Raw genomic sequence first — 144,179 nt, 5'->3', positions numbered from 1 at the left:
TGAGGTCATCAGCCCGCTAAAACTTAGAACTACTTAAACCTAACTAACCTAAGAACATCACACACATCCATGCCCGAGGCAGGATTCGAACATGCGACCGTAGCGGTCGCGCGGTTCCAGACTGTAGCGCCTAGAACCGCTCGGCCACTCCGGCCGGCTGCAAATGTAGAGTTTCAATTACGTTATTAAAACACAACAGAACAGGAAAGCGTGCATACTTGACGAGGGCGACATGTGGACATGCTACACCATTTCCAGTGGGCCCACTCTGCAATAGCCCCAACATCGAAACAACATTTCAATCGTTTGGTTCCAAGTAACTCAGCAATTTGGGTGCCATATTATATTTATCTGGATTTATTTAAATTTTTTAGTGTTTTATGCTATTTTTGCCAACTTCCTTAGTACAAACTTTGGGGAATTTTGTGTAAATAAATTCCGCCCAGATTCATAAACACTGCTCTGTAAAACTTAAGGACGTGCTAGATAAAGTAATGCAACATACGTATTAATGAATGAAGAAACAATCAGTCTTGTTTTCAGGGATGTACTTATTATTTATCAATGACGCGTTTCGCTTGATTCAAGCATCTTCACATTGGCTGAGTAGTAGTAGTGTTAGGTACACTCTATACTGAGCATACAGAACGTGCCAGCAAATAATTTCCCACGTCAAATATCCGGAATCCATGCGCAGTGTCCTTGTTGAGGCACGTGCCGAAGTCCAATGAATGCAAAACAAGATCAGGCCATCATAGATCAGTCACCATGCAAACATGTCGGAGGTATAGTTGCTCATGTCTGGGCTATGCACATGTGCACATATCATTGGTATATAAATAATAAATACATCCCCGCGAACAAGACTGACTGTTTCTTCATTGTATATTACTCGTTGCTGTACAATCGTTTTACAACTTATTAACTACTATCTCTGTTAATCCATCAAGGACAGGAGAATTCCTCTGAGTAAGTAATGGTCAATATCAATGAAATTCACAAACAGCCGTGTAAGTAAGACGTTATTTGATTTTACTGTATTTTGATGAGAACCAGTTTCGCAATTCCACTACGCCATAGTCAAGCCCCATAAGCATCTCTCAAAATAAACGATAATAACGTACAGTGTCATATATCTCTTGATTTTGTGAATTCAAATCGTTTCGCAAGTGCTCCATTCGAAGACTCTGTAGCTACCAAGTTGTAAAGTGCTTCATTCAAAGTCTTGGTAGCTACCAAGTCTTCGAATGAAGCACTTGTGAAGCGGTTTGAATTCACGAAATTCAGGGATATATGGCACTGTATGGCATTATCGTTTATTCTGAGAGATGCTTGTGGGGCTTGAACATGGCATAGTGGAATACCGAGACCGGTTGTTATCAAAATAAAATAAAATAACATCTTAGTCACACGGCTGTTGGAGTATTTCGTTGATACTGACAGTTATTAACTACTATGTGGAAATGAATGAAAGTGCAGGAGCATGTTGATAGACGTCTCCCAGTCATGCACAGAAAGTTGGATGGAGTGAGGCCAGTGTAACTACAGTAGCAAATGTGGCTGGGCCCGCTACTCGCGAAAAGGGAAAAAGACAGTGTGTGTGTCCATCAGCGAGCAGTTGTGGTACACTGTGGCTGTGTTCTTTATTACGACATGGCCTGGAGACAACATCTGGATGACTTCACACACGGGAGACGAATAGTGACCAGTGTATCCCAGGAACACGATATTGCTCACAGCACTGCTTTACGTATACGGGGAGCGTTCCGAAAAATATGCACTGCTGCCTGAAGGTGGTAGTAGGCCATGGTCAGATACAGCAGCAGACGGCCGCTACATAGAGCAACGGGCTAGAATGGACCAACGTCAAACAGCGTGTGCCACTGTGACCGTATGTAACAGCACTGCAAGGCATTCAGTGTCACCCTCTACAGTGTCACAGAGACTACATGGCGTGGTCTTTTTTGCTCGATGACCAGCACATTGTCTTCCGTTCATACCCGCTCTCTTTGGATTGGACCAAGGAGGAGTCCGGTCGCGTGTTCTTCTCTAATGAGAGCACATTCAACAAGAATAGTGACTCTGAACGTACCCCCACATGGCGACAAGAGTGAACACGTAATATATCAAGGAAAACTGTAGAACACGATAGCTTTGACGGTCCAAATGTTACGGTATTGGGTGGGCTTTATAACTCCAATCCTTTGAGCAAGGTACACTCAACCGGTCATTGTTATTATGATACTGCATTCCTACCCCACGTGCGTCTTGTCAACGCTGCTTTTGGTCCTGACTTAATTTTTAGGAGGATGACAGCGCGACTGTATCCAACTTAGCAGGTAGAGCACCTATTAGAACGAGACGATATTCGGTGAATAGACTGGCCTGCCCGTTACACCGACTTCTATCGCGCCAAGAATTCCGAAATCATATAGCAGCTGTCAACCGCGTTGGTGGAGGAATGGAACGCCCTACCACAAGAGCTCCTCACCAACCCTGTGACCAACGTGGAATCACACTGCAGAGCATGTAATAGCGTCACAGGTAATAATATACCCTATTAAGAAACAAGTCCAGCGTTTTAAAGTGACCAGAAGACGTCACAAATCGCGGTGACTTCAGCGTAACTACCGTCTTTCAATGAAAGTAGCGTTGCTCTTCGTCTCATTATATATTCCGTACTATCATGTAGCAGTTCTTTCTACATATGGTCTATGTTTCAAAGAGCAATATTACTAGGCAGTGATACTGTATGTAGGCTATTTAGGTTTTATGTTGGTAACGCCACGTAGCGCTCTGCATGAAAATCACTGGCTGTGGTTTGTGCAGTCTGTGGCTGGTTGGCATTGTTGGAATATTCGCTATTGTAGTGGTGGGCAGTTGGATGTGAACAGCGCGTAGCGTTGCGCAGTTGGAGGTGAACCGCCAACAGTGGTGGATGTGGGGAGAGAGATGGCGGAGTTTTGAGAGCGGATGATCTGGACGTGTGTCCATCAGAAAGAGTAAATTTGTAAGACTGGATGTAATGAACGACTTTTGAACACTATTAAGGTAAATACATTGTTTGTTCTCTATCAAAATCTTTCATTTGCTAACTATGCCTATCAGTCAGTAGTTAGTGCCTTCAGTAGTTAGAATCTTTTATTTAGCTGGTAGTATTGGCGCTCGCTGTATTGCAGTAGTTCAATTAACGAAGATTTTTGTGAGGTAAGTGATTCATGAAACGTATAGGTTATTGTTAGTCAGGGCCATTCTTTTGTAGGGATTATTGAAAGTCAGATGGCGTTGCGCTAAATATATTGTGTGTGAGTTTAGTGATGATCAGAATAAGTAAAGAGAGATATGTCTGAGTACGTTCAGTTTTGCTCAGCTGTTTGAAAATCAAATAACGTAAGGGGTTTACCAGCGCAGTAATTCAATAAGTTTCCAAATGGGAGGTTACGTAATACACCATTCGGAACTCACTTTCGCCCTTATGTTCAGCACATCAGTGTATTTTCAGCATTTACTCCTCCGTGACGAGGTCGTTAATAAGAGACAATATACAGTAAAATCTGCGATAAGTGCGCTTCCTGTGCCCGTAACCATAATTTATTCTGAAGGACGGTAGTTGTGTGCGTAATCTGTCAAGTAAACTTTATTCGGTGTGTACGCTCACTCGCGTGTGTACGTGCTTGTGACTGTGGACGTGTGTGTGTGTGTGTGTGTGTGTGTGTGTGTGTGGATGCGTGTGCGTGCGTGTGTGTGTGCGTGTGTGTGTGTGAATGCGCGCGCTCACAAACCTGCGTCTGTGTATAGGATGTTTCGAACAGATTAATGCGATTTCACAATACCATACTTTTAAACGAATGAAGATGGAAACGTGGGATGAATTTCAATTCATACTTCAAAACTAAATGTACCCTCTGCACACCGGTTGTAAGATGTCAGCCCAGGTGGTCACCTTTAAGGTTTTCCCTACTGCAGTTAGCTCGTTCTTTCATTATTGAATGTCTCTCGAGACGGCCATCAAACAGTAACAAAATGCATTATGCGTTCTCTGCTTCAATAAGTGCAATTCAGATACATATTTTTTTGAAAATTATCGTTTATTTTCAGGCTCAGATGCACCTTTTTAAGTAAATGGCATGTTTAGATCTTCCTGGACCATCTTCGGGTCTATGTAATTACGTCAACAACCTGTCGTGTCTGTGTCAGAACATCATAGCAGAGTACTGTACGCTGATATGTGGTTCCGACATAGACACGACGGGTTACTGACGCAAGTACACGGATCCGAAGATGATCTGGAGACATCGAAAGACGTCATGTACTTAATAATTTGCTACTAAGGCCTAAATTTAAATCAGAATTCTTTTAAAAGTCAATAATGTTGCTGTTCTATCGCAACGAATATGACAGTCAGTTGCAAATGTGCTGCTTAATTTTCATCTAGAGTACGGGACTACAACTCGTGCAGCGCAAAGCATTCGACGATGGCGCCATCACTTTCTATACTTTACATTGGCCTGATGTCTCGGTAGTTTTTATGAAGACCCTACCTGTGTACATCCTGTACCTATAGCTTAGGAATAGCTGACATGCTCGCAAAGGTATGGAACGAGTTTCACTGACGTCTGGAGGTTTGTCATGGGTTGCGAAGGTAAATGACAACTTCGGCCTTAAACGGAATTGTAAAAAGTGCGCTAATGTTGTAAGTAAAGCTAAGGAAAGTGGTACGTTCTGGCCCTGATGATAAAATCAAGACCGGCCGACCGTCATTTGAGTGTTTGAGCCATTGCCAATGGCGTCGTTGGATGCGGTATGGATCGGCGTGGATCAGCGCAACGCTCTCCCTGTCATTATCCGGCGCCACTACTTCTCACTTATGAGGATAATCCCAAAAGTAAGGTCACCTATTTTTTATAAGTACATAGACCTTTTTATTTCTACAATGGTTTACATCATTTTACAGGTTGAACATTTAGCTATTTTTCAAAATAGTCACCATTTCTGTCGATGCATTTTTGTAGAGCTGTGGCAGTTTTTGTATGCTCATGTCATACCAGGTCGCCGCCATGTTGTTCAGAAAGTTATGAACCTCTTCTCTCACCTCAACGGTTTGCCGAGCGATGTGTGGGCGAGCATTGTCATGGAGAATGTGTACGCCCTTGTTCAACATTCCTCTTCTCCGGTTCTGAATTGCCCGTCTGAGTTTTTTCAGAGTCTCACAGTACCTGTCAGCGTTAATTTTGGTCCCAGCGATTCACCTCCGACGACGAGGTGGTTCATAAATTTCTGATCAGCACGGCGGCGAGTTGGTATGACATGGGCATAAAAAAACTGCCACAGCGTCTTCAAAAATGCATCGACAGAAATGGTGATTATGTCGAAAAAGAGCTGAATGTCCAAGCTGTAGACTGATGTAAACCATTGTAGAAATAAACAGGTCTATGTTCAAATGCTTCAAATTGTTCTGAGCACTATGGGACTTAACATCTGAGGTCATCAGTCCCCTAGAACTTAGAACTACTTAAACCTAGCTAACCTAAGGACATTACACACATCCATGCCCGAGGCAGAATTCGAACCTGCGACCGCACTGAAGCGCCTAGAACCGCTCGGTCAAAACAGGTCTATGTACTTAAAAAACAGGAGACCTTACTTTTGGGATTACCCTCGTAAGTAACTCATCCATTGGCCTCAAGAACCTGATCGGACCCCGGGTCCAGCCCACCCACCAAGGAAAAATCTCTGACAGTAACAGGAATCGAATCCCTGGTCTTCCACATAGCAGCCAGACACGCTAACCACCGAAGAGGAGAACTCGCCAAGTGCCATAACTCGACTCCTCAGAAACTTCACTCAGTAGAAGAGTGGTCAAAATACGCAAGCACATGTCTCTACTTATCCATAGATACTCCGCCGTCTCTGAGAAAACAACTGTCGAAGTTTTAGAGGTATTTTATGTGCCTTAGAGCAAGTAAGAAGCGGGACACAGTGGCTAGCATCGCTGCAAAATAAATGTACGAATAAAATACGAGAATAGAAGAACTGGTGTGGGAATGAGAATGACATATAAGAAAAATTCTACCCTCTGAAAATAGCATGGGTGTTACAAAAAGGTACGGCCAAACTTTCAGGAAACATTCCTCACACAAATAAAGAAAAGATGTTATGTGGACATGTGTCCGGAAACGCTTAATTTCCATGTTAGAGCTCATTTTAGTTTCGTCAGTATGTACTGTACTTACTCGATTCACCGCCAGTTGGCCCAATTGAAGGAAGGTAATGTTGACTTCGGTGCTTGTGTTGACATGCGACTCATTGCTCTACAGTACTAGTATCAAGCTCAGTACGTAGCATCAACAGGTTAGTGTTCATCACGAACGTGGTTTTGCAGTCAGTGCAATGTTTACAAATGCGGAGTTGGCAGATGCCCATTTGATGTATGGATTAGCACGGGGCAATAGCCGTGGCGCGGTACGTTTGTATCGAGACAGATTTCCAGAACGAAGGTGTCCCGTCAGGAAAACGTTCGAAGCAATTGATCGGCGTCTTAGGGAGCACGGAACATTCCAGCCTATGACTCGCGAATGGGGAAGACCTAGAACGACGAGGACACCTGCAATGGACGAGGCAATTCTTCATGCAGTTGACGATAACCCTAATGTCAGCGTCAGAGAAGTTGCTGCTGTACAAGGTAACGTTGACCACGTCACTGTATGGAGAGTGCTACGGGAGAACCAGTTGTTTCCGTACCATGTACAGCGTGTGCAGGCACTATCAGCAGCTGATTGGCCTCCACGGGTACACTTCTGCGAATGGTTCATCCAACAATATGTCAATCCTCATTTCAGTGCAAATTTTCTCTTTATGGATGAAGCTTCATTCCAACGTGATCAAATTGTAAATTTTCACAATCAACATGTGTGGACTGACGAGATTCCGCACGCAATTGTGCAATCACGTCATCAACACAGATTTTCTGTGAACATTTGGGCAGGCATTGTTGGTGACGTCTTGATTGGGCCACAAGTTCTTCCACCTACGCTCAATGGAGCACATTATAATGATTTCATACGGGATGCTCTACCTGTGCTGCTAGAACATGTGCCTTTACAAGTACGACACAACATGTGGTTCACGCGCGATGGAGCTTCTGCACATTTCAGTCGAAGTGTTCGTACGCTTCTCAACAACAGATTCGGTGACCGATGGATTGGTAGAGGCGGACCAATTCCATGGCCTCCACGCTCTCCTGACCTCAACCCTCTTGACTTTCATTTATGGGGGCATTTGAAAGCTCTTGTCTACACAACCCCGGTACCAAATGTAGAGACTCTTCGTGCTCGTATTGTGGACGGCTGTGATACAATACGCCATTCTCCAGGGCTGCATCAGGCATCAGAGATTCCATGCAACGGAGGGTGGATGCATGTATCCTCGCTAACGGAGGACATTTTGAACATTTCCTGTAACAAAGTGTTTGAAGTCACGCTGGTACGTTCTGTTGCTGTGTGTTTCCATTCCATGATTAATGTGATTTGAAGAGAAGTAATAAAATGAGCTCTAACATGGAAAGTAAGCGTTTCTGGACACATGTCCACATGACATATTTTCTTTCTTTGTGTGTGAGGAATGCTTCCTGAAAGTTTGGCCGTACCTTTTTATAACACCCTGTATATATATAAGAAATGTATGACACTTATTGTAATTTTACAACTAATATAACGCGCTTGTATCCCCTAACGTTATAAGGAACATTCGTGTAGTAACCTTGTACGGACAAGGGTAGATAAACGAAAATAAAATAAAATAAAATAATTGAAAACAATAGCCGGGTTTCGAACATGGGGCGTAAAAGTGAGAGACGTGGTGCTACGTACTGTCCCATCACTTCTGCTGACCATTTCGAGGGCCAAAAAGCGTACTTTAACGTTAGTTTCTCAGAAACGTTCCGTTATCTACGGATAAGCGAGACACATGTTCATTTCTTCAGGCTCCTCTTCCACTGAGCGAATTTTCTGGGAAATTGTGTAGTGACACTTCCCGTGTTCTCCTCGTGAGCTGCGGAGGCAAAGTTTGCAAGTGCATGGTTGTAAAAGATTTACCCTTATGAAATTGGTTGATTTCTTCGTAGGTATATTACTGTGCCTCACCAATTTCACCTTCATTTAGTACCAATTGACTGTTTAGAACCAAGATCAGGTTTTCATGTGCAACCGTGTAGTCGGTCTTTAGATCTGCGCATGGATGGATCCTGTTCTGTTCACCAACCAGTCACTAAAGCTAACGCGATATGTTAAAGTCGGATCTAGGAGACTTTAAGAAAATTAAAAACACTGTCGTTAATTACTTGTCTCGAAAGACTGGTGTCTGATACGTTCCTTTTGCACGATTGTGGAAAACATTGGAGCAGCATTGTGGAAAGTATTGGCTTTAAGAAGTGACCGAGAGAAAAGCAGAGCAGTCTAGCGAGAGGTTGAGTAATTTCATCAAGTAGGGTCTCGAATGGTAACTGCAAGGTCAGCTGAATGGATTGTGTGCTTCTATCATGAAGCTGCCGTCCGCGTTTCAATGCATTATCCCCTGGACAGGGCATTCTTTTCTCGCGGCCCTTGGTGACGCTGACAAATTACTGCGGTTCGCTTTTCGGCCGCTAGGCAGCGGTCAATAACGAGACGAGGGCTCGCCACCGATGGCGTGTTGCATACACAACCCATCCATCCGTGCCGGCGGCCGCGGTGCGGGTCCGAGAGGGGCTGAAGTGGAACATTGACAGCAGTGAGCGCCGCATGTGCTTCAATGGGGCGGCAGTAATTGTGTCTGGAATAGTCGCCATTACGGCGTCCTACTCACCTACGAGTACTACCATGCATTTCTTTCCACGAACAGCGCAATACTGCAAATACCATTAACGCTCAGGCTGCGAGAGGAAATTCCCAACCTACTCCTATTATGATTCCAGTAATACGGTGGTTCACTGTGAGAAAAAATGTGCCACAAATTACAGCACAAAATGCAGCTGCAACATTCGGAATTCAATAAATAAAAATGTTGTACAGGAGAAGATAGACAGTGTCCAATCATATTGCCGGCCGATGTGGCCGAGCGGTTCTAGGCGCTACAGTCTGGAACCGCGCGACCGGTACGGTCGGAGGTTCGAATCATGCCTCGGGCTTGGATGTGTGTGATGTCCATAGGTTAGTTAGGTTTAAGTAGTTCTAAGTTCTATGGGACTGATGACCTTAGATGTTAAGTTCCATAGTGCTCAGAGCCATTTGAACGAATCATATCAATGTGACCAGCTGTCAAAAGCCTGAATAACCGCCATTTGCAGCGCGGGACGCGCAAGAAGAGAGTCGATGAGGTCCTGAAATATACGGACAGGGACGTGGAGCCACGCCGACTCCAGTCTCCAATGAGGTTGAGAGCTGCTCTAGGTTTCTCGGTTGAGGATCTATAGCACAAACAGCGCGATCGAGGCGGTCCCACAGATTCTCGATATGCTTTGAATTCTGGGAATTTGATGGCCAGGGGAGTGCAGTAACTCATCCTGGTGTTCGAACACGCACGAACACTGCGAGTTGTCTGACACGATGCATGTCCTGCTGGTAGATGCCATCGTGCCAGGGAGAAACATACTCCATGTGAGGGTGGACATGGTGCGCAATGGTAAACGGGTCTCTTTGTTGACCCACTGTGTCTTGCAGAATGACGAAATCACACAGGGAATACGACGAAAACATTCTCCGGACCATAACTCTCTGTTCTGGTTGTAGGGTGTTTGCTTTCAGACATTTCATGCGGTACACGTCAACGGCCACGGCCCGATGGAGAACAAAATAGGATTCATCTGAAAAGGTCAGATGTCGCCACTCACTGGACGTCAGCATTGGTGTATGAATCAGGTGTCTGCTGCAGAGCCGCGCGTGTGCGCGCGCGCTCGCACACACACACACACACACACACACACACACACACACATACACACACAACAAGAAAATTTGCTACATAGTCGTTAGGAGACGCTGTTGGTAGTCCCTCGTTTCTTCTGGGCGGTCAGTTCCTTGATAGTTCCACATGTATTCACCCTTATACATCTTCGCAGCCATGGGGGAACACAGTTGCCTCGGTGCCGGTTTTGGACAGTGGCGTTTCTCCCTACACGGTATACTTTAGCCCCGGCGGCATGTGCCCAGTTTACAAACTTAGCCATTTCGAAAATGCTTCCACCCTTGACCCAAAACCTAATTATCATCCCCTTCAGGGAGTCCGATAAATTGCTCCGTTTCCGTATTACGAAAACGGCCGAACTGTTTTCGCATACCCCGGCAGGCTGTATACACGCTCCACTGCTAGTGCTGCCAGTGTCCGCCTGTTAGTGGTTGCTGCACGTTGACGCGGAACGTATACGGCGGTCACATGACTGTGACTGGACGGTGTAGATGTATTACATCAGATGAAGGTCGGAACAACGTACGGTTGTTCAGAAACTTCTGTTTTTGAGTAATACTACTCTGTAAGCACTGAATGTGTTAAGGTACACTGATAAGCGAAGCCCACCGTGAGATTGAATGCCACCTGTTGGCACTGCGGACACGTAATCTAGTAAGGAAAGGATGCAGCCAGAGAAGAGACCAATAGTTCTAGCGACGGGTCACAAATGGGGAAATACTTTGTCATAAGCAACTTTGACAAAGCAAAGACCATTATGGCCTGGCGCCTGGAGACGATCATCTCGAAAACAGTGAAGGTGATCGATCGCCTGCTAGCGCGCTACTGTCTTGAAAATCTATGGAAAGTAGTTGAAGGACTGTGAAACCACGAGTGGCCGAGTATTCTTTACGTAGCAAGGAACGGTACCAGGCCATAAATTACCAACTTTTTTTTCTCCCTGCACTCCATTACAGAATGGCACTTGCAACCTACGTCCTCAGTTATTTTCTGGGTGTACTCCAATCTCTGCCTTCTTCTACAGTTTTTACCCTCAATTTTTACCCTCTACAGCTCCCTCTAGTAAAATGAAAGTTATTCCCTGATGAATTAAAAGGTGTCCTACGATTTAGTGCATTCTTATTGTCAGTGTTTTCCATATATTCCAATCCTCTCCGATTCTTCGCAGAACATCCTCATTCCTTACCTTATCAGTCCATCTAATTTTTAACATTAGTCTGCAGCATCACGTCTCAAATGCTTCGATTCTCTTCTGTTCTGGTTTTCCCACCATCCATAATTCATTACCGTACAATGCTCTGCTCTAGACGTACATTTTCAGAAATTTCATGCTTAAATTAAGGCCAGTGTTTGATATTAGTTGACTTCTATTTATCACTAATGTCCTTTTTGCCAATGCTACTTTGCTTTTGATGTCCTTCTTGCTCATGGGTTGGTTATTTTACTGCCCAGGTAGCAGAAGTCCTTAACTTTGTCTACTTCGTGACCATCAATCCTAATCTTAAGTTCTTCCTTCTCTCATTTCTGTTACTTCTAATTATTTTCATCTTTCTTCGAATATTTACTCTCAGTCCATATTCTGTACTCATTAGACTGTTCTCTATATTCAGCAGATCCTGTAACCTTTCCCCACTTTCAATGAGGATAGCATTGTCATTACCGAATCTTATCACTGATGTCCTTTCACCTTGAATTTTAATTCCACTCCTGAACGTTTCTTTATTTCTGTCATTGCTTCTTCGATGGACAGAGTGAACAATAGGGGCTTAAGAGTACATCCATGTCTTCCTCCCTTTTCAATCCAAGCACTTAGTTCTTGATCTTCTACTCGTATTATTCACTCTTTGCTCTTGAACATGTTGTATACTACCCGTCTCTTCCCACAGCTTACCCCTATTTTCCTCAGAATCTCGAATATATGGCACCATTTACCACCGTCGAACGCTTTCTCCAGGTCGACATATCCTATGAATGTGTCTTGATATATCTTTAGCCTCGTTTCCACTATCAACCGGAACGTCAGAATTGCCCCTCTGGTGCCTTTCCTAGAGCGAAGCTGATCGTCTTCTAACAGATTCTCAATTTTCTTTTCCACTCTTCTGTGCATTATTCTTTTCAGGAACTTTGATGCATGAGCTGTTAAGCTGATTGTGTGACAAGTCTCGAACTGGTCAGCTCTTGCAGTCTTCGGAATTGTGTGGATGATATTTTTCCGAAAATCGGATCTTGTATCGCCAGACTCACACTTTTTACACACTAACGTGAATAGTCCTTTAGTTACCACTTTCCCCAGTGACTTTAGAAATTCTGATGGAATGTTATCTATCTGTTCTGCCTTATTTCAATTTAAGTCTTTTAACGCTCTTTTAAATTCTGACTGTAATACTGTATCAATTCCTGTCTCTTTGTCAATGACATCAGACAAGCCTTCCCCCTCATAGAGGCCACTTATCCACTCTTTCCCCTGCTTTTAATAGTGCAATTCCCATAGTACTTTTACTGCAACCACCCTTGCTTTAAACGTCACGAACGGTTGAGTTGATTTTTTTATGTGCTATCCGTCCTTCCGATAGTCATTTCTTCTTAGATTTCTTCATATTTTCGATGCTGCCATTTCGCATAAGCTTGCCCGCACTTCCTGTTTATTTCAGTCCTAAGCGGCTGGTATTTCTGTAATCCTGCATTTCTATGAGCATTTTTGTACCTCCTTGTTTCAGCGATCAACTAAAGTACTTCTTGTGTAACCCATGGTTCCTTCGCAATTAGCATCTTTACCTACGTTTTTCTTTCCAACTTCTGTGCCTTCTCTTTTTAGAGATCTTCACTCCTCTCCAACTGCACTGCCTACTGAGCTGTTAGAGTATCTACACTACTGGCCATTAAAATTGCTACACCAAGAAGAATTGCAGACGTTAAACGGGTATTCATTAGACAAATATATTTTACTAGTACTGACATGTGATTACATTTTCGTGCAGTTTGGGTGCATAGATCCTGAGAAATAAGTACCCAGAAAAACCACCTCTGGCCGTAATAACGGCCTTGATGCACCTGGGCATTGAGCCAAACAGAGCTTGGATGGCGTGTACAGGTACAGCTGCCCATGCAGCTTCAACACGATACCACAGTTCATCAAGAGTAGTGACTGGCGTGTTGTGACGTGCCAGTTGCTCGGCCACCATTGACCAGACGTTTTCAATTGGTGAGAGATCTCGAGAATGTGCTGGCCAGGGCAACAGTCGAACATTTTCTGTATCCAGAAAGGCCCGTACAGGACCTGAAACATGCGGTCGTTCATTATCCTGCTGAAATGTAGGGTTTCGCAGGGATCGAATGAAGGGTAGAGCCACGTGTCGTAAAACATCTGAAATGTAACGTCCACTGTTCAAAGTGCCGTCAATGCCAACAACAGGTGACCGAGACGTATAACCAATGGCACCCCATACCATTACGCCGGGTGATACGCCAGTATGGCGATGACGAATACACGCTTCCATTGTGCGTTCACCGCGATGTCGCCAAACACGGATGCGACCTTCATGATGCTGTAAACAGAACCTGTATTCATCCGAAAAAACCGAGCGAGGTGGCGCAGTGGTTAGCACACTGGACTCGCATTCGGGAGGACGACGGTTCAATCCCGTCTCCAGCCATCCTGATTTAGGTTTTCCGTGATTTTCCTAAATCGTTTCAGGCAAATGCCGGGATGGTTCCTTTGAAAGGGCACGGCCGATTTCCTTCCCCATCCTTCCCTAACCCGAGCTTGCGCTCCGTCTCTAATGACCTCGTTGTCGACGGGACGTTAAACAACACTAACCTAACCTAACCATCCGAAAAAATGACGTTTTGCCATTCGTGCACCCAGGTTCGTCGTTGAGTACACCATTGCATGCGTTCCTGTCTCTGATGCAGCGTCAAGGGTAACCGCAGCCGTAGTCTCCGAGCTGATAGTCCATGCTGCTGCAAAAGTCGTCGAACTGTTCGCGCAGATGGTTGTTGTCTTGCAAACGTCCCCATCTGTTGACTCACGGATCGAGACGTGGCTGCACGATCCGTTACAGCCATGTGGATAAGATGCCTGTCATCTTGACAGCTAGTGATTCGAGGCCGTTTGGATACAGCACGGCGTTCCGTATTACCCTCCTGAACCCAACGATTCCATATTCTGTTAACAGTCCCGCTTAGCAATGCTCTTGCGGAGATCCGGATGGAGGGTTGTTCCGGAATCTTTTGCCAATGGAGAGATCATTACATTAAATGTCTGAAATGCAGTGGTTTCCATTGCCTTCTGCATCCTCATGCCGTTGCACATTGCTGGTTCTTCCGCCTTTAGGAGGAGTTTCCCACCTCAAGTTTTCGTTCCTGCGCCCTCTTTGCCAAGCAATTGGCAGAATGAGGGTGACTTCTTTTGCCAGAAGTTTGAGCCAAGGAAGCTGATGATTTTAATTCAGAATCTATGCGGGGGCAGGGTTCGAATCCAGGACTAAGAACGCTTTGACTACTAAACGAAGACGCTAACTTTTTTCTTTTTTTCCCTAGACCTTTCCAGGGTGTATACGCGGACAAGGGAAAAAAATTCCCGGAATTTTCCCGGATTTCCCGGTTAAAAATACACTTTCTCCCGGGTGAAAACAGGCGTTTTCCGTGTTAAGTGACAGTATATTTTTCCTTACCAAACCTTTGAATGGTTATGGTTTTATACACACGGATAGAATTTCCCGGCACTTAATAAAACGAAACTCAGGGAAAAAGACACGTTTTGCAAACATCTTTGATGTGCAGCAACATGTACGCTGCGTATTACGAAAGTATACATTGGAATTCCACCAAACACCGCATGTTACTTTCCGAATCATTGAAGCCGAGATTGCAAAGTCACAGATCATGTCACGTGATTTCACCAGCCGATGGCAGCGGATATTCAGAGCAGAGGACACGTGATGTAGTCAGCCAAGAGCAACATCACTGTTAAGTAGCACGAACACACAAACAGGGAAAGTTAATCGTTTAAATTAATATACATAGTGTTGCTACAAGAAAAGAAAAGATTTCAGATATAATATTGGTGTCTAAGGTTAATAAGCTGCAATGGGAAGCTAAGCTTTCGCATGTAATGTTGATTTCTTTCCCGCGTGATTCTCTTGGGATATATCACACAAATGTACTAGTAAAATTTTTAATGATGACATAAATGTCTGATCTTCAGGCTTCTAAATTCTTCTAAATGGCTCGTCATCAAATAGTTGATTTTTAAATGAGAGTCAAACGCTCTGTGATTTAATAAATTCTTGATACATTCTCGCACATGGTTCAACTTACGTAAAAGTGTATTTACTCTGAAAATAACGCTTTTCAAACCACCATTCGCAATATTTTCCCGCGACCTGTTAGAAATAGGTTCGTTTCATCAGTTGCTAAAGAGCGCAAATAACAGGCGACACCGCGCTTGCGCAGCTATCATGACGTACGAAGCCCGTATGTACGTACGTGTAAAATATTAAAAGGTCATGCATTATGGCATATAAGAAACAAGACATCAGAGGATACTCCAGGAGCATCGGAATTTCGTGAACCATACTAAAGTGTGCACATTTAAAGTGCACACTTAAAGTACATACTTCAAGTGCGCATTCGTATGTCCAGTTTCTCAATGAAGTGTACCTTGACCTGATATTAAGCTTTTCAGTGTGGTTTTCGGGATGTAAATTTTCTTGCAGCACCATGTTTGGTTCTTTATTATGGCAAAATGACATATGTGCTAGAGGATGAAAACGTGCATTTGAAATGCAGCGAACAGTTGAAACTAGCGAGTACTATGGAATTAAACATTTCGTTTCAAATACATTGTCTGCCTCTGCGGAAAAAGCTTATAAAAATCAAATTTCTGAAACTAATGACATATTTAGCCTTCCGTAATTATACAATACATTTTAATTCACTTGATAGGTCCCGGCCACAGATATCCGCTTTGTTTTCATTTGACGTGACAGTAAATGAGGGGGGAACAGCAAAATCACTAAATGTAAACACGGGTCACTCAGACTGCACTGCGCATCAACCCCGGATCTACGATATTTGCGAACCGGGTCGATACTACAAAAATCGAATTTTCAAAAATATGTTCATCTTGAAGCGCATATCTTTAGGAAAAGTCTGAAACATAAAACATATGTGTTCGAGAAAATGTTAAGACATATTATTTGGTCTTAAGTGTGCCAAAGTGCAGTGCCACGCCTCTTCATAAAGCATTCTTCTACCGCACGTCCCTGTGGAATTGTAACGTGTATATTTTGTAATGGATGCCATCAAACTATATTCCGAACAGTGGAAACTGAATGTCCTGTGGTGCCTCTCCTGCTCCCAGTCGGCCGGTTTGACAGCCTGCCCCACTTTAATTATTTGTAATCGGGAGAACAAGAGCTCTTCAGAAAATTTGCACCCTTTATTGCCTATTAGCTAATAACTTGCTGTTTTGTGTGATATAAAATTAAATACAGGATACATAAAACCAATAAAGACAAGAGATATTCAAGAAATTACACATTTCTTCAATCCTTAGCTCCAAGAATTTTTTTTTTCTATCTAATCTTGCTATAGCTTTACATGGCGTACTTTCCTCTCTGCGAAAGGATCTATTACCTCACCAACGTTCGGCAAACGTTTTGCTACGTGAAAAATCGAAATGTCTTTATCTAATACTGAAAAAGCTGTTAACACAAATAATACCCTAGACTGGTGTGGTTTCTCGATCTGATTACATCTATTTTGTCACTGTCTGCTAGATAACAGAGAATGGTTCAAATGGCTCTGAGCACTATGTGACTTAACTTCTGAGGTCATCAGTCGCCTAGAACTTAGAACTAATTAAACCTAACCAACCTAAGGACATCACACACATCCATGCCCGAGGTAGGATTCGAACCTGCGTCCGTAGCAGTCGCTCGGCTCCAGACTGTAGCGCCTAGAAACGCACGGCCACTCCGGCCGGCCTAGATAACACAAAATAGACCTTTCTAATATTGCAACAATTTTGTAACACACACCGAATAAACGACACAGTTTTGGCACAAATGGTCATTTTTATAACGCGACAGAATGTAAATCATGAAGTACCAATATCAAATGCCTATTAGGCCTACTACAAGCAAAAAACTTTATGTTAAGAAATAGTTTCACATTTCATTCATACGCACCAGTTTCTGAAGCATGAGGTCGAAAAGTAGTATTACGAAATTTTTATATAAATTTGGGATCGACTTATTCTTCCGTAATTTGTGAGATGTCCCCGTTTCTTCTCCTTCCTCGTTCTAACAAACAATCTTGCCATCACCAACTTTGTAGCTATTCCTGCCATTGTCAAAATTTGTTCGCCGATTAACTTCACTAACCTTGCTAGAATCACAGGTTTAGTTATCCCTCGATTATTTTCCGGTTAGGCGCTATTACGTGTTCGTACAACACGTTTTCCGCGTGACTTCCAAAATAGAACTTAAGCAGCTGCTAGCAGGGGACTGTACAACTGGTCCTTACTAGTATAGCGATCCGGCCCAAAAATTTCTATCAAAATTTCGTTTCCTTGGATACACCGAGAAGATAACTTCTGTTCCTTCTCTTTTTAGAGATCTTCACTCCTCTCCAACTGCACTGCCTACTGAACTGTTAGAGTATCTACACTACTGGCCATTAAAATTGCTACACCAAGAAGAATTGCAGACGTTAAACGGGTATTCATTATACAAATATATTTTACTAGTACTGACATGTGATTACATTTTCGTGCAATTTGGGTGCATAGATCCTGAGAAATAAGTACCCAGAAAAACCACCTCTGGCCGTAATAACAGCCTTGATACACCTGGGCATTGAGCCAAACAGAGCTTGGATGGCGTGTACAGGTACAGCTGCCCATGCAGCTTCAACACGATACCACAGTTCATCAAGAGTAGTGACGGCGTATTGTGACGAGCCAGTTGCTCGGCCACCATTGACCAGACGTTTTCAATTGGTGAGAGATCTGGAGAATGTGCTGGCCAGGGCAGCTGTCGAACATTTTCTGTATCCAGAAAGGCCCGTACAAGACCTGCAACATGCGGTCGTGCATTATCCTGCTGAAATGTAGGGTTTCGCATTGATCGAATGAAGGGTAGAGCCACGTGTCGTAACACATCTGAAATGTAACGTCCACTGTTCAAAGTGCCGTCAATGCGAACAAGAGGCGACCGAGACGTGTAACCACTGGCACCCCATACCATCACGCCGGGTGATACGCCAGTATGGCAATGACGAATACACGCTTCTAATGTGCGTTCACCGCGGTGTCGCCACATACGGATGCGACCATCATGATGCTGTAAACAGAGCCTGGATTCATCCGAATAAATGACGTTTTGCCATTCGTGCACCCAGGTTCGTAGTTGAGTACACCATCGCAGGCGCTCCTGTCGGCGATGCAGCGTCAAGGGTAACCGCAGCCGTAGTCTCCGAGCTGATAGTCCATGCTGCTGCAAACGTTGTCGAACTGTTCGCGCAGATGGTTGTTGTCTTGCAAACGTCCCCATCCTTTGACTCAGGGATCGAGATGTGGCTGCACGATCCGTTACTTCCATGCGGATAAGGCGCCTGTCATCTCGACTTCTAGTGATACGAGGCCGTTGGGATCCAGCACGGCGTTCCGTATTACCCTCCTGGACCCACCGATTCCATATTCTGCTAACAGTCATAGGATCTCGACCAACGCGAGCAGCAGTGTCGCGATACGATAAACTGCAATCATGATAGGCTACAATGCGTCCTTTATCTGTCGGAAACGTGGTAGTACGCATTTCTCCTCATTAGACGAGGCATCACAACAACGTTTCACCAGGCAAAGTCGGTCAGTTGCTGTTTGTGTATAACAAATCGCTTGAAAACTTTCCTCATGTCAGCACGTTGTAGGTGTCGCTGCAGGCGCCAACCTTGTGTGAATGCTCTGAAAAGCTAATCATTTGCATATCACAGCAGCTTCTTCCTGTCGGTTAAATTTCGCGTCTGTAGCACGTCATCTTCGTGGTGTAGCAAATTTTAATGGCTAGTAGTGTACAAGTGATCGTATACATTCAGACATGAACCCCTGATTGTGAACTAATTGTGTTTCATGTCATTTCAGTATTGATATCAAGTAATTGTTGGCTCCTACTGTGGGGCAGTCTCATTAGTCATCCACTCATCATTTCTTGTCCGACAGCAGAGAGAAAGGAAGCTGTAGTTCACTACATCATGGAGCCCAACGTGGGGCGTCCTGATTGGTAATTCTCGTGGTATCTGATGTCACAAAATAATTTCTCGATATCAGTACAATTTATACCTAGTAGTTCCTATGGATCGACGTGCATTATTTCACACAGAAACTGATCGACTTCGTATCCCTGGTGTCGAGCGTGCTGGACTTGGAACGTTAATTTAATCGGGGCCTTTTTGTACGAAAGCACCATCGTCGTTCGAGGTGATCTGTTTACACTGCAATACCACTACCCATACGAGTAAACAACGGCCCGCTTACGGAGCGCCGCACAGAGCCCCGCGCACGTCCGCTTCGCAACACGGCTGGGAGCCGACTGCCCCCTTAAACCATGGATTCAGTTAATTATTAACTTGCTAACCATCAACTTGAAAGCGGATTCAGCATCCCAGACATCGATTTCTACTGGTCTCTATGAGGTATATTTTGATGACGTAATGGAACACCGAAATCGATTGCGATAAAAATAAGACCTATAAATACAACTGAAGGTGTCATCCGCGCAGATAAAGAAGTAGTCCCATCATCTACTTGAACGTAGGTGTACTGAGAAAGTACTGGATGTCCACGACTCACGACTGAACCTAAAAGTGGGTTGCCCACGCTGTTAAGCAGGACAGACCCCTTAGCATAAGATTAAAGCTGTACAAAAAGTAGCTACAGCTGCAGATTTCACAACGTGCATCATGCATAAAATAACTTTAAAAATAGCTGATTACCGTTCAGCCCTTCGCGCATTAGCATGATACCTAACGCTCAATAAACTTTATTCTACTTCATATCATAGCAACGGATTCGCTGGTATCCCATTAGAGGCAGCATAGCCACTCGCCGAGCATATTTAACAGCATTCGCTCTCTCTGCTGGGGGAGTTTTCGTTGCTGCTTGTCATATTAACGAGTATTGGCCACCGAGGACGAAGAGCCGTTCGTCGTGTTATGAATAGTGATCCATACCTGAGGAAAGTGTGCTCACGACGTTATTGCTTCCCATTGCCTTAGTCGTCGTGATCCAGCGTCTTCAGAGTCTGCAGGTTTTACACCTCTACTGCTTTAATTTGTAGGTGCATATCTGCCAGTACTCGCTATACAGCCAAGTACTGACGCAGAAAGGAAGCTGTGAGCACCTTCTGTTACATGTGGCTAAAATACTGGTTGTGACACATTAAAACCTCTGTTTTTCGAGCGAGGCCTTGTTGCAGAAGTTTAATTCAGATTCTCGCATATAACACTATCTAGCTTTGATTAGTGAATTGTATTCGCCTTAGTTCTGAATGTATATCAGCATTCTTTTATTATTTGGTGAAATAATTGTTCGGTATAAGAAAAGTTATTGATTTCAATTTCTGTTATCTTTTTAAAGCAGTGTATGTGAAAACCGCCACGGAAGATTAGTCTTTTGAATTGCTTGTTCCTTTTTAAACGCTTACGTGTGAAATGGCCGCAATTATTTTTTTATTCAAGGTTACTGAGTCGAAATATAAAAAGTTACAGTGTTCAGAATTATGGACTGAAAGGGCTTTATGAGATATTTCAGCGTGCGATCTGTATTCATTTCTGTTGGCTAATGACCTTAGTTTTCACCGTTCGTGCGTTTTAGAGTACCCACTCTGAGCTAAATGAAGGGATAGAGCGACGTCTGGGCTAATCTGAAGCTGGTCCCCTTATGTCAATGCCTAGTCACCAGTCGCTTTTCTCGGGAGAATTCCTCGCTCGGCATGTGTGCGGGTTAAACACTAAAGTGTTATTCCTGCTGAACCTCTCGATGTTGTGTTACGATTGCCTAACACGCTGGATTGGCACCAGGTGATGTAGAAATGGTTGTCCTCAAGCTACTGTAGAGAAATTATCTTCGCAGCAAGAATGGCCTCCAGTGACGTGGAGGTGAGTTGTCCTCAGGCTGCTGCATAGACAATTCCTCTGGCAGCAGGTCAGGCCAACGCGTTGTCGACCTATGTTGTTATTGGTGGCCGCGTTCGACCGAGGATTAAGCACAGGGTACAGGGCGCGGAGATGCCCCACTGTTCTGCTTCTGACGTCACGTGCAGGGTGGGCCTAAGTGAGCTTCTGGTCGAAAATCACCTGGAGGTATTTCGCCATCTTCGTCCAAGGAATTGGGCCTCCCATGAAGCTGACGAAAAGCTGGCCGCAGCAACCTTCGGGTGAAGACTACTGCCTGGTTCTTGGTGGCACAGAATGTAATTCGCCATTTGGTCGCCCATGCTCCTATTGCATTGCACCCGAATTGTAACCGACGTCTAAATGTCTGGAAGTTCATGCTGCGGGTGAACAGTGCTGTATCGTCGGCGCAAAGTACCAATTCTACTCGCAGTGCAGCGACAGTGCACGGGAGAATTTGCCAGTGCGTGATTGTTAACCAAACGTATTTGTTTCCAGCTCTGTGAAGTGAGAATTAATACTGTTAATGCTTTCGTATGAGTTGGGCATTTGGGTAACTCACCTACTGAATGAAGGGAACTCTTTGTAAAACTTACACTGTTAATATTCATTATGTCACTTTCTATAGGCTTTAAAACTCACAAGGACAAAATTTTTAAAAATGTTTAAAAAAATGTCTTGAACTATCATTCTGATTGCGTAATCCATTGATAACTTTATGGTGGCCCTTGCAACGCCTGTTTTGGAAGAAGACAAAATAATTTTCTGTTAATTGAAGTATTATCTTTCCCAGGAATTCACTTGTTCATTATTCCCAATATAGTTAGAATGCGTCTGTGGCGAATAAGTGTAAAAAATCGTTCCTGCTTCTGGGTATTTTGAAATCAGCCCTTTACCATCCCCAGCTCCATGCTGTCTATCATTTCAGCTACATTTTTTCAAGTAACACCGAGGGACGTTCAATACAACACATTTTTCTCATCCAATATCGATTAAAAAAATGCTGAATTCATTGTAGGACGTCACGGAATATTATCTCTTCAGCCCCTATAGTTTCACAAATTTCCGATAGGTGTCACGCTATACGTAGCCTTCAACGGAGGGGCGTCCCAAGCAGAGAGCGGTCACTGAGTTTCTTGTGGCGGAAAACCAGACAATCGCAGTTATTCACTGGCGCTTAAAGAATTCCTACGAAGACTTAGCAGTCAATAAAAGCAAGATGCGTCACTGTCATAATTGCAACACACTAGCGCAAACCTGTCCGGTCTCACACAGCTGCTAACCTGCAATGTTGGAACGTATGGACATTCTCACTGGAGGTGATAGACGGATCACAGTGAAACACCTGGCTGCCCAACTTGACGTCTCTGTTCGTAGTGCTGACAATCATCCACCAGTTAGTATGTGCCGGCCCTGCAGCCTGGATCTTGCACCTTCCGACTTGTGTCTGTTTCGCCCTACGCGGGAAGCAGTACGTCGTCGATGACAAGGTCACTGATGCAGAAAGACCAGCAGTCCAGTAGTATGCTGCCATGTGGGAATACAGGCCGTCCCAGTAAGGTGGTGTAAGGCTGTCTCATGGAACGGGGACATAGACACGAAGCCCACGCCTAGCACAGTAGTACAAGTTTATAAGCCAACTAGTTCCGCAGACGACGAAGAGATTGAAGAAACATATGATGAGATAAAAGAAATTATGCAGATAGTGAAGGGAGACGAAAATTTAAGTCATGGGGGACTGGAATTCGATAGTAGGAACAAGAAGAGAAGGAAAAGTAATAGGTGAATATGGGATGGGGGGAAGGAAGGAGAGAGAAAGCCGCCTGGTAGAATTTTGCACAGAGCATAACTTAATCATAGCTAACACGTGGTTTAAAAATCAAGAAAGAAGGTTGTATACGTGGAAGAGGCCCGGAGACAGTACAAGGTTTCAGATAGATTATGTAAAGGTAAAACACAGATTTAGGAACCAGGTTTTAAATTTTAAGACATTTCCAGTGGCAGATGTGAACTCTGACCACAATCTATTAGTTATGACTGTAGATTAAAAACGGAAGACACTGCGAAAAGGTGGGAATTTAAGGAGAAAGGGATCTGGATAAACTGAAAGAACCAGAGGTTGTAGGGAGTTTCAGAGAGAACATTAGGGAACGATTGACAAGAACAGGAGGAAAATATACAGTAGAAGACGAAAGGGTTGCTTTCAGAGATTGAATAGTAAAGGCAGCAGAGGATCAATTAGGGAAAAAGACGAAGGCTATAAGAAATCCTTGGGTAACGGAAGAGATACTGAATTGATGAAAGGAGAAAATATAAAAATGCAGTAAATGAAGTAGGCAAAAATGAATACAAACGTATCAAAAATGAGATCGACAGCAAGTGCAAGATGGCTAAGCTGGAATGGGTAGAGGTCGAATGTAAGGATGTAGAGGTATATATCACTGTGGGTAAGATAGATACTGAACACAGGAAAATTAAAGAGACCTCTGGAGAAAAGAGAATCACTTGTATGAATATGAAGAACTCAGATGGAAAACCAGTTCTAAGCAATGAAGGCAAAGCAGAAAGGTGGAAGGAGTATATAGAGCGTCTATACAGAGGCGAAGTACTTGAGGGCAATAAATGGAACTGGAAGAGGACGTAGATGAAGATGAAATGTGAGATACGATACTGCGTGAAGAATTTGACTGGGCAGTGAAAGATCTAAGTAAAAAAAAAAAAAAAAAAAAAAACAAGAATGGATAACATTCCATTAGAACTACTGATAGCCTTGGCAGAGCCAGTCCTGACAAAACTCTACCATCTGGTGAGCAAGATGTATGAGACAGGCGAAATATCCTCAGACCTCAAAAAGAATATATTAATTCCAACCTCAAAGAAAGCAGGTGTTGACAGGTTTACCGAACTGCCAGTTTAATAAGTCATGGCTGCAAAATACTAACACAAATTCTTTGCAGACGAATGGAAAAACTTGTAGAATCCGACCTCTTGGAGGATCAATTTGGATTCCGTAGAAATGTTGGAACTCGTGAGGCAATTCTGACCCTACGACTTACCTTAGAAGATAGATTAAGGAAAGGCAAACTTACATTAGAGGAAGGTTTTGACATTGCTGACTGGAATACTCTCAAATTCTGAAGGTGGCAGAGGTAAAATACAGGGAGCGAAAGGCTATTTACAATTTGTACAGAAACCAGATGGCAGTTATAAGAGTCGATGGGCATGAAAGGGAAGCAGTGGTTGGGAAGGGAGTGAGACAGGTTTGTAGCCTATCCCCGATGTTATTCAATCTGTATATTGAGCAAGCAGTGAAGGAAACAAAAGAAAAATTCGGAGTAGGTATTAAAATCCATGGAGAAAAAATAAAAACTTTGAGGTTCGCTGGTATTGTAATCTGTCAGAGACAGCAAAGGACCTGGAACAGCAGTTGAACGCAATGGACAGTCTCTTGAAGAGGGGATATAAGATGAACATCAACAAAAGCAAAACGACAATAATGGAATGTAGTCGAATTAAATCAGGTGATGCTGAGGGAATTAGATTAGGAAATGACACACTTATAGAAATAGATGAGTTTTGCTATTTGGGGAGCATTTAACTGGTGATGGTAGAAATAGAGAGGATATAAAATGTAGACTGGCAGTAGCAAGGATAGCGTTTCTGAAGAAGAGAAATTTGTTAATATAGAGTATAGATTTAAGTGTCATAAAGTCTTTTCTGAAGGTACTTGTACGGATTGTAGCCATGTATGGAAGTGAAACATGGACGATAACTAGACAAGAAGAGAATAGAAGCTTCCGCAATCTGGTGCTGCAGAAGAATGCTGAAGATTAGATGGGTAGATCACGTAACTAATGAGGAGGTACTGAATAGAATTGGGGAGAAGAGGAATTGGTGGCACAACTTGACTAGAAGAAGGGATCGGTTGGTAGGACATGTTCTGAGACATCGAGGGATCACCAATTTAGTGTTGGAGGGCAGCGTCGAAGGTAAAAATCGTAGAGGGAGACCAAGAGATGAATACAGCAAGCAAATTCAAAATGATGTAGGTTGCAGTAGTTACTTGGAGATGAAGAAGCTTGGGTAGAGTAGCATGGAGGGCTGCATCAAACCAGTCTCTGGACTGGAGACCACAACAACAACAAAAACAACAACAACATGCTGTCATAGCCAAAAGAGTGGTAAATAATATGGCATATTGGAATCGTGAATAAAAACAACCTGCTTTCAGAAAACAAATTATGTTACTTATTAAGTGACAGTCTTAAATCTACATCCAAGGATATCAACGGCAATAACATGGATAAATTAGGTTGTCGAGTGTGCTGCTTTGTTTGCTTGTCGTAGTTGCAGTTTCATTTGATGTACGCTACAGACTGAGATGAGACTATTAAACAGGCACGCAGCAAATCATCGATGACAAGAATGAACGGCGCTGATATTCAAAACAATCGCCAAAGTAGATTTAATGTCTTCATTCGTTGTCAGTCCACACCCGAATACCTCCAGAGTTCTCTGTTTTTACGCTTCCAGTACCACTAGGTCAATCAGCCTAACAGCTTGATTCGGTATTCCTCTCGCCGTTGTAACTTCTCCCTCAGTCGTCGAGGAACTGGGTTAATGAATTCGTTACACGTTTATTTCGTTAACGAAATTTCAACTCCAAAATTCGCTGTAGTTTCGTATTCTGTCTCTGCCAATTACATGTAAATTTTGCACCGCGATTTACGTCGTGTCAACTAGTAATTAGGAATTTAGTTTTCATGTTAGTGCTGGAAAGCACTGAATGTTCCTTGCGTTATATGGCAAAGTAGCGTTGATCAGTTTCTCTGTGAGATTCCTGTTCCTACTAATACTTCTTCCATACACTTATTCAGATTAAACAGTTTCTAAATTGCTCACCATAGTGAAAATACTAATCAGTTTTGATCGCAAGGAAGTATTAAAAACTAAAAATCGCACCTCAAAATGGTAAGTGTTTTCGATTTTATCAAACATCGCCTTCAGAACATGTCTCTGCAACGTTAAACATTAATATCTTTTAGAGGGAAACACGCGTCGAAATTGCATATCTCTCCTACGTAATAAATATGGATAGACAAACTTAATAAGTTAAAAAGTTTTGATACCATCAGGTGTTGAGCAGAGACGACGGCATAGCATTGGAAGGTGTCGGAAGACACCAGTGCTGTTAAATATCGTCAAAACACTACTGGTTGTAAATAGAAAGCTCCGCCCTGCTGCATGACGTTATTGAGAGCCACTAGAACTTAACATATGATGGTAACATATGTAAAACATATTAAGGAAGATATAAACTAAGTTGTAGGCAGTAGTAATTATTTTACATTATCAAAAATAATCATATCATCGTAAACAAACAATAGAAATGGAAGTAAGAACGCTAAACCGCCATCTACGGGCGTTGTGTGGAAGTTCAATCTCAAATATTGAATCAAAGATAAGCGCAGCGACGCCAATGATTGCCGTGGAGGGAGTATGGCGAGGAATATGTGCCGCCAGAGAATATTAATGTTTAACGTTTCAGAGACATGATCTGATAATGAATTATGATAAAATTGAAACTGGTTACCATTCCGTCGTGCGGTTTTAGACTTTAATAAATCCTTGCGATCAAGACGGATTAGTATTTTAACTATCTATCAGATCGATGTTAATTTCCAGTAATGTTTTCAAAAGTTATTACTCACCATAAAGTTTCTCACTCTACAGTACTAGCCGGCCGGAGAGGCCGAGCGGTTCTTGGCGCTTCAGTGTGTAACCGCGCGACTGCTACGGTCGCAGGTTCGAATCCTGCCTCGAACATGGATGTGTGTGATGTCCTTAGGTTAGTTATGTTTAAGTAGTTCTAAGTTCTAGGGGACTGATGACCTTAGAAGTTAAGTCCCATAGTGCTCAGAGCCATTTGAGCCATTTCTACAGTACTGAATTATGAGTCCGGCATATTGTGGTTCTCTCTACAGCGAGTAGTATGACGAACTAAGAGAGACATTGTTATTTACGAAATATTGTCTATGGCTACTCGGAAACAGATCGTTCAACACTGCGTGACCATAACAGGCTGTTGCTGTTACTGACGCGGTTTTCAGTCCAAAGACTGGTTTGATGGAGCTGGTCCATCCTGTGCTGGTCACTTCATCTCTGCACAGATACTGCAAATACATACAATCGAACCAGCTTACTACGACTGTCATCAGTCGTTGGTTTCCCTCCGTAATCCCCCCCCCCCCAACATTCCCTATACTAAAAAACTATTTATTGCTCTCCCTTGATGCCTCGGAGCGTCTCCTGTCAAACGATATCTTATACCGAGTGGTTATAATTAAAGTGTAGCTACTCATGAAGGTTCACTGTGGACTGTAATTACCGTATGGCAGCGGAACTTGGTAGATATTCTAATACGTTAATTAGGAACCGATTTACTCTGAAAAAAATAGTTCGAAATTTGGCCCTAAGGTGTAAATCTGGCGCTGTACAGCACCCCGCATACCTCTCCCGTGCTCATATTGAACAAATTGTGTAAGCGGCGGTTTATAACAAAATCAACATTATGCCTCTCTCACTTGTTTGACCTTTCTTCCCCACGTCCCATTCCTAATCCGATACGTATGGAAACATTTCTAGAATTCTTTCTTTCATTCACAGCGCAAGATTTGCAAATTGTATTCACCACTGGAACCAATTTCTTTACAGCTTAATCGGTTCCGCAGTAACGCATGAACACATCTACCACGTTTAACTACCGTACGATAATTACAACCCACACAGGACCTCTGTGCTTAGTTGCGTTGTAACTATAACTGTCTGGTATTACTCAAGTTTTACCATAAATTTCTCTTCTCTCCAATTCGATTCAGCGACCTGTCCATCTAATATTCATCATTTTTGTGTAGTACTGTATTTCAAAAGCTTCTATTCTCTTCTTGCACGTACCGTATATCAACCACGTTTGTCTTTCGTACAACTCGAGGTGAATACCTTACGAAAAGATTCCTAATCAACGTGTACGAGGGGAGTTTGAAAAGTCCGTGCAAAGTCCGAGAGATGGCACCACCGGCGCGTATCAAGGTCATATTTAGTTAGTAGCATTTTTTGAAAGAACATACACCAAATTTCAGCCACATTGGTCTATTTCTTTGTGTTTGGCATTCGAGTGAATCAAGGAAGTCGAGTAAATGTCAAAAAATGGATGAAAAAGAATTTCGTGTGGTGATTAAACAATAATTTATGAAAGGCAAAACGCCTCGGGAGACTAAAGAGAAGCTTGATAAACATTACGGTGACTCTGCACCTTCGATTAGAACAGTTTATAAGTGTTTTCAAAATTTTAGGAGTGGTCATATGGGCACAAGTGATGCTGAACTTTCTGGACACCCTGTGGAGGTTACGACTCCAGAAATCATTGATAAAATCCATGATATGGTGATGGATGACAGAAGAGTTCAGGTGCGTGAGATTGCTAGTGCTGTGGGCATCTCGAATGAACGGGTACATAATATTTTGCATGAACATTTGGACATGAGAAAGCTATCCGCAAGATCGGTTCCGCGATTGCTCATGCTCGACCAAAAACGGAATCGTGTGAAACGTTGCGAGGACTGTTTGCAACTGTTCAGGAAGAATCCGCAGGACTTTACGCATTGTTTCTTTGCTGTGGATGAAACATGGATATACAGGATTACTATACTCCTGAAACCAAACAACAATCTAAATAATGGGAGAATCTGCAACATAAAGCGAAGACCATTCCTTTGGCCGGAAAGGTTATGGCGACTGTCTTCTGGGATTAGCAAGGGATAATCCTCATCGACTATCTGGAAAAAGGGTAAAACTATTACAGGTGCAATTATTCATTGTTATTGGACCTTTTGAAAACCGAGGTGGAAGAAAAAAGCCGGCGATAGGACCGCAAAAAGTCCTTTTCCATCACGACAACACACCAGCACACTCCTCAGCAGCTGTGGTCGCTAAATTAATGGAAATAGAATAACAACTCGTTTCACATCCCCACTACTTTCCAGACTTGGCTCCCTCGGACTACTATTTGTTCTCCAATTTGAAGAAATGGCTGGTGGCACAAAGATTTTCTTCAAACGAGGAGGTGATTGCAGCTACTAATAGCTATTTTGCAGACTTGGACAACTCTTATTATTCGGAAGGAATCAACAAATTAGAACAGTGTTGGACGAAGTGTATAAGTCTAAAAGGTGTCTCTGTCGAAAAATAAAAAAGGTTTCCCCGAAACACAGAAGTAGTTTTTATGTTTGCACAGACTTTTCAAACGCCCCTCGTATGTTAGATGTTAAGAACGAGAACTTTAGTAAGTCCTTACTCCTAGTAAAGCTATCCGTACGCTGCCAGTTCTCTGGGCACTCGGCTGTGCTATATGATTTGGCCGTATTCCTCCTAGGGGATTCGTGTTCCGAAAATGGTATACATTTTTCGCATTGAGATTCTTGGTATTTTGGAATTTCTATTAAGCTTCAACGTACTTAGACGTACTAAAACTCCATAAAGTAATACGGCTTATAACAATTTGTCTTTGACCATTAATGAAAAGTTTTATGAGATTTAATGAACACCAGATATTTATTAGGCAATTTTTCGAATCACAATTTTTGGAAAAATGATACAAGACTAATCATTTATAGATTTTGTTCGCTGGAGCAGATAACACCACCTTTAAAAATTCTGACTGTATTTCATACTCTCCCGTTTAGTGTATGCGTGTTTTATCAAACTGAACTTTTATTACGTAATCACCTACTTCATCCAGATCAATGGCGTAATTCCGAAGTGAAACGGGATACATATTTCTCGTTGTATAGACTTTTAGTGCATTCTGAACTGCCCTTCACCTGCAGTTGATCGATTTTCCAGTTGCATCTCATAAACTGAGATGTAAATTTTTACTTTTCAAACTTACGAGTTGCGACTTTTAGATCATTCAGCTCGTGTAAATTCAAATCCTTGTATCGTATATCTAAAAATTAAAGTGCCTTAATGTTTAGTCAATTAGAAATTTTCCACAGTTGTAATGAAACACAAGCGTAACACACAGATTGTGAAGTTGTGACGTTGTCATAAAGAACAAATATTGAACGAGATACTGTAGTGTTGGCCAACAGTTTCGGTAAATTAACTGGTGGAATATCAAAGTGAAGATTTCACACTGGCATTGTGATCTTGTGTAAGTTTTGTTGAAGTACATTAGAGAGGACTCTTTCACTTAGAATGGCTACTGACCATGTAATTACCTCTCTCAAGAGACGCTGTGATACGGTTTACCAACCGGACTTCGACAGGGATGGAATACGATGTCAGCCGTTACTCATCGTTACAAAGTGTGACCTTCATAAGACCTCGTAGATCTTGCTTTCTACAACTCTTTGCATCCGCTTTATAGCAATCTACTCCCTTGGTAGGCAGCATATGTTTACTAGTGTCCCTGTTTTCGGTTTCTTGGTATCTTATACGCTATTTTTATACTTAGGACAATGAAGCATTTTACTGCTTGCTTCTAATGGAAAATTATGTTACCCATTGTCAGCTACCCCCTTTTAGCCAGTTGTATTTTTAGACCCAAATTGGCACACTGCCCAGTTAACTTGTGGGAATTCGGCACCTCTTGACTACATCTTATGAGTATGATCTGGTTGGCTCAAATGGCTCTGAGCACTATGGGACTTAACATCTGTGGTCATCAGTCCCCTAGAACTTAGAACTACTTAAACCTAACTAACCTAAGGACAGTACACAACACCCAGTCATCACGAGGCAGAGAAAATCCCTGACCCCGCCGGGGATCGAACCCGGGAACCCGGGCAGTATGATCTGGACGCGGTTAGTTTATCAGCATGTCGGTGTTGTCCTTCTTCACAAATCAAGTTATGGAGACCAGTTTTGGGGTTCATGGAGTTACATGATGTTACTCGTTTTATGGGCTTCAACTTTGACGGCATGGTGGTCTTCACACATTCATTTACCTTTTGTTTTTTCCCTATCCACGTTCTCCACCGCGAAACAACTTCAGATGTCTTATTATTTAGATGGTTTTTCATCTATGGATAGGTCGTTAAAATAGTGCCTTATACTACGAGTAAAACTATATGAAGTTGTCAGCTGTGAACTAAGAGGACTCGCCTTGCTTAATTAGGATTTGACATTCTTGTTGGTTTGTTTCATTGTGGTAATGCCCACCTGTTATGTGGTATAATGGAAACCAAATCATATTTTTTTTATTCCGGTTAGCTGCATATCCTAGGCCACCAGGTAATTCTGAATATTCTTAGCGATTGCTATTCATACTGTTTTCTCTTAATACGTCGACTGCCGTTGGATTTTGCGTCAAGTTATTTTTGATGCTGTGATGTTGCCGAGGATGTAAATATGCATACTATTGCACTTAATAGTTAACTATGTGGCATTTTACTTTAAATAAAGATTGGTCCTGATATGCGAGGGTTGTTCGGAAAGTAAGGAACGATCGGTCGCGAAATGGAAATCACAGTGAAAATCAAAACTGTTTTCTTGCACATTTAGCTAAATCTTCCAGGTACATCTCTACATAGTCGCCCTTCCGACTTAAGACATTTGTCGGAGCGTCATATCAAATTTCCAACACCATCGTTATAGAAGGCAGCCGTCTGTGCTTTCTGATAATTCCCAACACTTGTTTATAGCGCTTAACCTGCGCCCAAATGTTGTCTTCGTATCCAGCGTCTCATATGAACAGAAATGACACTCAGGACGAGCCAATGAGGGCTGTGTTGTGGGTGATCGAACACTTCCCATCGAGAAGGCTACAGGAGCGTCTTCACTGTCCCTGCAGAGTGCGGCTGAGAATTGCCGTGAAGAAGGAAGTGCGTGGCAGTTGTGTTAGGTGGGCTGCATTCACAGAGGCGAAGCCTCTCTGCGGGCCCTCCTACTTGGCGGGAGACATCGTTGTTATAGGCACCTTTACTCGCTCACAGTGCGCTCACAACTGAAAAGAGCGTCTTGATGCGATCGACGGGCATACTAGAGACACTGCCCAAAACATCTGTGAAAAGCCTTGTCCGATTTTCACAACGGTTTCCATTTCGCGACCGATCGTTCCTCACTTTCCGAATAGCCCTCGTATACTAGGCGCTTTCTCATCTATAAGAATTTTATACATGTATATGTATATATATATAAAGACGAGCTTAGTTTCAACAGAGCTCTCGACTGTACACTATCCAGTGCTGATCTTTTTTAACGTATTTACACGTTTTTTTGTCAATCTGTGGCGTTAAATAGTTTTATGACTATAACAAATACCCATGCATGTTTTAGTCTGTTGTGCTGGATGTACACAGAGATTTGGTTTAAAGCCACTAACAAATATGCACACAAGTCTTAGTCCATTTAGCTGAATGTACACAAATTTTGATTTAACGCTACTACTTCCATTTTTAAGGTTAAGTGGTATCATGATTACCCGTCACTTACTGTAAGCTTGCTTTGTACACCTTTATATACTACATGAATACTCCTTTATTGTGCAGGTGCCTGAAGATGCCAAAATGAAATACCGAAACTGGTTGCTTTCCGAATAAAATAAAATGTCTCAAAGTATATGGCTGTTGGTGAAGTTTATTGACATTGAAAATTATTCATCTACGTCTACATCAATACTTAGCACACCAATTGACAGCTGATCACTCCATCCTTTTTCCACTTGTGAATGGATCGTTGGAAGAATGTCGGTATGCTTCTATATTAGAATTGCTCGAATTATTTCGCCGTGGCTATTTCGCGAGATGTATGTGGGAGGAAGTAATATGTTGTCCGACTCTTCTATAAAAGTAGTCCCTCTAGATTTCAATAGTAAACCCCTCCGTGGTGCACAACGCCTCTCCTCTCCTGTAACGACTGCCACTGGAGTTTGATGAGCATCTCTCTAACACCATCGCGCCTCCCAAACGATCCTGCGACAAAACGCGCCGCTTTTCGTTGGATCTTCTCTGTCTCTTCTATCTGTCGTACTTGGTACGGGTTGCAGACTGATGAACAGTACTCAAGAATCGGCCGACCAAGTCCCTTGTAAACCACTTCTTCCGTGCATGATTTAGATTTCCTTAAGATTCTTCCTGTGAATCTCAGTGTGGCAACTGTTTTTCCTACAGTTTGTTGTCTGTGGTCATTACACTCCAGGTCGCTTCGAACGGTTACTTATATATGTGTTACGGTGGATACTGTTTACAAAAGATTGACATCAATAGTGTAGTTGCACAGTGATGGATTTCTTTTTCTATGTAACCGCAGTTAGATTTCAACAGGATCAACTGCTAGAGCCTGCCCTATTTATCAGTCCTCTGAAGGTCAGATCGCGGATAGATGCTGTCGGTGGTTAAAATAATAAATCAGGAAGTTGCACAGTGACGTAACGTTATATCAAGAACAATTAGCAGTAGCCGTTTCTCAAGAACGTTGCTGCAGTCGTTTCGTACATAGCATAAATACGAGGGTTGGAACTTTAATAGTTCAAATGGTTCAAATGGCTCTGAGCACTATGGGACTTAACAGCTATGGTCATCAGTCCCCTAGAACTTAGAACTACTTAAACCTAACTAACCTAAGGACATCACACAACACCCACCCATCACGGGGCAGAGAAAATCCCTGACCCCTCCGGGAATCGAACCCGGGAACCCGGGCGTGGGAAGCGAGAACGCTACCGCACGACCACGAGATGCGGGCGAACTTTAATAGTGGCAACTATTTATTTACAGCTCGTACAAAATAGATACATGTTTCAAAGTTTCACTGACCTTCAAAGTAGTCACCAGCATTGTGTAAAACCCATTGTCAGCGATGTGGAAGTCGTAGGATACTCTTAGCAGTGCCAGTTGTGTTGACAGTTCGAGCGGCGCGGACTATTGCCCGACGAATTTGTAGCAGTTCTGAAGCAAATGCCCTGAAATGTTTTCTTCAGTTTCGAAATCGAGTTCAACTTACGAGGGCTTTAGTCAGGGGTGTACAGTAGGTGGAATAGCACTTAGCTGCTCCATCAGTCAAACAAATCAGTAACAGCTTGCACTGTGCGTGCTTGAGCATTGTCCTGCAAAATGATGGTCAGGTCCTGCAGGAGGTGTCATAACTTCTGTCTTTATGCTGTTCATTTTTGGAACACAACCAACGACCAGCTTAGAGACAGAAGTGATGACACTTTCTGCAGGATCTTACCATCATATTGCAGGACAATGCTCAAGCAGGTACAGTTCAAGCTGTTACTGATTTGTTTGACTGGTGGGGCTGATAAGTGCTATACCACCTACTGCACTCCCCTGACTTAAGCCCTAGTGAGTTCTACTCCATTTCAAAACTGAAGGAAACACTTCACTGCTTTTGCTTCAGAATTGCTACAAATTCGTAGGACAATAGACAGCGCCGCTCTAAATGTCAACACAACTGGCACTGCTGAGAATATCCTACGACTTCTACATCGCTGGCAACGTGTTTTACACAATGCTGGTGACTACTCTGAAGGTCAGTAAAACTTTGGAACACTTATCTATTTTGTACGAGCTGTATATAAATAGTTGTCACTATTAAAGTTCCAACCCTCGTACTTACGTATAACGTAGAAGGTTAAGGCACTCATGAACGTCGGAGAACTATGATAAAATCAACGGGAATCGAATTTGAAAAATCGCAATATTATGCTATGGATCCTATTAACTTTAATACGATTCCGACAAGTCAATTACAACACAGTGTGGAAGTTAGTAACAGTTAAAAAACAGTGTAATAATAATACTGTTAGTATAACAAACCCCATAATGCTGGAATTAACTTTAATCGATCTCATTCTAAGGAAAGTGTATAAGAGGCACAAATAAAAATACGAATGTGGCAGCAACACATTACCTGTCACGGCCACGAACTTCAAATTTGAAACTCTAGCTGCTGAACTCGAACGTACCTGCAAAAAGAACAAAATCTTTATACAATAAAATGTTGTATAATAAACTACTCTAAGAAATATAAATCAGGGGATTATTAGTTTTTGTTCTTACAGTTAGTTCTATAAGCATGCTTGGAAGTGTACATTGATTACTCAATAACAAGAAATTTGACGTTTTAAAATTATAAAAACTCTTTCGCCAATTTTTCCCGTGTAAACAGCATCAAACAGAGTGAATATCTAGATAGCAGTCTTCTCAGAGGGGACTTCACTTTTTACAGATAATTCCATGGCAGTGGACGGGGCAGATAGGTTATAACTACAAGTAAGCAATGAGCTTCTGAGCTACAGGTTGTAGCTATCAATAAGCATTTTATGATTTTGTTCTGTTTATATCATTATTATCAAGTTTTATTGCTCAGTCGTACTGTGTTCAGCTATTTATTCCGAGTGTTGGAGGTGAACGCATCCTTTGTTATATTAAAGTCGACAGCAAAATTAGCATAGGTTATTAGAGTTGTTGCTTCATAACCTTCAACTGGAGTATTTCGTGAGGACGCTGCACCGCAACATTCGTTCAATCTGCGTGTGTTTTTCTGTGTGCAATTTAAATTTCGAATGATTGTTCAGTTTTAGTGAGTTTCGGGCCAGACATAATTATCTGAGCTACCACTGTCTCTGCACTTTACGTACAGCCATCTTAAGGTCTTACAACGAATTTGAAACTACTTGGAAGTAAGGTTATGCCTGCATCTACATGGTTCAATATTCTGATTGATTTTTACACCCTCGGAAATAGTTCAAAGCCATAACTATGGTCATCACAGAACACACAACGGCCGAGTCCTTCGCTCTGAAATAATGGGTGATACTTGACTAGCAGAAATTATTGAGACATTCTTCTGTTCTCGCTATCGGGGAATCCCATAGTTCCACTGCTTGCCATTAAAAGTATATCATAAAAGTGGCAATGGGATAACTAGAGTTTTGGAGGGAGCCCTGCAAATCAATTTAGGGGGCCTTTTCACGAATAAACCTTCGAAGTAAAAATATGAAAACATTAGTCATTCACAAACCATAATCCAGCTTAAAAGTTTACTGCGTTCATCATTCCATGCATCTTCTCTGTCTCCGAGCAACCAGCAGGCTAAAAAACACACTGCACTGAAAGTAGAGGAAAAGCACTGCCAAAAATCGTTCAATTTTTACCCGTTTTTCTACAATTACAATAACAATCGCAGCTAAACGATATTTTGATTTTAGTGTCCCTAGGTAAAGCACCCTCAGACTTGCATGTCTTACTATTAATAATTTTTAGTTCAATCTCTTCAATCTGTTTACCTTGGGATAATCCTCCATCGCTGATAAAAGGTGCATTTTGCAGATTATCGAGAGGTTGAGAAAAACGGTCTCTTGGTGGTGAATTACCGTCTACTGACGGTGGTCCGTTTTCAAATTTGTTATCATCAGAATTTACACTCACTTCATTTTCACAGTTGGTATCCTGCCCTCTATGAAGTTGAAAACTCTCAGGAACTTCTCCCATTGCATTTATGCATCTGAAGTGACTTCCGGTTTCAATCCGGTTAAATCGTCAGACTTTTCCTTTCATTTCTAATTTTAGTACATACATGTTCTGGGCGTGTATCTGATGTCTGTAAAATGGTATGTATCATTACATTTTCAACTTCTTCGTTTCAGCAGGTTTTTAACTTTTTCTTTTGAGCACCGCTTGAATAAGATCTATTTCTAGACACTGTGGTGTTAATTTAATGTCATGTTTCAAGAGGAGACCACATAAAAAGCCAGTAATTCATTTTACATTAATGCAAACGGATGAACAGGAAAGAAACTCCATTACAGAGACAACTGATGTACCCAATTGTAATGTCTGAGTCACTTTCTATTAGCAGTCTATTGCACTGTAGCAGAGCGCCCGTCGCAAACATATTGTCAACGCCAATAGAAGGAAACACACAACGAAGTACCTTGTGCATTCCACAGCGCTATGTGGCACACCGTCCGCTGACTGTAGAAAAATACCGCTGTTGGAATCAGTACACTGCTGAGCGTCACACGCTGTAGCATGATCGTTAATTTTAAACAAGAAAGGGTACGAAATGTTTGCCAGTACATTTCTATTCGCTTTTCCTCAACGAGTTTGTGAGGCTAAAATGAATATAAGAAACACTTTTAAATAAATCATTAAAGTAAGTTGCCTCCCCTCCCCTCCCCCCCCCCCTACAAAAAAAGTACTGTACCCACTTAACACGAGGGGCTTTCACGCACTTTAAAGTCTGCTGGCAGTTATTTACGCTGCTGGAAGGTGGTATGACAAAAGTGAAACTGGCACGAAGTGTGCTACATGCTTGGATGTGCAAATAGGTACCAGTAATGTCACTTACACTCTGTATATAAGGAAAGAGCAGGCAGCACATTTCTCCTCATTTAGAATTCGCGTTTGGATGTTGGTTAGTTGTTAGAGGATCGCCTTCTTCATGTAAAAAGGAGCAACATCTTGGAATTCGCCAGCTGCAGAATATTCGCTTCCGAGATTACAGTTAATTATTCTACGATATTTCCACTCACGTTTGTGGAACCTCACAACTGTCATGCGAACAGATGCGTTCAGGAGCGCCATACGCAATACAAAGCAGAATTTCAACGGTAGCACGCGATTAGCGCCAGAGAGCCACACATTGTTTCAACTGCCGTCAGGGTTCATACAGCCTTAGGAGATGGGCTTGTTTGGGGCAAAACAGGTATTGACACAGGTAGTGTGACGACGTCTGGAGCAGCGCAGACTGTAAGCACGGAGACCAGGGCAGCGGTTTGCTTTGATGCAGAAGCGGAAAGAGGCATATCGGCTTCACAGGCACAGGAGAGGCTCCATGTCGTTTCTTCAGACGATTCTGCTTACAGCATCGTGCTGAATAGATCAGACTGTGAAGGCTCCGATGAGAATGAACACTGCCAGGTTACGGTCGTATTGATAAGGGCCAGCACTGGTTGTAAGGGTATGGAGTGCCAGTGGGTAAATAAATCGGTTGCCTTTCTTTGGTACTGCTGGTAAAATGGCCGGAAATCGTTACATTTTAGTTGTCTACTAGCTCACGACAGGGCTTAACTTCGACGTCTCCGGGACGTTACCTTTCCACAAGGTAACATAAAACAACATGCTACCTATGAAGTCCTGACAAACCCCGAAACAGTGCCAGAGCTTCCTCAAGAAGCACTGTCATGCCACCATTTGCCAGACACTAAAAATGATGTACTCTGGCGTAATGTTTCAACTGCATGGAATGAATATTGGACCCGTCATCCAAGCTCAGTTGTACTCAATACGCAGGTCGCTTAGAGCCATTGATGTGCTAAAGGAAGCTTCGCTTCGTACCACATTTCAACTTTGTAGACTCACAAATCACCTACAAATTCAGTAATGTTTTCTTTCTTCTGTTCTATACACGCACATTAAAATTTCTTGATTTTTCTGTCATTCCTGATTTTGCAGTGTTAATGGCCTTCAGTGCATATTCCATTACGTACGGACTGCCCACTGATTCCGAGTAAATGACGGCTTTAAATGAGAATTCGGCGGTTCTATGACGAACTAAACTGTTATACGCTGTGCGCTTGAGCCAGAACAGGAAGTGCTTTTGATATATAGCAGTATTTCCTCTCGTGGCACGCATGAAAGAACAGTGGCACAGAATAATGAAACGTTAATGACTAAACGCAGTAATAAACAACTATTGAGATTTTTTACAAAGTTAGTGCCTAATTTAGTATAGAAGTAATTCTTTTTGTTAATATTAGCTTTAGACATATCTAAGCCGCCATCATAGGATCTTGTAACACTATTGGATGTACCACGATCCTATGGTGGCAGTGTAGATCTGTCGACACCGGTAACAGTAATAAGAAGCATGACCAATGATCTGGTCAAGTTTGATTCTTCAAGAGTAATGTAACCTCCAGATCGCCCTCAACGTTATACAAGTATAAGTCTCCACGCTAGTCTATCCTGTGCAGGCTTCTTCGTCTCTGCATTAATACTGCAATCTACCTTTCAACCTGCTAAATGAAGCCTTGTGATTCTTGTGAAATTTTTACTTCTCTGCCCCCATCTACACGCATTTACCGCCATTACCAAACTGACGATTTCTTGAAGCTCCAGGGTGTATCCTACAAAAAGATTCCGTCTTTTAGTCAAATTGTGCCATAAATTTCTTTTTTCACCATCTCTGTTCAACACCTCCTCATTAGTTACTAGCTACACTTACATAATCTTTACGATACTTCTGTAGTACAACATTTCAAAAAATTCTATCCTCATCGTGTCTGAAAACTTTATCGGCCACGTTTCACTTCCGTAAATGGATACTCTCAATATACCCTCAGAAAAAAATTTCAAATTCTTACATTTGTATTCGGTATTAACAAATTACTCTTTCTGATATGTTTTATTTTGCTATTGCCATTGCAAAATTTCCGTCCTCTGTACTTCGGCCAACCTCAGTTATTTTACTACCTAAATAGGAACACTGATTCCCTACTTTCAGAGTCGTATTTATTGATTTGATTACCTCAGTATTGTTTGATTTATATCGACTACATCCGCCTATCCTTAATTTAATTTTGTTCATGTTCATGTTTCAGGAAACTATGATTTCATTCTACTCTTCAGAGTCATTTACTGTCTCTCACAAAATTTCAGTTTTACCAGAAAATGTCAGTTTTAGTCTCCTCTCATTAAAATTTGTCTTTGAAAATTTATAATTGTTTTACTGTACCGCTTGCTAAAAAATGGTAAGACTCAGCCTAGATCGGAAATAAAATCTAGTATGTATTATAATGGCAGAGAAAACTTTGACGCATTGAACAATGATTTTGAGAAACTGAGTGTAGTCCAATTATTTCTGCAAGGACGTGAAATTTAGCATAATAAACTAGCAAGTTTCAGCGTGGTTCTTGGCTCACTCTTGGTGAACATAATATTCTTTCCGTCTCTGACACTGCTGTTGAATATAGTGATGCGAAGATGAGTGATTGACAGGGGAACCTTACATACTTCTAATAGGATTGGAAGGTCAGTGGCCGAATATTATGAGGCACGTTCAGAAAGTAATTATACTGTGACCATAAACGGATGTGTTTATTTGTTTTTCGAGGGTTGACAACACTGAGAGGAGGAGGAGGATCCATTGACCCCAGCGAGTACCGCAGGAACACGGTAGTACGTAAACTCATGTTGTAGTGTCCAGCTGCTTGAAAGATAGTAAGAAATGCCTCAAAGTGCGAGCCATGGGCTGAGATCCGTTTCCTGCTCGCAGTAGGAATAACACCTGCCGAAATTTTTTCGCGAATCAAAGCAGTTTACGACGAAGGTGGTGTAGAGAGCTTAGTGGACGCAGAAGAAATGTTCATAATGAAAGGAGGAGTGGAAGATCTTCCATTCCGATTGATGAGTTGATGCAAAAAATCAAGGAAACCGTTCGTGATGACTGCCGATTGACATGAACTCTCCAAAACTGTCTTATGTGCGACTCTCACAGAAACAATGGGATACTGGAAATTGTACGCAAGTTCGATCCAAAAGCAGCTGAACGAGCAGCACAAAAGATTGGTCAGAAGCGCCCACGAGTTTCTTGAGAAACTTGAATTGGAAGATGGGGTTTTATGAGCTCTATTGTCACTAGAAAAAAAGTGAGTGGCTCATTACTACAAAAAGACAGTCGTCACAGTAGCGTCCAACCAATTCCCCAACTACCAAAAAATTCAAAAACACAATTTCGGCCAAAAAAAAAAAAACCTCTCACAGTGTTTTTAAACCGAAAAGACATCATTTTCGTCGATGTCCTGCCTCACGGGGGAGACCATCAATGCAAAACTATATCGTGGGATCCTACAAAACTCAAAGAAGAGCATTCAAAATAAAAATAGGTGAACGCTGACGAGAGGAGTGTGCTTCTTGCACAACAACGTACTTGGACTCCTTTGATTGATATGTTTTGTACCACCCTGTGCATTCCCCTGATTTGCCGCCTTCAGATTATCATCTTTCCATCTCCCTGAAGATGGAATTAAATTTTCAACTGACGAGCAGGTGCTGAAAGAGGTTCTGAAGTGAGGGAGGAGCTAGTTGGGGAATTCTTCGAGGAGGGCAGAAAGAAGATTGTGCCACAGCTCACCACACTCAATGAACGGGATGGCGACTATCTGGTAAAGTAGTCAACAAATGTGTCAACAATATCCTGTAATATTTTTATAAAAAGGTGTTTGGTAAATAAAGATATAAAAATCTTGTACACTGACTTTCTGAACATGCCTCGTACTTCCTAAAGGAGTACGGCGATATTTAAAAAAACTGAAGGACTCTGTTCGCTATTAAGCACCAAAAAAAAAAAAAAAAAAATGGTTCAAATGGCTCTGAGCACTATGGGACTTAACTTCAGAGGTCATCAGTCCCCTAGTACTTAGAACTACTTAAACCTAACTAACCTAAGGACATCAGACACAGCCATGACCGAGGCAGGATTCGAACCTGCGACCGTAGTGATCGCGCGGTTCCAGACTGTAGCGCCTAGAAGCGCTCGGCCACCCCGGCCGGCAACTACAAAAAATTTGAAACTTATTAACATAATAGTTGCCGGTGAGGGGATGTCTAGCGTAAAAACCTAGTCGTCGTAATGCGGTTGGTTCGAATCTGGTTGGTAGCAATTTTTTTTTTGTTTCCTTTAAGTTCTCATATTTATTAGGTAAAGAAAGTCTTATCTAACAAATTTTGTGTCATATTGTTTAATAAAGAAACGTGTTTTTGTTTTCAGTTACTAATCGCATGAACGTATAAGTATTCACATTAAATTAAAACATGGTACAAACCTTCGACTGATAGAATGTAAAATACTTCCTTCGTTAATAAAATTGGACAACATTATTGATGTATATAACTGTCCCATTTCACAATTTACATTTTATGAGATCAGTAGTTAAAAACAGAAAGATGTCAGTGTTATATTTGAGGCACGGCGTCAACAGCTGCGAGGTATCTCAGAAATGAGTGCGGGTCAGAAATGAATGCAGGTCAACGTGTTCGCTGCCAGAGAAATGTAAAATATTACTTCTGAGAATAACACGGTCAGAGAAGAATTTCTCCTGCGCGGACACGGTTATTCTAACTCGTAATGATCCCAGCGTAGTAGGCTGATCCAGACGGCGTCCACAGCCATCTCTGCGTCAGCAGTAAATCACCGCAAAGAGCGCGTCCGTTGCTTCGCGCCGCAGCCGCAGTCGTAAATCGCGGACATAACGCGCGTCCTAATTATATGAAGCTAATGTAAGTGAATGGGTGGCGGACATTCATTACAACCGGCCGAATAACACAGCTGACGCTCCACCGGGCCCAGTGGCTGTACGCAAAACACGATCCATGGCAGCATCGCCTCGGGTGAGATATTGATGTAGGCTCCTACAGAAGGAAAGCGATTAGATCTTGAGCATGATCAGAACCGTAAATCTCTAGGTATAACTTATTCGCCTGGAGAGGTGAGACATATGATAGCAAAATGTCGAGCAATCGGTGAATGTTAATGTAGTGCCATGTATGAACTTGTGTCTGTCTGCTTACGAACGTATGAAGGTAAATTGCTATGTAGTCATTCATCATTCACGACAGAAGAACGACCAGACGCAGCTGTGTGCACCATTGTCACATACTTCTAACCTAACAGAAGTGGACGCCCTAATCCATTCCAGTACTAACCCCCGTGTGTTAACCACTTTAGTATTGATTTTCACAATATACTTCGAACAACGCAGAGCTGCCTGTATTGATTTTTGCTAAGTGTTGTATATTTCTGAAACAAATGCTTTACTAAAATTGACTTCGCTTTAGATGTTAACTCGTTAGCTCTGAGCGACGATAAAAACAGCTGACACTTCTTGGGACCAGGTTGTAATTGACAAGAAACACGGAAATTGTATTAGGTGACAAGCAGAAGTTCCGAAACTAAGCTGACACTGATAACGGGAAATCTATCAATTAGACATTCACTGTATGTCAGCAAGTAGCAGAACCCAATAATTATGCAACAGTAATAGTTGTTACTGCTACATGAAATAATCTACCAGTATGTATATAGTTGATGAATATTAACTCGTGATTCCTACCGCTAAATACAGTTAAACATAAAGACGGAAGCGAGATAAGCAACTCGCCTGAGTGTTTAATGTCAAGTGTTGCATATTTAATAACGCTACGTCTCACGCTCACAACAAGAGCTGTAGAAAAGTTCTGCAGTGCGTCAGACCACTGATGTGCACAATTAGTAAAACACGAAGAAACAATAAAAGTGATCGTGATTACTAGCACGTATTAAAATGCTAGCACGAGAAGTAGAACAAGTTTTTAAGGAAGCGTAACATGACAATATACAGAACGAAGTTTTGTCTTCGCTGCATTAAAATTTCAGGTAGACTAAAAATATAGTACATTTGCCGAATGCCTGTAAAAATATGAATGGGTCAGAAAAGGGTGGAACGAATAAGGTTAGGACATACCCTCATTTAGGAACTCTACATCGGCGTGCGGATAGTGACGAATGAACCCGGAATATGGACATACAACAAATTATCAAATAAGAAACAACCTTGTACAGTGAGGAAATATCAGTTTTGGAAATGTACTATCATTTAAGTTGCCAGCGCTAAGCGTTACAACAAAGATTTATTAACATATTTCTAAAACACTAACTAGCAACTGATGCTGACTCTCCTCATATTGAGGCCACCAAAGTTAAAACATATCTTGGTGTAATTAGCTACTACACCCCTACTGACCTAAAGCACTCGCCTAGAAAAACAATTTCTCCAGAGTTCAAGTTTTAAAACTACCAAATCATATGAGGTTAATATAACTCATAAAACAGAGAGTAGTTGCAAGACACTAAGGTGCAGCAGTGGAAGTGACACATGTAACACTTATCAGCAAAGTCGGAAACAGCAACAACTGAACGTATTAGAAAAAAAAATGCCCATTGCTGTTATCTTCAAATGCTGTTTACAAGATAGGATAATTACATGAACAATAATCTGAGGTAGCATCTGATGAATGTCTCTGGTTGGCCTTCTTTGATGTGAGAGCAAGCCTACGTACCTGCAGCCCAACGTGCAATGCTGCTCGCAAGGTTGCCGCACGTACAGGGGTCAACAACACGCGTCAGCAGTTGGTTAGGAGTTTTAATACCACAGGGAGAAATAGAAATGCTAATGCTCATTTCGTTATTCATGATCGGGAATGATTATGGGGAGAGTAACACAAGCTATTAACCATAAGGATTGTAAGCTTAGAGTATTGTTATTTGACATTTTCTGAACACTTCAAAATGCATTAACTTCGAGAACAGAGAATTGCAAAGAATCTACGAAAACATGAGCAGGCAATGTAAGAATAGATTTAGAAGTGTAAATGTTAAGTTCTAAACACAAATATGTTCCATTAACAATCTGCTATGAAAGTAACTACAAAAGTCTTACAAGAGACGCATGAGAATACTTCGTTCCTACAATTAAACTTTTTCTTCAAATATGACAATAATTGAGAAGAGGGAAAGCATACATTTATTAAAACTGACGGAGGGAGAATACAAAACGTGACTAAACAGTTAACTTACTTTTATTTTGCATATTTTCTTGAACATTTCCATTGATGTAACTTATGGAGTAGTTTCTTCACAGCATTTCTTCACTTGTTGGTAGTGTTACAAAAATAACTTACTTTCTGAGAAGAGAGTTACTGCAATTTTTGGGGAGATTGTAGTTTCAGAACAGATATCTTTACTGACAATTTTCAGATAGCATAAGTAATGTACTTCGTTTACCTGGGCGAGTTCTCCATATCTATCACTCATTGAGAACATCAAGTAATGTGTTGCTGACAAACTGGCAAAATATCCAGTCACCAGCCTTTACGATTCATGAAGTTCACCACAAAGTTGAAGCAGCATGAAATGACTTACCGGTATGAATCATCTAAGCTTAGTTCGACAGAATGCTCAGGTGGATTAATCCTTCTCTTGCTGCCAGAGGTCGAAGGTCCGTGTCCTAAATTTCACTTTTTGTACACCATGAATCACACACATATTTAACAATACATTCTTCCCATTGCACAATATCCAAATATATGTAGAATTTACTTCTTTGCATTTTGCATTTTTGGTATCCAGCTGTCTACACTGTCAGGCTAAAACGTTTAGAGGCTAGATAAATAAAAATCATAATTAACTAAGATGATGGCTTTATTGCTTCAGGTGTTCCATGTAATTTCACCCTGCCCCACTAAAACGCACAGAACGTTTATACAACCATGTTGTTCGACTCGCGCATCACACTGACCTGAATGTCGGTTCCGTGATCAAAGCGTTGGGTGAATTTCTGCGTCGTTTTATGGTAGGCTCATGTTGATAACACTAAGTCCTGTCACCCGTGATGATTTTTTCCAGAAAAAACTACGTTTTGAATTTCACTGATGTTGCGGCAAGCGTCCAAGTATCACTGTTTTTGTTACATCATCAAGGTATGAGGTACAAACTTCAAATATTCTGGAGAATGTCTTCAGAGGCGTTCCCATTGTGTTTTGCGACATAACGTCGACACACTACAGTCGCACATCCACTACTTAACATTACTTGCACAGAATTGACTGGTCGAATGCACATCTATCGTTTAAAGTTGTAGTAGCACCGTAGTTACTGCGCTGACATCACTTGTACCCAGGAATAATATCAGTCTCGGATCGTTCTGGACCATTAGTTCATATATGCTTCGAAACATGTGTGTAGCATTTTCTGCTACATATTATCACTGGCTGTAGCAGGATTCTATGTTTGTATATAACTTCTCTCATATGACCATCCAGTATCACGTAGTTCTTGTGTGTGTCCTTTCGCTCTTTTGCACTTGAACAGTGGACGAATAATTCCAATACAGACTATTTTATAACTCTATATTTACAAATGTTCTACAGATTTGGTACACACTTTGCAAACTGTGGAAGAAATCGCTGGATATCTGGGAATCAACCATATTTTAGAAAATGAGGTATAACCTGTTCCTGTTCACATACAATGTTTAGAAACGGAAAGGAAGATTGGCTGTCTGAGCGTCACCTACCTATGCCCAGATATAGAAAATTTTTCTGTCTTTTGTTTCTAGTAACACAAGTTGTAGCATATGGGCCCTCTTTGGAGCTCCTCCTGTAATAGCGCAACCTCAGGCCACTATGAAATGTTCGGAACACTTATGACAGTTGACACCTGATGCACATTTGGGCGTCCGGAAGGAAATGCATTGAGATCTACTGACCCAGGTTTTCTAGTTGCTATTGTTAGACTAGTATGTCCATCATGTACGACGTAGATTTACAGTCCTGTATTAATGTACATGTGAGCTTCTCAGAGTCTAGATAGGTTATTATGTTTGAACACAAAATATGTTCCATGATTCTACAACAAATCGATGTCAGTAATTGGCCGGTAATTATGTGCATCCTACCCTTTTTATAGATTTCTATGACCTGGTCATTCTTCCAGTCCCGTGGAACTGTCCGCTGTTCCAATGATCTCTGATAGATGATGGATAAGAATGGTGCTATTTAGTAGCATAGTCAACATATAGTCTTATGGGGATACAATCTGGGCAAGACGCCTTCCTGGCGTCTAAGGATCTTAACTGTTTTACTATCCCAGATATACTAAACACTATGTCATCCATCCTTGCGTTTGTTCGGTAATTGAAAGGGGGGAATGGTGCTCCAGTTCTCTGCCGTAAGCGAATAGGTTTAGAATTTCGGCCTTCTGTTTATCATCGTCCGTTACATTACCTGTACTGTCAGCGAGAGAAGATATAGAATTATGGGTAGCGTTCATAGATTTTACGTAATACCAAAATTTTTTGGGGTTATTTTTAGTATCTGCAGATAAAATATTGCTTTGAAATTCGTTCAAAGAATCTCTCATTGACCTTTTGACAGCTGCTTTCATTTCGCATAATTTCTGTTTGTCAGCAGGGCAGTGACGACGTGTAAAACGACTGTGCAAAATACTCTGCTTTCTCAGCAACTTCCTAATATGTTTGTTGTACCAAGGTGGATCCTTTCCCTCCCCTATATTTTTGCTAGGTACATGCTTCTCTAGCACGTGGTGGACGATACCTTTAAATTCCGACCAAAGATGCTGAATATCATTGTGTCCCGCAGTGAATGCTTGGAGCTGACTATGAAGGTATTCATTAATGACTGTTTTATTTGTTTTCCGAAACAAGAAAACTCTACGCTGTTTCTTTAGTTTTTTTGCAACTTCCACTGACATGAAAGCCACAACGACATTATGGTCGCTAATAACTTCTTCTAGATTAACTTCCTCAAAAAGATCAGGCCTGTTTGTCGCGAAGGTATATAATACGTTCCCATCTCGAGTTGGTTTTCAAACCAATTGCTCAAGGTTGTATATTGACAGCGCTCCTAGAATAACTTCACACGAATCTTGCTTCTGTCCCCTGTGATAAACGTGTAATTTTCTCATTCAATGGATGCCAGATTAAAGTCTCCACCAATAACTAATGCATAATTTGGATATTTATTTCCTATATACTCAAGACTCCCTGAAACGTTCTGCGACGTTTGTTACGGATGCTGGTGGTCTATAAAAACATCCTCATACAATGGCCAGTCCTTGTCTGATTGACAGCTTTATACAGACTGTTTCACTGACAGACCTCATATCGATCTCAACTGCGTTTAAACAGCTTTTAACTGCAATGAACACACCACCTCCCATAGCATTAGTCCTATCCTTCCTAAACATTGTCCAATCCGACTTCAAAATTTCACTGCTGTTTACGTCTGGTTTCAACCAGCTTCCGTTACCTAATACAATATTGGCATTGCTCCTGTTTATTTCGGAGAGTAACTCGGGGATCTTGCTACAGACACTTCGACAATTTACTAACATTAGATTTAGCATATTTAAATCCTTTGGAATGACATATTTAGACGAAATAACAATTTTTACAGTTGGCACACCCACATCAGTGTCATAAACTGGTAATTTTTCAGGCAAACGGTTTGTTCCTCGTGGGGAGGAACCTAATTAAAGAAAGACATATGCACGCCACAAGTACTGTGCTACTTCGAGCAAAATAATATTCGAAGTTTAATCCAACTACCTTGAACTGAGTCAAAATATCGATTCAGTATATAGTACTTATTAACGTAACTCATTCTCACATTTCTACATCGGAATTCAAACTATTCCTTAGTTTCCTTAAGCAGAGTTCATCCTGAAATCTATGTTGACTCCTGAAAATATTATTGCTGATGCAGTAGCGATACACCACTACCTAAATATTTCAAATTGTTTCCTCGTCGAGCATAAACTTCGACGTGCTGTAACTTTGTCGTGGAGATAAAAGGATGGAAAACTTACGTCTGACCCGTAACCTTTAGAAGTACACGGCTTTTTGTAGCGAACTTTAAGCAAATGCTGTACTCTTATATTTTTGATGGTCAGTTTGAACTTAATTCTGCGACTAAAGGGCGGCAGCTGCTGAAGAGCCAGCGCATCGGGTCGCAGCGACAGATTACAGAGCAAAGTTACCGCCACGTTGACTGCAATTGATACCTTTACCCCGGCGCTGAGAACTGTGTTTCTCGCTGTCGAGCGGCGAGCGTATTCATGATTTCCTACACCTGGGATAGCGACGTGCACATATACAGATGGCGACTGTATCACGTACACGAGGTATAATACGGCAGCGCTTTGGCGGAGCTGTCCTTTCTTACTCAGGTGATTCATGTGAAAAGGTTTCCGATGTGATTACGGCCGCACGACGGGAAGTAACAGACTTGGAACGCGGAACAGTAGTTTGAGCTAGACGGACGGACATTCCATTTCGGAATTCGTTAGGGAATTCAGTATTTCGTGATCCACAGTGTCAAGAGTGTGCAGAGAATACCCAATTTCAGGCATTACCACTCCCCAGGGACAATGTAGTGCCCAACGCCCTACATTTAACGACCGAGAGCATCGGCGTTTGAGTAGAATTGTAGATAAGCGATAATGAGTGAGATAACCCCATAAATCAATATGCGACGTACAACAAACATATCCTTTAGGTTAGCCCGTCGAAATATGGCGTTAACTGGCTATGGCAGCAAACGATCGACGCGAGTTTCTTTGCTGACATCCTGACATCGCCTGTAGCGAGTCTCCTAGATTCGTGACGATATCGTTTGGTCCATAGACGACTCGAAAACCATGACCAGGTTAGTCCCGATTTAAATAGGTAAGAGCTGATGGTAGGAGTGTGGCGTAGACCCCACGAAGCTGGTGGTGGCTCCATTGCGGTGTGGGTCGTGTTTATGTGGGAATGAACCGATCATTGACTGGAAATGGTTATGCACGGCTGCTTGGAGACCATTTGCAGCCATTTATGGACGTCATATTCTCAAACAACGATAGAATTTTTATGGATGACGATGCACCATGTACGACCAAAATTGTTCGCTGTTGGTTTGAAGAACATTCTGGAAATTCGAGCAAATGATTAGGCCAACCTGTTCGCATGGCATGAATCGCATCGAACATTTATGGGACATAATGGAGATGTCAGTCCGTGCACAAAATCCTGCACTGGCAACACTCTCGCAATTACGGACGGCTGTAGAGGCAGCACGGCTAAGTATTTCTGCATGGAATTTCCAAAGACTTGCAAAGTCCATGCCATGTCGATTTGTTGCACTACGCCGGGCTAAAGGAGATACGACGCGATATTAGGAGGTATCTCATGACTTGTCACCTCAGTGTAGTTTATTTTGAAAGTTAATTGTTTTAAAACAACGAGAGATACAAATAATAATATTATACTATATTAATCGCAAGTTATGTGATATGTAATTTGTTCAGAAAGCTTTCTCGTTGAAAACTCCCACAAAATTATATTCACAGCTGTTCATTGCGCCTGGCTGATGGATAATACATCATGCACCAGTGTACTGCTGGTAGCTTAATTGGTGGAGTCCAACGTGAGCCACAAGTTTTACACACCGCCCGATGGGAAGGTTTAGCATGAGCCACCCGATGATACACGCTGGCGTGCGCGTGTTAATGACATTTGACATTGCTAAATTTGAGCACGTGATCCATTTGATATACTCTTTTACGCAGAAACATTTTGATCAATTTTCACGCATTTAGTTCAGTTATTCGGTTTCGACTACAGTGAGTCATCATGAGAAGTAATGTCTACATAGTATGTAGCTTTTGGTGTAGCGCTTAGCAGACCTGTTTACCGGAACACTCTGTCTTGCGGCATACATTTTGTGTGCGTGTTCGTACGCTGTTTACACTATGCTGAACCGGCCTTAGCACATATTCTTTCCGCTTTCTACAAGATATTTGACGAGCGGATACCTTATCCAGATGATTTTTATTCATATTTTATGTCCTGTAGTGGCAATTTACGAATGAAGTTTCTTCCGCTACGTTTTAAATGGTCTGATGATTTTCACAAGAGAGATCATCTTAATTGGTTTTAAATAGAATTTTAAAACTGATATTGCCTTAATTTAAAGAAAGAAAAGGAAGTATAATTTTTTAAGAGACTAACATGTCAAGTCATAAAAAGCTCACATAGGTCACTTCAAATTTTAAATGATGGCGATGAGCGCTAGGCGCCGCTGTGACGTAAAATACTGCTTCTGGTGACGGCTCATTAGTGTCGAACTGGTTGACTGTAGTAAACAGACCAAATGTGATCACTGCATTTGTGAGTAAAGGACTGCGATGGTTTCATTGACCAGTAGAAATGTTACAATATTATCACTTTAATTAGAGAGAATGAAGTGAATCTGGTATCGAAATATGGGCTAACCAGGTCAAAAATGAATTGCGTAGCCACTATTTCAGGCAATACAAATTTCACTATCAGAAAAAGCATTACTACGAAAGTCATTTTTCAATTTTCACTGTCGTGATTTCCAAGCGTGCAACATGGTAGCATGTAATAGTCGTCATTATACCGAACCGTGGGGACATTATGAGGATAAAAGTACGGACGTTGAGCAACATAAAGGACTAGCCTGACTTGCTCGATGGAAGAAATGAATTAAGTATCGTTTTTACTTCTTTCATTCCAGCCATTTTCCACGCGGCGGGTTATCTGAAATTTGTTCCATGATATAGCTCTGTTCTTTTCAAATAAATACCAAAGACCAGGTAGTGGTCAGAGGGTTTCCCTCCTTTTGTGTGTGTTTGTGTGTGTGTTTGTGTTTGTGTGTGACTACTATCCATTGTGGAACGGAAGCAGGAAGCAGATAACCTCCAAATGGCGTCTTGATATCACTTTCTTCAATATTCTCATCACTGCTGTTTGTCGAGTTCAAATGGCTCTGAGCACTATGGGACTTAACTTCTGAGGTCATCAGTCCCCTAGAAATTTGGAACTACTTAAACCTAACGAAACTAAAGACATCACACACATCTCTTGGCCCCCCTTTGTGACCGAGTGGTTCTAGGCGCTTCAGTCCGGAACCGATCTCCTTCTACGCTCGCAGTTTCGAATCCTGCCTCGGGCATGGATGTGTGTGATGTCCTTAGGTTAGTTAGGTTTAAGTAGTTCTACGTCTAGGGGACTGATGACTTCAGATGTTAAGTCCCATAGTGCTCAGAACCATTTGAACCATTTGAACCACTGTCTTACCGAATGTCGTCACTGTGGATATTTGGCACTAGTGTACTGGACGCTGATATTTTAAACGAATAAGACTTGTCGAAACTATCTTAACGGTATTGGAGACTCATTGGTTTCAGGTGACGGCTTTTGCTGTCAGGTACTATAATTGTTCCTGAAGAAGTTGCTAGATTTGATGCTCCAGGTGAGGCTTTATAATGTACACCTTGATTGCAGACGCATCTTTTTGCTTGTTGCGCTCTGGTGATAACCGCCTTCAGCGTGCGTTGCTAATCTGAGTAAAATACAAGCTGCGTTAACTACTATTTTCGCATATGCCGTTAGGCTCATCTTCATTACTGTGGCATTAATTTTTTTTTAATTCAGTGGTGGGCACTGCCATCATATTTTGTATACTGTATGGAGGATGACCGGTCAGACAAGTAATTGAATGTAATGAACGGCACCTGGAAACTGAGCGAGCGTTGCAAAAAGGGAAGGAATCGTTTCTGATAATTTTGGTTCATAATAATGATTCGTAATGTTAATCAGGCTGTCAGATAAAATAGGCAGAATTGTCTCAGTGTACGATTATGCTTTTTAGTGGTTGATATTCTGAGTACAACCGGTGTTAGATATTTTGTGGTACCTATAAGGTAAAGATTCGTGACCTAGGGTTGAAACAGGCCGCTCGCACTTATAATAGAATACAGCCCATTTGATCCACGTTTCCATTCCCAAAACACGCTGAGGCTATGGACTCCCACAAAAATAAAATTTTAAAACCTACTTTTATGGTGGAGTTTTTCTTTAAAAACTGCAACCTCAGTAGAATTAGCAGCTGTATAGGTATGTTACTCAAAGATTGGAACTTGTGAATATTCTGGTGTTTGTATTGTTATTACAATTGAGACAAATTACTTGATGTTCTTGTGAGTAAGTATTTACTAAGCTGCTTTTTAATTAGGTCAACTTGTTTGTTCTACATCTACATCTACATCTACATTTATACTCCGCAAGCCACCCAACGGTGTGTGGCGGAGGGCACTTTACGTGCCACTATCATTACCTCCCTTTCCTGTTCCAGTCGCGTATGGTTCGCGGGAAGAACGACTGTCTGAAAGCCTCCGTGCGCTCTCTAATCTCTCTAATTTTACATTCGTGATCTCCTCGGGAGGTATAAGTAGGGGGAAGCAATATATTCGATACCTCATCCAGAAACGCACCCTCTCGAAACCTGGCGAGCAAGCTACACCGCGATGCAGAGCTTGTTGTTCAAATACACTCCTGGAAATGGAAAAAAGAACACATTGACACCGGTGTGTCAGACCCACCATACTTGCTCCGGACACTGCGAGAGGGCTGTACAAGCAATGATCACACGCACGGCACAGCGGACACACCAGGAACCGCGGTGTTGGCCGTCGAATGGCGCTAGCTGCGCAGCATTTGTGCACCGCCGCCGTCAGTGTCAGCCAGTTTGCCGTGGCATACGGTGCTCCATCGCAGTCTTTAACACTGGTAGCATGCCGCGACAGCGTGGACGTGAACCGTATGTGCAGTTGACGGACTTTGAGCGAGGGCGTATAGTGGGCGTGCGGGAGGCCGGGTGGACGTACCGCCGAATTGCTCAACACGTGGGACGTGAGGTCTCCACAGTACATCGATGTTGTCGCCAGTGGTCGGCGGAAGGTGCACGTGCCCGTCGACCTGGGACCGGACCGCAGCGACGCACGGATGCACGCCAAGACCGTAGGATCCTACGCAGTGCCGTAGGGGACCGCACCGCCACTTCCCAGCAAATTAGGGACACTGTTGCTCCTGGGGTATCGGCGAGGACCATTCGCAACCGTCTCCATGAAGCTGGGCTACGGTCCCGCACACCGTTAGGCCGTCTTCCGCTCACGCCCCAACATCGTGCAGCCCGCCTCCAGTGGTGTCGCGACAGGCGTGAATGGAGGGACGAATGGAGACGTGTCGTCTTCAGCGATGAGAGTCGCTTCTGCCTTGGTGCCAATGATGGTCGTATTGGTGTTTGGCGCCTTGCAGGTCAGCGCCACAATCAGGACTGCATACGACCGAGGCACACAGGGCCAACACCCGGCATCATGGTGTGGGGAGCGATCTCCTACACTGGCCGTACACCACTGGTGATCGTCGAGGGGACACTGAATAGTGCACGGTACATCCAAACCGTCATCGAACCCATCGTTCTACCATTCCTAGACCGGCAAGGGAACTTGCTGTTCCAACAGGACAATGCACGTCCGCATGTATCCCGTGCCACCCAACGTGCTCTAGAAGGTGTAAGTCAACTACCCTGGCCAGCAAGATCTCCGGATCTGTCCCCCATTGAGAATGTTTGGGACTGGATGAAGCGTCGTCTCACGCGGTCTGCACGTCCAGCACGAACGCTGGTCCAACTGAGGCGCCAGGTGGAAATGGCATGGCAAGCCGTTCCACAGGACTACATCCAGCATCTCTACGATCGTCTCCATGGGAGAATAGCAGCCTGCATTGCTGCGAAAGGTGGATATACACTGTACTAGTGCCGACATTGTGCAAGCTCTGTTGCCTGTGTCTATGTGCCTGTGGTTCTGTCAGTGTGATCATGTGATGTATCTGACCCCAGGAATGTGTCAATAAAGTTTCCCCTTCCTGGGACAATGAATTCACGGTGTTCTTATTTCAATTTCCAGGAGTGTATGTGTGAAATCTTATAGGACTTAACTGCTAAGGTCATCACTCCCTAAGCTTACACACTACTTAACCTAAATTATCCTAAGGACAAACACACACACCCATGCCCGAGGGAGGACTCGAACCTGCGCCGGGACCAGCCGCACAGTCCATGACTGCAGCGCCCCAGACCGCTCGGCTAATCCTGCGCGGCTAACTTCTTTGCTGTTGGATCAAACATTGTTTGGAGAAGTTTAATAGTCCTGAGCTAGTTTCAATAATTCAGCTTAATAATTTCTTCTTATGAAATGTTTGATAATGAAAGGCAAGTACTCCCTGCAACACAGAATTTTAATTTGCTCAGCTGTGAAATTTTTAATGAACCTCTTTTAGGTAATGTATCTCTCCGTCTATCAATCGTTTTCACCCTTTCCTAATATTTGAGTCCCAATGCTTCCACACGGTAGTATCGCAACATCCTTACATAATTTAATATTTTTATCTTATTGCGTCTTGTAGTTAAGTGTTCTGTGTGTTGTTCCACATATTACTCGAAAAACGTCCAGCTTGACGTCTACATCAGCAACGGACAGGCCGCGGCCCGGGAGCCACATGCGGAATGCCGAAGATCTGATTGCGGCTCGCCCCTCACCATACGTTCTTGTAGTTCGTTACTCGTCTTTCATTCCCTTGCGTAAAGGAGAGACGGGCCCTTGTAGAACTTTATTCTTTTGTGCCCAGTCTGGCTAGCCTTGGGGCGGGGATACGGATTCAGAATAATAAGCTGTCTCACGACACTTTAGTTTTGAACTTGAACGTAAAACTTAAATTACCCTCGCCAGACTGAGTTTGAGCACTTCTTCTCACGAGCCTATCTTACACAATCAAAGGGATAGCTCTCGGAGACATCATTACTTTGGAAGTGGACAGGTGGTACTCCGATAACGAGTTAAGGAGACTACCGCTAGTAGCAGAGGGCTGTACCGCTGAAGGCCGGGGTGGAGTCCGCTGGGAGTCTTGACTCCTGGCGCCCGGCTGTGGCTGTAACGCACGCCAGCGACTGGTGTCTGCAGGTGACGTAACGCCGGTCGCGGGCCGCCGCCGTCCGTGCAGAAATAGGTGCGTGGAGCGCAGCCAGGCCGGTGACGTCACTCGCAGTGACGACGCGCCCCACCCGCGCAGGTGGCGGGGAGGGGAACGGAGGGGAGCTTCCGGCTAGGCCTGCCGCGTCTGGCGGGCGTCTGGCGCCCTCTGCTCGGCCGGCCGCAGGCCTTAGATGAGGGGCCATCTGGAGCCCAGAGCGTGACGTCGCGCGTTGAGCAACATCCGGAAGCTACAGCTGCGCGCGCGCCTTACTGCGTCACGCGAACAGCTGGACCAACTGCGACTGGTCAACTTGCGTTATGTCTGCGCTTCAGCCTACAACAGCCACATCATGTAATAGGGGCTGACGCAGCCAAACGAGAACGTTAAAAAAATGGCCGGAACTGCAAATTTAAACCTATTTTAAATGAATCTAGTGTACATGAGTGGGAATTAATACACTACTGGCCATTAAAATTGCTACACCAAGAGGAAATGCAGATGATAAACGGGTATTCATTGGACAAATATATTATACTAGAACTGACATGTGATTACATTTTCACGCAATTTGGGTGCATAGGTCCTGAGAAATCAGTACCCAGAACAAACACCTCTGGCCATAATGACGGCCTTGATACGCCTGGGAAGTGAGTCAAACAGAGCTTGGATGGCGTGTACAGGCACAGGTGCCCAAGCGGCTCCAACACGATACCACAGTTCATCAAGAGTAGTGACTGGCGTATTGTAACGAGCCAGTAGCTCGGCCACCATTGACCGGACGTTTTCAATAGATGAGAGATCTGGAGAATGTGCTGGCCCGTACAGGACCTGCAACATGCGGTCGTGCATTATCCTGCTGAAATGTAGGGTAGCTGAAATGTAGGGTATCTCAGGGATCGAATGAAGCGTCCACTGTTGAAAGTGCCGTCAATGCGAACAAGAGGTGACCGAGACGTGTAACCATAGGCACCCCATACCATCACGCCCGGTGATACGCCATTATGGCGACGACGAATACACGCTTCCAATGTGCGTTCTACGCGATGTAGCCAAACACGGACGCGACTATCATGATGCTGTAAATAAAACCTTTCTTGGTAGAGCACTTGCCCGCGAAAGGCAAAGGTCCCGAGTTCGAGTCTCGGTCCGGCACACTGTTTTAATCTGCCAGGAAGTTTCATATCAGCGCGCACTCCGCCGCAGATTGAAAATCTCATTTTAGAACCTGGATTCATCCGAAAAAATGACGTTTTGCCATTCGTGCACCCATGTTCGACGTTGAGTACACCATCGCAGGCGCTCCTGTCTGTGATGCAGCGTCGAGGGTAACCGCAGCCATGGTCTCCGAGCTGATAGTCCATGCTGCTGGAAACGTCGTCGAACTGCTCGTGCATATTGTTGTTGTCTTACAAACGTCCCCATCTGTTGACTCAGGAATCGAGACGTGGCTGCACGATCCATTACAGCCATGCGGATAAGATGCCTGTCATCTCGACTGTTAGTGATACGAGGCCGTTGGGATCCAGCACGGCGTTCCGTATTACCCTCCTGAACCCACCGATTCAAATGGTTCAAATGGCTCTGAGCACTATGCGACTCAACTTCTGAGGTCATCAGTCGCCTAGAACTTAGAACTAATTAAACCTAACTAACCTAAGGACATCACACACATCCATGCCCGAGGCAGGATTCGAACCTGCGACCGTAGCGGTCACGCGGTTCCAGACTGAAGCGCCTTTAACCGCACGGCCACACCGGCCGGCCCCACCGATTCCATATTCTGCTAATAGTCATTGGATCTCGACCAACTCGAGCAGCAATGTCGCAATACGATAAACCGCAATCGCGATAGGCTACAATCCGACCTTTATAAAAGTCGGAAACGTGATGGTACGCATTTCTCCTCCTTACATGAGGCATCACAACAGCGTTTCACCACGCAACGCGGGTCAACTGCTGTTTGTGTATGAGGATTCGGTTGGAAACTTTCCTCATGTCAGCACGTTGTAGGTGTCGCCACCGGCGCCAACCTTGTGTGAATGCTCTGAAAAGCTAATCATTTGCATATCACAGCATCTTCTTCCTCTCGGTTAAATTTCGCGTCTGTAGCACGTCATCTTCGTGGTGTAGCAATTTTAATGGCCAGTAGTGTAGTTTAAATTGACAGCCGGAAGAAACGGAAACCTCATATGACCTCATTGTTGTCCGTCTGTCTGTCTGTCCGACTGTTAAGACCCCTCTTTCTCACGGAAGACTAGAGGTATCAAGAGAAATGTATGTCATGTACTAAGCTCTACAATACCTTGACAGTGTAAAATACTAAACTTCGAAGTACTTACTGTGACCTAGGATCATAAAATTTGGCAACAGGTAAAGTCTAACAGTGCAAGTAAAGGAAAAAAATCTGAAAGTCGTTAATTTGTAATTATGGACACAAAAAATTATAATTTGGCATCTGTTGTTTTTTCTGTCTGTCTGTCTGCTTATCCGTCACTTAACACCCCTTTTTCTGAAGACTGAGTAGACGTATGTAATCGAAATTTATGTCAAATGTCTTAAGACCACCCTTTTTCAGAAGTGGATAGAGGTATCGAGTTGAAATTTATGTCAAAGACTAACATCTACAGTCCCTTGACTGCGTAAAAATTTTAAGCTTCTTAGTTAATGTAATCAAAAAATGCTGTCATTCATATCAAATATTTTGATACACGAAAACTTACTCATCAGAACCTATAGTTCAACTATCGACACACATAATTTATTCGTATTTTCTGCTACCAGTCACTTTTCTTTTTGTTTTTACATACTGAAATTCTGTTTGTCCTTGTTCCGCCTAGTTTCAGGTGTTCATGCATACAGACAATTGTCTTGTATTGTGTGTTAACCGTGGGCCCAGAAACGACGGAGAGGCTCCGTTCCCGCCGCAGCCGCAGTGGTCCATAACCCCACGACGACTACCGCAGTCCACTTCACCCCTCCGCCGCCCGAAACCGAACCCAGGGTTATTGTGCCACATGGCCCCCGGTGGAACCCCACCCCCACCCCCACCCCCAGGGAATGTCTCACACCAGACGAGTATAACCCCTATGTTTGCCTAGTAGAGTAATGGTGGTGTACGCGTACGTGGAGAACTTGTTTGCGCAGCAATCGCCGACATAGTGTAGCTGTGGCGCAATAAGGGGAACCAGCCCGCATTCGCCGTGGCTGATGGAAAACCATCTAAAACCCGTCCAAAGACTGGCCGGCTTACCGGACCTCGACACAAGTCCGCCGGACGCATTCGTGCCGCGGACCCGGCGCTCCTTCCCGCCCGAAAAGCCGTGCGTTAGACCGAACGGGTAACCGGCCGGGCTCATACAGACAATAGTTACTTAAAAAATAAAGTGCCTTAAATTAACATTAAGACACTTGATTTTATAGTATCACTATTCAATATGCATAAGTGCGTGTTATTCTAAGTTAACACAAAGGCACTGTATTTTTTAAGTAACAGTTTCCCGAACTCATAAACGCCAGAAGACAAGCAGAAAGTCCTCGAAACTCGTTGTAGTATGTCAAACGTAAAATAGAAGTGGCTGCTAGTTGAATATACGAATAAATTATTCCACAGAGTCACGGTTCTTAGACGTAAGCAATATGGCCACAATTAATTTAAAAACAAGTCGGGACTGATGGTCTAGTGATAATGCGCGGGCCTGAAAAATTAAGAGAATACGAGATAAAATATCGGTTGGACGACGATTTCTTCATCGTTTTAACCTAGCCTCCACCTCTCAACGATGTGAGCAGTCGCCAGAACCGACTCGTGGTTTGGCTTCCACGTTAAACTGTAAGTCCACTTTCCTGGCTGAATAGCTGGGGTAAGTTAGGGACACGCAAATCGCCGAAGTGGCATACATTAAGAAGACTTGCATCAGGCTACTGAGCAACACGAAATTATTGTTGTTATTAGTATTATTATTATTATCTGTGTACATAATTAAGTTTGTACGGAAACCTAAGTGCGCAAATTCTTCTCGCACTTGCCCGGTTTTTCGGATGAGGTATCACTCAAATGGCATCATTGGTTTCGCACACAATGACGGTTATTGTAATGTTGAGGTTGGAGAGCTTGCACGACTGCATCTTGTACGGATGGCGATGCGGATCATTCTTCAGAGTAGTTCTCATTGATCGCTTCCTGAGATCAAGTTCTCCTCTGTGGCATCTAGCTGATTTTCACGGACTCTTCAAAGTTTCATGCATTCGATCAACTTTTTCTTCTTACATTATCATCTTCTTTTGTAGTACTGCCAGAGGATTCAAACTTTCTCATCCAAAGGTTCGCAGCGTTGGAAACTAGCACAGGAGCCTGTGGGAGTAAATGCAACGCTCGACTGAAATCACATTGAGCACTAACAAAACTATCCGATGTGAAAAAGTTTCCAAAACAGAAGTTTTATTGTCCATATTGTCGATGATACATAACCTGATTTAGTTTCAGCAAAGTCGTATTGTCATCTTCAGATCGTCGGATACGTGAATTATAATGCCCCTACCTGTGGCACATTGTCACCTAGCCATTGAAAACATGGAGGTAAACTCACAGAAAAGAAACGGCAGTTTTCCTCCACGTTTTCAATGGCTGGGGATAATACGCCACATGTAGGGGCTATAATTCAGGAGTCCGTTGGTCTGAAGATGACAATATAACTCTGCTGTAACTAGTAACCAGTATATGTGTCATATGCAATCTGGGCAGTAAAACTGGATTTTTTTTTACAGTGATATAGAGATTGCACTTCTTCTGACAATGTCGGGTAATTACAAAACAATCCGAATTTTTGTGATATGCCTTCACAGCAAATGCACGTTGCACACTTGAGAAAGATACCATGACAACGAAAACTTCCGCCTGCCTACACGCTCACACGGTTAACCCCCCATCACAGCAACCAGCCAGTCCTCAGGTCTTTACGTTTGACTGCTTCTCCCTGTATTACAGCTCAAACTAAATACAACACAAAAATTCTTCTTTTTTGGGGGGGAGGGGGGGGGACGGGAAGGGGCTAAAACTGTCTTCAGCCTAGTTTGGTGACGGTCACCGCAATTCCCTCTCGTATGTTAATCTCCTCATCCCAGATAGCACTTAAACTCAAAGACCTCAGTTGTTTTCTGTATACGCTGTCGCAAATGAAAAGTGTTACACTGATACCAAGGGGAAGGGTAATGGCAGAACTGAACCGACTGCATGAGATATACTTAACAATAATTCGCAATTCATTTATTAAACATTAAATATTGCGAAAGATAATTAAGATATTTGTTATTCTTTATTTTTTCCGTCACAGCTGAAATGGTTCAAATGGCTCTGAGCACTATGGGACTTAATATCTATGGTCATCAGTCCCCTAGAACTTAGAACTACTTAAACCTAACTAACCTAAGGACATCACACAACACCCAGCCATCACGAGGCAGAGAAAATCCCTGACCCCGCCGGGAATCGAACCCGGGAACCCGGGCGTGGGAAGCGAGAACGCTACCGCACGACCACGAGATGCGGGCGTCGTCACAGCTGAACTAACGGTTTGGATTATCGGTAACTGTTTTCCAACATGTTCGGTCATTATCATTACCTCAGCAGTTGTGATATAAGTAATGGAAAACATTTGTACATTTTTAGCTATTCACAACTGTTCAACGTCCAATATTCTGTGTCCTTGAAATGCAAGGATACTTCAGAAACCATTATTATGGGAGGCTAAGTAATGGCAAGCCAAGTAACGTTTATTGAATGCTACAGTACACGTCGAAGCAACCTACATATATCACGCTCAAGATAATCACCAAGCCTCTATAAATAACGATCAGAACGTTCTACCAATCGCCGAATTCCTCGACGACAGAAACTCTCTCCTTGTTCATGGAGCCATTCGAGAACGGCCACGTGTACGTCCTGCAATTGCAATCAGGCAGTTGCTAGATCACCCAGATGTTGTGTTCGATATCGATGGCCTTCTTCGTCGATCATCACAAACCATGTCTCTGAGGCCTTGATGAAATTGTTGGTACCATTGCACCGTGCCTGGATGCGAAACAGCATTTGTTCTATGTATCGCTAGTAATTCATGATGGATCAGTGTGTAGTTTAGAAGTTTCGCCCAAAACAGTTTTTCACATTTGAAGTACTTTTCCAGTTGCCACACCATTTCACTCCTACCCCATACCGCAGCAGAACTGTGTACACAGGAAACCCATGAAATGAAGTCTCTTCTGACAATGTGCCACTCTTGTTGGGCACTGGTCTTAGTATGCGACGGTACGTGCAATTCAGTTTATTAAGTCCCTGCGTAACTGCCAGGTGCCATCTTCCTGTCAAATACTCCTACCACATTTCGTTAACAGATGACTCACTGTATCGTAGGCACTTACATTAAGAACACAGAATGTTCGACGCTGAATAGTTGTGAATAGCTAAAAACGTACAAATGTTATTTCATTAATTATTTCAGAACCACTCAAGTAATGGTTCAATAATGAACGAACATGTTAGAAACTAGTCAGTAATGGTTCAATAATGGACAGACATGTTCGAAAGTAGTCACTAACAACGCAAACTGCCAGTGCTGCTGAAATGGAAAAATAAAGAAATCATAAGACTGATTACCGTTGCATATCCTATATCGCCCAGCTGCCTCGTTCAACATTGCGGCTGGGAGATTCAAGTTGAACGGTGCCATGCCCATCACAGCCCAATATTTACCAAGCTTTGTGTACATCACATAACCGAATTAATGTGCATGATCATCTTCAATACTAGATGTGAGAGCGTGGGCACAAATACACTCTTGTATTCGTTGTGACTAGGAAGCAAAGAGCCTCCGAATGTCATCCTGATGAATTTCTTGTTACGCCTGAAACGCATGCTTTGTCAGTTAACGATAATTGCTCACTGGAGGCTGGTATAAAAGTATAGTTTTCCCATAGCACCCCCGTCATGCTCTGTGGGCGACAGTTCAGAATACCGGGCTGATCAGTCAAGTGTCCGTACATTCCTTGCCTTTGTGGTGTAAACTGCACTCTGGTGTCTTGCGTTATCCTACAAGAATGTGTCATCTAGTACTCCGATCTTGAGGTGTATGTCAAAATGGTTTAGCGTTCTTGCCACATAAACTGCACCTACAACTATACTCGACAAGTTATCTTGCTACGTGCTGCGGAGGGTGTGTCATGTATTTCACCCCCTTTCCTGTTCCAATCCAATCCCAAATTATTTGGGGTCGGAAAGATTGTGGGTAAGCCTCCGTGAGGACCCGAATGTCTCTAATTTTATCTTGATGCTCTTTTCACGAGATATACGTAGGACGAAGCAACATATCTGCTGACACTTTTAGGAACACACGCTGTCAGAAATTTAGCAGTGAAACACACCGTGATGCACAACGCCTTTCTTGCAGGGTCTGCCAATGGAATTGATTGATCATCTCCGTCACGCTTTCACGCTAACTAAATGAACCTGTAACGAAGTGCGCCGCTCTTCTCTGGATCTTTTATCATCCCTATATGGAAAGGATCTCTCGTCGAACAAGGGTTTTGTGAGTTACGTCCTTTGTTAACTGACTTCCATTGAGTCTCAGTCTAGCATCCGCCTTCTCTGCAATTAATATTATATGGTCGTTTCACTTTAAATCGATCGATTTTTGTATTTTATACAAGTAACTGCCTCCAGGGATTTTTTTGGAATCGTCTAATCATACAATAAAGGGTCTTTCCACCTACTTATATGTAGTACGTTACATTTCTTTATAGTGACGGTAAATTGCTACACTCTGCACCAAGCACAGACCCTGTGCTGGTCTTCCTGCATTTCGCTACACTTTTATAACGTTGCGACTTCTCTGTGTAAAACAGGATCATGCGCGGAAGTCCTCATGGAATTTCCGACTTTATCTACTAGGTCTTTTAGGTATAGCGTGAAAAGTAATCATCTCTATTGGAGTAATCCCTAAGTGACTTCTACGTCTAAAGACTTCTCTATATCGTGAATGACACGCTGTGTTCTTTTCGCTAGGAACCCTTCGATTCGGTACACACTTACTGCGTACGCTTGTAATTTGTCCATTAGGCGGCAATGCGGAACTGTATTAAATACCTTACGGAAGTCAAGGATCACTGCATCTACCTGGACACCGGCATCCACAGCCCTCTCGTGGGCAAACAAAGCTGGATTTCACACGATTGTTGTTTTTGGAACCCGTATTGATTCCTACGGAAGAGATTTTCAGTCACCAGAAATGTCATAATACGCTAGAATGAAACGTGTATGAAAATTCTTGAACAGACTGACGTCTTTTCGACGACCCTTCTTCAAAACGGGAATCCTTGGTATGTATTTTGATTCGTTGCTTCAGTCCGAATATATACGTCACAGATGTCTGAGACTTGAAAAGGTCTCTGAAATCATGTAGTTTCAAATGATTAAAATATCTTTGTTTTGATTTCGGGTAGGATCCGCGTTTGGTTCGATGCTGAGGAGCTATTTTAATAAAATCGGAGAGCCCGCGCAGTGCTGTTCGAGTTTAGGAGGAATACCTGTTGGGCTGAGGCGTGCATAGGAATTTGGACTGGGGAGGGAGCGTGCTAAGGCAGTCCCTGCAGGTGCGCAAAGTCACAGCGCCAGGACAGCTTAGTAGTTAGCGTATCTGCCTACTGCGACGCTGGAGTCGACATATACATCATCAATAATACTTCGCTCCTCCACAGACCCATGGTCCACTACTGTTAGAGCAGAGACAAGTACTTTCTCACACTCCTTATGGAATTGATATCCCATGTCCGTCCCCGGTAGCTGAGGGGCAGTCTGCCGCCGGCAGTGCTGCGAGGCGATCACGCGCCAGAGCGCTGCGGGCGAGGCGCGAACGGTGTGTTTGTGTTTACTTCGGCCGCTGTAAGTGTCGTTTTCCCTTCTAGACCACCATGGCGCACAACTATCGGAAGAAGACATTACGTTTCAACTTTTGTTCCGACCTCGCCCGACCCAAGACCCTGGAGGTAGAACGATTTATACGCGATGAAGTTAAAATACCACCAACGGATCTAATTGGTATACACTTGTCCATAGTTAGCAGTACCGTCTACGTCAAACTGATCAACGATGCGGCGTGCGACAAGGTGCTTCAAGAGGCAAAACGTGGACTGCGCTTCTGTCATTCCGACGGCAACGTCGGACCCGTTACTGTCGATCACGCAGGTCTCGGCACACGGACGATAAGGATCTTCGAACTGCCGTTCTAACTACCTGCAGACGTCGTCATCGAGGCGCTCCGTCCCTATGGCAACGTTCTGGAACATGTTGCCGAACGATGGGTCCAATTTCAAACCTATCCCGTTTTAAACGGTGTTAGACAGGTCCGCATCGAGTTGCAGAAACACGTGCCTTCCTATCTATGTATCGGAGGCTGCCGTGCCAATATAATGTACGACTGCCAACCTCGGACCTGTTCCGGTTGCGGGAAAGAAGGTCACCTACGGTCTGAATGCATTCAACGACGTGTCATACAGCTTCCGTTGTTGAAAGCGTCCGTCACACCCACGATGACCGCCCTACCGGTCACTTACGCAGCGGCTCTTGCCATGTCTACAGTTTCGTCCAGTCCGTCGCCCGGTCCTTCCGATCGGCACGTCCCACCGTCCCAGTCGCCTACGGACGGTGCGGACGTCCCACCTGACAACCTTGCCGCCGAACAGGCTCCCGCACCGGACGCTGAGGAGAACAGTACTTCTTCACAACACCTGTTTGACAATTTCGTTGTACCCACCGACGCCTTCGAACCAGGTCGACGCTCCTCCTTGCCGTCGTCCGACACTGAGGAGCACGTGCGCAAACAACGCTCGCCACGTAGGCGCAAACGCCGCCGCCGTTCACCCACGTGCTCTCAAAGCGTCGCCACACGCGACGACGAAGACGACACCCAACCAGCCGACATTTCCACGCAGAGGTCGGCGGACAACTTTCACGATGAACAAGACGTTTCGCAGGACGAGACCACTATGGAGGTCGCCACGCACAATGTAACGATCGGTGCGCCGGTTGAGACGCCTGTCTCCCCGCCGACAACTCCAGATCTCTCTCACCACGACGCAATTCCCATGGACATTGGACAGACCTACGGCACAGGAGCATGGGCCGACGACATTGAGGAAGATACGCCCCCTCCTCCGGATGAGTTGCCTCCGCCGGACAAGGCTGCCTGTTAACATCAAAAGCAAGGCATTGCAGCTGATGGGACGGGACTTCCTGTCGGTGCCCTCCTCTTACTTCCCTTGGTGATGGTAGATGCGCGTCCACCACCACTGAAACAAACGTACCGGTTTGCCACACTGAACATCAACATGATCGGCACTGCACCCAAGCTGCAACTCCTATGTGACATGCTTCGGGCCTCTGACGTCGACGTCGCCCTTCTTCAGGAAGTACGCGTTGCCACACTACCACCAATCTACGGCTACGACTCACACACGTCCACATGTGATCAATCAGGGCGTGGAGTGGCTTTCTACATACGCGAAGGAATCCCACTCAAGGACACGACAACCCTTCCCTGTGGAAGAGGCATGGCTGTTACCATCTTCGACACGCGCGTTATCAATATCTACGCTCCGTCTGGCTCCACGAACCGTCGGCAGCGGTCCACTTTCTTCGGACATGACGTGGCGCCCCTGTTTTCTGGACGCTATGATCGCCTTATCATGGGAGACGATTTCAACTGTGTCCTCCATCCGCAGGACCAAGTGCCTGGTTATTCGCCATGCCCGGCGCTGCTCACCTTAATCGAAGATTTTCATCTAGTGGACGTTTGGGAGAAAATTCATGGAAATACCCCCGGTTTTACCCATTATACAGCACATTCTGCGAGCAGACTGGACCGGTTTTATGTCTCTGCCCACCTTGGCAATGAAGTCGCCCAAGCTGAACGATGGCCCCTTGCATTTTCGGACCACTGCGCCGTCATTTGCTCCCTGGCTCTGCCACCTCAGTCAGTGTGGCGCAGCAGAGGTTACTGGAAGCTTAATACCTCCCTCCTTAATGATCCACACTGCCGACAATGTATTGCCACTACATGGGCGTCTTGCGAAAGACGCCTTCCGCAGTACACATCCACGTTCCATTGGTGGCTCAAATGTGCCAAACCTGCGATCAGAAAGGCCTTCATACAATGTGGCAAGGAAGCAGCAGCATGGCATCGAGACACCACAAATTTTCACTACGCCGTCCTCAGTGAGCTCGATGCGCTCCCTCCATCACCTGACACCCATAGGGAACGACAACGTACTAAAGCTCGTCTCTTCTCTCTTCAACGTGCACGACTGCATGGTGTCGTGGTGCGTTCCCGACGACAAGACCTCATCCACGACGAAACCCTATCCACAATCCATGCCGCATCCGACCATAGTCGTCGACGTCGACTTTTCGTCCCCAACAACACAACCTCCGATGGTGTTCACCACAAAACACAGGCGGCAGTGGTGTCTGCCTTTGCTGAACATTATCGCCAATTTTATGATGATGAACCGATGGCGACGCCCATTCCTGATGATCTCCGTCCTTCCCCTGATCGGACCCTCACCGTAGCGGAGTCAACGTCCATGATGTCTGCAATCACCACAGAATAGGTGGTAGATGCGATCAACAAAGGGGCCAAGAACAAGTCACCCGGACCAGATGGTCTCCCAGTGGAGTTTTACCGGGCGTTCACCACGTTAATGCTTCCTCGCTGGACGGAAATGGTTGAGGAACTCTTTACTCCGTCCTTCCCAATTCCACCTGAATTCGTCACTGGCATTCTTCTACCTGTGCCTAAACCGAAGGGAGGGTCTCATGTCTCTGCTTATCGCCCCCTTACACTACTGAATGCAGACTATAAAATCTATGCACGCCTCTTAGTAGCGCGCATACGCACCGTCTTACCTACGGTCCTTTCACCTGAGCAGACTGCACGTGGTTGTGGGGCCACCTTACAAACAGCCCTAGGAGAGTGCCGTGACCTCATTGCACTGGCGTCGGTTTGTCGCCTTCGTACAGCATTGGTATCCGTCGATTTCACGAGTGCCTTTGATCGCGTTCGACACCCATTCCTCCTCATGGTGGCGATACGTATGGGGTTCCCATTGGTTTTTGTCGATGCCATTCGCCGGTTACTACTTCCCGCGGTCTCGATGGTACAAGTCAATGGGAGGCTTGTAGAACCGATTCCTATACGCCGCTCTGTGCGTCAAGGGTGCCCTATGTCTACTTTACTATATGCCATTGCACTTGAGCCCCTCATCACTGGACTTACCTCTAGACTGCAGGGCCTCACTTTGCGTGACTACACCTTTCACTGTAGGGCTTATGCGGACGATCTCCTCTTTCTCACCTGCTCCTCCACGGAACTCAATGACGCCATCCAATCGATCCACCAGTATGGACGTCTTTCTGATAGCATTTTTAATGTCCGTAAATCGACTACGATGCACATTGGGCGCGGCCTCCCGGCTATGATGCCGACCCCACTCCCAGTCAGTGCCACCCTTCGTTACTTGGGTATCGAATTTACGAGCTCCACACACCGCACAGTGGCTCTGGCTTACCGGCGGCTTTTGCAGTCGATTCGGCACCATGTCCGTGGTCAAGTGCACCGTAACTTAAACCACCTCCAACGTGTGTCCTATGTCAACATGTATGTCGCCCCTAAACTGGTACACATCGCCCAGATCCTCCCAATGCCGTTACTCCTTGGCCGCCGCATACAATCAGCCTTTGGATATTTCATGTCAGCAGGGGCACTTTTCAAATTTCGCTACAACACTCTGACACTGCCTCCTGCAAAAGGTGGCCTCGGACTCGTCAACGTGCGGGCACGATCTTCTGCACTCTTTGTCCACACTCTGTTATTAGATATCCTCCGACCAGCTTCTCTCGATCCACCGATCAATGTGGCACCTATTTCTCCATTATTGTACCACGTCGCCACGTTCGGGCCGATCTTCCAGTCACCCGTCCTCCCCGTACAAAAGATTGTTATCGTTTGTTTATGCTGTCCAACCCTTGCGACCCCATGGTTCTACAGCATCCTGACATTAACTGGCGTACGGTTTGGGGGTGTGTGCATGCACCCTTTTTACCGTTGTCTGTGTCTGCACTCTGGTATGTTTTAGTCTATGGAAAATTCCCGACTAATAGTCGACTTTATCGCATAGGACTGGCCACCTCCCCACTCTGCCCTGACTGTCAGCTCGAAGACACCGACGAGCATCGTCTTACGTGCCCCCTGAAACAAAACGTATGGCTCCTCATCCAACGAATCGTAGGCTTTTACCTCCATGCCCCGCCAACGACGTTATCCCGGATTTCCTGTTGTTGCCCCAGACATTTCACTGCCCTCTTGCTAAGCACCATACCCTAATCTGGTTTCGAGGACAGGCTTTAGAATATTTATTTCAGAGTGGTCCGCATACAGTCCTTGACTTCTGGTACAAAGTTGTGACCGCGCATAGCACCCTCACCCGAAAACTTTTGCCGGTTATCTCCGCAGCGTCTTCCTTGACCCCCCTCAAAGTTGGGGTGTACCATGCCTACCTGTCACATGATGCAACACCCTTATCCACGTTCTCATGCATCGACCAGAAACAAAAACAAATTAGAAAAAAAAAGGAAGAAGACAGAGTATGTTATATTTTGTTGTATTTAATGGTTTTCTTTTTAATATTTTTTTTTGTTTAACTAACTGTCATTTGTATATGTTTAAATGGTACCTTGAAGAAAAACTTTTAGTTAGTTCAATACAAATTATTTAAAAAAAAAGAAAAAAAAGGGAAAACAGGATATGTTATATTTTGTTGTATTTAATGTTATTCTAATAAAAATAAAAAAGAAAAACGCGCTGCTTCCCGAGCGGGAATACATGCCGGTACCCGGCACGAATCCGCCCGGCGGATTAGTGTCGATGTCCGGTGTACCGACCAGCCTGTGAAAAAAAAAAAAAAAGTGGTCAGCGCGACAGACTGTCAATCCAAAGGGCCCGGGTTCGATTCCCGGCTGGGTCGGAGATTTTCTCCGCTCAGGGACTGGGTGTTGTCCTAATCATCATCATTTCATCCGCATCGACGCGCAAGTCGCCGAAGTGGCGTCAAATCGAAAGACTTGCCCCAGGCGAACGGTCTACCCGACGGGAGGATCTCGTCATACGACATTTCATTTCATTTGATATCCCATGAGATCCAGCCTTCCCTTTGTTCAGCGATTCCATTTGGTTTTCTATCTCATTGTCATTTATTCCCCTATCAGCTATTTGATCGTTTGTACGATAATTTCAACCAGGGACAATAGTGTGATGGCGAGCGTTTAATCGGCTTTCGGCAGTTAACAATTAGTACTCACGTCCGATAGCTCCGCACATCATGATTCAAGCTTGGAAGAATTGTTGCTTCCTGTTTCTTTTCATCAGATCCTCTACGGACTCAGACACCAGAATTTGTTTCCTTGTGAAATACCCTGCTATACCCGCAGGACAGGACAGATAGTTTAATTTGTGGAAAGGGGCCAAAATGAGTGGCTGTCAGTTGCGCTCGAACATAGTACTTTATTCATTTGACAAACTTTACAAGAGTAAAGAAAACATTAAAAACAAAGCAGGCCAAACATTAATTTTAGCACTTAATGCCCGGCTAAATGCGCCATTCAATCTCACACCTCAAGGGCAAAACAATTTTAATTTAAAACCGGCTGAAGGCCAATCACTTAAGACTCAAAACAAGAATTTGACTTTTAAAGGCAGAAGGCCTCTTTATACAACATTTCTCTAAATTAGGCTGAAGGCCCAAACAATCTCACGCCTTAAGGGCAAAACAACTTTAATTTAAAATCGGCTAAAGGGCAATAACTTTAAGTCTCAAAACAGGAATTCGGTTAAAAGGCAGAAGGCCTTATCCTAAAATATCTTTAAATCCGGCTGAGGGCCCAAACAATCTCACGCCTTAAGGGCAAAACAACTTTAATTTAAAATCGGTTAGAAGCCATACATAAACAACAAGGACAAATAAGAAAAGGCAGCATATCAAACGGCGCTCAGAAGTTTGCAAGGGTCAGCCTCGAATTCAAACACAAACGCTCGCTTATTTGAGACAGGCACGCCCAACAATTCTCAATCCGACGGCAGCCCGACCGACAGACAGTCAACGGACCAAGCGACAGGATAACTTCCGCTCCAACCGACCAGCACACAACAGGGAGTTCAATGGAACAACGCAGAAGGTATCGGCGCCCAAGACGAATTACACATTCAGCTGTCAAACTACGCGCCGTGCTGGACAGCCGCAACACTACGTGGAAAATACACTGCCCGAATTTATGTCAACGGCCAGGGCAGGTAATCGGAACGTTAACGGCCACAAGGCAGAAGATTCCGCTGGTGCACTTCAATTCAAAAATAATCAAGTTAAGTTAAACTCCACAGGAGGGCGGCTAGAATTTCGCCAAATTGAAAACACACGTTGTTGCTTGCGGTAATGTCCCAACAGCCCACAACGAAATTCAAACGACACAATGTGAACAGTTAGGGCTGGCTGGTAGATTAAGTAAAGACTCAGCTTTCGTGACCGGAATGAGTGAGCCGCGGACCTCGTAGCAATGGGAACAGCCCCTCACACTCTGACCAAGCCGGCCGTGGTGGACGAGCGGTTCTAGGCGCTACAGTCTGGAACCGCGCGACCGCTACGGTCACAGGTTCGAATCCTGCCTCTGGCGTGGATGTGTGTGATGTCCTTAGGTTAGTTAGGTTTAAGTAGTTCTAAGTTCTAGGGGGCTGATGACCTCAGCAGTTAAGTCCCATAGTGCTCAGAGCCATTTGAACCGACCGTGCGCGGACGCCGTCCCCGGTCAGACACGCGCCACGGAGACTTCCTGGCTGCTCCACGCCAACCGACCACCTCCCACACACGGCACAGCCGGAAACTATAAGCGCGAGGCCGAAGATAGTACAAGGGTGCGAATATCGATTCACGCTGCTGCTGCCACTTGCGGAGAGGATAACAGCATAATTGCGATAACCACGGAAGACTAATCACAGAATAGCAACCAAGGTTTAATGAAAAGCATAATACTAGCCAGCCACGACTCACCCTGTATACAGGCACAATCTGAAAAATGTCTGTCCTTCGAAGCTCTGAATTCATCAGCGAAATTAATCGCTGATAGTAATTCTAATTTTTATTTTAAAATTCTGCGTTTTAACTAGGTGCTTATTATTGCTGCGAAAGAAAGTTTTCTGCAAGTTTTACGCACAAATACGTTTTATCACAGCTTTACCAGCATCAGTGAATGTACTGGAAATGTGAAAATAAAAGCTGTTTTTCGGTATCAGTTATGGGGGCAAATTAGACGTAAAAATTATTATCTGTGTCTAATGAGATATTTTACCTGAATTAGAAGCTAGTTATATTCCGTAGAAACTTCGTTAAGTGATTAGATAGTTTTTCATCTACAAAATATTATTTTTTCTATGGAGTCATTTGTTTATAGCTTGTTAGTGAAAATCAGATTATTGGATCTATATATACAGCTAGGTCTTCTTTCTGAATCCTGAATATTTAATGAAATATCAACCCTATGATCAATCACAACGGAACACTCCACCTTCTCGTAGCTATATCATTGCTTAATCAAGTTATAAATACTAAATGTATTAGTTAACAAGTTGTTTCACTCGCCGAAGACCTCATTTGTCTGTTCAATTGCTCATAAAATTGGCTAGGAGTACATAAAGGAGACTTAACGGCGCGTGTAAATAGCGGAAAATGGTGGTCAGCTCCAATGATACAGTAGATATCAGATTCAGGAGACTATTTGGCAAGGAAACAGCTATATCCACTGCAATATTCGTCGTTCTGCGCCAGTGTTCATGTGATATAAGGGAAGAGCAGCTGACAGAATACGTTGCCTCTGATATAATCTATTACATGTCGTCTGTCTAATATTTTCACCACGGAAAAGTGTATTGGACGAGTAATTTAAAAGTAATGTTAGTTGGAGAAAAGGAAACTTCTTGAAATCCTCCACGACACTTTATTTTCCGTGTGTATTTACCTCCCACATACCCTGTGTGTAAATAAAAATTTACGCTACAGATCTCTGGCTTTAATTTGCTGTTCTGTACATTGCCAGTCTTATTAAAAATTTGCAAATACGTCAAGGTCAAAGAAAAGGAGCATTAGGTATGTGCCATAAATAATCTTAATGTAGCAATGAGAATTACATATGATATGAAACGTCATTGCACAGAGTGAGTGCTAGTTATTGGACGGGTTTCTAATTATTTTGACTAAAATCAGCAGTAATTTATCACCGTCTCAAAGATGTTATATTTATAGTCAACTTCATGAATCCGTATCTACATATACAAGATGAGTTACCTGAAACTTGCGTCACTTTTATTTCGTGACTGGTTCGAGATATCTAAATGAGGTTTACGCAAACAATAGTGGGAAGAGGAGCACATTACTTGTTGTACGAGTAATACTCGTAACTCTCGTACTCCTGAGAGGCTCTTTCGAAAGTTCTTGCAACACGACTACAGTGATATAACGATGGAAGGTATAGCGAGGGGATGATGTGGGAGGGAAAGAACTGTACTAAGAAAAATTTGTTCCAGTGGAAACCTTATTTTACATTTTAAAAGACAGTATTGCAAAATATAAGAAAAAGTACACATATTCATGGGGACAAAGCTTAACAATAAATCAGGTAGTGAATTACGTATCGAAACGACATAAGAAAGTTAATACGACGTGAATTAAAATAGAAAAAATACAATTAGGAGACGGTGTCAGTCCGCAAGACTCGATCCGAACTCCGCCTAGCAAACTTCAGAATATCTCTACCTCACAGTAAACTGACTATACTATAAGATTCGGAGGACAATCTGATTAAATTGACAATAACCAAATATTTAATCTCCATCAATACCATACATATATCTGTACCGATGGAAAACAAAACGCAACACCAAAAATTTGTTGATGTAGAGTAATGAAGCTTCGGGAATTCATTTGTCTAGGTAACGTATTTAAGTAATTAACATTACAGTATCACAGGTTAATGTAGGCTACAGATAAGCCATTGCAAATGTGAGATGCTGGTACATTAATAACCGGTGTAACCGCCAGAATATTCATACAAACATGAAATCCTCCATGTAATATAGGGACGGTTACTGCTATTTGTGGATGACGCTGGAATTGTCGTTCGATGTTGTCGCATATGAGCTCGGTTGGATACAGATCTGGTACTAAGACAAAGTGTCGACAATCTGTGAGCATGTTATGTTGGTTTACAACAGCGGTATATGCGCGAGCGTTATCCTGTTGGAAAACACCACTGGAATGCTGTTCACGAATGGCAGCAGAACAGGTCGAATAACCAGATTGACGTACAAATTTGCATTCAGGGTGCGTGGCTCAACCATGAGAGTCCTCCTGCTATCATATGAAACCGCACACCACACCATAACTCCAGGTATAGGCCCAGTGTGTCTAGCAGGCAGACCGAATGGTTGCAGGTTCTCAGCTATCCTCCTACCCAACACACGTCCATCACGGCCACCGAGACAGAGCCAGCGTTCATCAGAAAACACAACAGAAGACACTACAGACCTCCACCCTGCCCTCCAATGAGGTCTCACTTGGAACCACTAAGGTCGCAAATGGCGGCGGTTTTGAGTCAGTAGAATACACGGTACAGAGCGTCTGGCTCAGAGTAGTCTTTGATGTATCTAACTTGTAACAGTGCGTTGTGTCACTTCGGTGCCAACTGCCCCTCAGATTGCTGCTGCAGATGCAGTATGACGCGCCAGAGGGGCGAAAGAGATGGTCTTCCCTCTCGGTAGTGATAAGGGCCATTCGGAGCTCGGTCTTCTTGCGACCGTACATTCTCGTGAACACTGCTGTCAGCGACCATGCACAGTCGCTGCATTCCTGCAAATTCGTCCTGCAGTCATACGGAAGAAACATTCAGCTTCACGTAGCCCTATAACACGCCCTCGTTCAATCTCAGTGAAGTGTTGATGATTACGTCTTTGTCGTCTTAAAGGCGTTCTTGAGTCACATCCACGAACCACGTCCAATCTCAAAGGTAATTAACGCTCACGAACGTTACAGTGCATATTTAAGGCAAAGATGATTTGCATTCTATGAGAGGCGGTGCTACCGCCAATCTTTCAGATGTAGAAACAGGCCTACCAACTTTCGTTTATATCACAAGAGTCCTTCTTAGTGTTGCGACGTATTTCTGTCAGTGTATATACATAATATGAAATATAAGGTATTAAGCTTTCAATAACATACAACAGGTCGTAATCAAATGCGGTACTAAGATATTTAACATAAAACAAAAAAATCCAGCGACAGTAGTTTGCAACTTTACAAATAATATTGGATACACTAGCCTGATATGATACTCGGCAGAGCCTTTCGATGGCAGCATTTCTCTTCAAATGCAGTCGAGCAAGTGTGGTGCCTCCAATGGGCTGTTGTGAACAGTGGACAGAACGCGGTGGCTCGGCAGGTGCCCTCTGCGCTGGTCAGCTGCAGCACGAAAACTCAGAAATAGGTTGAGAGCGAGCGGAAGGTACTCTCAAAGCAGACAGAGGGGGCAAGTTGCGCACTAGATCGGGGCGACACAAGGTTTGTTGCTAGGCGAGAACGTCAAGAATATCGCAGGGGAAAAGCCTCTAATAGTGTTTTAAGACTACTGTAGGCTACCGCAGAACATTTTAAGTAAGCGCAGACTACAGTATCTTTACTATTAGTTTTGGTCAGTTAAGGTCGTACACGCGTTGCCTGTACATTAGGTGTGTTGCATACCTATGAGGCGTTACCTCATAACGTTCGCTTTCTTTACATATGCAGACAGTGCCCTACGAGATTCTCCTAAAAACCGGAAGCGGTGAACAGTCTAGAAACAGTGAGGATATTTAAAATGCCAAATAATCTACGAAAGATTTTTGTTTTACATAGTAACCTCCCTGCCTGTATCTTAAAAGAGAAAAGTATTTATAGCACAATTGAAACTATGTTTAGTTCAGGTTTTATTCGAAAAAAGCCGAGCTGTAACGTGAAACGAATGGATAACGTAGTAAAGCTAAAGAAAACATACAGATTCATCATAAAATTATAGAGCTAGAAAACGCAATTTTCTCAACAGAAACGTAAAAATAAAAGAAACTGCAAAACAAAAATATATCAAGCATCACTGCAATACTTCTTAGAATGTATATAAAACGTTTTTCCGTTTTTCATAAATAAATTTTGCATTTATAAGTAATAACAAGAAACTCTTGCCTTTGATCGTGATGAAGAATATTCTATTTAGTTAAAAATACCATATTAATAATATACATTTTTTATGTTTGGGCATATAAACTGTACATGCATCATAATTATTTGCTTTGTTTACTTAAATGACAGAAGTTACGTTGTGAACTAATTTTTTGTCTTTAAAATGCAGCTTATATTCTGTAAGAGTATATAACATACACAGTGGACTATCTCTGTTATTTAAGTAGTGTACCAAAACTCTGTCCGTAGGACCCCACACACGGATCAAGCGCTTGGTGATGCTGAAACCGAGAGATAAACTGAAATTGAGAAGCAAAGCGACAGGAATTGGGGAACTGGCGAATAGTAGTGTAAACAGCGCCAAATGAGTTTCTCATTCCAGTCCACGCTTTTACAACTTCTTTCCACAAATGCTGTTCTCTTAAAGACAATTATTTTCGACACGCGCTCCTGATTCACTAGAAATTTGCAACTAGTTATGTTTGTAACAAGAGGAAATACTTTTTATCTTAGCTGCTTAGCCTTATCGTCTTCCTCAATACAACGACATAGCTTGGGATAAGAGCACCACTTGGCAGGGTTTACATCGCAATGGCCGATTGTGACTGACTCAACTTTCGACTGTAGCACGTTTCTCGGATACCTTAGTGAAAATTTCAACATCAACATAAAGGAGCGTTTAATCACTGTACTTGTGTTTTTAAGAGGTTTCGTATGCCGTTAAGAAACTATACCGTCCAGTTTTTAAAAAACCGTTGATGTAAAATATACTAAGGAATTATATCCCCCTCTGCGTAGTATCATTTGCCAAAAATCTCGGTTCTATATCTGGAACCGTTCATGGAATATAAAGGGTACAAGATTTTGGTGAGTCACTACGTAGTTTACAGTTCAGTGCGCAGCCACTTTACGTCCAGTTACACACTCCGTCCCAACAGTGTCGAAACTGGGCTTATTCCTGGCGTAGAAGCGACAGGAGGGCAGTAACTACAGTGGCAGCTTGAACTAACAAAAGAAAACAGCAGAAGTACATTCGGCCAATCGGTTGGAACAGGCAGTGATAAGTATTGGACATGTGTATGTCAACGTTACTGTGTCACAAATCGGAAGGGAACAACTATTCAAGACAACAGTGTTTTGAAGAAGAAAAAAGTCTGCGCAAGGTTTGTCCCACATATCTTGACTCACGAACAAAAATAATGACGCGTTGACACTTGCCGCGTCATGACTGAAAAGCAAAACGCCGACAATTCTTTTGTGGAAAGAAGATTATCATGGTTAACGAGAGTTGGTGTAATCGATACGAATTTGCCTCAAAACGATAAAATGCAGAAATTCACATGACGTTTCAACGCTTTGACGACATAACCTACATTCATGTCAATGTAACGAGTGAGTTGAACAGCCAGAAGGAATTTTATGACAGTTTCAAATGGTTGTATGAGCGTCCTGTGCGTCGTACTGTATTGGGAGGAGACTGTCTAGAAGACATGAGTCCAGTCTCGAAACTTTTGGGACTGACTTGGTATTTTTCCATATGCAGCAATGGATATAAGACTGTGTATATGATTCTTTACACGCTCTGTTCTTACTCTCGAGATACATAATGGAGGCTGAAGAATTGCTTCACGCTATTCCTCGATCGCTGGTGCTGAAACTCGCCTGTAGTTCAAAGACGAGTTTTTAGGCTCACTGACCATATCTGTTACAGTATAGTATGAACCACTACCTCTTAGGATACTGGCCATGCAGCTGCACATTTCTACGATATCTGCTGTGAGGCTAACTTGATAATAACGCCTGACGTTGCAGAACAATAAATCTTCGCGGTAAACGTACCATGAAATCTCATTAACACTTTTCTTGACTGGACTGCAGCGTCATCTCACGAAAAACTTAAAAAGTCTGAAATATGGCGACCTTCTGAGGACATAGAACTATTTAGCTACCGATGGGGAGAGGGCGGAGAGAGGATGAGGAGAGGGCTGCTTGCGTTTTTAACAATGTCATAAGAACGCTGGCGTCAGATTTATTAGATTTTTTTTGCCATTAAAATACGCGCGGTCGGTCTTAGAAGGGAGATGGGAGACATGCGTCATACTGTTCATGGGTAAAACGGCTTGCTAGTAAATGATGGCCGACTGTGAATAGCCAAAAAAAATTGTGCATGATGTGTTTTCTGCTGAGTCAGGGGGCCAGTATAATTCACAAAATTTGACGTCGTTGATATTATTACAACGTCAGGAACACAGTCTACTGAAGCGATGCACAACATTTATGATTCCTTCCATGCCTTTAAAAAAAAAAAAAAAAAAAAAAAAAAAAAAAAAAAAAAAAAAAAACGAGAAAGGGGAGTCACTCTGCTTGATAACAGTGCACTTGGCTAATCAGGCAGTGAGTTGGATGATAGCCGGCCGGGGTGGCCGAGCTGTTCTAGGCGCTACAGTCTGGAACCGCGCGGCCTCTGCGGTTGCAGGTTCGAATCCTGCCTCGGGCATGGATGTGTGTGATGTCCTTAGGTTAGTTAGGTTTAAGTAGTTCTAAGTTCTAGGGGATTGATGACCTTAGAAGTTAAGTCCCATAATGCTCAGAGCCATTTGAACCATTTTTAGTTAGCTGATGTGGAAGGTATCCAGGGTGTGAAGGATAGCTGTTTACATTGTGGTGAACGGGCGGTCGACAGCGACAATTTGACACTTACGATCCATCCAGTCGGAAAACATCATATTGGTCTACGAGGACGTGGTGAAAAGCAATGCTTCTGAATGTTTGATGCGAAAACCCTTAAAACTTTTCAAATAAGACGGACTTATTGTCGTTCCACTTCTTATTCTTCATGTCTACACATTTTCATCCGTCTGGCGCTAGCGGGCAGCGAATTGTAGCCTGCAATATGGCGGGGTTAACGTAACTGTTTCAGTGCGTGAGAAACAGCGTGCTGTAATCAAATGTTCAAATGGATCTGAGCAATATGGGACTTAACTTCTGAGGTCATCAGCCCTCTAGAACTTAGAACGACTTAAACCTAACTAATCTAAGGACAATACACACATCCAAGCACCTGGGAGGATTCGAACCTGAGACCGTAGCGATCGCGCGGTTCCAGACGGTAGCGCCTAGAACCGCTCGGCCACCACGGCCGGCGTGCTGTAATCGGGTTTCGAATTATAAGAGTTGGTTCACACATCAACACCCTCTCCTTCAGCAAACACATGAGCGCTGAGACATTTGCAACAATCCGACGTCTTTGGTTCACTGTCATCGATCATCCTCTGACCAGTCCCCCGAGTTAGCCGCATCCGATTTTCATCTGTTCCCAAAACTTAAAGAACACCTTCTAGGACTACTCTGAGGGTACTGAAGCAGTGCAAGCGGGAGTGAGGTCGTGGTTCCGTCAAGAAAGGGAGGTCCACTGGGAGCCGAACCGCACTATAACCCTGGGTTCGGTGTGGGGCGGCGGTGGGGTGGGTGGAGTGATGTAGCCTGTTGTGGGGTTGTGAACCACTGAGGGCTATGGCGCGACGAAGCCTCTTCGTTGTTTCTAGGCCCCCAGTTTAATACAACTGGGGTAATAAACAGAGTAAATCAGACTAACGTTATAACTTTGTTTCAAAGCCGCTGGAGACTATGGATGCCTTACAGCAACATACGAGTATTCAGAGAATATCCCTGAAAAACTTTCGAAATTTGGTTTCTGAACTTCAGGTTCCCTCTACATATTATTACAATGAATACGTCTATTGTGCTGTAAGAATATGGATTCTAACGTGCCGGCCGGTGTGGCCGTGCGGTTCTAGGCGCTTCAGTCTGGAACCGCGTGACCGCTAAGGTCGCAGGTTCGAACCCTGCCTCGGGCATGGATGTGTGTGATGTCCTTAGGTTAGTTACGTTTAATTAGTTCTAAGTTCTAGGGGACTGATGACCACAGATATTAAGTCCCATAGTGCTCAGAGCCATTTGAACCATTTTTGATTCTAAGGTACGCAAGTGAATGCACAAAGTGTATAGGTCAGACAAGTCTTTTGTGTCTGATGAGCCAGCGGAAAGAAGCAGCAGAGTAAATGTACTGTGCTCCTGAAGAGGATCAAGGGTAGCAGCTAGGAATTTCCTTAAGTAGTTACGGTGAAAGTGCCTGAAACTAAATCGCAACGCACCAAGAATGAATTATGCAGATTGGTCTCAAATTGATATTCAGATATCGACGGAATTGAAACTTTGGTGACTGAGGGATGAATGTGTGACACTGCAGCGCAGTTTTACCGCGCAGCTGATAAGAATAGTAAGCAGGGGCATCTCGATACCAGGCCATAAAATCTTTACGAATATGATTCCGTGTACACAGTTGGACAGTAACTATGCGTCACAGACAGTAACGGAAACAATGTACTCAGATGTCAGCAATTGAGAGGGGACGTGTAATTGAGCTCAGAGAAGTCGGTTGAGGTAATCGCGAATCTATCGACATCTGAATAGGAACGAGGCCACTGTTCGACGATGTTGGCGGTAATGGGTTAACCACGGCCGAACACAACGTCAAGGAGCAAGAGGACAGTCTTGAGAGACGTGAGGACCGAGAAATCGTCAGAGAGGCACTCAGAGTCCCAGATTCGTCTTTGCCTTCGATCCGTCGTGCTAACAGTGCTTCAGTGACCACAAGTGCCATTAATAGGTGCCTCACAGAAAGTGGGCTGAGATCACGGCGTCCCTTGCGCCGACTACAATTCACCTCTACACCAACAAGCCCGTTGGAATATTCGCTCTGAAATCTCATTGACTGGAGTAGAACTGTTTTCAGTGATGAGTCCCGCTTAGAACTGAGCCTCGATGACCCGCGAGGACCTGCCTGGAGACGACTTGGATGGCTGTCGGATACGAATCTAAGCGTAGCCCGCGATACAGCCCACCAGCCAGGAATGATCCTCTGTAGTGTCATATCTTTTCATAGCAAGACCCATTTAGTTGTCATCCACGGCGCCCTTACAGCACAGTGGTACGTTGACGATATTCCACACTCGTTCCGTTGCCCTTGATGTCAAATTATCCTGGGCTTAAATTTCAGCAAGATAATGCCCGCCCGCAGACAGCGAGAACTCGTACTGCTTGTCTTCGTGCTTTCCAAAACCCTCTTGGCCAGGAAGGTCTCCCCCGAACGAGAACGTTTGGAGCATTAGGCTGGGTCCTCCAATCAGCTGGGGATTTTGAAGAACTTAGTCGCTAATCGGACAGAATTTGGCACGATATCCCTCAGGAGGACATAACTCCATCAATTAACGCCAAGGCGAATAACTGCTTGCATAAGGGCCAGAGGTTGACCAGCGTCGTTATTGACTTGCTCAATTTGGGAAGCTCTTTCCCTTGAATAAATTATCCAATTTTTCAGAAACTGTAATGACTTTTTTGTCTGTACATGTGCGTCATATCTACCGATTTCTGTCCCACTCGGAAAATTCCTTCGCGGTGCGTCGTTTTTTATCCTTTTTTAGAGTGTAGTTGCGCTCCATCAATGTGAGAATGTGTTTTGGGTTCGACTATCTTTTGCGGCGCTGGCGTGATACGTTTGGCTTTACATCGTTACCTCTTTTTATGTCTCACAGGCAAATGTTCAAAATCGAAAAAAAAAATTTGTCACAAAAGCATCACTTGGAATACGTTATTTATAATACTGTGATACAAAGATCTAACGTGAACCTCTCTGACGCAAGACCGCAAGAGACGGCACTACAGCAGAGAGTGAGTTTTTAACGCATTTCTCTGCGTCGCTCCGAGGCCTGCTGTTCCACCCGTCTCCTCCCTCCCTTTGTCACCGCCGCGGTTGCAGTCAGAACAAAAGGCTCATTAATTTTCTGTCGGCCGCACGAAACCGGCAAGCGCGTCTTTTGAAAAAGTAGCAAAGCACAAAGGTTTACCGGGCAGGCGAGGACCGAAGAAAGACTGCGTTGTGGTCGTGTAGGCCAGCCTGGCTCGTTCGCCAGCCAGTCACGGCAAGACGACGACGATGACTCGACGCTTTTTGAGCGCGCCTCGTTCTCAGATGAGCGTCAAGAGCCGAGGAGAGCTGTGTCGTTATCCATACAGTTCATACCACCTCCCGATGTCTACAAGGAATGTTTTCCCTAGATGAAAGTGACTGACATCGCGTCCTGGCGATGTGGTGGAATGTCAGCATTGGCAGCATGAGATACTAATTAAATCACTCAATACGAAAATGCGAAAAGCAGTTCGACGTGCAAAAAATGTGAGGGCCTTGTAGGGTAAGTGAAGCTTGCTGTTCAGTTTTTTTTTTTTTTTTTTTTTTTGTCTACGCTCGAGGATGTCATTGTTTTTCGACTTCACACAGCTCTTACAAGCATCAGACATCACGTGTTAAGAATATAATACCATTATCTACATCTGTATACAAGATGTTATGGGAATAAGTGCAGATATTCTTATTGGTGACTGAAGACAGTGTCCTGAACAACATTATATCGGTATTTACTTTATCTGCTGGCTAATAATTTTACGTATTAGGAGTAATATGTTTTTAAGTCGGTTAGTACTGAAACGTCTGGTTAAATTCGCAGGACAGAACAGATACTTGAAATTGTGGAAAGGGGCCAAAAACGAGCGGCTGTCAGTTACACTCGAAAACATGTAACTTTATTTAGTTGCCCAAACATTACAGCGCAAATTTCTGAGCTTAACTATCGACTGAATACGTCACACAATCTTATGGTTTAAGGGCACAACCTATTTAATTTTTAAAACGGCTGAAGGCCCATGATTTAAAACACTACTACAATAAACTTTCAAAAGGTAGAAAGCGCAAGGTTTTATCCTTAAATGGTATTTAAAATGAGGCTGAAGGCCCAAACAATCTTAAGACTTGACAAGTAAGGAATAAATTTTAAGGAGGCTGAAAGCCCATGATTAAAAACCACAACTACAATGAATTTTCAAAAGACAGAAGGCCCAAAGCTTTATCCAAAGAAATGTTTTAAATGATGCTGAAAGCCCAAACAATGCAAAACTTAAGCCAAAACGTAAAAGGCGTAGCCGCCCACAACCAAGTAGGCATAAGCTGTCAAAATTACACACAGGTGTTGGACAGCGACAACACAGTGAGGAAAGGACACTGCCTGAATTTTACGTCAGCGATCAGGCAGGTAACTGGAACGCTAACGGCCACAAGGCAGAAAATTCCGCTGGTACACTAGGACTTCAAATAACCAAAATACAGTTAATCTCCACCGGATGGTGGCCCAACTTTCTGCATCTCGAACACTCGCTGTTGCTCACGGCAATACCCCCAACAGCCAACCATGAAAACCAACGGCACAATGTGAACAGACTGGCTTTGGTAATTAAACCACCAATCAACTTTGATGTCCTGGGTCGGTGAGTCACGAACCTCGTAGCAAACAGAACAGCTCCTACACACTCCGACACTGCGTAGAGACCGCCAGCAGGCCCGGCACACTTTGCCCGCGGAGATTTCCTGGCTGATCCACACCAACCGACCGAATGCCGCACACCGGCTAGCCAGAAACTATAAGCACCAGTCCAAAGATAGTACAACGTGCGAATATCGATACACACCGCTGCTGCCACATGTAGAAAGAGGAAGAACCACGGCATAACCGCGATAACCGCGGGCAACCAAACGCAGAGTAACACTCATGGTTTAAACCAATGCATATGCTGGGGCCAGCACGACTCAGGTACCTCCAAGCACATGTGGCAAGAGCAAGCTATTAATGCTTATCTACAACAGGGCAGCAGGTCAGGTGTTGAAGTGCAGACAGGTGGACGAAAAAAAAAAATGGTTCAAATGGCTCTGAGCACTATGGGACTTAACTGCTGAGGTCATCAGTCCCCTAGAACTTAGAACTACTTAAACCTAACTAACCTAAGGACATCACACACATCCATGCCCGAGGCAGGATTCGAACCTGCGACCGTAGCGGTCGCTAGGTTCCAGACTGTAGCGCCTAGAACCGCTCGGCCACTTCGGCCGGCGGTGGACGAAAAACAGCTAGTCTATTTGATAGCCGAAGTCCACGTAGTGGTGCAGTTATGACCGTGCAGAAAACATCTGGTAGTAAATTGACTTTAGTGGGTAGATTGTAACACACAGATGAAAAACAACTAACACACTGCAGTGGGTATACGTTAAATACTAATAATCTTGATATCTGCACTTATATCCCTAATACCCTGTATATACATCGCATCCTATCTTAAGGTGCTTGGGGAGGGTACTTCGTGTACCCCTATCACATACCCTCTTTCATATTCCATTCACGAATAACGTGTGGGGAAACTGACTGCTGGTGAGCTGTACTGTGAGCTCGAACCGTATATACTATCTGATCAAAAATATACAGAAACCTGTATGTAATGTGGAATTCACCACTAGGTAACACGAGCGGCGGATCGCCATCTTAAAGGGAGTCAAGAAGTTTCGTGTTGTCAGTAGAGGAGCTGCAACAGCAGAATGGGTAGGTCAGGAGGTCTCAAATGGCTCTGGGCACTATGGGACTCAACTGCTGTGGTCATTAGTCTCAGGAGGTCTCAGTGACCTCAAACATGGACTAGTCATCGGATGTCACCTGAGTAACAGTTTCATCAGGGACATTTCAACGCTTCTAAAGTTGCCGAAGTCGACAGTTGGTGATGTGACTGTGAAGTGTAAACGGGAAGAAACAACTGCAGCTAACAATGAGATTAAGTTTCAACTGCAGCTAAACCGGAATCTGACAGAACTCACGTATTGATGGGCATGGACCGTCGATCATAGCACAGGGTGGTTGTAAAAAAATCTCATGATATCAGTTTATTGAACTACTCGTGAATTCGCCAAAGAGCAGTCCAGCTAGCAGAATGACTGAGCGTAGGGTGTTAAAAGAAAAGGGTGCAATGTTCGAGCAGGTTCTTATAAGGCACGCATTTGTGTAGTGAGTGCCAAGCGGATCATGACGTGGCGCAAAGAGAAACATCACTGGGCAGTAGCTGATTGGAAAGGCGTATTTGGAGAGTTCAACAACACTATGCCCCACGCCATGGAAGTATTTTTTACGGATGGCAGGAGAACGCTACCTGCCATCCTTGTAGTGTCAACAGCAAAGTACAGAGGAGGTGCTGTTACGATGTGGGGTTGTTTTTCGTGATTAGTGTGTGGTACCCTTATTGCGTCAAATAAGGCACGAAATGCAGAAGGATATCAATACATTTTACAGCACTGTGAACTGTGTAGAGTAGAGAAACATTTTAGTGACAGTTTCTGTTTGTTTAAGCAATACAATGCACACTATCATAAGGTTGCCCCTTGTGAGGCAATGATTTGTGGACAATAACATTCCTGAAATGCGCTGATCTACCCAGAGATCCTGTCCGAACGCAATGGAACACCTATTATTTGAGTCAGAATGTCGACTTCGGTCCAGACCCGTGCGTCCTATGTCAGTACCGTCTCTCTGTTTTCGGCTCTTGAGGAAGAATGGTCTGCCATTCTTCCAGAGACATTCAGACACCTGACAGAAAGGATCCCCAGCAGATTTCAAGCCTTCATAAAGACGAAGAGTGGACATACGCCATATTAATATCCACTAGTAGGTGTTCGAAACTTTTGATCAGGTAGCGTAATTTTCCATCTACATTGAGGTTGACTGACCACCAATTTCCTAAGCTTGACGACATTTGTAGGCAATATGCCTCTTTTAGGACGTACCACACCCATGTTTTACATTTACGTACATATACTCCACAAGCCACTGTGCAGTGTGTGTGTGTGTGTGTGTGTGTGTGTGTGTGTGTGTGTGTGTGGCGTAGGGCACGTCATGCCAATACTATCGATTCTTCTCATATTCCATTCACCTAATGAAGTAGGGAACATTGCTATTTAGATGTCTCTGTTCGCTCAATAATCTCATGTACTTATTGGCCTGCACACAGAAAGGGTTAGGATGTTTGGGGGAGGAGACCAAACAGGTCATCGGTCTCGTCGGATTAGAGAAGGACGGGGAAGGAAGTCGGCCGTGCTCTTTCAAAGGAACCGTCCCGGAATTTGCCCCGAGAGATTTATAGAAATCACGGAAGACCTAAATCAGGATGGCCGGACGCGGGATGGAACCGTCGTCCTTCCGAATGTGAGTCCTGTGTGCTAACCACTGCGCCACCTCGCTCAGTGCACATACAAAGCCCATTGTTATATTACTAATGACCAACGAGAGGGGTGACATTCTACGAGTTGGAGAGTGAAATGTCAGAAATTTGAAAGTGGTAGGGAAGCGAGGAAATCTAAAAAGTAAAATGCAAGGGCTTTGTCTATAGTGGCAGTCTGTGGAGTGAAATGGAAGGAAGACAAGGATTTCTGGTCATACGAATGTAAGGTAATATAAAAAAAAACTGTATAAAAGGTATAACGGGAGTAGGATAGGTTATGAATATAAAAGTATTGCGGAGATTGAGCTACTGCTAGTGATAGGATTGCTCCTATCTGATTCGACAGCAGACCAACGCCGACAACAATAGTTCATGTATATATAGCGCCGTCATAAGCAGAAGCAGAAAAATGCTCCTACTGGAGCACAAAAATTCCGAAAATGTCCCTGTTTCTTTAAAAGACTGTGAAAAGTGGGGTACCCTCATTCTACCTTCCTCAGCTCCTTTAAGAATTTTCCCAACAGTTTTGGCATAGGAACTTACTCGCGCTTCTTTTTTACGTATAGCTCACCTCAGACTCCCACAAGCTCCCCTAACTCTCACTTATATAGTCCATCGCTGTAAGTCGCTCATACCCATCCACTCCCTGTTGCCCTTTCTCAGTCTCTCATTCAGCCCAACTCATTGTCATTATCTCTTTGTGGCTCTCTGTCATTGTCCTCTGCGTCAGCCAGAGTGCTTTTTGTTCTGTCATACTACTACAGTAATTCCTCACTGTCACTTTCTCCCTCGTACTCTCTCTTCACGTTAATGTCTCATTCCTTCCTTCCTGCTGCTGCTGCTGCCTCTTCCCACTGTCACTATATCTTTCCTTTCTTGTTGTCATTATCATATACTTCGTTTCTCGCTACCACTGGCTGCCATCCACTTCTACTATCTCTTTCTCTTTATTCTTTCCCCTTCCGTCCCCCTGCCCTGGCACATTCCCTAGCACTGTTCTGTCACTGTCAACTATGTTCAGGTGTCAACGGGTCCCTCTCTTTCTCTCACACTGTCATTGTGTCCTTCGCTCTTTCTATAACAGCCACTGTCTACTGTCCTCCAATATTTATTACTTTCCTTTGCCACTGCCTCTGTTTCCTTCTCTCTCAGCGTAAAAATGCTCGAATATGCTCACATACAAAATTTTTAAGGCTGTTGAGGAAGGTAGAATGAGGCAGCTCGTACCCCACTTTTCATTCTAGAGCCTTTTACGCAGCAGCGTATTCGTCTTTTTTGCGCTCTCAAAGGGGTATTTTTTGCTGGTTTTCGCCTCACACTGGATATTACGTGTGTATTGTGTGTGTGTGTGTGTGTGTGTGTGTGTGTGTCTGAATTCCTAAGGGACCAAACTGCGAAGGTCATCGGTTCCTAGGCTTACACAATACTTAGACTAACTTATGCTAAGAACAACACACATACGAATGCCCGAGGGAGGACTCGAACCTCCGACGGGAGGGGTCGCCCGATCCACGATATGGCGCCTCAAACATCACGGCCATTCCCCGCGACTACGTACGTGTTCTACGTGTAGAAGTAGGTTAACTTTGAACATCCGAATCTCGGAAACGGCTTAAGACATACAGAAAATGTTCAACCTTCTTGGTGTCTGCGATCTTGGGAATAGATCGTACAAATTTCAACCATTTTATGTGCGTATCAGTCTTGGAATCCTCGGGGCTGGGGTTTGATATAGTAAAAAATATTTTCCTGGGGGGGGGGGGGGGGAAGGGGGGGGGGGGTTCCGAGGAACTGCCCACGAACTAACGCTCTCTTCATAAGCGTAGATTACATCAAATTAAAAACGAACCAACTGATTTTCTACATTTGCCTAAGTCGGAGAAATTGTGTAATAGTCATACTTTGACCCTTTACTATACGTCAGAGACACTAAGGCGGTCTTTCCGTTGGCTATACAAATGGTCCCTAGCCCAAGGCCTGTCCAAACTGTCCAAAACACGTGATCCTACGTTTTTATCAGCACAACAGAACCCGAGTTATGAGCACCGGAAACCCCGTTTTTACGCGCGGCCTTTTGGAACATGTTAGGCACACATGCTCCGCCTGCATACCGATTTCCAGACGCTGAACGAGTAATTTAGTGTGTAAAGGGAGACTAAAGCCTAATAACTAGTGACTGGAAACGTTTAGTAGGGGAATGTATAGAAGACAACGCCAGTACGACGACTGCATTCTTCTTTGAATATATGCTCTCTAAATTTACCCAACAGGGTCTGGCGAAAACTGCATCGTAATACGTCCCAAGATTTCCATATAGTGTACGTTTCCATATGTATTACATTTTCCTATGGGAGTTTAACGATTGTAGCACCGCAGCCCTGAATTCCTTAGACGTCATTTGACACGCGTACTTGACTCCAAACACTGCAGCTGTACCCTAAAGGTGGTCACACTAGTCTTGTTTGAGACTTCCTTTACACATCTGTCGATTTTTTTTTCCATAAAAGTCTTAACAAATCTGAGTCTTCCATTCCCCGTCTGTCACAATGATTTCACTTGGTCGTCGTACTTCATATGGCTTCTTTGCATTTCACCTAAATACTTACAAGCTGCGACGTGCTAATCTTACACCGATTGTTTCTCTTTGTTGCAGACATTATCTAACGTTTATCCATGTTCAAGGAGATCTGTCGTTCATTAACGGAAAGTGGGGGATGGGTATCCACTTAAGAAAAAAATAATTATTTTGACAAATTCATTATAAGTAAAGTAACCATATGTAAAATTGTTGTAATTTCCCTACTTTTACCACAATAAGTAAATTGATATTTAGAGTCAGTACAATGACATTTATCCCCTAATTTCACAAAGCTGTGATTCCGCAAGATTCCATACTCCATGGGGTAATTACCTCCAGCGACTGCGTAATTAATTATGCACTTGGGAAGTTCATAATAAACAAATATGAGTGAAAATAATCGCCGCTTAAATTATTTTCCAATTTATGTTAGAAGATTAGAATGGTGAAATTTTTTGACAGTAACATCAAATGTATTATCACTTTCATTTTCATATTTCAACAATTTTTAGAATGATCATTTCTTGGATAAGCAGTTATCACAAACTTAGTCTTGCCGTGTCTTCTCCAGTGCATGCAATATGATTCCTCACAGAGCACGCAATCACAGCTTTTTGTCTTTACTTACTTCTCTAGTGATGCATCATAACCGAGTAGGTTCTTCTTCACTACTTGATTTCAGTGAACCAGTAAACTGGTTATCACAATCACTGTCATCGATATTGTCAAAAGTGCATAAAACTCGTACGTCAGAGCTTTTTTTAAGCATCTATGTACAACTTTCTTGCACTTGTTCTTGAACACAGGTCGTGGTTCCATTTGATTCCCTCCTTTCTTCTTCAGTGCAGCCTATTCTAGCTTCATTTCCAAGGCGGAGATTTGTATAAAAGTAAATCAGTAACAGCTGCAAGCAGTAGTGGGGAGTCACCACGTTTATCGTAAACTTCAAATACTGAAGTCATACATTTATCCGCTGCGCACAATTACGCAACACGAAGTGAAAATTTTGCCCAAATCTCTCTAAATTTCTTTAAGATCGTCGAAAGACGATAATTTAAAGTAAAAAACCCCACCGTCAGCGAACAATCTTATAGTTCTGCTGATAGTGTCTGATATATCGTTTAAGTACATCGAAAACGTTATAAGTCCTATTAAATATTATTTGGCCACAGCACGTGATATTGCCATTTCTGTGGTAGATCGGCCACACAGTTTTACCAGCTGTAATTTGGGAAAAATCTGGAAACATAAATATAATTACCTTGCGCAATACCTAAACTAAAACTGTCCTGCTAGCACGTCCATTTCTACACAACTGTGGCACGTCATACGGTTCCAGAAATTCGAAGCATTCATTCTCGTAACGAATGTAGTAAAGGTCACGTTGTAAGCGATCAATTGCCTCTTCGCTCTTCCATCACAATTTCAGAGATAAAAGCGCGGTGAAATTCCCCCACTCTTTGCGACCGTACTACTAAGTGCGATCGTGCTACTTCTGCACGCCTCTCGCTATTACTATTGACAATTGTAGTAGGGGGCTCAATTGGCGCTTTCAGCACTTACATGATTATTTGAAGGACGTCACCACAAAGATACTGCTTCTGCCACTCATAATTGACATTGTGAAACATATTAATATGATTAAGTCTTGCAGGGTAAGCCAGCTGAAGGATTAATGTTACTGAATTACTTGCAGAAATTGAAAAGTCACGATCCTGAAAATCTACAATATTGTATCTCGGAACAGAAATGTATCTGATTGTCTCCTAATAAACGAAAAGCGCAATATTTCTTATGTTCTACAGGATTAATTTATTGTGTTAACCGGTTTTTGGGTCATAAGACCGTCATCACGCTTTAACTGACTATTGTCGTCAAAGAAGGTACAAGGTTTGTACACAAAATTGGAAAAAAAAAATTGTTACTCATCTAGATTGTGGCACTAACAGACAGTAAATAACACCTTTGGTAGTGTGGTGGAATGCAATTTGAGACTTAAAATGTTGAACAATAAATAAATATACAAGAAGAAACATTAACACCAAACTGAAAACCGTGTTTACATAACAGTTTACATTAATAAACAATCCCAATAAAATATAATAAAATTAGTACTTGAGATGCCTACTTCAAGCCGTAGGCCTATTAAACATGGAAAGTGATACAGAAACCAATTACAGAAAAAAATTAACAGTTGCAACAACAGAATATATGAAGTGCATTCGAAATTTCAAGAAGATAAAAAGAAATGAATAAACGCAGGAAAATGGAGGAATATGAGAGAACACACAGTTAACATCATCTTTGACAGTGTGGTGGTACTGCCATTTGAAGAATAAAAAGTTATATGAGAAATAAGCGTAAAGGGATCAAACAGGAAGAACGTTAACACTGTACTAGAAAAGTGTACCTATATAATAGTTTACATTACATAAACAAAAGAAATAAAATAAAATTAGTATTTGACGAGACTACTTCAAGAGGTACTGAACATGTAAGGTGATACAGAAAACAATTAAAAAAAGAATTAACAATTGTTGCAACAGAGTATATGGAGTACATAGGCAACCTCAATGAAACAGAGAAATGAAACATACAGGAAAATTGAGGCATATGAAAGAACATATTGTGTGTCAAGTAATGGAAAACAGAGAGCATTATGTGGAGTTTAGAGGAGGAGAAGTATTAAGCTGTGTTTGGTCATTTGAGATTAAATCAGGAATGCGGGCTAGATGTTGGTGGCTTTCCAGAGCTTCCAACAAACTATTTTTCCATCTGCGTCTAAGTGAAGGACACTGGACCGTAGCTGGCAGTTGTAGCCCTCACTCACTACATGCTCAGAAACATGGAATCAAAATTCTGCAACCTCCAACTGTATCCAGTTTCAGCTAGCCTAGTTACATTGTCTCTGCCTGACTGACCAAAATAGAACTTATCACATTCAGAACATGTAATTTTGTGTACCCCACTACTGGCTAGTAACTGAGCCTTATCTTTGGTGTCGAAAATACTCTAGGCTGTGGTATTCTTCACATAGTAGGTAATCCTATTATTACAGTATATAATTGTTTTTTGCTACAATCTGTGGTACGTCGCCTTGATAGAGTATTATACACCACTTACTGCAGAAAGTGGAAGGGGTGACAGATGGTGCATGGGGAAGAAGTATAATTTTAGATTTCTGTGTCATATGGAAGATGTGATCAATCATACAGGATTTCAGCCATTGGTTGTGGCAATAAATTGTATTGTGTCTAACTCTGGTCTGAAATCCTCTTTGGACATGGGAAAGAATATGAGATGGTGCACCACTGAGCGGAAAGCTGCACTTTTGTGTATTAATGGGTGTTGTGTGCAAGAAGGCATTACTGTGTCTGTGGTTGCAGTTTTTCTACAGATTTTGAAATAATGTTTTTCTGTACTGATCTCAATGATGAGATCTAGGAAGTTAATGGTTTGTCGCCAATCTCCATTATAAACTGAATATTTTTTTATGTTGTCTGTTTCGGTTATGCAAAAGTGTGTTGCGCTGTCTTGTAGTGCCAGTCCACATACATTGTACGTCATCTACATACCGCTCAGACATGTTAAGCACAAAACTACTTCCGGTTCCAAGGCACTCTGTATAAAAAGATAGCTTAGCTGTGGGGTACTGTCTTAGTACTTTTTTTTAAAGAAAAGAACATTTTAATGCAAATATTAAACATTGGTTCAGCTAGGTAGATGGTGGACTGGTACTACAAGACATCTCAACATATTTTAACGTAACCTAAATAGTCAACATAAAAACATTCAGTTCACAATGACGATTGACAACTAATCCATAAACACCCTTGATCTTACCATTAACATCAGTACAACAGTATATTGTTTCAAAATTTATAGAGAAACTACAATTAAGACAAAGTAATACCTTCTTTCTCACAACACACAGTAACACACACATGAAGTTTTCCACTCAGTTGTATAGCATGACCTACATATTTGAACCCATATCCAAAGAAGATTTCAAATCAGATACAATAAAATTTATTGCCTCAACCAATGGCCAGAATCCTTTTCTGATTGACCAAATACTGCATAGGAAAGAAAAATTGAAAATAATACCCCTCCGCAATATGCCATTTGCTGCCCCTTCCACTGTCTGGAAGTAGTGGTGTGCAATACCATATCAAGAGGAAGGAATCATAGTTTGTAATAAGAACAATGAAACTCTACAACTACAGGGTTCCCTGCTATGTGAAGAACTCCACAGCCCAGAGTATTTTCAATAGCAAAGACAAGGCCCAATTACTAGCCTACAGTGGGGTCAGAACAATTTACTTGTTCTGTTTGTGATAAGTTTTATGTTGGTCAATCAGGGAGAGATAGAGCAACTAGTCTGGCTGAATATGAACACATCTGGAGGTTGCATATCTATGACTCCACATTTGCTGAGCATGTTGTGAGGGCCACAACTACCAGCTACAGTCCAATGCCTTTCACTTAGCAAACAAAGGCCAAAAACTTAATCAGTTGGAGGCCCTGGAAATCAACAAAACATCTAGCCCACATTCCTGACTCAATCTTAAATGACCAAATACAACTTAACACTTTCCCTGCTTTAAACTTCACGTAACCCTCTCAGTTCTTCATCACTTCCCACACAGACTTTTCCTTCATATTCCTTCATTTTCCGATGTTTATTGATTATTTTATTTTATTGAGATTGCCTATATACTTCATATATTCTGTTGTCACAGTTGTTTGGTCTTTTTTTAATTGGTTTCTGGCTAACTTGACATGTCGAGCACGTCTTGAAGTAGCCTTGCGGATTACTAATTTTATTTGATTTGTTTTGTTTATTTAATGTAAACTGTTATATAGGTACCGTTTCAAGTATAGTATTAATGTTCTTCTTTTTTGGTTGCTTTATATTTATCTATTGTTTATGTTTTTACGTTTTGAATTCCATTACCACCACACTTTCAAATACGTCATTTACTGCATGTTTGTGCCTCGATCTAGAAGTGCAACATAGTTTCCAATGTTGTTTACAAATACTGTAACTTCTTTGGAAGTCTGATGTCGGCCTTGTAAGCTGAAAACTGTCAATAAATTAATACTGTACAATATAAAGAATATAGTGCTTTTCATTTCATACAATGTTATTCTAACAGGAACCGACGCAAGAATCGGTTAACATGGAATCTTTTTTATCAGGATCTCCCATGCAATATGGATATGAGAACCATCTTTATAAGCGCAAACCTGTGTGAATATATTGGGAATCAAACAGATGAGTATATCCTACTGGCAGCAGATCATGATCGAATTAATGTAGCATCTGAACAGAGACGAGTAGACTACGAGTCAAAGATACGTACTGCTCGCCGAATTACATAGTGCAGCAGCAAACTGCAAGTGGTCAAAATCTTAGCTACACAGCTACTAATGCTGGACACCAGGACAGGAAAACAGTTAAACAGCATTACACTTGTAACAGCGCCTGTTGTAGGCTTATGAAAGCATGAGGTAAATCGTAACCGACGGAAACGGAAAGAAGTCTCGTGGATTTTCGCACCTGCACGATGTCACTTTTAAATTTAGTCGGTAATGTTTTACAAAGCTGTCTGCCACATAAGGTGGACTTGCAAATTAACACTACAAAAAAAAACAACCGCATCAATTTCAATAGTGTACATTATGCACGAAACATTTGTGCAAGCGGCAAGGAAATAGTTGTACATATAGCTGAGAACATAAGATTCCGTTTCAAAAAGAAGGACGATTACCCAAATGTTCGAAAGAAACCTAGTAAACCGTGCTGGTCTAAGTGATCCGCTTCCAGCAGACAGAGGACACGTAAGCGTCATACAGTAATGTTTTATGAAAGCTTGGATGAATATCGGCGTCTACGTTTTTGTGAAGCTCAGACCCGTTCGCAAAGACACCGAGTTCTGGTTAACCCGCAAGTGAGAGAGTTTACAATGCGTGAAAGAAACATGGATGTAAAGTGAGCTTAACGCAGAAAATTACAATAACAATGCGGAAGAGTGCTGTCTCACCAATTAAAACAACACGTGGCTGTATCTAGATCAACAACCTCTGAACTCCTCCACGAGCCTTAAAGCAGAAATCTGACCCTGGGGAACTTTCGCCCGCTAAGCCCCGACTGGCTGCCTCTACAAAGAACACCGCGAAACATTAGTGTGGTCCTACAGGGTGTCAGCCAAAAGACAGTACCACGAGGCGGACCATCTGTCGATACATGCCGGTACCTTTAGAAAACATTGCATATAGCGACTTAGGCAATGAAACGAGGTGAAAGACCAACCACAATTAACTCTATGATGCTTGATGAATCCTATCACATGATATTTAATTGCTTACCCACACATCACAATAATTATTCAGAGAGTAATATTTTTACCCTTTGCTTCAGTTCCCCTTCCGTCGTCACACAATTAATAAGTGTAGCCTTAATATTGAGATTGTTTCTGAATTACAGTGAATGAAGTTGTAACTTAGAAGTTGAGCCCGTCCCCCCTCCTGCCCTACTACGCTATCGTCTCACCTAGCCCTCTCCTCTCCCATACGCACAGAAACACATACATACACACACACACACACACACACACACACACACACACACAGGAATGACAACTGGAGTTGTATTGCGGCCTGAGAGTCGAAACAGAGGGTTTATCTGGGCGTTCTTTTTTCCGATTAGGCCTGATGGATCAATTACAAACTTTTAGCTACCATAGATCCTGTGTTGTCTTTCCATCCCGTTGATGATTCGTAAAACATTCTGCGAGTGGGAGTATTACAGACAGTGAAAAACGGGTGTCTGTACCGTCAGGCAGTTTCAGCAAGAGAGATGTACAACAGCGTTCTGCTTATTCACTAAAAAAATGAAACAAAAATTTTTATTCGTGATCAGTATCGGCCACGGAAGATTATTTTTTATAGAGGAAAATAAACGCTTAAATGTAACACATGCCCGACATGTGATGATGAAATTACTATTATACTACGTATAGTTTTTCTACAATCTCACCTCACCTAGAGAGCTAGTTGATGTTGATAAACGTCACATGAATGTTCCACGTCAAGGTCTACGAGACACTAGCAGAAGCAAACGCCTGTAAACGAATGAGGAGAAAATTATGATTGTTTAATGACATTTCCTATGGAAGCGGCTCATTATTATTTAAAAATTACCTTTTCAAGAATAATGCTCGCTCTGTAGCACCCGCCGCATTACTCGATTTGGAAAATGTCCATCATTCTCAATGGATATAAAAGTTATAAAAGAAGCTATAACAACGATGAGAAGAAGCGTTTGGAACTGTCACGGATGCTGACATAGTTACATGGCTAAAGTGGCAAACACAAACATTATTTATATACAATAAATATTTTATTTTGGTCTGACTGAATAAACATTCTGGTCCATCTTGTAAAGAGATTTTGAGACAGTTGAAGAGTATAGTTTGAAAAGTAGTTTCATTTTGTTCGACATAGAATGCTAGTTTGAGTGCAAGGTTTCACTATGGACAGTTCAGTGATTCATAAGGTTTGTTTTCTGGCAGGAGTTCCTTGTACATACATCTTACACGTCGTTCTTAAGGTAACGAAATCGGCGAATCTAAAGGTAAGTTCGGGAGTATCGCAAGGGAGTGTTGTAGCGCCGCTACCGTTTACAGTTTGTAATAATGTTATGATTGATAATGTTGGAGACTCCGTGAGGCTATTCTCGATCGGTGCTGTTGTCTATAGGTTGACTACAACGCCAGGAGACTGTAGCGGTAAGCGAAAAGCAGGAAGACCTGCAGATGATCGGTAGCTGGTGCAGGCACCTTGGACACAAATGAAAGTGACTTATGGCGCATAAACAGCCGAAGAGATCCACTGCTGTTCGATTACACTATTGGTGATATTGGTGATATGTCTAATAGTAACCACCATCCGCAGAGACCTAAAATGGATTGACCACATAAAAGCCATCCGCTGTGGCCGAGCGGTTCGAGGCGCTTCAGTCCTGAATCGCGCTGCTGCTACGGTCGCAGGTTCGAATCTTGACTCGGGCATGGATGTGTGTGATATCCTTAGGTTGGATAGGTTTAAGTAGTTCTAGGGGGCTGATGACGTTAGAAGTTAAGTCCCATAACTCTTAGAGCCATTTTGAACCACATAAAACAAATTTTAGCATAAGCATATGCCAACCTGATATCAAGGAAGTACAGTTTATCCACAAAATAAATCCCTCGCAAAAACTTGTTCTGCCGCTTCTTGGGTATTGTTCAGCACTCTGGCAGCCTAACCAGGCTACATTAATAGAGAAAAATGGAAACGATCCAGCGAAAGACAGCTCATTTGTAACGCCGCATCCTTTGGGCGAAAAATGAAGAATATAAAAATAGTACCCCAAAGCCCAAAAGTCCCAAAAACCATGTTCCAAATTTCATAAATGAAAAAAAGAAAAAAAAGAAAACAATGTCAGTTTTGGAATAATGTTGCTTGAATAGTAGCACGTAGATAGAAAAGAAATTCAGTACCAAGCAGCTTCGTATTTTGAAAAAGAAAGAAATAAAAAAGATGGAATCCCATTAGTTTCAAAATAAAATCACAGTAGATCGCAAAGTACCATAATTAGAAATCACGGAGTAGGACGAACGATCTCAAAGAATACTCCTCATGAGTACTCTTTGAGAAACGTGTGCAATACCTAAGAAAGAACCACGCACTGTTACTGTGTTACGAGAGTTTTCCGGAGCAAGTCGTACCTCAGCGTGTGCTCGTATACGTGGGCGCGACGAGATTGTTTTTTGAACGCTAAAGATATGTGATCGACTACGACGCAATCGTACCAAAAACACCCTGCGCCACACACCGTAGGGGTGGTTTGTGGAGCACAGACGTAGATGAAGTTGTAAATGTAGATCAAAACAGGTCAACTGAAATATTAACGTCAGTTAAGGAACTGGGATGATTACTGCATATTGTCGAAGCGATGTCGTAAAGCAGAAATGGATACCACTAAAGCAACAGCATGCATTTACTTTCGAGCTTAAAGTGAACGTAGCAGAGCACTGATACTTAACGCTTTTAGGCCCACTGGCTATAGCTGTGTACATTACATTTTAATGAGTCTTAGCTGCTGCAGAAATGTTTGTCGGCAATGGGAACCTCATGTACACATTTGTCAATGTCTAGTCTTTCCATCGCGCTCAAGTATTTTCAACTGTTGGACATCACTAAAAAAATATCAACAAGTCAATGAAGCAGCGGGCAGCTGCTCATGACAGTAAGAATACACCTAAGTGGTTGGTTAGTTATCCTCCACTGCAACTGAATATTATTTTTGTTCTTTTGCGTGATAGTGAATGATCAGTTTGTTTATTACAACAGTGAATTTTTAAAAATTAGTTATATTGATCCATAAAAAGAAGCTAAGTCTAAAAAGTATAAAATCTGAAAACGAATGCATACTTTTGTGTAAATTTGTGTCTAAAATCAGTAAAAAAATCGCCCAAGAGTATTACAGCATAAAGAGAAATTTCCCTTTGTACAGAAAAAATATTCGAGTCGAAACGCTAAATTTTTTTTACATATGCGGTGCCAATATTTTTAATATTGCTTTCCTGGAAATTACTTCAGATTATTTGTAGCGTTAACACGGTTCGCTGCATCTCTGCATGACAAAGGAAAGAAAAGAAAAAATACAAGACTGGCGCAGTCAGAGAAAAAAGGTGGACGCCCAAATGCTCTTAATGCGCGCGTCGCGGCATTATTCCTTCTGGACGAGTCTCGCCAATTTAAACAGTTTGCATAAATTTCCATTCCGGCCATTCACACCGGCAAAAGCAGGGCGCACCGCTGAAAGACGGCGAATCAGCTCGTCCCCGGCGCTGTGCCTATTTGCTAAAAAGCCGGTTCGCAGCGAGGATCTGTTTCACATGTTAAATACGCCTAACGAGCGAGGCGCGGAAAATCACGTTTAACATAGTTACCACGGTTTCCAGAAAGATGTTTCATCATTACGAGTTTCAGTATTCGTGTCCTCAAACAATATTACAATTCATGTCGTCTTCTTAAAAAAAAAAAAAAAAATTCAAATGGCTCAAATGGCTCCGAGCACTATGGGACTTAACTTCTGAGGTCATCAGTCCCCTATAACTTAGAACTACTGAAACCTAACTAACCTAAGGACATCACACACATCCATGCCCGAGGCAGGATTCGAACCTGCGACCGTAGCGGTCACGCGGTTCCAGACTGTAGCGCCTAGAAGCGATCGGCCACCCTGATGTCTTCTTCCATCGATTCTAATATTAAAGCTTTGTCGTGATGAAGAGCAACAGTTTATGCTCCATTATGCTATTAATATTTCTCTCTCCTTTATCTTTTTTTATTTGGCTTTTGGCTTTAGATCACATTTCTACTACAATTAATCCTGCAACTTCCGATTTGCGGCTATTTTAAATTTCGTTTTCAACTCACGGAGGCCGTTTGCCTTCATCCATCAGTCAACCAGGGAGCAGTTCATTTAGGACAGATACAAGGTCTGTTAAAAAAGTTACGGAACTTCGTCCAAAAAAATTTCTGCTCTTATATTTACTTATTTTGCATGGTCTCCTTTCTCTGAAATTGTAATGATTTATTTGACTCTAGATGTATATCACAACTAACGATTTACATCCCATTTGGATAATTCGACAACGGAGCATTGGATAATTCCTTCCTGTTGTATCATTTCTTTTTTTTCCAGTAGTATATCAAATACAAAGTAAGTACAAAATATTGCTGTTTTACACAGATTTACCAGATTGCCGAAAACAGCGAATTGGTACCAACTGCTATCGAAAATTTTACGTGAAAAGATCTCGACCCAAGGGATAACGCTTGCTTATTAATGACTGCCACCCCAACTCGCGTATCATATGCGTGACACTCTAACCCTATTTCGCGGTAATACGCAGTGAGCTGCACTTCTTCGAACTTTAATGTTCTCAATCAATCTTGTCTTGTAAGGATCTCATACCACAAAACAATACTCTAGCTCAGGTCGGACTAGCGTAGAGTAGGCTGTGTCTTTATTGGACTTCTTGCGTATTCTAAGCATGGTTGATTCGCCTTTCCCACAACATTATCTAGGTTATTGTTCCAATTTAAGTTGTTCGTAGTTGTTGTCCCTATTATTTAATTGAATTGACTGTAAAAACTCTGTATTCGATGAACGGAATAATTTTTCTAAGCAGGAATCAGAAACATTTCCGCTTACCGAGTACATATTACAATTTTGGAAAATACCAGTCAACTTCTCTTTGTGCGTATGACTTCTTGCAATCATTCATTTTTTTGCAACAACTTCGTACTTGTACTGAGAAGTTCTTGCCCCGTATTTCAGGTGTTTCCATCTTTCGCATGAGGCAGTAAAGTGCAAACACATTCACGATCAAATCCTGAAGCTCCGACATATGCTCCACGCTGCACTTGCTAATGTTTTCGTACAACATGTGGATATTTTTATACTCTAATGTCTGCTCATACTAAGAGTGTATCCATCCTTCAGGCGAGCAGTAAAACACACCTCCACTTTCACATTCGAAATCACAAGTTGCCCTTCCCATTCTCCTCTCAGTGTGCTTATTGCTAATACAGTGATACTGACATATTTTAGTGGAAATTTTCTATACATGTTCTCAACAGTTAAATGCAATATGTTTACATATCACGTCTCGAAAGAATTACAATTGTTTTAGGCTTATATGTATATAAAATGAATAATGAAAGAAAAAAATAATCATCTAAATTGTTATTCTGCCTTTCTACGGATGGCTGGGATGTACTTGTAAGCACACTCAAACTGGCAACTTGCTCCAGTCACCAACGGATGGCGTGAGAATGTACTTTCTGGCTGACGGCCAGGATAAAATTTTGCACTAGCCTTTTAGATTCAGAAAAAAAGAAAGAAAGAAATGAAAAGTAATACCGAAATCCCTTTAGTGACACTATTCTGCCTTGTACTGCATAGTTACAGAACCTATCGTCGGTCTCAGGTCAACTTAAATAATGCGCCGTATGTTTCCCCTATTCAAATGCTTTGTAAATTTAGAACTCATGTTTCTCAGGACGAATATGCTGCTTATACTTCTGTACTGTTCGTCGGCTTAGTATTGTTTTTGTTACGATATTTGCTCAGTTTTATAAGGATACCATCTCAAACCTTGACTGGTGGTCTGAGTATTTCGGTTTCTAAAAATTTTTCAAATCCTGAACAGTTTCGTCAGTTATATGTTTGACGCTGCCATTGTTCTGGTGAAACGGTACTTGTATGGACTGTAAAACATTTATTTATTCCCGTCTTGTTCTCTTTGCTTTGTCTTCATATCTCAGTTTGTCATTCGGATATTTTTTACTCTAAGAATTTATTTTAAAACGCTGGAACCTGTTTTGCACTTTTTTCTGAACTATCTCAATGTGTAGCGTTTTTAAAATATGGTGAACATTAATTTATCCATGGTAATGGAGTTTGATGTCCGTGCCTGTGGATTAAAATGCTTATAAAAGAAAAAAACAATCAGTATTTTTTTAAATATATGTGGAGAAGCCTTCTTGGATGAGGCTCTATTTCCACATTTATGCTCAATGTTATTTCTTTCGATCACTACACAACTTACAAAGAATATTTATTTATCTAACGCAAACTACAGTGTGTGAGAAAGGCAGTAAAAAGCAGACAGAACGCATTCATATACATATACTAAGTGTTATGTCGAAGTGATGTGAGAAAACTTCGCTATCAAATAATAACAGTTATTTTGCTTAAAAATGTAACCAAATGAATATTCTCTTCTACAGGAACCTATTCGATGTGCATATACAGCTAAGGTCTGACTATTTCATATGCGAAAAGCGTGTTTATATTCAGAATGAACTCTGCTCTCAAGAGCATATTTATGCAGTGTCATTCATACGAAAATATCACGTGAAACAAATCCTTTTTCCTCTCTAATAATTTTACTAGTCTATCACGATAAATTATTCTTGGTCAAATAATCACGATAGGTATGATACCGTGATTACTACTCGTTAACTTCGAATTTGTTCTTCTTAGACCCATGAAAGTATATCATAAGTATACTGTAATCAAAGAATGAAGAAAGACTTAATTTCAGTCAAAACAGTCAGGTTTCAATAGCGTCGAAATTTAGTTCTTAATACTTAAATGAATGTCTTACAAAGACCTAACACTTTTGAGCAACTCACGTGGAATCGAACCCTACTTAAAGCTTATGGCCATTTGTCATTAAAAAGTAAACTATTCCAAGACGTTTGAAGATTTCAGCCAAATGACGCCGAAGTAAATAACATTACACAAATCCTAATCTCGTCTACTTTTTTTCACACAGAATCAAATATCAGTATTAAGAAAATATTTCCAGAGACTCAGATTTGAATCAGATTCCTTACTTTGGCTGCAGTAATACCATATTATCTTAGTAATAAAAAATCTTCCATTCTATCTGGATTGCCATGTATAATAAAAATATGAGGATGTCATCGAGTTCTGTTAGACTGTGAACCAGCCATTTCTTCGTTGTTCTCCTCCCCCTCAATCATATTCATCTGTATGGTTTCGAAATTTATCACTCTTCATAGAATTTCCCAACATCTCTTCAATCGTCTTCCTGAATCTCCTCTTTCAGATTGTCGAAGGGGAACCATAATCTTTTATATACCTGGATCTTGATACTTCTAGAGATGTCATCGTATAACCTCATTCTCTTCTCTCTCATCTACTCTGAGTCCTGTTATCGCTGTCAAAAATGTTAGTTACACACTGTTGTACTCAGTCGAGATCACCATAGCTACAGAAACACGAAATTTACTTTAATTCACTGCCCCTTCTCATCCTTCAATACTTGGTATATGGCGTCTCTTATCGGTTGAAATTTTACTGCATTCTTTTGAAGATGGTTCCTGTGACCAATTACATACACTTAATTATTACAAACGTCTCTTGTAACATGGCTTTCTTTTCTGTCAGTGACTATTTTAGTGGTCATTGCACCCTCTGCCTTGAAAACATTGTTTGCTTTAATTTTGTGTGAAATATTTTTTACCTTAAACCATCCTCATTCAATGTCTCCATAACACCGTGAGCATGTAAAAGAATATCAAGCACTGCTATGCATAAAAGTTCCTCGCTTTTGCTTTTGCTTGAGGCCTTATTCCCGCGGCGATGTGAAGTCGGCCTTGTTACTATTGATTTGGCCGTGTCAGTTCCTATTTCTCTGGAGGTCATGGATATGCAGGATTTGTCACTTGTTTGATCGATTTTCTGTTGTTTTTCAAACGTTTATAACAATGTGGTAATTTGCATATTGGTTTCTAATACTTCATTTTTTGTTGTCATCTATTTGATTTTGTTGTTTTCAACTGTACAAATTACCATTGTATTGGCCATAATATTTCAGGAGATAACGACACATTAAAAGGTATAGACCTACCATTCTAACATTATTTCTGTTCATGCAATGACAACCCTCACTCTCTCGTTTATTACTTCACTCACGTCTTACGCTGAATTCGTAATATTAATCACTCTGTGATTTTTTTTGACTTCTCCTTACAATATTTAAATACACTTTCAGTTTTTCCTGTCCTGTGGATTTCCTTCAAATTTAATTAATTCTTTACTCATTGTGTGACTTCCAGTCGGTTTTGGGACAAGAGCAAAATTTGATCGCACTATTTCTGTCCTTGAAATGTGGACCTGATGGAACTTTAAACACCCTAAGCGAAGAGTCTCACAATCCTGAGATAATGTAAGCAATTACTTGCAACTCTGTTTGGGGGGAAGTCCGTTTCTTTTTCTGCCAGGGCATGGGGCAGAGTGCTCCATTCTTTACTGCCGCAGAAAGATTCAAGAGCTAACGAGGCCAAATAGAATTAGTTTCTTGTTTGAAACACCGAGACGCAGTTCGTCTCCTGAGAATGCTGTCCTATAAGCAACTCTCGTTAACTAGCGAACCCTGTAATTGGCTCCGCACTTAGCCTGCGGCGACCTAGTTTCACGCTGACGCTTGACAGTATAGATCACTGAGTATATCTGTGAAGGAGCTCATTGCAGGTAAAATAACAATAATAATTATTATTATTACCATAACAATACTAAAATAATAATAATACTTTTGGACAAAAATTTTAAGTTTGAATAATTTTGTAATCCCTGTGCAAAGGCGACCCTAACTTCCATCTCAGTGACAATTACTTTCATTTGTGGACATTTTTAATTTCCTATTCTCATTACACGCGCTACGTACACACCCTGAAACGCTTCTATTAGTATGATACATCGCTGATTCGAACGTCAACGGTTGCACTATTACAATATTTCAGTGGTTTTGGTCGTTGCACATGCCTTGAATACGTGACAAAACACTACGTTAAGAGTAGCCATGTTTATGATAGACACTGAAGAAAAATGGGTTTCGGAAAGGAAGATCAACAGCAAGTGCTGCGTATGTGTGAGAAGAAATAAACGTAAATCGAAGAGAATTTAAAAAAGAAACTCACCTGGAATTCGTAGAATTGTTGTGAAGCTGCAGATATTGTTAACAAAAGAATACCTTCTGTGAGCAACCTTAGAAGGTGGGTATATGTTACATTTAATAAATATCATTCTGGTTTCAAGTGGCAAATTAACTCAGTTTATAACGCCAGTCAATGGTACAATAACGTCCAGATTCGCATAAGCAACACAGGGCAGCATGGTTCCACTACTCACTTTACACTAGATAGTGCTATCGTTAGAGAAACAAGAAATATTGTAATCCCTATTTTTCTTTCGTGTAAATTTGGTCTGTACTGTTTTGTTGTGGCATATTTTATGTGTTAACTAAATGAGTCATCCAGTATATCTAGGCGATGCAGTGCTAAACTCAGTTGAAATCAGGTTCTCCTTACAGGTATATATGTTACTATAAACTTTTTCTTATGTCTGAACGGTTCAACACCTCTGGAAAAAACAGGAATATACGAAAGCAATTTCATTTTTGCGCAAAATTATCTGAAGTGTGTAACAAAAAGATACATAAAAGAGCAAAAAGCTAAGTGAACGATTGAGTCAAAAGCCTCCATAACAACAAATTAACTTGCATATACGAATATAACAAGGACAAAGAAACAAAACTGCCAAAATTTAGAGTTAAATTTTAGACAGTATATAAGTTCAAGAAAAATAAAACTTTAATCATTTCACTTTCCGAGTGTCACAAGACCATGAGTGTTCCTACGTTGCATGCAAGCCCGGAAAGGGTCTCTAATAATTAAAAAGTGGGTAGAATTTAGGTAGCAAAATTAATTCCCTTAGAGCGACAAAAGAGTGCTGCACTGTTGACGGTATTACGAGTGATGGGAACTGGAGGGAACTGAACATGTACGAATTAAAGAACTATTTCACGAAACTTAACAAAATGAACACTTTAACAGAATAGGTTGCCAGAGACTGGTGTTCAAACCTAAAAAGATATCAGCCTGAACGGAGAAGATTAAGGAAGGTAAATATCTGATCTTTGAAATATGGAAGAAGAAGGAGAAGAAGTTTCACAGCCTGCAAAATACAGAATCCATAAATGCACTCAAAAGATCTGCAATGTCGTCCTTATAAAGAGTACAGGACAGTGTAAGTGGTCCAGCAACAATGATAATAAAGTCAATTAACCATTTAAAATGCTATGAAAATATGCTGCAACGATTTACACTAAAAACGCTTAGTTACTTTTCATCAACTTCTCCTTTAGATATAAAATTTCGAGAGTCAAATTTTATGTTTAAAACAACAACATTTAATTTTCAGTGTCAGAAGCACTTTTTTTTCAATTCAAGACATGTTTCGATCTCGCTGGATTATCTTCGGATCTAAAACAATTAACAAGAAATATGTACTTCCTATTATTTTGCAATAAGTAGAAAAGTATTATAAATAAATGCAGAACTTAACTGTTAGCGTCCGCAACTCGTCGTGTATTTGTCAGAACTTTTTATCAGAGTACCGTGTTTTGCAACTGTGGTCAATGCTTTAAATTTATATCTGGTATGTGTGAGAGGATGGGGAAGTGAAGGGGGCAGAGGGGACAGGAAGAAAATTGGAGCAAGGGTTTGGAAGACGGGAAAGAAACGTTGATTGCATCTGCAAAGTACAGTACTCTGATATGAGGTTCTGACAAAGACACGATGAGTTGCCGGCGCAAGTACATAGGTAAATACTACTTTTAGGTACAATTTTACCACGAAGTGTAAAATAATAGACAGTACATATTTAATGTTATTTTATTTTAAATGTAAAGATGATGCAGAGAGATCGAAATACGTCAATAATTAAAAAATGTGCAGCTGAGACTGAAGAATAAATGATAAACGTTTTTAAGTATGAATGATGTTGCTGTTCTCTTGCGACAAATGTGTCGGCTGTAGTCAAATTTTATAAATGCGTACTCCCGTGTTTCGCCATTAACGTACAACTAGCACAGCCTTAAGGTCATTCTCGACACAGAACAGAGAAGTGCCGAGTGTAAGATGGAGGGCAAAGAGTAAAGTGTACAGTAGAGTTTTCAAAAGCAAGGATCGTGAACGACTAGTTTTGCATAGTTGTGCAGAACTGTTGAGTATAATACAGATACAAAGTTAAATGGAATCAAAGGAAACGCAATCATCCTACAAAGAGTAACCGAAGGCAACAAGCACCTGATGTCACAATATTCAGAAAATACCTTGAACAGCCTCCGAAATTTTGCCAATGAAGCTCCGAACTAACCAAAGTTATCGTATTACCATGTAACGAGTGCCAGAAACACGAACAATAAGTGATGAAATTAAAGATGCGGGGGGGGGGGGGGGGGGAGAGAAAAGGGAAGGAACTGATGATATCAGCTGCATCGGGACTTTATGAGGAATCAGCGGCGGTGATTGAAAATGTGTGCCGGGATCTCCTCCTTACTCGACAGCTGCGTTGACCACAATGCCAGCCCTGCACAGTGTTTATCGTAACTACGCGGACTATTTCGAAATGCTACTCGGCTGATTCACATTCCTAACTAGCGACACCACTTATGCATAGTTTCGGTCCATGTCCTCCGTGCTCGCTAAATTTATATTCCCACTGGAGGTCGAACGTAACTGTGCATCAGCACTGATGGTTTTGGAATCATAGAAATCGAGGCACATTAATTATATCAATGCATGGTGTCTGTTCTTTCGGCACCACGCATTCATAAATGGTGACAATATTGACGATATGCTCATGAATGTTTATGAGGAGTGTCAGTGTAGTAAAATTTTTCAGATATCGTCTATTAGCATTTAAATCTCATAACAGCCGCTCCATAGTAGTTTTGTTGTTGTTGGTGTTGTGGCTTTTGACCAGAAGGGCAATCTACCAACATAATAGTTTAACAGTGCTCTGGCTAATTGTTAACGGAGATGGTTCAAAAAATGGCTCTAAGCACTATGGGACTTAACAGCTGAGGTCATCAGTCCCCTAAACTTAGAACTACTTAATCCTAACTAACCTAAGGACATGACACACATCCATGCCCGAGGTGGAACTCGAACCTGCGACCGTAGCAGCCGCGTGGTTTCGGACTGAAGCGCCTAGTATCGCTCGGCCACCGCGGCCGGCTTCGTAGATGCAATCTCACGCCCACTGACCCTCGCTGCCCCACGCGATAGAGAAGACAGCTATCTTTACCGTTTTATTGCTTCAAAAATTGGTTGCACAGCTGCCCTTACAGCAAAACCCTTATCTTGGTAAACAAGATTCGTCGACACTCGTTTCTCGGCTGTCTCATTAACAATGCTTTCCCAGAAACCATTAGCCGAGCAGATGATAGACGTCTTTCATATATCGAAAATAATCGTCTTGAGGTATTGCAGTTCTTCATATGTCCATGCTTGCTACGAAAATAGGACGAGAAATTCTGCCTTATCCAAGACGCCTTTTTCAGTTTCGTTTTGCCCAGAGATGTTTCAGCACTTTTTTTGCTATCTTCAGTGGGTTATTTTATTTTCTTACTCACATGAAGGTATTGGATATTTATGTTGGTGGCTAGTCTGCTATACAATCTGCAACTCGTCATGGCTTTTTTCTTTTAGAGTTTTCTCATACGTTTTGACGAAGTGAATACGCTGATTTCTGTGGCTTACGGTCGTTTGACAACGCGCTTTCAACGAATGTGCGAACATGGGCAGAGTTTTCACCGCTGCCGCCAATTTTTAGATAGTCTAGCAGATTAGCTACCAACTTAAATACCCAATAGCTTCATGCAAGTAAGAAAATAGATAGCACAAAAAGTGCTGAAACATGTCTGGGTGAAAAGATACTGACAAAAAGGTGTCTTGCATAAGGCGGAATTCCTCGTCCTACATAGAAAATGTTTTCTCGCTAAGTTGTATTCGGCAGGGGTAGATTTGAAACGTCCTGGCAGATTAAAACTGTGTACTGGACCGAGACTCGAACTCGGGACCTTTGCCTTTCGCGGGCAAGTGCTCTACCATCTGAGCTACCCAATCACGACTCACGCCCCGTCCTCAGAGCTTCACTTCTGCCAGTACCTCGGCTCCTACCTTCCAAACTCTACAGAAGCTCTCCTGCGAACCTTGCAGAACTAGCACTCCTGAAAGAAGGGATATTGCGGAGGCATGGCTTAGTCACCCCGCTGCAGAGTGAAAATCTCATTCTGGAAACATCCCCCAGGCTGTGGCTAAGCCATGTCTCCGCTATATCCTTTCTTTCAGGAGTGCTAGTTCTGCAAGGTTCGCAGTAGAGCTTCTGTAAAGTTTGGAAGGTAGGAGACGAGGTACTGGCGGAAGTAAAGCTGTGAGGACGGGGCGTGAGTCGTGATTGGGTGGCTCAGTTGGTAGAGCACTTGCCGGCGAAAGGCAAAGGGCCCGAGTTCGAGTCTCGGTCCGGCACACAGTTCTAATCTGCCAGGAAGTTTCGTATCAGCGCACACTCCGCTGCAGAGTGAAAATCTCATTCTGGAAGGGGTAGATTTGTTTTCCTGCCAGAACGTTACGTTGCGTATATGTCCAGTGCAACTCACCGGCGAGTTCTCTGTATAATTGTCTCATCCTTCTCTATTACTGTTTACAGAACTGACACATTATCTTTGAGTGTGAAAGGGAAGGGAAATGGAAGGAAGATGCACTCGGGAAGGATGGAGATGGTGACCAGCCTTGGCTTTTCAACGAAACCGTCTCAGCATTGATATTAAGACGTTTAGAGAAATCTTGATTGCTGGACGGAGGTTTGAGCCACTGTTCTCCCGAATTCTGACTCATGTCTTAGTTCACTCGGAGGTGAGAGAGAGAGTTCAGATATAAAGAGAAGGAGAGAGAGGGAGGGAGAGAGTGAGAGTGAGTGAGTGAGAGAGGAAGAAAGAAAGAAAGGGACGTTCATGAGGCTGAGGCTCGTGTGTAACACTGGTGTGGCAGTGGCTCACGTTTGAGCTTTCTGCTGTGTCTGCCAGCAGAAGGTAGTGCAGTATGCTCTGTATGCGTGTCCGACATTCAGCGTCGACACACGCGCCTCGGGACGGAAACAGAGAGCAACAAACGGGCCGCCAGCCGTCAAAGGCACGCCCGTGCCCTCTCCAGGCCGCTGCACGTCAAAAATCGCCCATGTGATAACTCCGACTGTCCCACTCCATAATCCCACAAAGGACTGTCATACGCAGCGCTGAGCGCGCCCTCTGGATAGAGGTATCAAACACGATATCCAGCAGTGTTATTCAAATGGGACGGCTTCATACACCGCAAGACTTTTTTCTGGCGATGGTACTGAACAGAAAGCGAACCCGCAGTGTCGAATCGATTCAGGTCTCTCACATTTCAAACGCTGGAAAGAAGGAAAGAACATTAGTTATATAAAATTCAAGAATCACTCAAATGTACTTAAATCCCTTAGAACACAGAGCCAGCTGAACCAAAGGCGGTTTACTCATATAGCTCACGTAGCACATGCTGTCAATTTTTTTTTTCGGAACATTATGCATCAGTAATTTTGATATCTCCCTGACTAGTTTTTCCGGGAATTGAACATAATAGATATCTGACATAAACTATTGTGTATTTCACAGTGTTTTATGAATACATTCGAAGCAATTGTAATTCACTAACGGACATTCCATGTATTACAGACTGACATTAGAGTTTTATTTACATTTTACGTTTCATTTTGCTGAATTTCATATTATTACTAACTTGCGATACGGGACGCATTGACGAAAAAGGTGGAACCATAAGTCTAGACATGGATTACGCAGTTGTGACAAATTAAATTCTCGGTGCGGAGCTCGCGTCCCACATGTATTCCACTAGGTTCAGAAAAGACAAATTTGGTGGCCATTACATCAACGTTATCCCACTCCCCTCAAACTTCTTCTTTTTTTTTTTTTTTTTTTTCATGCTGCGTTTTGACTACTAGGACCCGCCATCTAATTCAGTTCACTTAGCCGGAATCAACAGCCCCCACGGCGCAGCTCTAATACTACGCAGCAGAGGCCGTGGACTCCGTTGCCCATACAGCACCTCGCGGAGGCGGGACCTCGTGGCGGTATTGTGTCCTCTTTCTTTGTGTATCTGGCAGCAGCATTATAATTATAAAACTATTATACATCATGCTGGAAATAGGAAATTACAAAAGAAAACAATTTGATTTAAGAAGAACAATAAAAGAGGATAGGATTGATTCAGTAGTAGAGGTGCCTTCACCTGGACTGCCCAGGGAGGAGCTCTCGGAACGTCACCTCTAGACCGACAGCTCTGTGCAGTAGTTAATAAGGTATGGTATGACAATGATAATGTTGACTGGAATCCTCTCTATCAAATTCTGAACGAGGCAGGGGTAAAATACAGGGAGCTAAAGGCTATTTACAACCAGATGGCAGTTATAAGAGTCGAGGAGCATGAAAGGGAAGCAGTGGTTGAGAAGGGAGTGAGACAGGATTGTAACCTATCCCCGATGTTGTTCAATCTGTATACTGAGCAAGCAGTAAAGGAAACAAAAGAACGGAGTGGGAACGAAAATCCATGAAGAAGAAATAAAATCTTTGAGGTTTGCCAATGACATTCTAATTCTGTCACAGACAGCAAAGGACCAGGAAGAGCAGGTGAATGGAATGGACAGTGTCTTGAAAGGAGGATATAAGATGAACATCAACAAAAGCAAGACGATCATGAAGGAATATAGTCGAATTAAGTCAGGTGATGCTGAGGAAATAGGATTAGGAAATGAGACACTTAAAGTGGTAAAAGAGTTTTGGTATTTGGGAAGCAAAAATAACTGATGACGGCTGAAATAAAGAGGAATAAAATGTAGACTGGCAATGGCAAGGAAAGAGTTTCTGAAGAAGAGAAATTTGTTAACATCGAGTATTGATTTAAGTGTTAGGAAGTCATTTCTGAAAGTATTTGTATGGAGTGTAGCCATGTATGGAAGTAAAACATGGACGACAAATAGTTGGGACAAGAAGATAATAGAAGCTTTCCAAATGTGGTGCTACAGAAGATTGCTGAAGTTTAGATGGGTAGATCATTTAACTAATGAAGAGGTTCTAAGTAGAATTGGGGAGAAGAGGAGTTTGTGGCACAAATTGACTAGAGAAGGGATCGGTTGATAGGTCATTGTTCTGAGGTATCAAGGAATCACCAATTTAGTATTAGAGGGCAGCGTGGAGGGTAAAAATCGTAGAGGGAGAGCAAGAGATGAGTACACAAAGCAGATTCAGAAGGATGTAGGTTGCAGTAGTTACTGGGAGATGAAGAAGCTTGCACAGGGTAGAGTAGCATGGAGCGCTGCGTCAAACCAGTCTCTGCACTGAAGACCACAACAACAACAGTCTTACTCTAACTGTGTGTTGAAAAAAATGTATCTCATTATAGTAACAGGTTTAACAGGGCGCCACGAATACATGATAAAATTTGTCTCTCTGGTTTGATCTGTGTTTAATGTTGTTATACTTCAGTGTCTACATGTCCTTCGCGTGTTATTCCTTTGTGTCGATGTCGGAGTAGAAAGACCTCATCTGAATTAACCGTCATTTCTTTGGCGTCTGCTACGATGCCTTTATTTACTTATAGACCCTGCATTCCGCCTTGGAGACTTGGTCTGTTAGTTCATTTAGTTGTCCCCATTTGTGTAAGTCCCTCAATGTGTACTGTAGTGCTTTGGTTGCGATTCCTTTTACATTTCGTCGTGCGTGTGAATAACACAAACTGCTGTAGCTCTCTAATAAAGGAAACTTACTGCCGGTATCAAACCGCGATCATCATTAATATTTAATGAATAAAATTTTATATGTCGCTAAATAAAATGTCTTGATTTATTACGACGTTTCGGCATCTGTTATCATCAGATATATAAAAAAAATTGAAGTTGCGAAACAAGGGCCAGTGTCAATATTGAAAAGTATACATAATAGAGGTGTCATGATGTAGCGATGTAGATGGTTTTATTCATAAAATACCGTAACACAATTATGGTCTTACGACACCGACAGTTATCCTGCTGGAAGAAGCTATTCTGCCTGGAAAAACAAGAAACATGAGGGGATGCAGGTAAACTGTAACAATTTTCACCTAGTCCATAGCTGTCATGGTGCCTTCGATAGAGGCCCAGGGTAATGTTCCTTGTTGAATAATGCTATCCCCACCAGCCTGCGTCCGTGTTTAGAGCATGTTTAGAGCAGCCGTTCACGATGATGGTTTATCTGGACTTAGTTTAACAAAGAAACGTCATTCATCTGCCCAGGCGACACACTTCCATTGATCATCCAGCAATCTCGTTGATAACATGCCCACAGAAACCATAATTGACGATATCATTGAGTTAACATGGGAACACGGATGGGTCATCAGCTGCTGCGTCATACGTTCGCAGTCAGCGATAAGTGGTGTGCTTCAAAGCATTTTTGACTGCTCCAGAATTGTACCCTGTCCTCAGCAAATCGTCACATACCCTGATTTCCAGGACGGACGATCACCTGGCTTCTACGTTTTGCGATGAGGCGTAGACATTCAGCTTCTTGTTGCTTTGTGGGTTCACTGTGCTTCAGCACCTTCCGCAGATGTTCACGCTAGTGCCACGCAAATAGCCGACCAGCTTAGCAGTCTCCGAGATGCTCATCCAAAAGTGCCAGGCCATTACAATCCGGCCTTTGTCAAAGTCATCACTGTCATTTGCGAGCCCTGTCGTCACTGTATTGATTTACGACTTATCACTTACCCGCAACACCTCCAGGATAAATTAGATTCGCGGTGAGCAGTGACTACATCTTGGCTCGTCAGTGTACATACAGGGTGTAAGAAATTACGTGCATAAAATTTTAGAGTGTTTAGAGGAGATAAAGATTAACTATTTCTTCGTGTGACAAAAATTTCAGCGGAGCACCGTTAACTCGCAGGGAGTACGTAAAGGTATTGACGCTATTTGTGTTCAGAGACGATGTTCAGATTGGCAAGTGATGAATACTGTTACAAAGATGTTGCTGAAAATGTGGTTAGTTTACATCAATGTATGTCTGGCACCGGTTTGTTAACGATTGCCTCACACTCTCAAAACAGGCCGGCCGGTGTGGCCGTGCGGTTCTGGGCGCTTCAGTCTGGAACCGCGTGACCGCTACGGTCGCAGGTTCGAATCCTGCCTGGGGCATGGATGTGTGTGATGTCCTTAGGTTAGTTAGGTTTAAGTAGTTCTAAGTTCTAGGGGACTGATGACCTCAGATGTTAAGTCCCATGGTGCTCAGAGCCATTTTTGAACTCTCAAAACAACCTGGTGTTTCACGAATGATGGCTGGAGCTTCAGCCAAATAAGGCAATCAGTTCTTATGCGGTGTCTATCGGTGTCTCGTACACTGAACGCTTCGTCTCTCCTCACAGAAGTAAAATCCATAGGAGTGAGGTCGGGAGGACGTGGTTGCCATGGTAGTGGATCACCACTAAAAATAAAGTTGGGAAAACATTGTCTACAGGATGTCTGACATCAACGGCAAAGCGGAGTGGGGTCTCATTATGCTAGAACCGTACTCCATCACGTCCTATATAGTACTTCACGCAGAAAGATACGGTAATTTTTTTTCCATCGAACGTGTTAGTCATAAAGTTTGTCCCAGTCGTGCACAGTATCAGCCAACACATTTGTGGTAAATCTCTGTTGATGATGAAACACTCTATCTGCCTTAGGATTTCCTAACTCCCAGACATGGTTATTGGGGCTGAATATTTCATCCACTGTGAAGGTAACCTCATCAGTAACCAATTACATTTGTATGTGAGGGATTTTTATACCATTGGAAGAATTCCAAGCCCTGGCAAAAGTCGTCAGCTGATAGGTCTTCGTCGTTCTAATACTTGGAATGCACGCACGGCCATCTCGTGCAGGATGTTACACACACTGAGATCGGAGGTATTTAGTTGCTTGGTTGTGGACTGTGTGCTAACGCTGGCATTGTTCTCAATTCACTGTAACACAGCTACCTCAAACTGAAGACTTCACACCCTGCGAAATCTACCGGTTTCATGTCGGTCTCGTGTAAGGGATCTCGTTTCACGAAGAGCGCCATCAAGTCTTTCAAATGTGAATCGTTATGCAGACAGGTGCCTTCCTGCTCGAGGGTTGCATCAGGCTTCTCCAAAATGAGATCCATGTCAGCTGACTTGTTCAGCCGTGAAGAACTTCGAAACATCAGTAGAAACATTCATGTGAACTTAATATAACATACGCAACAATAATGTAATTGATTATCTAGAGACGTGGATACTGCTAAGAGTGATGCAAACTTTCGCATTCGAACCCTTACTAAACCTTACTAACAATAAGATGGTAATGTATTGCATATCGAGCAGTCAAAATAACTTTGAACGTTGGCCTAAGCAAATTCCAGCGATAACCGTTCAGGCACCCCAACTGAGTAATATCCACCTACGGCATTTGTTTCACATAAATAAAGTGTTTCTTTTTATTCCCTCCAATAGGTCTACACAACCCGCACATAATGCACTTTACTTAGGGAGAGCAGGGCTAGTTGACAGGGGTGTTGGTTTTTTTTTTTATAGTGTTTCGTGCAATACTTGGGAGATTCTGGTGCATGCGGCGAATAGCGTAATATTTTGGCTACAAAACCATGTTGGAGTCATTAATTAGATACGTGTCTACGTAACCCCATAAATACTTTTCCTAAAGGCCTGCACCCATACAAATTAACCCCAGCTGCTGATTTAGCTGGCGTATACCAAGGGGCGCGTTGGAGTAAGCTGGTCTGCATAAGAATACTTAGACAGAACACAGCAATTTTCGAGCGAAAGCATTTCATTTAATCAAAACTTAGGATAATTTTCTTTTAAAACAACAAATTATTTAAAAAATAAATATATCATGAAGAAATAGCTGAAATGCATAAACTACCTGTAGTTATTCAGATAGAATTAGGTCAATGCTTTAAATATACGACGAATGTAAGAGTTTAGCACTCGTATGTTTGATCAGATGGGTACAATTTCCACCCAATTTTTTATTGGTCGTGTCAAATTAAATCATCCTCTGCTGACCATCTCCAGCTTTACCCTGTTTCATCTTGGAAGACACGCGAATCTCGCTGCCTTCGGTTTCGACAGTCTTTCCAGGGTACAGGCGGGGACGGCACTTCGCCAAGACAAAGTCACATGGATTTCAAGGTGATCAGAAGGTCCTTGATATTGGGGGCATTAGCTGCTAGTCCTGTTCGATGTGACCCGTTTGTTCTCCAGCAATCATTTGAACTGTCGAAAGAGAACATTCGCCTTCGTCTACGCAGGAGGCTGAGGATGAAATCTCTACGCTACGGAGAGGTTCTTCAGCCTCTGAACTATCATTTAGAAAGGCCAAGCTGTTATCATTCCCAGCGTAGTTAATATCTGACACCTCTGTCGTCACAATTCGCAGAAAAAATATCATATCGACAGTATTTTGCACTTTTCTCCAGCCATGACTGCATTTCTGTCGTGGTCCGACTGTATGGAAAATAGGAATTACTTCTTAGGCGACGTGTATTTCTATATTTTTATAGAATTTTTTTCTTTTTCAATGAACAGCGATGGATGGTTTAGTTGGAAAAGGCGTATGGTAATTTGTCATAGGTGTGTGAAACTGAACCTATACCTAACTACGCCAACTAGCCCCACGGCGATATCAATTACGAAACAGGCACACAGTACGAAACAACTAAAACAAATTATAATGCATGCATACAGTAACAAAAATGGCTCTGAGCACTATGGGACTTAACATCTGAGGTCATCAGTCCCCTAGAACTTAGAACTACTTAAACCTAACTAACCTAAGGACTTCACACACATCCATGCCCCAGGCAGGATTCGAACCTGCGACCGTAGCGGTCACGCGGTTCCAGACTGAAGCGCCTAGAACCGCACGGCCACACTGGCCGGCCATACAATAACAGTGAACCTCTCTAAGGAGACTACCATTAGCAGCGCCTCAGCTCGATTTTGCAGGTTAACCAGAATAAAAGAAATGTAGGATGCAACAGTTTACTCACCAGTCGGAAAATCGATCAAACAGGGGACATTCCTTCGTGATGCTTTCAAGTAGATGTTTCACCTTTACATACACTCCTCACTAGCGAGATGGCACCATTCTAATTTCACGGTGGCAGAAAATAGAAGCTGTGGCTAACTATCCATGGCCTCCACTACTATACAGTGTAATTTAGTTCATCACGTTTTGAAATGCCTTGGTGTGTGTGGGAACATGAAATAAAACACTTTCAGGTATCCTCCAATTTATCTTCAGCAATTTATAGCTTGGAATGTTTCACAGCGCCCCCAACAGCGAAAAACTAGCTCAAACCTACTATGACTGTTCTGACAGCAACAGCATCAGCTGCGTACTATCACTATTATTTTGGCATCTCTCTAGTGGTCGGTTCTGTTTCAGCAGACTTCAGGAGAACATCATCTCGCTCTTGTGGAGGAACTACGTCATCTCAGGAAATCGTGGGCCACTTTTACGTACAGTAAGATAACTTTTATCCCAGAATAAATTTATTATGACATTGTAACTTTTCAGTTGTCGCAATGGACAATAGTTTCTGTCATTACAATGTAAAGGTGACCAGTGACTGCCGAAACTATTTCTTAGTGAAATTGTGTGAGACAGTGCCGGGAACAGAACATCTTTTCATAACAAGCATTTGAACAATCATTGACATGTCCAGTACAATAGAAATGTCTCTCTTTCCGAAATTTATTTGACCTGCTGTACGTTCATGGCATCATTAAAAGCAATTTTGCAGCAGTATGAGCGTTCGCAGAAGGCCATTCTAGTGCGATAGCGATATTCTCCTATACATTCGCGAAGTGGAGGATCTACTGGTCATTTCGGCACTGAACTGTACCGTGATCGTATTAACAGTGGCTATCAGTTATGTGGCAGATTAGTAATACAGCGCCACAGTATGGGCTGTTCAATAACCGAATAGCTACTGAACAATTTCATTGCGGGAACACGTCCAACCTAATGGAATAGGTAATGATTTATGTGTCACTGAGAACTGGTGGTCGTAACAGTAACGTCTATCTGCAATCCAGTAGAACTCCGATGCACAATTACTTTACCAATCACGTGTAAGAAAACACATGAAGCAGCACAGGCAAAACTCTGTAAACGGTCATAATACTCATTAAGCGTCACTGACGTAACTGTGCGGTTAGCTTTACCTTGTAATAGCATATAAAAAGAATGGTCAGCTCAAGCTAACTACTCGATTATTTGATAATTAAAACTTATATTTCTTGGGAACTTTAGTGAAATGCAGTCAATGTAAATGCAATAACAAAGCCATTTCCATCATCCAAAAAACATTTGTGCTACATCAAAACTTGAAAGATTTAGTACTTGAAATATCATTGAAAGTGGGCTCTTTTGCGGATCACCGAAAAATTATTGCCTGACAAACATTACTTGTAGCCAAAATAATGCTAGCAAACGCTAAAACTTAGAATTTCGTAATCGAAATGAACGTTCGTTATAAGAAATCCACGTATTCTGTTAAGATATTATGTTCTACGCTTATACAAATTTTAATATTTGAACGATGAAGAATGAGCTGCGGTATATTTCAAAGAATGTTTCCTCAGTATCTTTGCACTGTAATATGATGAAAAAATAAATACGGAAAATAAGTGTAAAAACGACTGCTCATTAGCGAGAAAGCTACACACATATTTTCGTCAGCTAGCCACAATGCCAAGTTCCACCAATTGCAGCGCGGCGCGTTCGCAGATGCTGATACTATTGTTGAAGCAAGAGTGGTTAGCAATACAACGAAATTTCAAAGAAAAGTCGTCAGTATTTTTACTTGCGAGAACGTCAGCAATGATAATGGAGTAACATTTAGTGGGCTTCGTTCTGTTTTCGCAAACGACGTCGAAGGTGCGGGCGACAATGGAAAAACTTCGGGACTCAGGGGATTAATACATTCCTGGCTGAGATAGCGTGACACATGCAGGAGTTCTGAAATTCTCTTGGGAAATTAATGCTTACAACGAACTAAGTGAGTCAGTTCTTTGTTCTTGGGGTGGCAGAAGCCTGAGACCCCAGTGATTGTATTTTGAGGTCAAATGGAGTAAAAGCATTATTTTTATCGAGTGCGTAGAAGATACGAGTGGCATTATGTTTCAGAACTGCTTTATCTGTTTATTACTTCCACTAACGAGGAGCTAATTGCACCCGTCGTCTAGGGTTAGCGTCTTCGATTAGTAATCAAAACGTCCTCGGTCCTGGGTTCGAATCACGCCACTGTTTAAATTTGATTATTAATCTGCATAGGTGGCCTGAGACTTCGGGCATAAGAAGTAACCCTCATTCTGCCAACGGCCTTGGCAAAGGGAGCGGAGGAGCGAACAGAGGTTCAGGGCACTCTCATGTCCTAGGGGTGGGAAGGCGGAAGACACAGCAACGATCAACGGCATGAGGATGCAGAAAGCAATAAAAATCACTGCACTAAAGACACATAACGTTTATCCACAGGACATGTGGCCTGTAATTGAAAAAGTGTCATGATGATCTCTCCATTGGCAAAAGATTCCGGAATAGTCCGCCATTTGGATTTTCAGCAGCGGACTGCCAAGGGGGAGGTGACCATGAGAAAAAGATTCAATAACCAAGGAAAGGATAACGTTCTACAAGTCGGAACGTGGAATGTCAGAAACTTGACCGTGGTTGGGAAACTGGAAATTCTGAAAAGGGAAATGCAAAGGCTCAATCTAGATAAATTAGGTCTCACTGAAGCGAAATGGAAAGAAGACAAGAATTTCTGATCAGATGAGTATAGGGTAATATCAAAAGCAGCAGAAAATGGTATAACTGGAGTAGGTTTCGTTATGAAGGTAGGGCAGAGGGTGTGTAACTATGAACAGTTCAGTGATATGGTTGTTCGTATCAGAATCGACAGCAACCGAAAACTATAATTCAGGTATACATGCTACGTCGCAAGCTGAATATGAAGAGACAGAGAATGTTTATGGATACTGAAAGGGTGATACAGTACTTAAAGGGAGTTGAAAATAGTAATGGGGGGGGGGGGGACTGGAATGCTGTTGTAGGGAAAGGAATAGAAGGAAAGGTTACAGGAGATTATGGGATTGGGACAAGAAATGAAAGAGCAGAAAGACTAATTGAGTTCTGTAATAAATATCAGCTAGTAACAGCGAATACTCTGCTCAAGAATGACAACAGGAGGAGACATTCTTGGAAAAAGGCCGGGTGATTCGGGATTATTTCAATTAGATTACATAATGGTGAGGCAGAGATTCCGAAATCAGATACTAGATTGTAAGGCGTACCCAGGAACAGATATAGACTCAGATCACAATATAGTAGCGAGGAAGAGTAGGCTGAAGTTTAAGGCATTAGTCAGAAAGAATCAATAGGCAAAGAAGTGGGATACAGAAGAACTAAGCAATGACGAGATACGCTTGAAGTTCTCTAAGGCTATATACAGCAACAAGGAATATCTCTATAGGCAGTACAGTTGAAGGGGATTGGACACCTCTAAAAAGGGCTATTACATAAGTTGGAAAGAAGAACATAGGCACAAAATAGTTAACTGCGAAGAAACCATGGGTAACAGAAGAAACACTTCAACTGATCGATGAACAGAGGAAGTACAAAAATGTTCCGGGAAACTCGGGAATAGAGAAATACAAGTCGCTGAGGAATGAAATAAGTAGCAATTCCAGGGAAGCTAAGACGAAATGGCTGCGTGAAAAATGTGAAGAAATCGGAAAAGAAATTATTGTCGGAAGAAAGACTCAGCATACAGGAAAGTCAAAACAAACTTCGATGACATTAAAAGCTAGAGCGGTAACATTACAACTCCACTCTTAAATGCAAAGGAGAGAGCGGATAGATGGAAAGAATACATTGAAATCCTCCACGAGGTTGAATATTTGTCTTATGTGAAAGAAGAATAAACAGGATTCGATTTAGACGATATAGGGGATCCAGTCTTAGAATCAGAATTTAGGAGAGCTTTAGAGGACTTAAGAAAGGCAGAAGGGGTAGACAACGTTCTATTAGAATTTCTAAAGTCATTGGGAGAAGTGGCAACAAAGAAAATATTCACGGCGACATGCTATCAGACTTTCGGAAAAATATTATCCACACAATTTCGAAGATTGCAAGAGCTAACACGTGAGAGAATTATTGCACTATCAGCTTAACAGCTCATGCATCCAAGTAGTTGACAAGAATAATATACAGAAGAATGCAGAAAGGAAATTGAGGATGCGCTAGTTGAGAATCAGTTTGGCTTCAGAAAAGGTAAAGGCACGAGAGAGGCAATTCTATGCTTGCGGTTGATAATGGAAGCAAGACTAAAGAAAGCCCGCCCGGTTAGCCGCACGGTGTAACGCACTGCTCGCCGGGCGGGAAAGCGTGCCGGTCCCCGGCACGAATCCGCCCGGCTGATTAGTGTCAGGGTCTGGTACGCCGGCCGATCTGTGAATGGTTTTTAAGGTGGTTTTCCATCTGCCTCGGCGAATGTGGACTGGTTCGCCTTATTCCACCTGAGTTACACCATGTCAGCGATTGCTGCGCAGACCCTTTCTCCACATACGCGAACACCCTAGTTACTCTGCCACGGTAAACATTGGGGTTACAATCGTCTGGTGAGAGACATTCCCCGGGGGGTCCACTGGAGGCCGAACTGCACAATAACCCTGGGTTCGGTGTGAGGCGGCGGTGGGGTGCGTGGACTGCTGTAGTCTGTTGGGTTTTGAACCGCTGAGGGCTACGGCGGGGACGAAGCTTCCGTCGTTTCTAGATCCCCAGTTCCATAACATACAAGACTAAAGAAAAATCAAGACACGTTCATACGATTTGTTGATCTGGAAAAAGTGTTCGACACAGTAAAATGGTGCATGATGTTCGAAATTCTGAGAAAAATAGGGGTAAACTATAGGGAGAGACTGGTTATATACAACATGTACAAGAAAGGAGGATATAACATGAACATCGAGAAAAGCAAAACGAGGATAATGGAATGTAGTCGAATTAAATAGGGTGATGCTGCAGGAACTAGATTGGGAAATGAGATGCTTAAAGTAGTAAATGCGTTTTGCTATTTGGGGAGCAAAATAACTGATGATGGTCGAAGTAGAGAGGATATAAAATGTATACTGGCAATGGCAAGGAAAGAATTTCTGAAGAAGAGAAATTTGTTAACATCGAGTATAAATTTAAGTGTAGCCATGTATGGAAGTGAAACATGGACGATAAATAGTTTAGACAACAAGAGAATACAAGCTTCCGAAATGTGGTGCTACAGAAGAATGCTGAAGATTAGATGGGTAGATCACTTAACTAATGAGGAGGTATTGAATAGAATTGGAGAGAAGAGAAATTCGTGGCACAACTTGACTAGAAGAAGGGATCGGTTGTAGGGCATATTCTGAGGCATCAAGGGATCACCAATTTAGTATTGGAGGGCAGGGTGGAGGGTAAAAATCGTAGAGGGAAACCAAGAGATGAATACACTAAACAGATTTAGAAGGACGTAGGTTGCAGAAGGTACTGGGAGATGTAGAAGCTTGCACAGGATAGAGCAGAACGGAGAGCTGCGTCAAACCAGTCTCTGGACTGAAGACCACAACAACAACAAGAGCCATTATGGAATAATAAGAGTGGACGATCAAGAACGAAATTCTCGGATTAAAATGGGTGTTAGACAGGGATATAAACTTTCACCCCTACTGTTCGATCTGTACATCTAAGAAGCAATGATGGCAATAAAAGAAAGATTCAGAGGGGGAATTAAAATTCAAGGTGAAAGGATATCAGCGATACGATTCTATCCTGAGTGAAACTGAAGGAGAATTATATGATCTGCTGAATGGAATGAAAAATATAACGAGTATGGAGTATGGACTGAGAGTAAACTAAAGAAACACGAAAGTAATGAAAAGTAGCAGAAAAGAGAACAGCGAGAAACTTAACATCAGGACTGATGGTCACGAAGTAAATTACGTCAAGGAATTCTACTACCTATGCAGTAAAATAACCAATGCTCGACGAAGCAAGGAGGACATCAAAAGCAGACTAGCAATGCAGAAAGGGCATTCCTGGCGAAGGGAAGTCTACTAGTATCAAACATAGGCCTTAATTTGAAGAAGAAATTTTTGAGAATGCACGTGTGGAGTACAGCATTGTATTGTAGTGCAACGTGGACTGTGGGGAAACAGGAACAGAAGAGAACCGGAGCATTTCAGGTATCGTGCTACAGACGAATGCTGAAAATTAGGTGGAGTAAAAAGATAAGGAATGAGGAGGTGCTGCGCAGTATCGGAGAGGAAAGGAGTATGTGGAAAATAGTGATACGGAGAAGGGACAGGAACACTGATAAGGAGAAGGGACAGTATCACAGGACATCTGCTAAGACATGAGGGAATGACTACCACGACGCTAGAGGGAGCTGTGGAAGGCAAGAATTGTGGGGGAAGGCAGAGATTGGAAAGCATCAGCAAGTAACTGAGGACGTAGGTAGCAAGTGCTACTCTGAGATGAGATTGGCACGTGAGAGGAATTCGTGGCTGGCCGCATCAGACCAGTCAGAAAACTGATGACCCCCCCCCCCCAAAAAAAAAAAACAAAAAAAAAATGCTGCCGAAGTCGACAGTTGCTGATGTGAGCGGAAATTCCTGGAAGACTGAAACTGTTTGCCGGACCGGAGAGTGAATGTTTGATCTTTTGCGTTACCGAACGGATGCTCCACCAACTGAACTAACCAAGCAGGACTCAAGGCCTGCCTTCACAGCTTTGCTCCGCCAGTACCTTCCCTCCTATTATTCAAACTTCTCGAACGTTCTCCTGTATGCCTTGCGGGACTAGTTTTCCTGAAAGAAAGGTAGGCGCACGAGGCTCGAGTTCCCGTCCAGCATAGAGTTTCAAACCCGTGCACACTCCACTGCACAGCAAAGTTCATTCTGGCACCACTAAGCTGCTAAAATCTCTAATGGTTCTGCAAATAATTTCGGCAGTATGTACGGGTTTGACAGTCTTTACATTTTAAAGTGGTGTCTATTTTAAGTCTGAAGTCACACAGCACTGAATAGATATCACATATTTTAAAATTACAGACGTGACACACACTATATTAAAATAATAATGTCCACCATACGACAACGTCGCTGGTTTGTCGTAGTTATACACAAAATAGTCTTGCACACAGGATGTGGAACACAGCTTAAAAAGGATTTCACATCTGCATTAAAAAAAGAAAGAAAGGTATGATTGATAAACTGTCAAACAGTCACTTCTATTTGTACGCTAATGAAAGTTGGTTTATCCGAATAATTCCCGTTAAATATCAGTAATTAGGTATCAGTAGTCCATTAACTAACAGTAATTAATTACATCCGCTGACGTTACCATTTTGTTTTCAGTTCTGCAATACTGTTTTGCCTCTCATAAAATTGTGAAACATTCCAATGAGGCTACATTGCCTCATTATTCGACTTGAGCGCCCAGCTGTTGTTCCGCTGTAAGTGATTATTGCACGTATTTTACATTTTAGTTTCAAAATGGAATGTAGAGGAATTAAACCAGACTATGCTGAGGAAATAAGATTAGGAAACGTGAAAGATAAACTTTGTTTTCTGTGCAGCAAAGTAAGTGACAATGGGCGAGGTAGACGGCATATAAAATGAAGACTGGATGTAGGAATAAAATCACTTCTGAAAAAGCATCGAACATAAATTTGAATGTTTTTCTGGCAAGTTCCTTTATGAGAGGGAAACGTGTACAATAAACAGTTTAGCCAGGAAGAGAATAAGAAAGTTCTGAAATGTGATGCTACATAATAATGTTGGAAATTAGATGGGAAAATCGAATGACTAATGAGAAGGTAATGAACCGAATTGAGGAAAAAGAATTATGGAACAACTTCACTAAATGAAGAGGTCTGTTGACGAGACACATGCTGAGGCGTATAGGAATAATCAATTTGGTACTGACGGGAAGAGTTCGGAGTCGAAACTGTAGCGAGAGACCAGGGCTTGACTGTAGTCGACAGTTACGAATGGACGTAGGTTGAGATGAAGAGACTCACACAAGCCACATTAGCGTGTTTAGCCGCATCAGATCAGTCTTCGGACTTAAGATCTCAGTAAGAATAACAGTGTCAATGGTTACATTCCACCATGTGAGAGAAACAAAGATATCGAGTTTGAAGGAAAACGTGACAATCAGGTACTGAACTCGAAATCGGCAGGCTAAGTATCACATATTTCTTCAGCCTCCCTGTTGCGTTCTTCCATATATTCTCCAAAATGTCTATTTAGTTCCTTGAACGTGACAGGATTTTAATGTGTAACAAAATGGAAAGGACGATGCAACTTACAGCGACGTCCTCGTACGTTGTTACATCCAGACAAAAAAGTAAGGTGGATTTGGGGTTTTCCATTTGGGTGTACATTAGTTTCCGTTTACTAATTCTATGAGGTAGCGCAGAGCGATGTAGCACAGTGTTAACGCGCGGGAAGGTATTTTATGTTTCGTGTTCGTAAACTCCCGTTACAAGTTCCTAGGACCTGTAGAGGGGATTGAGTACATAATATTCTGAAAAGGGACCCATGTCCGGAAACGTCATCCAACGAAGTTACAAAGTGTCAAACTTAGAGGCTCCGGTGCCTATATATATATATATATATATATATATATATATATATATATATATATATATATACAGGGTGATTCGGTGATGATGTTACGGATAGGATAAATGCATCAATTTGAGGTAAGGGACACTTACGAGTCGAAGGTAACGAACGAGAACCCTTCTGATACCTCTGACAGAGGAATACATGTACTGGAACTGTTGAGGCTAAGATTGTGGGGTATGCAACTTTCAGAGGGGGTAGCATAGACCAAAAAAAGAAAAAAGTATCTAATAAAGATGGGGTCTAAAATGCGTCCCTGAGGAGCTATGAGCAACTGTTCATCTTCGCTATTATGAAACGTATCTTCTCAATTGATCAAGTGCCTATAACTCTTAAGGTATGTATGTTAGAGCCCATGTTTTCCTTGGTTTGAGCCGGCCGGAGTGGCCGTGCGGTTCTGGGCGCTACAGTCTGGAACCGAGCGACCGCTACGGTCGCAGGTTCGAATCCTGCCTCGGGCATGGATGTGTGTGATGTCCTTAGGTTAGTTAGGTTTAATTAGTTCTAAGTTCTAGGCGACTGATGACCTCAGACGTTAAGTCGCATAGTGCTCAGAGCCATTTGAACCATTTTTCCTTGGTTTGGTACATACTACCACCCACACTGCCACCTCTGAAAGCTGCCTGCCCTACAATCTTAGCAGAACAGTACAGGTGCATGTGTCCCACTGTCAGAAGTATCAGAACCATTTCCCTAATAACTTTCCACTCGTATGTTTCCTGTACAGCGACCCTTACCACAAATTGACACATATATCCTTCTCCATCTTTCTTGAAAGTTCGTAATATCACCACAGAATCATCCTGTTTGTACTTACATTTACAGGAACCGGCGCCTCTAAGTTTGACACTCTCTAGCACCGTTGGGAGACGTTTCCGGACGTGGGTTCCTATTCAAAATATTATGTAATCATTCGCCTCTACAAGTCATGGAAATTTGTAACGGGAATTTCCGAACAACGTATATTTCGACTTAAGTTTCCGTGTTTTTGCCTAAAACACTTAAAGCTCCTTTCATAACAGCTTAAATGGTTTCCTACCTCCGTCCTGTCCAGTCCTAGCGTGAGCTCCGTCACTAACCACCATATCGTCGACGGGACGTTATGTCGTGACCTTACGTCTTCTTTCCTTTCATACAGCCACGCCTGTGGGCTCAAACAGAACGTCACATACCTAACAGAGCAGCATACTGAAACAAACAGCACTCATGGGCAAATTTAGACACGGCACAGTTGATTTTATTTTCACTAACTCTGGATTCAATTCCTGAGGACCACGCGATGCTGACCGGTCGCAATTACATCCTCGACCAATGGCGTCAGTTGGTTGCAATACGGAATTCATTGACTTCCAGCCACACGCATGGGCTCGGACGCAAAATACACAGTGCAATCCAGTTTAGCTTTTCTATATGGACGTGCTGCGTACTCTACTGCCCGTGAGAGGCAATCTAATTTCCTCCGAAGGAGCCGATTGCCGAATGCCCTCGGCTAGATAGTTTAATTAACGGCAACAGCGCTGGTGACGAGCATATATCATCACATACGGCAGGAGAACTTCATATAAGAAAAGATTTGGTGTCGCCAGGTTGGTATCCTGTTCCTGCTTGTGTATCCTGCCAATGGGAAAGCCGAAAAGGTTTCTTTACAGGACCATACATATTAGTTTGAAATATGTCTCTTTTGTTATTATTAGTGTTGTGGAAGATGTTAAAATATGAGCAAAATCACTCATAACAAAATATTTAACAGAAAGAAGTGTGAATGTTACCGGGTTTTAAACCAACGATCCTGACTCGTGACTAATGTGCTCTCCTCGGGGAACGTCTCTCGCATGGGGGAGAAAGATCAAGCTCTCGTTTCGCACACACTTTCATTTTGTCAAAAATGTTCGATGCTGCGATTAGTACTGAAAACAAGAAAACATTTCATTACACGACAGATTCTTGTTAGAGGTAATGTTGAATGAAATCCACTGCCAGTCACAAATAAGGGTGATTTTTAAATCACAACCGGTTTCGTTTTATACCCATCCTAAGGTGATTAAATATTCAGTTTCATGTTCCCACACTGAATGTATCCAAATAGTAGCTACATATTTGTCATTCAGTTTATCATTTGAACCTTCATGTTCCGAGAGTCACACATTAATGTCACTTAAAATAGTCAAAGAAGTCGATCTGTAACATACGGTACTAATTCTGTGCGTGTTGTCGCGTCTTTTTTCTGTTGATAAAAGAGGTAGAAAATATTTCAGAAGGTAGTCATCGTGACGTCTGAGGTTCTCCCGGCTTGACTGTTATTACAATACCGGATACTCCGTGGCGATGACGCTTCCATTTCTAATCACAGCATTTCCATAACCGACGTCGTCTCCATCAGCTGATACGAATCATGGTCAAACGTGGTCTCGTATAGTCGCCTAGGAGATAGGTCTCTCGACAAAGAGCAGGATATTTTTTAAAAAAATTTCTCCCTATTTCACTACACTACATCTTCTCCATTAATGGAGATAGATTACTAGTGATAAACTTTAACATACGCAACGAAACTAAAACTTGAGGTGCCTGATGTCCTAGAAATCTGAAAACCATTTCACGACGAAATACGAAACGAAACACATACTGTGGGACATTGATAGTGTGTTAACGATAAATAAAATAATGTCACGCTACAGTTATGCGTTCTACCATTCACTATGTGGAATAATGAAGATATTAATACCGTGCAATTCAGTTTTTAACAAGTCCATGTTGCTCCAAGTGCCGACGGACGCCATACATTTTATAAATATGTATGTACATACGTATGTTACATGTCTCCTACTAAACCAACGGATCAATTCCAACCGAGATAGGTACATGTATCACGTACTGTCTGGGAAGGACAGCTGTGGGGGTAAGAAACGTCTATCTCTCTAAGGGCTGACGCAGGTTGTTAAATTACGTATATTCACCCAGTATTTGAGAAGAGAGTACTTAGTGACTTGCAAGCAACTTAATACATAATTACAAACCTTTACGAGACTTTTTCTCGCTGACACATCTCACACAATGATGAAAGAATAAAAATTTATGGCTTACTATATTTTCGTTCCTCATGCACTAAATCTTCGCATCATGCATGATGTTTTGATTTGCTACTAAATATACTCGCTACAGATTTCTCATACCGAATCTACGTACATCTCTGGGTGTACTTACAAAATTGTGACATTGTACGAGTATTTCAGAAGGTATAACGTTATAAATCCGTTAGAGATATAAGTGAAATATGTGTACAAATATTTGTGAAATACGTTAAATATAAGTGACAAATGCGTGTGCGGGCAGAGCCAGGGATAAAAAGCTCCTCCTAAACTTTGGACCAATTTCAACCAAGCTTGGTATACCGGAAAGAAATAGTGTGGAGGTAGAAATCAGTATCCTTTGGGTGGGGCTATAACGTGGGATATGAACAGATGGACAGTCAGACAGGAAAACGAAGGAGATGAACACAACAGGGGTGTGAGGAGGTGGACAGGGACTGGGGGGAAATGGACACAAAGGGAAGAGAAGCAGACGGAGAGAGAGAGGGCAGAGGAGGAAATAGAGGAAGAGGAGGAGATAGATACGTCGAGGAGCAGACGGAATGGGGAGAAAGACTTAGGTGGGTGATAAGATGGACAGACGGGAAAGGAGCACATAGATGGATGGGGGAGGAGCAGATGGATAAAGGAAAGACGAGGTGACAGGCAAAGACAGGGGGAGGAAGAGTTGGACAAGGAAAGAGGGTGGAGGAGATGGATAGATAGATAGATAGATAGATAGATAGATAGAGAGAGAGAGAGAGAGAGGGAGGGGGGGGGGAAGGAAATAGACAGAGAAAGGAAAGGAGATGGACAGAGGGGAGAGGAGGAAATGGACACAGAAAGGAAAGAGGAGATCGAGAGTGAGAGGGCAGGAGGAGATCGGCCGAGAGAGGAGGGAGGAGAACGTAAAGAGAGGAGGGAGGAGGGAGGCTCTGAGCTCTATGGGACTTAACATCCGAGGTCATGAGTCCCCTAGAACTTAGAACTACTTAAACCTAACTAACCTAAGGACATCACGCACATCCATGCCCGAGGCAGGATTCGAACCTGCGACCGTAGCGGTCGCGCAGTTCCAGACTGTAGCGCCTAGAAACGCTCGGCCACTCCGGCCGGCGGGAGGAGGGAGGATGAGATGAAGTAACAGAAGATTAGAATAAGGAAATACTAGAGAAATGCCAGGTACTTGGCTAGTATTTCGTAAATGTTATTAAAACATTACCTTGGGGCCAGATCCAAGTTAATATTATCGCCAGCGCGGGACTTCTTTGTGTGCTAACCAGAACAGCGTAAGAATATTGGTAACGCCGCAATCACATACTATAGTTGAGCACGAAAGATGATCTCCAAACCTTCAAATGTTTTACCCTGAGAAAAGATGTACAGCCTGTCATTTTCTGAGAGAAAGACGGTTGCAAGAATCACACACCTTTTCCCAGAACTGTGAGACATTGCCGAAAGTTTCATTTTTCAACTGGCTGGACATCGGTAAATAAATCTTCTAGAAATATTGAGATCTTAACTACGCTAGTCTTTTTTTAGCTCAGTAATGATACAATCAATACTATGTACATTCAACTGGAATGTGTAAAGAAAAGCATTTCCTGACATATCACTTCCGATTGTAACACGTCTATTACTGAGAGGTTAAATCCGGTCGTCAGATCACATTGATAGATTGCCCATCTAACGGCTTCCAGGAGCAAAAACTTTGATTTTCAGCATTTCTTCTAACTATCGACCGAATTAAGAAATTTAAAATGCTGTCATAATATGTCCATCGAGAGATATAATCTTACGTTTAAGGCTTAACGAAATAAATCAAATATTGAAGTTAAAAACTGTGCGCTGTCTTGAAGTGGTGTTACTCAAGGCTGGCTAATCAGTCAAGAAAATATTGATCCAGTATTTGAGAATGATAGCAGTCAGCGACATCTAACATATGCTACACACCATTTCAAACCTGTCAGAAACATTTCCTCGCTGATACACCATCTCTCCCCCCCCCCTCCCCCCCCCCACACACACACACATGCACACTCACGCACAATATAATGAAAGGAAGTAAAATTTATGGCTTATCATGAGGGGTTATCAAAATGCTTCCATTCTAAGACCACACTAACCCCTTGCCTATATGTGGTGCTTCCATGTCCACATCGGAGTCGCACTGGCTTGCATATACACTGCAACAACGCCCTCGAACTGAATGTCCTTGATCACGTCTTAACACAGTTTCGCTGTTCATGTAGTAAAGCTTCAGCATCAAGCATGATGTTTTAATTTATTGCCTCTTTATTACCAACTCTGATCGCAAACAATTTTTTTGACACTATCTACATATACCACAGAATGCACCTGCAAAATTATAGCTTTATATGAGTTTTAGTAGAGGAGATATAACGTCGTAAACATTGAGACAGTTGAAAAAGGCGCAAATTACCCAGGCTATACTCATTCAGTGTCTGACAATCAGAGCACTTAGCGGCTTCCAAAGAACTTAAAACATCTTTTCAAATCTTATTCAAACTTTTCCCGCTTACAGTCCCACAAAATAATGAAAGGAAAAGAGATTATTGCGTACTAAATTGTTACTGTTTATGCCGTAAAACTTGAGCATCAAACACGACGTTTCAGTTTATTACTACTACTACTACTACTACTACTCAAGAGGACGTCGTTATCAGGAGAAAGAAAACTGGCATTCTACGGATCGGAGCGTGGAATGTCAGATCCCTTAATCGGGCAGGTAGGTTAGAAAATTTAAAAAGGGAAATGGATAGGTTAAAGTTAGATATAGTGGGAATTAGTGAAGTTCGGTGGCAGGAGGAACAAGACTTTTGGTCAGGTGATTACAGGGTTATAAATACAAAATCAAATAGGGGTAATGCAGGAGTAGGTTTAATAATGAATAAAAAATAGGAGTCCGGGTTAGCTACTACAAACAGCATAGTGAACGCATTATTGTGGCCAAGATAGACACAAAGCCCATGCCTACTACAGTAGTACAAGTTTATATGCCAACTAGCTCTGCAGATGAAGAAATTGATGAAATGTATGACGAGATAAAAGAAATTATTCAGGTAGTGAAGGGAGACGAAAATTTAATAGTCATGGGTGACTGGAATTCGTCAGTAGGAAAAGGGAGAGAAGGAAACATAGTAGGTGAATATGGTTTGGGGGGAAAAAATGAAAGAGGAAGCCGCCTTGTAGAATTTTGCACAGAGCATAACTTAATCATAGCTAACACTTGGTTCAAGAATCATAAAAGAAGGTTGTATACCTGGAAGAATCCTGGAGATACTAAAAGGTATCAGATAGATTATATAATGGTAAGACAGAGATTTAGGAACCAGGTTTTAAATTGTAAGACATTTCCAAGGGCAGATGTGGATTCTGACCACAATCTATTGGTTATGAACTGCAGATTGAAACTGAAGAAACTGCAAAAAGGTGGGAATTTAAGGAGATGGGACCTGGATAAACTGAAAGAATCAGAGGTTGTAGAGAGTTTCAGGGAGAGCATAAGGGAAAAATTGACAGGAATGGGGGAAAGAAATACAGTAGAAGAAGAATGGGTAGCTCTGAGGGATGAAGTAGTGAAGGCAGCAGAGGATCAAGTAGGTAAAAAGACGAGGGCTAATAGAAACCCTTGGGTAACAGAAGAAATATTGAATTTAATTGATGAAAGGAGAAAATATAAAAATGCAGTAAATGAAGCAGGTAGAAAGGAATACAACCGTCTCAAAAATGAGATCGACAGGAAGTGCAAAATGGCTAAGCAGGCATGGCTAGAGGACAAATGTAAGGATGTAGAGGCTTGTCTCACTAGGGGTAAGATAGATACTGCCTACAGGAAAATTAAGGAGACCTCTGGAGAGAAGAGAACCACTTGTATGAATATCAAGAGCTCAGATGGCAACCCAGTTCTAAGCAAAGAAGGGAAGGCAGAAAGGTGGAAAGAGTATATAGAGGGATTATACAAGGGCGATGTACTTGAGGACAATATTATGGAAATGGAAGAGGATGTAGATGAAGACGAAATGGGAGATAAGATACTGCGTGAAGAGTTTGACAGAACACTGAAAGATCTGAGTCGAAACAAGGCCCCGGGAGTAGACAACATTCCATTAGAACTATTGAAGGCCTTGGGAGAGCCAGTCATGACAAAACTCTACCATCTGGTGAGCAAGATGTATGAGACAGGCGAAATACCCACAGACTTCAAGAAGAATATAATAATTCCAATTCCAAAGAAAGCAGGTGTTGACAGATGTGAAAATTACCGAACTATCAGTTTAATAAGTCACAGCTGCAAAATACTAACGCGAATTCTTTACAGACGAATGGAAAAACTGGTAGAAGCGGACCTCGGGGAAGATCAGTTTGGATTACGTAGAAATGTTGGAACACGTGAGGCAATACTAACCTTACGACTTATCTTAGAAGAAAGATTAAGAAAAGGCAAACCTACGTTTCTAGCATTTGTAGACTTAGAGAAAGCTTTTGACAACGTTAACTGGAATACTCTCTCTCAAATTCTGAAGGTGGCAGGGGTAAAATACAAGGAGCGAAAGGCTATTTACAATTTGCACAGAAACCGGATGGCAGTTATAAGAATCGAGAGGCATGAAAGGGAAGCAGTGGTTGGGAAAGGAGTGAGACAGGGTTGTAGCCTCTCCCCGATGTTATTCAATCTGTATATTGAGCAAGCAGTAAAGGAAACAAAAGAAAAATTCGGAGTAGGTATTAAAATTCATGGAGAAGAAGTAAAAACTTTGAGGTTTGCCGATGACATTGTAATTCTGTCGGAGACAGCAAAGGACTTGGAAGAGCAGTTGAACGGAATGGACAGTGTCTTGAAAGGAGGATATAAGATGAACATCAACAAAAGCAAAACGAGGATAATGGAATGTAGTCAAATTAAATCGGTTGATGCTGAGGGGATTAGATTAGGAAATGAGACACTTAAAGTAGTAAAGGAGTTTTGCTATTTAGGGAGTAAAATAACTGATGATGGTCGAAGTAGAGAGGATATAAAATGTAGACTGGCAATGGCAAGGAAATCGTTTCTGAAGAAGAGAAATTTGTTAACATCGAGTATAGATTTAAGTGTCAGGAAGTCGTTTCTGAAAGTATTTGTAAGGAGTGTAGCCATGTATGGAAGTGAAACATGGACGATAACCAGTTTGGGCAAGAAGAGAATAGAAGCTTTCGAAATGTGGTGCTACAGAAGAATGCTGAAGATAAGGTGGGTAGATCACGTAACTAATGAGGAGGTATTGAATAGGATTGGGGAGAAGAGAAGTTTGTGGCACAACTTGACTAGAAGAAGGGATCGGTTGGTAGGACATGTTTTGAGGCATCAAGGGATCACAAATTTAGCATTGGAGGGCAGCGTGGAGGGTAAAAATCGTAGAGGGAGACCAAGAGATTAATACACTAAGCAGATTCAGAAGGATGTACGTTGCAGTAGGTACTGGGAGATGAAGAAGCTTGCACAGGATAAAGTAGCATGGAGAGCTGCATCAAACCAGTGTCAGGACTGAGGACCACAACAACAACAACTCCTTTGCTATTATCTCTATTCGCTACCAATTTGTCAGACGGATAAATAACACGAAAGAAGTAAAACCTACATAACCACAGATTTGGGTCTTAATCCTTAGAGATTTTATATGTTCAACGTCGAATAATTAATTCTTTAGCTCATTGCTCATTTGTAAAGCAATCAGACGTTTGAAGATGTTTTCTGCTTGGAAGTTTGAGTCTTCAAAAACTTTCGGAGCGAATTATTGGTATTTCATTAACACTTATAGCAGAGATTTTGTGACATTTCAGTTCATTTAGCTCTCAAACTAATATCATGAACCGAGAGTTTATTTATCTGAATCTTTAGTTTTAGTGTTTTGGTGCCTATATCATTAACATACAACTTGATAACGTTTTGTGCTGCTAGGAGACATTATCTGCCGTGATTTTTCTCGTCACAACAACAACTGAGACCGCCTCATATTGTCTTGCCATGAGGGCATGGAAAAATCCCTTGGTTATTTCCTTTTTTCAATTTCCTTTTCAGTGTGATAAGTATTTCTTAGAATTGCTTACATTGGGGTTCGCATGCAGCTACTTTTACATCTGAAGATTTCATTCCATTGAGTATGGCATATGTTCTGTTTGGCATAAACCTTTCAGTTCAGCCACACGGCTGGTCACATACTCTGTACGCTCGTACTTCGTTCATTAGTCGGCAGTGCGAAATTGTATCGAATGGCTGCCGGAAATCGTGCGATACGGCAACAGCCTGGGCGCCTGTACCTACTGCTTTCTGGGTCTCGTGGACGAACAGAGTTCGGTTTCACACAGTCGCTGTTACCGGAACACATATTGACTCGGTCTCTAGGAATGAAAGCATGAAATATGTTCCTAATTTCTACAAGAGACCGAAGTCAGCTGTATAAGACTATAGTTTTGTGAGTCTGTTCGACGACTCTTTTTGCAAACGGCAATGACCTGCGCTTCTTTCCAATCATTAGGAACGCCTCGCTCCTCCATCGACCTACAGTACACTGCGCTAGAACAGGTGCAAGCTCTTTTGCATAGTCTGTGTACAATCATTGTTGTATCCCGTCAGGTCCAGTTACCTTTTTTTCTGTCGAGACGTTTAGTATTTCGGCTTTCTCTGTGCCACCCTCTGTTTCGGTGCCATTATGATCACAGATATGCGGGACAGATGGCTTCGATCTGTTCACTGATTTAACATCAGACCAAAACTTTGTTGAACGCTTCTCTCACAGCTCTGCTCGCGCTAATTTTGGTTCAAATGGCTCTAAGCACTATGGGACTTAACATCTGAGGTCATCTGTCCCCTAGGCTTAGAACTACGTAAACCTAACTAACATAAGGACATCACACACATCCTTGCCCGAGGCAGGATTCGAACCTGCGACCGTAGCAGCCGCGTGGTTCCGGACTGAAGCGCCTAGAAATTCTCGACCACAGCGGCCGGCGCTAATTTTGGCTTCTTTCAGTTTTTGTCTGTCTGTGAAGCGCTGGTCACTTTTAAATTTGTAGTGAAGCTCTGTTCGCTTTTATAGCAGCTTTCTAACACGGCTGTCGAACCAGGGTAGACGTTTCCCAGAGCTCACAACTTTCCTCGGCACATACCCGTCTCAACGTATACCATACTTCTGTAATATGCTAAGCCGAAATTAAATGTATATAATACCTTTTTGTTACTGGATAGGGACTGTTATCTTTGAGGTGTTTTGTAGAATAAAAAGCCGTTTGAAATGCGATGCACAATAATGCTTTGATTCAGCGTTGACAGTTAACATGTTCACAAAAACTTACACAGGTATAATCTCACGTGTGAGTATATGTGAATTTCCACTTGATAGTACACCTGTATGAAGCCCTGCGTTGTGTTTTGGCAGCGCCGCTAGGAGGCATCACCAGACAATAATCGGACGTCGTCCCTGGGATCTACGAAAGAGTAGTGACGCTCCTAGGAATGGGGAGAGGCTGCGAAACCGGTCACTAAGCCTAATAGTGGTCTGACACAGTTCCCCGTCCCTCTTGCGTGTCAGCTGTCCTCATTATATCATCAAAATTGGTGCATCCTGCACGATCTGTCATTTTTTATACATCAAATGAGGTAGTCAAGAATAGATCTACAATTGTCAGTATTTCCGTCCACAATACAACCAACAACAATTTTCTGCAACATATCGTCTTTGGCACCGAATATGCTACCCTTTCTGTACGTTAAGCACAGTACAGTCGCAGATATAGACACACACATTGAACCAGTGCGAAATTGTCAAACGTGCATATTTCGTGTGTTCTTAACTAAGTTTATTGCTTTGAATTAACTTTTCTCTAATTTGGCATTCACACAGTCACTTAATACTATTAATTTCACTATTTTTGATGAACATACTAGATTTTGCTGTAATTATCTCCAATTTTTTTTCCACTGTAGAGGTTATCGAATAAAAGACGATTTTCCTTGATTTAGTTTTTCTTCACATACCGGCTTCTGCGACTTTAGCATTTACTCACTAACACATCTCTCTCATTTTTACCATTTTGAAACTGATACATGGTGGCAGTGTAATAGATGCTTCCCACAACCTTTCTTGCTTTAAGAAACGTATTTGTTCCTAGGGATTGCAAGTGCAGTACTTTTACCCTTGGCTATACCAGACAACTGAGTTCGTACAAAGCGTGAATTTTTAGATGTGCATATTTTTTTAATCATAACTCACATTGATCTGTAGTCTAAGTAGTTAGACTATACTGCCAGCTTTCATTATTCAAATACAATATCATGTATTTACATTTAAAAAAATGAGACCAGTTGTTCCCTACCAGATCCCAAGAGGGCAAAATAGATATGATTAAATTAAAAATGTTAAACATGCGTTAAGTAAACACGTTCTGTTCTCCATTTAAGTAAATAGAAACAACATTTACACAATAGCTAGGGACCTGTATTGGCTTCGCACTGGTAGCACTAACAAGGGAACTCCAATCCCATGTATCGAAACATGTTCCGAAATGTTTTACGCGAGAAGTATACACTAAAAGAAACACAATGTAAAAATATTAGCCGCTAAGACCCGCCAGTAAATTTTACAAAATGTTTAAAATTCACAAATTCGTAGCTTTTCAGGCAGCTGCGGCAGACAGACCATGCGCAATATGAGGGGTGCATAGTCTCGCACGTCATATCAGTAAAAGGTAACACTGTACAACGCGATCTTAATTTGTAAAGTGAGCTTCATTCTCCGTTGACAGTTTCTCTGACACGATTGTTCACAACTAATATTTCTTGGATTTACCACTATTTTAATATCCATAATAATTACATCTGCCTTTGTGGAATTGTTAACAATGGAGATAAAACTGAATAAATTTTCTTTGTGTTTTCTTCGTATATGCTAGCTAATAGCAATTGTCTTTGCGCATGTTGCAGAGTTTCAGAGTAATGTGGAATCCTACTAACATTTTTAGTCTTGCAAAGATGAAATATGAAGAACATGGTACACAATGCAAATCATCTACTTCTTCTGAAGACGTACATATGTGCAATTTATTAGGTTTTTTTTTTTTTTTTTTTTTTTTGACATTCGTTCGAATGATGTCGACTTTTTGTTAGAAATTGCGGTAACATTACAAGAAACAAGAAATAACTGACAGTTTCGAGAATTGTTGTGCGAAGGATGATTGTTGTGTTAAGTAAAGTCCAGAACAAAAACACAGTATCTTCCTTAGGGTACTAGATTTCATTTTCAAAGAAAAGTCTGTATATTTTTTGGTTATACGAAGGAGGGAGAAAACGCTTAAAGTTAAGCAGTGCGTAAGGCCAATTCTGTTTTGTAAAATCTGAGCGCGAACAGTATAAAGAGAACAAATACACTCCTGGAAATGGAAAAAAGAACACATTGACACCGGTGTGTCAGACCCACCATACTTGCTCCGGAACTGCGAGAGGGCTGTACAAGCAATGATCACACGCACGGCACAGCGGACACACCAGGAACCGCGGTGTTGGCTGTCGAATGGCGCTAGCTGCGCAGCATTTGTGCACCGCCGCCGTCAGTGTCAGCCAGTTTGCCGTGGCATACGGAGCTCCATCGCAGTCTTTAACACTGGTAGCATGCCGCGACAGTGTGGACGTGAACCGTATGTGCAGTTGACGGACTTTGAGCGAGGGCGTATAGTGGGCATGCGGGAGGCCGGGTGGACGTACCGCCGAATTGCTCAACACGTGGGGCGTGAGGTCTCCACAGTACATCGATGTTGTCGCCAGTGGTCGGCGGAAGGTGCACGTGCCCGTCGACCTGGGACCGGACCGCAGCGACGCACGGATGCACGCCAAGACCGTAGGATCCTACGCAGTGCCGTAGGGGACCGCACCGCCACTTCCCAGCAAATTAGGGACACTGTTGCTCCTGGGGTATCGGCGAGGACCATTCGCAACCGTCTCCATGAAGCTGGGCTACGGTCCCGCACACCGTTAGGCCGTCTTCCGCTCACGCCCCAACATCGTGCAGCCCGCCTCCAGTGGTGTCGCGACAGGCGTGAATGGAGGGACGAATGGAGACGTGTCGTCTTCAGCGATGAGAGTCGCTTCTGCCTTGGTGCCAATGATGGTCGTATGCGTGTTTGGCGCCGTGCAGGTGAGCGCCACAATCAGGACTGCATACGACCGAGGCACACAGGGCCAACACCCGGCATCATGGTGTGGGGAGCGATCTCCTACACTGGCCGTACACCACTGGTGATCGTCGAGGGGACACTGAATAGTGCACGGTACATCCAAACCGTCATCGAACCCATCGTTCTACCATTCCTAGACCGGCAAGGGAACTTGCTGTTCCAACAGGACAATGCACGTCCGCATGTATCCCGTGCCACCCAACGTGCTCTAGAAGGTGTAAGTCAACTACCCTGGCCAGCAAGATCTCCGGATCTGTCCCCCATTGAGCATGTTTGGGACTGGATGAAGCGTCGTCTCACGCGGTCTGCACGTCCAGCACGAACGCTGGTCCAACTGAGGCGCCAGGTGGAAATGGCATGGCAAGCCGTTCCACAGGACTACATCCAGCATCTCTACGATCGTCTCCATGGGAGAATAGCAGCCTGCATTGCTGCGAAAGGTGGATATACACTGTACTAGTGCCGACATTGTGCATGCTCTGTTGCCTGTGTCTATGTGCCTGTGGTTCTGTCAGTGTGATCATGTGATGTATCTGACCCCAGGAATGTGGCAATAAAGTTTCCCCTTCCTGGGACAATGAATTCACGGTGTTCTTATTTCAATTTCCAGGAGTGTATATACACAAAATTTTAAATATATGACAAAATGAAACTCGAAATATTGTGAAAGATAAACCATTCGGAATATTTAGAACAGCTCATGAGAGTCAATACGCTGTAGCCGGGGGAGATCACGTGACTGGGCCCTCCGAATTGCAACTGTGTTTCATAGGTAAACAGATTAAAGAAATTTTATGGAAAAGGAAGCCGGAAAACCACGAAGTTTACTTCAAGTAAATGTGTAGAATGGATGTCATTAATAGGTAATACTAAAGAGAACTTTGTAGCTGACTAAAGGTGAGGCTTATTGTTTCCCCTCAAATGCAGTGTATAAAGCCAATCAATCAGGTTTCGTCCTACAAGTGCATGCAAACCGCACTTTATCATTTCTAGCGGAAGAAAGACGAATTCGTTTGTGCAGTCAATGAATGCTTACCACGTCGTATACAACAATGCCAGTGATATTCGTCAGTGGATGGCCGTTTCTGCGGCTTTATACCTGTCTTCAGGAACCTCAAGGCAAATTAAGATCAAACATTAAAAGAGAGGGACTGTTTGGTTGCAAAAATATTGTAGTCGCTGTAGTAAAATCTGGAAAATGCGAGAGAACGATTTCAGTATTACATTCGAAACATCTTCTTATCAGTTACAGCAAATAATTCAGCGGCACTTGGGCTGCAGTTAACATCACACCTCTCTTCAGGTCAACGAAAAGATTCAGCCTCCGATAACGCAATTTTGCGACACCGTAGGGCTTTTCTCAGAAAATTATTGGACAATAATTTCTAACAGCTCTTTACCATTTCAGGTTTATCACCTGAATAGTGTTGTTGAACTTCATTCATTTCTGCAATGTCAAATTGCATTACTAGGTTTTAAGAATTTTATTAAGTATGCCTGGTAGGTAGCACAACATACAGAACAACAGAAACAATAATTTTTTATCCATTCCAGTTCTGTCCAAATAAAACTCGTAATTAGTATGACGGCCGGCCGCTGTGGCCGAGCAGTTCTAGGTGCTTCAGTCTGGAACCGCACGACCGCTACGGTCGCAGGTTCGAATCCTGCCTCGGGCATGGATGTGTGTGATGTCCTTAGGTTAGCTAGGGACTGATGATCTCAGATGTTAAGTCCCATAGTGTTCAGAACCATTTGAATTACTATGACGTCTTTAAATATATTAACTTATCTTTTATCAGGGCTGCCTGGTGTAAAGAAAATGTTTGTTTTCGTTACCTGATAGACAATTGGCATATTAGTGACGACTGCTGGAAATAATCAGTGAACTCATTCATTTTATTAAAATATACTTTAGTTAAAAATTATCATAGGAACTTTGCTACAGAAATTGTTATAAAACATTTCATATCAACATATTAAACTCCCGACTGCTAGAAGTCGTCTGTAAGGCAATATCATACACTGCCTTGATTTTCTTCCGTCTGCGAGGTTGTTGCGTAACAATTAGATCTGCAACAGTTACCTATCAATATGAACTGCAAGTTACCCAAAAGATTAAGGATTTGAGTTCTCTAAATTCACGTGTGGGCACTTTGGACTCCGCGCTACGCGGCACTACTTCGTTTGTCTCAGCTGCGTATGCTTATTCCCTGATTCGTGCGCAAGGCAGGAAGGGTTACACAAACCGCTGTTGAAAGCGGTTCTTCGTGGGACACAATGAGTAAATTTATATCATTGAAAATACTTACAGTAAGCCTTAGCACATAAAATTTTGAAACTGCATGTCTTTCAGTGTATTTTTCCTGCACGAAAAATTTCATGTTAGGGTTCGACATGTCGGACTGGACCATTTCCTTACAAGTACACTGAAGAGCCGAAACATTATGATCATCTGCTTAATAGCTTGTTTGTCCGTCTTTGGAACAAAATGCATCACTGATCTTGCATGTAAGAGATCCGACAGTTAACTGGTAGGTTTGTGGATTTATGTGGCATTAGATGTGTAGTGGACTGTTAAAGCAGCCAGTCCACAGTGAAGTAGCCGAAAGGGCACGCGTCAACTCACGCCGTCTGACGTTAAGTCTGGAACAGGATTCGTAATGAATGTGATAAAGAAAAGAACGTAGCTACTAGAACACTTAACTTTTATATTGTCCTTTGGTATACAGCATTCTGGATGATACAAGGGAGAATCAGTAGATACATGAAGTTACTTATGGCGCCTTGCTAGGTCGTAGCCAGGGACTTAGCTGAAGGCTATTCTAACTGTCTCTCGGCAAATGAGAGAAAGGTTTCGTCAGTGTAGTCGCTAGCAACGTCGTCGTACAACTGGGGCGAGTGCTAGTAAGTCTCTCGAGACCTGCCTTGTGGTGGCGCTCGGTCTGCGATCCTGACAGTGGCGACACGCGGGTCCGACATGTACTAATGGACCGCGGCCGATTTAAGCTACCACCTAGCAAGTGTGGTGTCTGGCGGTGACACCACAAGATGTCTACGGACAGCTCATGTAAATCGCGTAAATAACGGGACGCTGATTAATGAACGTAGTGATGGCGCTCATGGCGTCCCAGATCGGTTCCACACGATTTACATTAGGGGAGTTTGGTCGCCGAGACGTCAACGTAAGTTCACTATAACGCTCCTCAAACCACTATAGCACGGTTTTGGCTTAAAGACACGAACTTTTATGCTGCAGAAAGGTGACATCGACGTCGGAGAACTCATCAGCCATGAAGGGATACAGTAGTACGCTGCTTTCAGCGTGTCTTCGATTACTACCACAGGTCCTATTCAAGTGCAGGAGAACGTCTCCCGTAGCATAATATCGCTCGCACTGGCCTACGTCTGCGGCGCGCTGCAAGTTTGGAGCCACCGTTTGTGGAGACGACGAGCGACCTATTGCAGCAAAAATGTGATTCATCCGAAGAGCCGACCTTTCCCATTGACCGACAATCGAATCTCAATCTGCAGTCATAATTGACGATGTCGTTGAGTCAAAATGTGAACACGTAGGAGTGGTCTGCTGCGGAGCTCCATTTTCAACAATGTAAGATGAACGGTGTGATCCGAAACACTTGTGTGTGCGCGCCAGCATTGTGCTCTTTCCGCGGGGATGCCACAGATCATCAACTATCCTCTTTTACAGAACACATACGCCCCCGAACCCCACATTCTGTGAAGAATCGTAGACGTCCAACCATTTAGCGCATAGTGGTTTCAATGTCCTCCTACCTCTTTCCGTAGATGCTCACGACAATAGCACGTGAACATTCACAAACCTCCGCCGTTTCAGAGATACTCGTTCACACGTTCTGCGTAATAGTAATCTGCCTGTTGTCAAAGTCACTTTATCTCAATGAATTTCCCCATTTGCAGCACGAATCTTCGCTAGGATGATCACCCGTCCGTGTGTGCTACGCTTACATACTTCTGTTACCGCGTCACATGCCGACAACGCCACAAGGCCGCATCCAACGTCGCGGTGTGCGGTGGTCATAATGTTTTGGTTCATCAGTGTATTTACGGCCGTACGACCTGTCTCGTGTAGCGGTAATAAATTATGTACACAAACCTTCCCCGTGAATCAGTCAGTCTATTTTAGAGGTGCTCGTCACGCTCAGTCCGCCGAGCGCTAGTTTACTAGACTGGAAGAGGATATTTACGAGATTGGGAGAGAAGCCTCATCCGAGTCGAATCGGCGAGCTGGATGAACGACTATCAGTCTGGTTAACTGGAAACCCCTAGCACAGATTTCAGGCGGTTTCCTGAATCTACACTTCTATAGGTGACAGTTTCACCACCACTCCGGAAAATACGACACACAGACAGTTTAAGACTTATAACGTGCAAGTAAAGAAGACTCACAGACATTTCCCACACACGCCTGTCATTTCTTAGGTTAATTGACGACTGTGGCTGGCTACAAAATTAAAGTACATTAATTTCCATCGCGCCCGCACGTTGATCACCACTTCATAACTAACTACAAGATCTATGATACTTTCGCTCTGGAATAAGCAAGAGCTCCCATTGCCAATATATCTGTAAGAGTACTCAAAGTGTTACTATATGAAAGGAATTAGATGACATCGAGAAGCAGTATCAGAATTATTTTGTAAGGTTTCAGTTTTGGTTTGTGCCTAACTCTGTCCACATACACTACGTGATCAAAAGTATGCGGACATGCACAAAAAACATACGTTTTCCATATTAGGTGCATTGAGCTGCCACCTGCTGCCTGGTACTCCATATCGGAGACCTCAATAGTCATTAGACATCGTGAGAGAGCTGAATGTGGCATTCCTCCAAACTCAAGGGCTTCGAACGTAGTCATGTCATATGTCTGTACGCGAGATTTCCACACTCCTAAGACATCCCTAGATCGATTGTCTCCGATGTGATAGTGAAGTAGAAGCGTGAAGGGACACGTACAACACAAAAGCGTACAGGCCAACATCGTCTATGGACTGGCAGAGACCGCCGGCAGTGGAGGAGGGTCGTAATGCGTAATAAGCAGACATGTATCCAGATCATAATACAAGCTTTCCAAACTGCATCAGGATCCACTGCAAGTACTATGACAGGCGAGACTTGGATTTCATGGTCGAGCGGCTACTCGTAAGCCATACATCACACCGGTAAATGCCAAACGACGCCTCGCTTGGTGTAAGGAATGTAAACATTGGACGATTGAACACTGGAAAAACGTTGTGTCGAGTGACGAATCACGGTACACAATGTGGCAATCGGATGGCAGGGTGTAGGTATGACGAATACCCGGTGAAATCTGCTAGCGTGTGTAGTGCCAACATTAAAATTCGAAGGCCGAGGTGTTACGGTGTGGTCGTATTTTTCAAATGGTTCAAATGGCTCCAAGCACTATGGGGCTTAATATCCGAGGTCATCTGACCCCTGGACTTAGAACTACTGAAACCTAACTAACCTAAGGCCATCACACACATCCATGCCCGAGGCAGGATTCGAATTTGCGACCGTAGCAGCAGCGCGGTTCCGGACTGAAGCGCCTAGAATCGCTCGGTCACAGCGGCCGCTGTTTTTTTTCTCATGGAGGGTGTTTGCACCCCTTGTTGTTTTTCGTGGCACTATCACAGCACCTGTTGAAGCATATATATGTATACAGAACACAACATCACTACCTTCTCTGCTTTCGGCTCTTGAAGAGGAATGGGCTGCCATTCCTCCCTAGACACTCAGGCACCACATTGATATATATATATATATATATATATATATATATATATATATATATATACTGCAACAGGTATGTATACACAGGATGATTTAGCCACGCCTACCTCCATAGGTTTTATGCAAACCCCAGCGCCTTCAGATATCACATGCAAAATTTTGACAGTCTGTCGCTCACTATGCGCCGGCTAGAGGCCATAATTTTAGAATTTTTCAAGAAAAACAT

The sequence above is a fragment of the Schistocerca nitens genome, chromosome 5, assembly GCF_023898315.1.
Source record: "Schistocerca nitens isolate TAMUIC-IGC-003100 chromosome 5, iqSchNite1.1, whole genome shotgun sequence".
NCBI classification, from domain to species: domain Eukaryota; kingdom Metazoa; phylum Arthropoda; class Insecta; order Orthoptera; family Acrididae; genus Schistocerca; species Schistocerca nitens.
This window is presented reverse-complemented; position numbering follows the sequence as displayed.